Consider the following 144,179-nt stretch of genomic DNA (forward strand, 5'->3'; position numbering starts at 1 on the left):
GAAAAGATACTGTTTAGGGCTCTCTTATGGTTTTGTCAAGTACTTTGACAAAAGTTGAATCCTCTATCCTACAACCAAAACGTTAGGTTATACCTGTAAGGCAACTGCAGGCTTTTCCACTCCAGTAGGATTCCGTCACATTCTTGTCTGACCGTGAGACCCTGCACCTGATTTGATTGACCAATCGCTAGAACTTGACGTCGCACTCGGGCCACAGTGTGGCTTGAAATATCACGTTTAAATAGAGACACTTCTTGCTCCTCAGATACTGAAAGGTGAAAAAAAATGACGTCAATTTTAATCAAAAATAGTAGTTTTGCACCATCATCAGACTTTTCGGAATTGAAGTCTCAGAAGAAAGAAAAACTGAAGAAATTCGTAACAAACACAATCGATAAAATATAGCTTGAGAGTGCTGAAGTATTTCCGTCTGTTTCTGATAACCGGAAATAAGTCAGCTCTCGCAGGCTCCTCCCACTCCAACCTCGTCCCCAGGGCGCTTTTCCCGCCCCACCTCCAAAGCGAGGATAAAGCGCCCTGGGGACGAGGTTGCTTTCAGTCCTCTTGAAGTACACGAATAGACCTTTTTAGCTTCTATGTTATGTTTCCCCCAACAGAGGTCCCAGGGGAATTTGAACCTTTGTCTTTTCATAAATTATGCGTACATATACACTTGAATAAAACGAAATTTGAAAGAAACAGTTCTCTAGAGTATCATCACATGAGCAGTATTAGTAAAACAAATAATAAAAGCTAAAGAGGTCTATTCGAGTGGGCTTGCGCACCTCTCTGATGTACAAGGCAGCACTGCTTTACCTGCACAGTGCTGTAGCCAAAGCGAGCTTTGGCTTCAGTCTCCCACGCAGCCATTCTTGTAGCGACACGTAACGCACGTTGCGTGACCATGACAAGACAAATAACAGCTGATTAGGAAATTACCCTTGTACTTACCAGTGTGAATTGGATTCGAATCGCCAAGCTCTATAGGTTGGTCGACATCAACGTCACTGATGACTTCAATAATTTCATCACTTTCACCTTAAAAATTAGGAACAAATTTCAAACAAATTAAAACACTAACTTTCCCAGTCCCTTGTACAAAAAGCTAACCATTTCCCTCCCTCCTTAGCACAACAAATAATTGTCTCTAGAGTAAACTTTATATATTGAAATACGATCCTTCGGTGGTAATCATTTTAGTTCCAAATCATTAAGTCGTTAGAATACTAGAAAATTGTCGTTTCTGCTGGATACATGTAATGGGGAAAGGTCTTGGTCTCCCTTCTGATCAGCCACTACGTTTTCCAGTCACTTAGCAGCTTCTTTAGGAAAGGGTACCACTGTAAATATCGCTTATGACAGCACTAAGGTGGTCTCTTCTTAGATCACGATTAGCTATTCAAGGGATCCTAAGCGAAACCGTAGCAACGCTGGCCGCGAGAATGAGTAATATACAGTTTGTTTTAGAAGGGCGTCACTTCATTTCGTATACTTCTCTGCCATTCGCTGCAAATTAACGACGATAAATGAAATACGTAACGAACGAGACCAGCATGCGTGACTCTTGAAGTATTGCACATTTCCGGATCGGGGGCCAGCAAGAACACTTGGCACGGGTCGTCCAAGGTGATGATATTTATCCTGTTATTTCAATTGAAACAGCTTAAAACTATTTAGAGATTTATTCATTAATGAAACTTTAAAACGGCTAATCTTGCGAGTCAAACTCTTTGCCTCGGATATGCGAGATTAAATTTAAATTCTCCGGAAGTTTGCGCAGCTAAAACGTATCCATGTAATTTCTTTTTGTAAAGTATACAGCTGAAATTTCAGATTTGAACCGTTTCAGCGCGATAATCAAAGTCCTAGTCCTGCTGTTTGCGACAGTTCCGCCAGGGAAGGCCAAGCGCGCGCGCTTAGGCAATTTTCCATTGGCTTACGAGTTTCGTCAGGCTACCCTTGGTGTAAAATTGGCTAAAGTAATTTCATGTATCACCAACTCCCTAAGTTTCGAACGATTTTCTTGAATTATTCAACTTGATTGAAGTGCGGAAAGAAAAGAAAAGTAGGAGAGTGCAATGCGAGGCAAGAAACCATTTGCATTGGTCCTCCACTATACCCAAAATACAATCATTCTCTGTCCTCCTAATATTCTATGCGTTGGCAGAACAGCGTATCTCTTTTAAGTTTTATAAATAGGCAAATGCTGCAAGCGCTAAATCTGATTTTCTGCAATCACTCTACACTTAAAAGGGATAAGGAGAAAAACTTACATGATTAATGAAACTATTTCCTTTTTTTGTTAGATTTGATATTTGAGACTTCTAACGGATATTCGATTCCAAAGAAGCGTGCTGTGTCTCAAACAGAGCTTGTGTTCAGGGTCAATATTTAATAAAACTGCAATTCTTTGCCGATTCTGAAAAGCTCATGGGAACAATGCAAAAGAACTATTCAGAAGCCTTTATTTGAATGGTCTTGTCATAGGATGAGAACTACGTGAGACGTGTGTAGGAATGGGGAAGTGCGGGGTGGGGGGGGGGGGGGGAAGGAGGTTACTGACTTTGTAAGCTATATAGGTATGCCCGGTTTTGGTCTGAAATATTAGGTGTGGAATTAAATACCCATTATGGTTGAAGTCAAGTAAGGTTTTCAAGGGACCCACGAGAACGAATAAACGTATTTGTCTTTTCAGCCCAGAGGAACTTAAGCGTCCAATAGTTGAGTAAACATAGGACTAAAGGGCCTTAATCAATATATTTTGACGCCGCCTTGAAAAGGTGATGAGTTCGCAGACTGAGACAAGTTATAGAAACCCGGTCTGAAAACGGGTATTGGTTTTAGAGGCCCGAGGTCTAAAAGTGGGGGCTGAAATCAGCAAATTTGGTCTTTCAGGATTTAGATAACCGAACGATCTCTCCCCTACTAATAATTCTAAGCAGTAGAGCCCTCCCCCCCGGGATATGACTGACTTCAATTGGGCCATTAGTCCTTGCTCCAGTTCAGCACTGACAAAAACACATTGCATAGTGAAATTGTAAATTAAAAAACTATATTTTGTCATTGAATTCTGATCAGGATGCAGTGTGTCGTTATATCTAACCCCTTCAGAGTCTTCAGAAGAAACAATACTTTGAATTTACACTGAAAAGTTGCTGCTGAGACCCAATTTTCGGTTTTCTCAACACGGAAGGCACGTAATAAAGAACAGCGATTACATCTCGTTAAATTATTTCATCACGTTCGTAACGGTACCCACGTCATGATTACATCCAAACAAAAAGGTATACTTACCGTGAACTGAGAGAATGCAAGAAATGAAAACAAGAAATAAACTCTTCCAAGAATTCATGGTTATTTCCTCGCCTTATAGCTTGACTAGCATCGATACGGTGTGTCTCACTCGCTCTTAACAGGCTAATGTCTTCCTTTTCAGCGCGTTGATGGAATTGAAAGGAATTGATTCGCCGATTGGATTTCAAATGATTAATACAGGTGAGAGGTCACGTCATCTCCGAGTGCCAAAACTAATCATTGTTGCTAGCTTTTAGGGTACTCACTCTTAGACGTTTTGTAAGGAGGCTAGGGTGGCTAGTGGTCTCAAAATAAATTCGAATGTGGAGAGACTGTACAGTGACAGATATGGTAGGATAAGCTATTTAGGGGTAGGGAAAAATTTCATTATGTCGTGATGATAGCCAGTCGATCTCTTTAATGGTCTCAACAATCCGGCTCATAACTACAACTACCCTCCCCTCCCCCTTAACTTCTAACGGTCCTCATAGCCACTGCGGAATAACACCAAGCCATCATTTGATCAGCGGTGGTTTTTGCTAAGTTCCTTTTCGTAAAGTTAGCTGCCGTAGTTTGATAACAGAAGTAGTGAAAATTGGGGGAGCTGATTGATCCATCTGGCGAAGCAATATTGGCGACATTCTAAGGCGGTGCTTATTTCGATTTATAAAACTTATAAAAACAATTTGACAGAAATCCCAAGTCACGTGACCATGGTGTGTTTCATTTCAGTTGTTTAGCATGCAAGGTTAAACAAACCCAAATAAAATAATAATAATAATAACAACAACTACAACAACAATAATAATACATGGAATTAGTCATCGTTTCGCAACAAGATTCATGTTCATGCCAATCTTCAATCTTTTATCTTTTGTTAAATGGTTTACTCCGTAAACATTCTAATCTAAACTTCCTCTCTGCATGAACAGATCTGAAACGGAAGTGCTCGCCTGATGGGGAAACATCACGAGGTTACCCTGTTTTGGTAGAAACTAAGTTAAGATAAAATTTCATTTTTGGATGGGATAAAAATGGTGAAATAAGGCCCTTTTAGATTTTTCAACTGTCGACCAAACCTATCGCCCTCCATGCTACCTGTTTTCATCACAGCTATGACTAAGCCAGGAAAGGAAACTAAAGAAAGCTAGAGCAGAAAGACTACTTTCATGGCAAAATTGGATGGAGCTTCCCAGTACTACTCCACTCAAAACTGAAACAAACTCCTATACTTTCAATTCTGTTACTTTCTCTTTCTGTCTCCTCCGCGGAGGCCACTTGGTGTCGTAGGGACGCTGAGAGAAAGAAAACGAAAGCGCGCGGGACACGGAAGGAGCTAGCAAGCGTGCTTGTTTTTATTGGCATACCCAGTGGGAGCCTTTGCGGAGGAGAGAGTGTTCAGCATGAAATATGTAGAAAATCTCTGGTATAAAAAAGCGCGCGAATGGAAAGTGCTGCATCCGAAAATAAGCCCCCAAACCGGTAACGCAAAAAAGACTCCGTTAAATCGTCCCTCGAAATATATGCCCCCTGGGAGCATTGCCCTCAGATACAAAGTAAAACAAAGCAAAAACGGTAAATCTGCTTCCCATTATAAGGCTAGCCTAATCGATTTTGAAACACAAATTTTCCTCCGTAGATAAGCCCCTCCAAAAACAAGCCCCTCAAAAAAAGCCTTCGAAAAACATGAGACTCGGGGCTTATTTTTGGAATTTTACGGTATCTCCTTAGTATAGAGGCAGTAACAACCGTATAGCTTGCTTTTGTCTATGTTAATACAACTTTGCTTGTATAGATATAAACTTCACTGATTAATTGACTGATTGTTCGTTTGCTAAAAATTGAAGATTTCCTTCCATAGTTTTAGAGCGCACTTAAAATAGGCGGCACTCTGTCCTGACCTTTTCAGGGGAGTGGGAAAGAGGGTTAAGAGGATAAAAAGCTAACGGCACTCTCGACTCGGGGGGGAGGAGGGCGTTATATGTTGTACAAACCACACTCATCTGATTGCCCAATAGTCATAACTTTTACAACGGCAACTTTGCGGCAAAAGGTCGGCGGCCGTTGACCATAGAAGTGGCCTTTTTTTTTTCGCCTACATATGGAATAATCGCGATGAAGATTGAAAGAACACAAATTAACTTATCTGTATATTATTCTATCTAGTATTAATACTTGTAGTTAATTATTAACCACTTATGTAAATTCTAAATTCAAATTTTGGGGACCGTTAAAAGGTATTTTCTCTCAGTAAATCTCTGACCCTGAGGAAGGCTTATTTTGTTAGCCGAAATATTAGCCTGTAATAAATCAGCCCTTTGCCGTTGTGCCAGCGCTGCATTCATTTTTTTTTTAACTTAAGTGACATTTGCGCCTCCGTCGCCTTCCTTGGATCTTATGGTTTCTAATAGAGACCCAAGTTAAGATTGAGGACTGTGTCAATCCAAGAATCCAAAACAGCGAGAGGAAGTGAAGTTTATTCAGTCCAGGAGTCCCTAGCCCAGTTTTGGCAGCAGCCATTGCAATTAAGTGGCCTTTGCCAAAGTATGGAGGTGGCCTTTAGAACGGGTTTAGCCTGCGTGGCAGGCGTTTGAAAGGGAAGGGGAAGGGAATTAGGGCGCGAGACCAAGCGCCCCACATGCTCTCGCGCGCTCAAATTCCCTCTTCCCCTTCCCCTTTTAACGCCTGCCACGCAGGCTAGAGCGGGTTAACGGTGCCTATTAATGGGAAGTCATTTTTTCCAATATAATTTTTATGTAACATTACTGAAATCGAGAAGAGGAAACTGGCTGTAACCACGCATTTTTCAGAGATCAATGCGTTTCATCATGTACATGCTGACTAGTACAAGGAAGTTTAAGTAACGCGACGACAACAAAGATGGCCGCAATAAAAACAAAAACAAATAACCCTGCACGTGCATCACCCTGTTTAATTTAGCATTTCTTTGTCGTCACTGTTTTGTTGAGGACGTGAAAAATTCACCAACATTTGACGAATTGAACGACATGGAATAAGAGCCATAAATTTTCGCCACTGGCCGTCGTCGTGGTATTCGTTGTCGTTAGAGAAAGAGAATGCAGACTGGGTGCCATCTGTTTAAAGTGAGGGCGGTACGAAATAGACACCACCAGTCCGCTTTCCGTGGCGGTATGGTGGATTCAGTCTGTGTACAATAGTTTTGTTTCCCTCCATAAATATATAAGTAATATAAGTTAATGTTGGTGCGTTGGCATCATGTCAGAAAACTGTGTTAATATAGTTTAGTACATTTCCTCCTAATATTTATTAACAGGTGCGGTGACACTAGCGATTTTTACCCATGGGCAAATGGCTGCCGGCCCACGGGGAAGCAACTTTTTGTGTGTGGCTGATTTCCCAAGGTGAAAATTGCCTCACGAAATTTCCATGGATACGTCAAAAAGAACAAAAGAATTACCCATGACAGTTCCCGAGGTAAGTACTATGGGTTACTAAAAACCCAAAGCGGCTCAGCCAATCATGAGAAAGTGAAATCTACAAAACAGTAGAAATCACGTGTTGTTTACGTGCTGTGCTTGTCTTGGCGCCAAATCTTACGCGAAAACTAAACTCAAAGTTCGAAAATTCAGTAGGATTTTGCGCACTACTGTGAATGTTTATCAGGTTTTTAAATTAAGCACCTAATTAATCACCTCATGATTGGCTCAGCCAATCATGAGAAAGTGAAATCTACAAAACAGTAGAAATCACGTGTTGTTTACGTGCTGTGCTTGTCTTGGCGCCAAATCCTACGCGAAAACTAAACTCAAAGTTCGAAAATTCAGTAGGATTTTGCGCACTACTGTGAATGTTTTTCAGGTTTTTAAATTAAGCACCTAAAAACACTCGCAAGTTTTTTGAAATCTGTGGCAAAGAATTCTTTTCTTATGAAGTCGTTGAAACCATTTTAGTAAATCCGTTCTTTTGACTTCTGGAGCGAGAATCGGCAAGAATTTTCTTTTCTTTTAAGCGCTAATGAAGTCGACGTCTTCCTTTTTAAGCCTCTTGCAAACGGACGCAACATTGTTGGCCAACAACTCCCAACATTGTTGGATGTTAAATGTTGCATCCGTTTGCACACCCTGTTGCACAAGTTGTTGGATGTTGTTGCGTGTTGTTGCGCAAAGTTTGAAACCGGTCAAACTTTTCAGCCAACAACTCCCAGCATTTCTTTTGTTCCGTGATCGCTGAAGCGTAGCGCAACAATGTTGGATCCGTTTGCACAGCTCTTCCAACATTGTTGGGGCCACGCACGCACATTACGCATGGTTTGCAAAGACTTATGGGTTGTATCCACCCCATGATGCACTAGTAGGTCCCAACATTGTTGGGAGTTGTTGCATCCGTTTGCACACCACTGCCAACACGCACGCAACAACTCCCAACATTGTTGCGCCAACAATGTTGGGAGTTGTTGCGTCCGTTTGCAAGCAGCCTTAGTCTCCAAATTAAAGACTGAATCACTCTTGCCAAACTTAATTTATGTGGCGGTTTTATTAAAGGATAAAAATGGTCGAAACCGGTTACGATTTATGTCAGTCTTCAATGTTTACAACGACGTTTCCCGCCATGAAAGTGATCAAAACCCAGAGCGACCCAACACATGCTATTTCCCCGTGGGGAGCCTTGGGGGAGAGGTCTAGTGTGACTGCACCTAATGACGGTTTATAATGTACCTTGAATGTTCTAAGCTAGACGTGCCTTTCGAAGTAGCCTGCGAACCGCAGACGTATTTCCGGTCGTTGCTTCTCGGGTTTTTCTCGGCGGGTGAAACTGGAGCCGAAGAAAACCGGACGCTCTCGCAGGCTACTTTCGAAGTCGCTGCACTTTTTGATCTGCATTACCAAATATCTCAAAAAAAGAGATAAATAAAAGCAATGAATAATTACTTTTCTTGCGACTCTTAGCGGGGCGCTGCTAATCACTGAATCTAAATCAATATTAAATTAATCCGAATCAATTCAAATCATGCAAATCATTTATTCCCCCGTCGAGTTTTATTCACATGTCTCGACTCTCGACCTTATGGAAACAAACATTGCATCATAGAACTTTAAAAATTTTTTTTTTGTTGTTGTTGAACAAAGTGCAATGGTTGTAATTTTTCTGTCTGTGGATAAATTTAGAACATTCAGGTTTCTGATCATGAGTCTGTTACCAGCTGCCGGTACATACCCTGTAGTCGAGCCTTTTTATCAGAAAATGAAAATCATAGTGGGTGGTTTTTTAGAACCGCTGGAATAGAAGACGGAAATTAGTTTTATCATATGAGCTGATAAGATAAACTTGCCACGCAACGAGATTTCCAAAGTTAGCCGACTTCTAGCTTGGACAAGTTTAATCATTAAACAAACTTTTGCCGCTGGCGTCTTTCCTTGACAGAATCTAGCGGCAAGCCGAGATGATATTTTAAAAGCCATTTCTTTCCGGGGTTCGCTTTACTTCAAGAGGCCACGTTCATTATTGGCGGAATTGAAAGTATTTTTGAACACGGATTTATTGTTTGGCGTTTCCACTTGTTGTCGTCGCGTGACCTCAGAGTATTCTGCAACGTCATCACTTCTAATTAGAAAGCAGCTGAAGGCTGCAGATATTGGCCGGCTTGACCGGTGTGAAAGAAAAGAAGGGAAACTAGATTTTTTAATACAGTTGCGGATCACACAAGTCACATCAAGAGCTTAGCCATGCCAGCCAGATGTCAGATTTTGCTTGTACTGTTTCTATACTGCAACAGTGTTTTTCCAAAAGGTAAGATAGCTTTGTTTTGCTTGTAAAAATAGTGGACGGATATTTTTAAGATTATTAGCGAGCTAATTGCTGAATAGTCAAGATCGAGTGTTTAATCGAGGGAAGTTGAGGAAATCCTCTCGTGATAATTGTTTCTTTTTCCTTTTATCATCAACTGCATTCTCCTGAACTGTTCATTTTTTGATGAAACAATAGTTGTGTTTAACTAATACATAAACAAGAATATAAGAAACTGTCGTAACATCGAAACGACTTTTTGATGTACATGTCGTCACGACACTTTTACGAGGGCAGCAGAAAAATAAAGTCAAAGAAACTGGTAGAGACTACCATGGAACTCAAATAAGAACTGAGCGTAGAAAATTAAACGTACTGCGTTTTTCCTTGACGCAACTAAATTATATAACTTGAAGATACTTAAAAAAATTTGAGACACGGTTGTGGTAAAAAAACGAAGTTATTACCAAAACTAATTTGTATAGAGTACCATTCAATTACCGTTCTTGTTACTTTCAAAAATACAGTAGCCCGGAAAAAGCTGCTTTTGTAAATTTGAAGGAACAGAAAGATTTTATTCTCGAGGCAAAAAGAGAGTATGGAAAATCATGTGCTCGTAAGCAGGATGAGTATGAACATGCCCGCGAATGATCCTGTAGAAAAATGAAAAATATGTGAAATCTAGTTAGTGGAGAGTGTTATGGAGCAGCTTTTTAAAAATGGACATGACAAACGGCAACGAAGTCGAATGTTCTTGGTTCGAAGTTCCATGTCCAGGAATTAACAGCACAATAACAGGTCATGATATGAGAATTTTGAAATCCGCACTGAGACACAGCATGGAATATTTTGAAATAAGCATTTTCAATACGTGGTACCAGTTGGAGGTCTTCAGTTGATTAAATGAACTTTGACCGTGAGTCAACAAAACCCAACTGGGGGAATTTCTAAAAATATTTGTCCCTGTAAGCATCTTTCAATTTTTGTTTATCAACAAACGAGTTTCGACTTAGCTCAAGGTTAATCTTTACTCGGCAAGGAGTCGTGCATGTGTTATTTGTGCTCTAACGTAACATTTCCTTCACGTAATAAGTCTTTAAATCCTAATCATTTTTTTTTTGCAGAATTAGCAAATTCCAATCAACTATCATTTGTTTCTTTGCGTAATATCGTTTTTTTTAATTGGGAGATATTCCCTCAGCGGACATGTAATGGCACGCGAAAACAGACACGCGTTGTTGAAAAGATACATTGTATTCTTTGTTTTAGTGTTAAGTGTTGATAATCACGAAAAGAAAAATAGCAGTCTTACCGAGTGTTACGCGTATTTGCTCCGCGCTCCGCTCGCTTAATATATTAACTTAAACTCAATTTTTTGGTTGAAAGCCTCAGAATTTAGGTAAGACTTTGAAATGAATTGCTTTTAGCTGCAACTTTAAATAGACCATTACCGTATAATCCTCATCTTGAAATTATCCGGAAATACTGCAATTTTATTTTAAGACGTTTAATCTTGAGAATAAATTGTTCGCGAAACATCTCAAGTACGTGCGGTTATGAGATTTGTTGTTGGTATGATTGGCTTTACCATTGTCTTCTTGGAACTTAATAACCTACTCCTTGAGATATCAAACACTTATACCAAGCCCTCTGAAAAAAGATAGGGGAGAGTGGTTAAAGTTTTATCTTTCATAATTAAGATAGCGCGGTTAAAGCTCCTACCCCTCCCCTAAGCCAACATTTTGCCCTAAGTGAGAAGTAAGTGATATTGTTGGCTTAGGGGAGGGGTAGGTGGGCAGTTTCCCAGAAGCGTACGTATAATGATCCTTTTTTGCTACAATGACCTCACTCATAAATTGGCGCTTGCGTGGCTCGCTTCGCTCGCCCAAATGGAGAGCTTTCTCGCAGGCTAAGAAATCACAAGAGACTCGGCTGTGTTGCTCAGGCACACGTATGACTCCCCTCTCTTTCTCTCAGTGTTGAGGGGTAAGGAGGCAAAAAATCAGTATGCGCCCCCGGCATCAATTATGACCGGGAACTGCGTCTATTGAAGGTAGAAAGTCCTGCAGAGAAGCGAAACATAGAAAAGAATTGATCATGCGCGTTATCGACTCGAATAGACACAAATCTGATTTCTTCTTTTTTATATTCCAGTTCAATCTAGCATTCACTGCTCAGATTCAGGTAACCCGTCAAACGGACGACGAAGCCCGCCTTCAAATGAAAGTAATGAATATCCACAAGGCAGCGTGATACAGTACAATTGTATCCGCGGCTTTGTCCTGCACGGACAAACGAGACGTACGTGTTTAGAGAACGGGCAGTGGAGTGAAGCGCCTCCGAAATGTCTCGGTAACTACTGTTTCATCTTACAAGGAAAGGATCAAGCGTTAAACAGTCTAAATTCGAACTATGTTAGCCATCAAAGCTGACTCCCTTTCCGTCCCTTAGGCTCGATTACCAGCTTTGATGCGCCCGCGTTTCTTCCCTGTCTGGTTGGGGTGGGAGGGGTGGGAGGGGTGGGGGCGGGGGTCAAAAACCGGACTTCTCAAACGGCTGGAAATACGGCGAGCGTAGACCCTCTCATACCATTTCAGATTTCTTATAGGGTGTTGTAGGTCCAGTTTGCTTTAATGCAAGACCTATATATATGTAACTCACGATCAGCACTAAAATCCGAAATATATATGCATAAAAAACAGAAAAAAGTAGGGTAAATCGTCGCTGTATGTCGTGCTGACGATAATGCAAGGGACGCTATCGCTAAGGATCCCAGGAAAGGAACAACCAGGCAGCAGCTAAGCTCACTTTCATTGAAAAAAGGCAAATGTCAAGACGAAACCACAAAAAAGTGACTTTAACTCGCGGGAAAACCAAAACCTTCAATTTCCCGTTATTTGGCCGCAGCCCGCTAGCACTGTTCAGTATGGTTTGCTTCCTCGCCTCTGAAGTTTCAACCTGAGCTTTCGATTCTTTATTGAGAACGGTCAGGAGCCCAATCTCAGTTCAGAAAGAACTAAAATTAATGTGTTTCATTACCGTCAGCTCTTCCAAAATTTCTCAAGACACCAAGCAATACCACAGTTAAAGAATCACAAGATGTTGTTCTTTCCTGTTCAACTTCGTCCCCGGATACACAGATCACGTGGTTTAAGGATGGGGAACAACTCACCGGAGACAGAATTGCTTTCTTCAAAGGACGTTTATTGATTGTATCGGTAGAACTTGGTGACAGAGGGTTGTATGCGTGCAGGGCAACCAACGACGCAGGATTCCAAGTGGCACAGGCTTACCTGCGGGTATTAAGAGGGCTTGACGAAGGTTGGTATCACCAAACCTTTTCTTCACGCCAGAGGCGCCGTCTCGTAAACAAATAAATTATAACTTTTTTAGCGTCCAAGGATCGATCCCCCCTATTCTCTTAAAGTTTACAGTTGGACAAAACGTGAGGGGAATATTTGTTTAGCGGGGGCAGCACTCGAGTAACATTCCATTCTGTCCGCGATCTGCGTCATATAGCAAATGTTTTCATGTGCGGGAAGAGCAATTGCTATCGCGCGAAAACATGTCGCGGCTTCTAACGTACCCGGAAGAACCTTGTAATGTAGAATGTATTGATCTGCTCATTTATCTGTGGTAAGAATAATCATCTTCAGGTACCGTCTGGTTTTTTTAGTTTTTTTTAATTAGTTTTTAAAGAACACCACGCGAGGGGAACGCGCGAATTGGAGAGGAAGCCTCCTCTCCCGGGTCTTTCATGTGCGCGCGTTTCCTCGATATCGTTGTTTCCTTTTCGCTCTGAAAAGGAGAGCCTGCTACGCGGTTTAACCATCATCTTAAGCTCGTCATGACCGCTCAGTATTTTCGGCGAAATTTTTACACCATAAGCTGACAGCATCGACTAAATTAAACTCCACCAATCACAAACTCATTCGCAAATTTTACCTATTTTTTGTTAGTTTGTGGCCGACCCATTATCCCACCTCACGGTCGAGGCAAGATCGTTGGTGGAAAAAAGGTTTTGGCGGGTTCAAATCCATGGCAGGTTAGTCTATGGCGCATGCGTGAGAAACGGCATTTCTGCGGTGGATCTCTTGTGTCAGATAGATGGGTGGTGACCGCTGCTCATTGTGTGGCTAGAGGTAAGAATTTGGAAAAGAAAATATCATAAATATACAGCAGCTTGTTTAGCGATCGCTTTCCTCCCGAGCGCATGACGCGTGTGAAGCGCGCCACGTATTTTCTCACGTCTTTTACGCCTTAAGCTGGAAAGGAAGTAAATCATGATCAAGGACCTTATATCAACATTCGTATTATTTATGCTGTTCTTCATACATATCGTATCGTAATCACTACTTGGTTATATTGAAATAGAAGTTGGATAATAAGGACAAATTAGGTTTTGGTCCACTAACATGGCTTAAACGCAAAAGGGCGCAGACTTCGATGATTGTCAAACGTTGGACAAGTTGTCACAGGGCTAAAAGTGTAGATCTTAAAGTCATTATTCTGTCCCTTTTTCAAGTGTCAAAAACTGGAGAGTGTTGCGCAATTATCACACTCATGTCCAATAATCACCAAGAAGACTTAGTTATTATTCTCTACCGCGCCACTTGCCCCCACATTTCTTCCCTTATCTTCGTGTTGACTTTGAAACGACGTCACCCACATGAAAGCATTTAATGAACCGAGAGTGTGTGTGTTTGGATCGCACGTGCGACCTAAGAGAGGGCAAAAGGTGATGGGAAGAGTGAGAGTCTCCCCTCTTTCTTCCCTTGCCCTTCCCTTAAGCTCGCTTCCGACTCTCTCTGAGAGACGACGATGGACAAGTCAGATATCTAATCAACTAATGCCGTTCAACAGGTATTACAGTCAACGATTTCGAGGTACGACTTGGGAAAGTGTTTACCCACAAGCGAGAACGTCGTAGGGAACAAATCATACGCCCGGACAGAATTATCATTCATAGCAAGTTTATCGCCGCAGACTATGATTCGGATATCGCACTTATCCATCTTAGCAGGAAGGTTGTTTACACTGATTACGTCAAACCGATCTGCCTTCCATTGAAAATACGGGACTCTGATAGGATTCTACTGAAGCCAGGGAACATTGGGGTGATCACAGGTAGGTGCATATTAGGCTCCACATTATGCTCCGACTAGGACCTTAAATAAGGTTCCAATTACAGCCCCAAATGCTCCTTCAATCAATAGTTTAACTCTTATTCGCTCTTCTGGACTTCAGTATTTTTACAAAAAAACAACATTTACCTGCAACTAATACGTACTATAATCCGTAACATAGGTTGGGGCGGAAAAGGACACGGAAGACGACTCGTTAAACGCATGCGCAAAGCAATCGCGCCAGTTGTGAAGCAAACCACGTGTAAAAAGTCACACAGATACAAAGTCACAAGAAACATGTTTTGCGCTGGACATTTCAATGGGACACTTGGTGACTCCTGTACTGGAGACTCTGGAGGTCCGCTAACCATCGAAAACCGCGGGCGCTGGGTGCTGGCGGGAATCATTTCCTGGGGAGATGGCTGCGGAGGGATTGGAAAGTATAGTGTTTACACTCGAGTGTCGATATATTCTCGCTGGATTAGGAGACATATTAATGGGGAGGATTAAACAAGAGAGAGAGAGAGATTTTATAGGGAAGGGACACACCTTATTCGAAGCTTTTAAACAGTTGTGCTGGCTGATCAAGTGATGCGCTATCCGGCGATGTTCCCGTCCGTGAAGAACTTTCTGTAAAGGTGTGGTGTACAAAAACTGACGGACCATCGCAGTATAAAACAGTCTAAGTTATGAAGATATTGTATAAAGCAGCAATAGTTTTGGTAGAGTGTATTTATTCCCTCTGAACGCTTTAGATCGTCAAGGAATTCCAGTATCATGATACGCCTTATCGTTAGGGCCCGTGTGTCCCTTTAGAAATCCAGACGAAGTTAATCGTTTAAAATCGATATCGGAAATCAATCGATATCATCGATATTAATCGATACAATCCTCTGATTATTATCGATTGATATCGGAAATCGATAGAAATCGAAGTCACAGTAAAAAAAATTTATTGATTATTATCGACTAACAAAATCGATAACAATCGATAGGAGTCAATAAAGAATCATTATCGATTTCTATCGGAAAATCATCAATATTAATCGAAATCACAACTTTTTCCTTTATCGAATTCTATCGATGAACATTTCGGAAATCGACCCTCATCGATGATTGATATCGATTACTTTCGATTAATATCGATTATTGGTTTATCGATTAACTACGTTTGGAGAAATGAACCAGAAGGGAGATAGCTCTTTTCTTCAGCGAGATTTAAAAATACTAGTATTTACGAAGGTTGACAACATAGAAATTATGTTGCAATATTTACACGAAACTGCTCATATGGAAAATTTATTTGCAAAAAAAACTAGAAAACGCATTCAAAAAACAAATATTTAGTGAACTGCCAAATGATACTTTGTTCATACTTTGTGTTATTTTAACCATACCGAGCGAAATTAGCGAGCGCGCGAGGAGAAGAGACGCGTTTCACCTTCCTCGCGGGTGGCCACCAAAGGCGGATACCTTTTTCAGGCTTTAATTAAATTAAGGGGTAGGGAAATCTGTCATTTATGGGCGGAGCCTCCCCTTTAACATTTGGGGTACCACCCCCCCCCCCCCCCGGTCAAAGATGCATTCTGAGTAACGCTTGAAACATTTTGCGTCATGTAATTTAAAAGTCTTGACAGAAAGAAGAGCATAATTATTGTAAGTTGTGTAACATGAAAATTACATGACTGGTCCTAGGCAATATAAGGGTTAAGTTAAAACTCTGAAGAGACGTTTAACACGTAGGAAGAAAGTTTATTTCAAAATTTAATGTTTAATGCAGTAAATTATTACCATCAATAAAAAGGAAACACGTTGAAAATATCTGGAGGGTTTTTTGCTTAGTCGATGCATTAATAGTCTGCTTCACAACCGTTTTTGTCACGCAACCTTCCTCACCACAAAAGAGGAGGAACCTTGAGGTGAGGAACACTGCATGACAGCACAAAAGGGGAACGTTGCGTGACGACACAAAGGGGGAGAGACGTTGCGTGACAACACAAAGAGACTAATACATTAATGCCAAATTACGCTTTTACCGCGGTTTACCGTTTATGTTCAATTCAGTGGAATTTCAACAACTATTTTAGTCCACACATAATTAGCTTCTTTTCTAACAAATTATGCAAATTTCTCTTGATTGACAGTAGTGAATACATCACGCTGGTGAGGATCGTACGTACTTGAAAAAAGGGTGCGTTTATATTTGTGCCCAGCAAGTACCATACTAGGGCACCGTGCCAGGGAACCATGTCTGAACAATGCCTTACCGTAAATCCTCCATCAAGCCCACTTGGGTGGAGGAGGGCTTAATAGAAAGGAAAGGGGGGGGGGGGGGGGGGGCTTGTTACTTAATTTAGAAAAGACAATGGTATCAGTTTTCCCTAAAGACCTAGAAATCAAAGTGGATAAGCTCAAGTACAAGAAGGTTGGAGGTCATGCAGCCGATGATAAAAAACAAATCCAAACTTCCAGTTGGTAAATTAACTATGCCACATCATATTAAATTCTGCAAGCAGAATACTGCAATGCTGATCGTACTACGTGAAAATTAACTCTGCAAGACATCAACACGACACCGAAATAACTCAAAACAGAGCAGGATTGTAGCCATAGACAGCTGTTTTGCCTGCTTTGGGGCTTGTCAGTATGGTGTAACAACCAGAGAAAACTCTGGTGAAAAATATCTGCGCACTCTGATTAAAGCCTTGACCTAGAACTCTCAACACCCACAGAATCACGCCATACCACGTGTCTTCTGGGGGCAAGAGTCCAAGTGTCAAATTGATGAATGGCAGAGAAACTAAAAAAAAAATTGGCCAAAACCAACTGCCAGATCAGTCCAGTCGTGATTGATTAATACAGTCTATCATTTATTTCTGAAGAATAACTAAGGGAGGGGGGAAGCTTAAGAGATTGGAGGAGGGGGGATTATTAACTTTCTTCCCCTGATGAAAATTTAAAAACAAGTTAAAAAAAAAACACACGTCCTGCACATCAGTCTAAGGCAAAGCTCTGCAGAGTGAGGCTCTTTACCCTTTCTGCCTCAATATCCACAAACAAATTCTCCACAATGATCTCTATACATTTCCTGGAATAACAAGTTGAGAGAATCTGATAAAAGATCAAAGAATCTCCCTCTTCATGATCATTTTGTTACTTCTCATAACCTTCTCTCTTGATGATGTGAGGATATTGTTAGGAGAAAATTCATGTTGGTCACCCTTAGGACTTACAACAATCAATTCATTTTAACTGGGTCAAAACAATGTCAATGTTCTTAAAATGAGAATATAAACGTAAATGGCTTTGATTGTGAAAACTTTATTAATAATATACTACGTTACAAATAATTTTTCTTTCACTATGAAATTGTCCCCTTTCCATTTTACAAAATTTGTAAGATTATCATAGTATACTTCGCCTTGGCGGGTGAGCAGTGAAAAATGGAAAAAACCTTGTAGAATTCTTACTAGAAAAGATCAGCTACAAAATTCCTTGGTACAATTGCAGGTCCCATAATAGTCCAATAATGCTTCAATCGTGTCCGACCTCGGTGCACTGGTGGCTCATGACGCAGCCTTCTCCTCTTGGATGTCTGGTTAAAAGCCACAGAAGACTGTTATTATTTAACATTACATTGACTGCATTACAGGTTAAAAGTTCATGCATTAATGAAGGGTAAATGTCTTAAACGAGAGTTTTAAGCAAGCTTACGGTTTTTAACTTATCTCAGATAGATAACGATATTTACTGTAACTTGTCTGGCACCTATGCAATCATGTATGGCCTTAAGCTGTAAACAGAATGCAACCCATCAATCAAATTCGTCTTATAATTTTCACTGCCTGATCAAACATAAAACGAAGTGATAACCACGTAAAAAGATTAAATGACAAACAAAATTCTTCTCATCAAAACCCAATGTTAAAGAAAATCAACTGTGGCTTGAACTAAAAGAGTTGTCCCTGTTCTTCGTTCTTTGTAATTCTTTAATTGCTGAAAACCTGATTAAGCACGATTTTACACTTTTCTAACTAACAATGAAGTGCACAATTATGCATTGATTTATCCACTAAAGTTGGAATTTACTGTGCAGCTATTGCAGTGCTTCAATCTTTAAACAAGAAGCTGACTGCTTGACAGGGTGAAGAAGAACACCAGAAAAAATTTCCAGCATTATGTAAACCATAAATCTCAAGGCCCATGTGTTTGATATTTCCATTCAAACATAGCTTTTTTGGTGACTGACACAAGAGAGGCACAGACATTTCTCAGCTCACAAAGCAAGAAAATTTTATTCAACTATAGTGAGGTTAATACATTGGTGCTAATTGTAACAAAAGTGTTGGACATATCTGCCCTTTATAGAAATTTACTGTTATCAAAAAATATAATCATTTTAACATATAACATCTGAATAATATAAACCATTTGGCAAAGATAAATCTGGTAGAAAATAGTTCAAACTCTTAGAAATAAGTTAACAACTCTCAAAATACTCTCTTATTTTTAAATAGGTTCACTTAAATCTTACATGTTAGGTTACTCTATAGTCTTTTCCATTTGCAAGAGTATAAAAAGAAGTTAGTAATTTAAACTTTTTTGTTTAACGTGTTTGTTCATGAAAAACTGAAGCATCTCATTTCCACAAAGTATAGCCTTGTGTACAAGAAAAACCAAAATCGGTTATCACAAAAACAGCTTTTTAAATTTCCTTCAGCTGCTTCTCAAACGACACAACAGGTCTTTCTCTAAAAACTCGTAAGATGCTGTCCTCTGACTTTAGCAAAATTGTCGCTACTGAAGGATGTAACTACAACTTTGTCTGTTAAGCCACTAAAATCATTGTCTCAAATGTCACTCAGTACTAACTGGCACCAGTCAATCAAAGGTGTCTTGTCGCTCAGAACAAAGCACACTTGCCTGATTGTTTAGGAAGTGGATTTTTCTCCTCTGTCTCAACGTGTTTCAGCTTTGAGTGATCAAAACTCTTTACTTCTGCCCTTGTCTCTTTAGCCTCCTCCTTGATTTCTAAAAGAATTTTTTAAAAATACAGTTAACTCTCTTGTAATGGACACCTCTATAAGATGGACACCTACAGTTGGTCCCTGCCTTTCTTTTCTCCCATTATTTGAATCTCTGTAAGATGGAGACCTCAGTAAAATGGACACCTACAGTAAGTTAGTCCCTGCCTTTCTTTACTCCCTTTATTTAAATCTCCATAACATGGACACCACTGTAACATGGACACCTAGAGTTGGTCACTGCCTTTCTTTACTCCCTTTATTTAAATCTCTATAACATGGACACCTCGGTAAAATGAACACCTACAGTTGGTCCCTGCCTTTCTTTACTCCCTTTATTTGAATCTAATCTAAATTTAATTTCTTACCAAATTCTCTCAGCTAATTCTTCAAAAAAATGTTTGGAGATCAGATCAGACTGGAGAATTTGCAAGTAGACATCGGGGCATAAAGGATTAATTCAATTTAAAAAGAATCACTCTTTTACTCAGATCTTGTAGAGCATCCAATCATACCTTCTTTAGTGGGAAGATGTGTTTTGTCAGCAGTTTCTACATGTTTAAGTTTTTTAGCAGGGTCAAATCCTTGAATCTCCTTTAATTCTGCTGATCTGTCTGGTAGTTCATCTGGCACCAGTTCCTCTCTTAATGTTTGTGCTGTGGGGGTTGGGTTTTTCTCTTCTGTTTCAACATGCTTTAATTGTGATTTGTCAAACGATTTTACTTCTGCTCGGGAGTCGGCTTTTTCCTCGTCGATGACTGAAAAAAAACGTACACAAAATATTAATAGTCAGCAGAAGTGAAGGAAGACTCCCACTGTACATCTGCAAATAAACAACCAACACTTCAATATAACCACTTTTGGCTGTCTGTGTGTCTGTCTAAGAAAGAAGTGTTTACTGTCAGTGATCTGTTGGTTTGTTGCTTGAAGGATGTTAGCAGAATACTATGCTTTATTTGACTTCATCCTCATCTCCTCCAGGTATCTTTCTATTGGTTCATATAAAGGGCTATAGATTGTCATATTTTGTTATTGACTGTTAGTCATTGTATGTTGGCCAACTGTCAGCAGAGGAACGTTTACCTGAATATCTGTTTACCACTAACCTGATTTGGTTGGTAAGACTTCCTTTTCTTGAGTTTCAACATGTTTCAGTTTGGAATGATCAAACGATGAAACCTCAGAGCGATCTGGCAGTTTGTCAGGCATCATTTCTGCTCTGATATCTACACAGAGAAAGGGATAAGCAAAAGAAAAATAAGCTACAACACAACAGTGTTTTTAAAGCTCCAAGGTACAATAAGGGGCCCTTCATGTGGTACAAAACTGCCATGCTGGAGAGAGGGAACCCACTGGGACAAGAGAAGAAAGAGCTCTGATTACAGTCTTCTCCTAGTGCATCTTCTGCTCTCCAACATGGGTAGAGTAGCAACTCCAAAGTCACTCCACTGTTAAGTACTTGCACAGCACAGCATGTGAACTTCAATCAACATCAAAAGTGTTGGGAAGGTTGCTTTTCTTACCTCTTTTTCTTGCTTCCTCCCCGAGCCCCTGGCCCAATGTTGAGCAAAACATTAATGTTTGTGCAGGTGATTGTCGTGTTATATCCCAACATTGAATAGGTGGGACCGGGGATAATTAGCAAAAGAGAAAACTCTCTTTTTTGAGGACTACAACCTTTCCAACTACTTTTGTCTGTGCTTGTTGGCCTAAGAATACAAACCTCCAGCCCCAGGTAATGTGACCTTCTCTTGTGTTTCAACATGTTTTAATTTTGAATGGTCGAATGATTTCACCTCAGCTCTGGAATCAACAGCTTCCTCTTTGATATCTGAAGACATAAAAGCAGACAATAATTAACCACAACAAGAATGAAGATAGCCTGTGAATACAGCCATCTGTCCTTGCTCCCCATAGTTTTTAATGGGACTGAAGAATAACTGCATAGTAGACTTCCACTGACAAGCACTTTTGTTGGATTTCAAGCAGATATAACTCTCAGTGACAAAGCTCATTTAACACATAACTGAAAAAAGAAAAACCCTGATCTAGCTCTACCTTCTTTTGAGGGAAGGATTACTTTTTCAGTAACATTCACATGCTTGAGCTTTGAGTGATCAAACTTGCTAACTTCTGAGCGGTCAGGAAGCACATCTGGCATCATTTCTGCACGAATATCTGACAAAAATGATTGAATTATTAGAACAACAGTCTGTGAGTTCAGTTTTTTTCTGTTCACCTACTCAAACACAACCCATTAAACAAGAAATAACTTTGGCATTGCTTATCACACTTCATTAGGAGTCCACACTTTGGAAATAAGATATTTTGATTAATACGTCACTGTTCAATTTCATTCTTAGTTTAAATTTAATTATCCTTTGGGTATTTCCCTTAAACCTGACTGGCAAATTGACAATGGTTTTTTTAACAGGCCATTTATGGCAAATACTCAAATCCTGATACACAAGTGCGGGCTCAGAGCTAGGATTTTGGTGCTGGCTCACAGACACACTTGTTTGTGGCACACGGTAGGATCTGTCAAGTGTCCCCTTCATTACATCTAACTATGTTAGTTTAGTGTTAATTTCAGTAAGAAACAGAGAAATTTGATGTTTCACCTCCGGCTCCAGGGAGCGTGTTTTCTTCTTTGGTGTCCACATGTTTTAACTTGCTTTTGTCAAATGTTTTGACCTCCACTCTGGAATCTTTTGCTTCCTCATCAATGTCTACAAATAACAAGAAAATTAACATCAATATTGAACACATACACTCACATCTGCTTAGTTCCCCTCAAAGACAAGAAAATCCCAGAAACAAAGCCCTTGAAATGTAAATTTAAGCCACAAAGGTGATGTTAAACGGGACAATTTGTAAAGACGATTTTTAGCGGAGCACCACGTTGCAATGTTGGAACAATGTTGCAGCTATCCGAAACAATGTTGCAACATTGTGTTACCCTGAAAATTGTTGTTGTGAATTGTCCAGTGTAACGGTCACCTTAAGAGCTGTGATCAGCATCAATTTTCTCCTTTCAAAAACGATGCTTTATTAAACAGAGGTGGTCAGCGCAATTTAAGGACATGATCACACAAGATAAAATGAACTTATCTTCTCCCTACCATAGCTACAGAAATTGTAAAAAGACAACAAATGAGAATTTAAATTTTGATGTAAGGATGTTTTACCTTCTTTACTAGGAAGGATAACCTTTTCTGTAGTGGGTACATGATTTAGTTTGCTCTGATCAAAACTGGTCACTTCTGAACGGTCGGGACGTTTATTTGGAGGTGGCATTCTATCAGCCGTGAGATCTACAGGAAAAAAAGAATGTTCACAATTCAGCTTGCAGTAGCGAAGAGAAGCAACGTTCAAGACAAATTCCAAATTTCATTGTGCAAATATTGGAAAAAAGGGTCATTTGAGAGTAGTGGTTATTATAAGCGCTTTTTATACAGCTTCAAAAGTTAGAAGCACCCCTTACAGCATAATAAACAGATGTACCACAGGAAAGTAATGCTGAGTAGCTTTCATTTGAATGGTCACACCATAGGATTTCATCCACAGACTCACAAGTTGGAACCACCTTGTACAGCATAATAAACAGTACCACAAGAAAGTAATGCTCAGTAGCTTTCAATTGAATGGTCACACCATAGGATTGCATCCACAGACTCAAAAGTTAGAACCACCTTGTACAGCATAATAAAGAGTACCACAGGAAAGTACTGCTCAGTAGCTTTTATTTGTATGGTCACACCATAGGATTTTTATTAAAGCTGTAATGTCATAATTCTAATTTCTGAAATCATTACCTTGTGCAGAGGGCATAAAATGTTTTTCTTCAGTTTCAACATGTTTGAGGTGACTTTTGTCGAAAGACTTCACTTCTGCTCTGGAGTCGATCGCTTCCTCTCTGATAACTTAACAGAGAAAAGTAACGTTATGATCAATAAGTATATTATCACTGGACTTGCAATTCGGAGGCCCCGAGTTCAGGTCATGACCGCTTGCTGGATTTGTTCATGGTAGTCCCGAGTTCAAATCCTCGACCACTCTTGTAAATAGCAAAATGGTTTGCCTCCGGCCAGTTGGGGTTCTTAACCCTGTTAAGTTCAATTTGAATTATTTGTTTCAGCGTTATAAAATACTGCCAAGGGTAAACAAAGGACAATATTATTATTGTTATTATTAGTATTAGCCGCACACTATAAAAGCGGGCATGCAGCATTACCAGGCTAGACTAGAAAAAACAAACACCCAAGTAACTTGAGGAAGTTAAAGAAACATATATAGCTATTTCGAGAAAGGTTGTCAGAAAAAATGTGCACAGGACAATCCCGAAGGGTAATATGGGATACGATCAATTCACTGATCCTGACACTGTACATAGCTGTCGAGCCTACTTTTGTTAATTTCCTTTAGCATTCGCAAACATATATCCATGGCCTCTCCTGCCATTCTCTCTAATTTCTTTGAAGAACAGTGAACTCAAAACCACCCACAATACCTTTCGGGATTGTTGGTCGTGTGCACTTTTTCCGACAACCTTCCTCGAAATAGCTGTATATAGCACAATGGGGCAACATCTTGCAAAACTTAGTGAGGTCGAAGAGTTGTAGCAAATGGACTGGTTCAAGTAATTTCAAGTAATGAATTAACAGAAAAAGCCATTACACATATACAACACATCTGAGGTAATGTGCATCTTCAGAACAATCAAACAAACAAATTACCTTCCTTGCTGGGAAGCACATTAGATTCCTTTGTTTCAACATGCTTCAATTTAGCTGCATCAAAGCTTGCGACTTCAGATATGTCTGGTAGTTTGTCTGGTCGCAGTGCCTCACGAAGATCTAGAAAAAATGCAATACTTGTCATGACCCAAGAGCAGGACAGAGTTTGAAGGTCATTGATATAACAAGAAGATTTTGGCTGATTATACTTCAAATTCTCATTACCTTTATGATCAATTTAGTTCTGATATAAAAGGAGAAATTTGCTTTTGATTGACCTTGCAGGACAGTCAAAAGGAATCCATTGTTTGGAAGAGCATAAAACTATCAGCAATAATCCTTGGTTACCCTATAAACAGCAACAATTTAGCTATTCAAATTATCTATTTTAATTTATGCAGCACAAGTCTTAACTGTAATGACCTTATATGGACTACAATCTGACTGATAAAAACAAAAAAATCTATTTAAATGTGAAATTATTGTCTTAGTTGGTAAGGCAATATAACAATAATTTTCCAGAATCCAAAACTCTTATAGTCTTTGTTATGATAAAGTGATCAAATTCTCGCTATGCAGCTGATACTTAGCATACTATGCATATTAAACCTTAGAGGCATTTCAGTGCAAATTGCAGACATAGCGAGCTAGATTTCGTGGCTTAAAAAATAGAAATGCGCCTTAAAAGTATGCAGCTGTTGACGAACAGGAAACTTTTAAAGATAGGAAGCGAGGAAAGGATGTGGTTGACTACAGACTATTCTGTAGCCAAGAGGATATTTGTTATATCTTTTTTTACGTAAGACATTTAGCAATGGTTATTCGACAGAATTCATGCCCCACTAGTAAACTCGCTTTTATGTTCATTTCCGGTAACTAAGCCAAATTAAAATGTCAAAAAACGTGCACATTTTTCTGTAGTCTCAAATTACATGAGCCAAGATTCAACTAAAAATCGAATGCGTTTGGGAAGTGATGATCGTGACGTGAAACGCGGATTGATCGCACGTAATTTTTTAGAGCGGAAAAACCTTTGTCAGCCATTGAAAATAACTCTTATTGTCTACTGCCTCTAAACGTGACATAGAAAAAAACCATGTTTTGAATATCTTCCGAGGTCATAAGCACAACAGCACGATCATGGAGTGGTACGTGCGAGCCTCAAAATTAATATTTTACACAGCTCGAGTGGGGTTTAAGTGATATTTATCTGGCTGTAGGAGCTGCATTTAATAAGGAACCTTTTCGGGTTTAGGAGAAGGAAAGTTTAAACTAACCTTGAGGAGTCGGAAGGTGGGTTTTTTCCTCAGTTTCCACGTGCTTCAGCAAATTCTTGTTGAAAACTTCTACTCCAGAAAACGGCGCAGTGCGATGTTCTTCAGCAATTGCTGAAGATCGAAATAACAAAATATTGGGTGAATAATAAATTAAGCTTGCACTGATAGGGAAAGAAGCTTAACAAAACATTTTCGTGTCAATTCTAATTGAAATTGAAATAAACAATACTACATTAGCGGTTAGAAAACGATTAATCGTACTTTCTTTTGAAGGTAAGGGGTTCTTCTCTTCGGTGTGCGTCTTCTTGAGCTTGGAGGTGTCAAAACTTTTCACCTCAGATCTATCGGGGAACTCATCTGGTTGTAATTCTTGCTTCACAGCTACGAAAAAACAACATCATCAGTAATCAGCTCCCATCATGAAATCAAAAGCGTTTCATAGAGCTGCATAAGAAGCAAACTATACCACAGCTGATTCCATTCCACAATGCTACAATTATAAGCCTTGCGATTAGCTCAAATTTTGCGCCAACGTTTTGGCTCAAACAAGCCTTTTTGACTTAGCTACGTTAAGTAATGAAGAACTGAAATATTGACGAATATTCGTTTGATTTCGTTCAAAGGAAGTAAGCCAAATTCTTGAGTGGTGCAGATAAAATATGGTACAACGATAGTCTTAGTCTTACTTTCGCTTGATGGAAGCGTGTTCTTCTCCACCGTCTTAACATGCTTAAGTTTAGAAGCGTCAAACGAGGCAACTTCGCTAAGATCAGCTTTTTGCTCCATTGCTCACAGTGGTAAATTCACAAAAATAATCTCTCAATAACCACAGCCTGCAGTCAGAGTTTGTTTCCTCTGGATTTTGAAGGCTTTAGTGGTGCACCGCCCCCTTTGACATAGATCACATTGCCTTATATGGCTTGGCGTGACAATATGCACACAATCTCTCGTTGTGCACTGTTTATTTCAAGATTTGTACTTCATATTAGATGAGGAAGTTTAATATAATCCGAATTCAAGTTTACTTTTTACAGTATTCAAGAAACTCTAAATAATTTTTTTGTGAATATATGAGCCAAATCTAAAAAGAGTGTCAGGTGATTTTTCCATTATTTATCTTCTTTACTTAAAATTATTGTTGCTCGGTCTGTAACTTTTAAATTTCACAGAAAAAGCTCTTTATGGCATGGTTTAAAAAAAAAACACATTAATTTTTAACACAATTTCTTATGTACTCGAACCCCCCCCCCCCCCCCCCAAAAAAAAGCAACAGCTTGTGGTGTTCCTTCCACTTAGGATAAAACCAATAAGGTCAGACACCTCTTTAAACTTGTTTTTACAACGGTGTTATTGGAATCAAACAAACACTTCCTTTAAAAAAAAAAATACTCTAAACAACATGAATAATTTTTATGATTTTTTTAAATATTCGTTTGATTTTTCCCACTTTATGGTATGCATACCTTCATTACTATTAAAAAAGGTCTAGATCAAGCACTTGGGTGTGTTAACTTTATTCAACAAACTCTCTCGCTCTGATAACTCAAAATTAATTTTTCACTTCTTTATTTCCCACTCAAGAATAGTAAGGACAAAATGTGAACTTAGATACAAATCCTCTTCGAATCAGATATACCCTGACAAGTGACGCAAATGACTTTCTAAATATGCTAAAAGCCATGCAAGAGATAAACCTCTGCTTGGAGAGTAGCCCTGATGACATCATAGGCTTAACCTCAATATAAACATGGCACTACACAAGACTTCAGACACTGAGCCAGATAGTGCATGACAAAAACCATGCATTTACTCATGCATAAAAAAACATAAACAAACGTTAATAGGTGTAACAAAACAAAAGAGTGCTGATTGAAGTGATAAGAGAACAACTTACTAGTAACCTTTTTTGGTCAGTTTATAATAATCATGATAGGCAACCTAAACTATAAAAAAGAATTATTATTTGCTTATAAGCATTACAGAATACATAATCATTGGCCAGTAATCTTAAATTCTGTGCATTTACTTTCTCATCCTTTAATTTCAGTCCACTTTCTTAATGTGTTTTAGCAATGTGAAAATGGAACAGACTTTCTGGTATGACAAACATGTCAACATCTGCTTTAGGGGAAACTGTTCAGTGCCAGATCCTTTATAGATGCCCTTTTACAGTAATCAAGAATCACAATGAATGAAAATCTCTAATAAAATTAATAGTAAAGTCATCACCTACATGCAATTTTTTTGTTGTTTTATAATAAAATTCAAATGCTACTGTATTTTAAGTATTAATGGCATCACACAATTCACTGGCCTGTAAACATGCTCTTTATTCAGAGGCAAGGTAAATAGAAAGTAGAAAGTGAAGGGGGCTGTCTGTTTTCTTGAAAACTTTTCGATGATTATGTTACAGTATAGGTGCACTTGAGATTGGATCCTATGCAATATTAATATATTTTTATAAACAATGGATAATAAATTTGATGAAGAGAAAAGGCAGTGATACGTCAAGGAGCCAGTCATGTATATGTTGCAGTTAATTGTTATTTTTCCATCGTTTTTGGGTATGATAATGTATGCTCAGAATTATGCTAATTAATTTGAAACAAAGAAAAAACAAAAATTAACTGAAATAAAAAATTAACTACAACATATATATTACTATGGTTAACCTTTTGGATGTCTGGAAAAGTGTGTGTGTATGTTCTGCCCAAAGGCAGGTCCTTCCTTATTGTCACGATCTAAGGCACGCCTCTTGACTACAACGCAAGAGCCACCACCCTTTACTCGATCTAGCATTCTCACCCAAGGTCTTACAGTTGGTAAATTAATGTTAGAGCATGTAACTCTAATAAAAAAAAAATAAAATTTATATAACTTTCTGGCCTTTGATCTGGGATTTGACATTACACCTTCACTTAAAAAGTGAGGGGGGCTACATCTTTTCAAGGTTTTGCCAAATAAATTTATTTCTCATCAAATTTTAAATATTACTATCATTAAAATGCAGAACAACTTCACTCTTTTTATAAGAGATTTTTAATTTACCAGCTGTTAATTTTTAGCTCTACTATTATCCTAGTGTCCATTCAACCAAAATGCCCTGTTTGAATTTTCGGCAACTTCCAGGAGCAAAGGGAACAGCATTTTAACCTCCCCCTGGACATATCAAACACTTAAACCTACCTCTGAAAAAAAATACCTTTAGAGTGGTTAAAGTTTTATCTTTCATAAGATACCACGGTTAAGGCTCCGTATGAAGTGCTGATAATTACTGCCCACCTACACCTCCCCTAAGTGAGAAGTAAGTGTTAATGTTGGCTTAGGGGAGGGGTAGGTGGGCAGTTTCCCAGCAACGTATAATGATTCTTTTTTTCTACAATGGCTTCTTCCCTCTTAAATTCACGCTCGCATGGCTCGCTTCACTCGTCCAAATGGAGAGCTTGCTCGCAGGCTAAGAAATCACAAGAGACTTGATTGTGTTGTACAGGCATAAGTAATCTCCCTCTTTCTTAAACCCTTTCAAGTCCCAATAGTGACCAACATCAATTTTCTCCTAACGATATCCATACAATGTCAAGAGATTAGGTTATGAGAATTAATTAAATGATCACCAAAGAGAAAATGCCTTGATCTTTTCTCATATTCTCTCAACTTATTCTTTAAAGAAATGTATAGAGATCAGTTTGGAGAATTTGCTTGTGGATATTGGGGCTTAAAGGGTTAAATAGCTCATCATTAAAGTTGATCAAAGACATTTTTTATCACTCTTCTAAACACACCCTGATGGTTCAACCAAGCTGCAACATGCCCACAGTTTATATACTCTACTGAACATCCAGGCCAAATATCACATGGACTTGCAATATTATCCCGTGGAATGTAAGCATCATGCTTTGCTACAACAAATCGCACCAGGCTGGAATCAACTGGTTGTGGAAAGTTCTTCAGATGGGTGGCTTCGTCCATGACAAAATTCATGAAATCTACTGTTTCTGATCTTGTTGATGATGTTCCTGTACCCTTAGTTTTCCTAAGAAATGAGGGTAGATAATCAAGGAAATTACTCTTTACATTATTGTAAATGTGTTCATGTTGAAGGTAGAGTGTCTGGACGCCATTTTCATCCATGTTCTTTCTATCATTTTCCAAGTAAGATTGAGGTGAAGTGTTCCAGTGATAATCAGTCTCAATTAAACCATCCCTTAGCAAGTCTTTATCAAACTGAGTAAATGCATCGCCATTGATTGCCACATTATTCAGAAGATTTTTTCTGTAGTCTTCATTTAAGAGTTGTCTTTCCAGTGTGCTCCACGCACAAGCTTTGCTCATCACTCCCTGGAAGAGAAAAAATTCTGATCACCCTCGAGTATGCACAATGAAAAAATGAAATAAAGAACCTAAAGTCATAAATTTAGCTTAAATGGGCACAGCAGAGAGTCAACAAAATGACTTACACTAAAAATTTTGCACCTGTAACCCAGGGTTGTCAGAAAGTTTTGAAGTAGACAGCTGAATTGTCAAAGTAAGCTGCCAGTTCAGGGGTATTTTATTTAAGAAACGCCATCCGTAAAGAAATGCCAAGCAGAGTAGTCGCCCTATACTAACCAAGTAGGCAGCAATTTTCGCCAGCAGCCGGCTACTTTTGACAACCCTGGTAACCACTAGTTCCTTTGCCATGGCTTCCACGGTAGCCTGAGAAAACAGCCAACATTTGGCAACCTTACCAGGCAGGTTTCCCTGCCAAATGATGTCTGAGAAGCGAGTGCAGAAATTCCATACTGATGACGCGCCACTACCCAGATCTGGGTAGTGCTTCTGATTGGTCGTGCTGCGTGGGAAATTTCATTCAACCAATCAGAGGCACTACCCAGATCTAGGTAGTGATGCATCATCATTATGGAATTTGTGTGCTTGTTTCTCAGACGTTATTTGGTGGGGAAACCAGTGGTAGCATCTCCACATGTCAGCTGTTTTCTCAGGCTACTCCCAAGGGTGTAATAATTGCATTTACACAACTGAACATAATACCTTCACACATGAAAATAACATGCTATCTTTACATGTGAAAAGATCACCATTGCTTTGGCCACATACTAAAAAATGAACTTTCAGGGTTGTCATTAAGTTTTGAAGCAGCCGTAGCAAATGAAGATTCATAAAAATTTATAGTGCCACCATCAGCTTTCCGCTTTGATCACCTGTAACATCACGTAAGCTCAGAGTAACGGGCCTTAATGACAGCTCTGAACTTTTATCTACCTGTGTAAAGACTGAAGATGCTGTACTCCAGGACAGACAGGGTACTATAGCCAGTGGTTCCGGCCAAGCAGTGCATGCAAGGGAAGCCATATGTCCCCCCATGGATATCCCAGTAATTCCCAGGGGGGCGTAACCCTGGCGGTGGCCCCAATGAAGTAGAACATGTGATTCTAGAATTAGTGCAGCACCCATAACAAACAAATCCGCAACATGTCTTAGACTTGATCGAACTTGGTTATTCGGTTTCCTTAAACCGTAAAAAGGGTTTTCTAATAAGATCGACGCAATGCCGTGCTCCTTGACAAGAGGTTTAGCCATTAGATTTCTCCTTCGCCAGAAATAATGGTCGCCTGTTCCAGCCAGATGAAGGCATAACGGTTTTCGTCCTTTTTTGGGCCACTTTTTCGGGACGATGATCTGAAAGTGAGCATTTTCACTTTCTTTGGGCAACAGTCCTGGAAAGAACTCAGCTAATGGAGAAATAAAATGTCCTTCTGCAATGTAACATGCGTCTTTCGTCCACGATTTGGTTAGTTCAACAGGATAATCTGAAGGAATAAGCGTGTTAACTTTTGTCCTATCGGACACGACTTTCCGTGCTTCTAACAGTCGTTCATATACTTTTACATCACCCCATCCTTTCGAAAAGAACGATGACAAGATAAGCCTGCGATAAATAATATCGCTTTTACTGGCAAAACACATCGGGCCACAGAAGAAACAAGCTTTTCTTTTCGATTTAGCGACCAGGCCTGTTTCTTGCCGTCACAAGGACGGACCATTAGAAAACTTATATGGTGCGGGTCGGGGGGGGGGTGGCGAAGTAAAAAAAATATATTCGCGCAAGCGAAAATTAAATGAAAAAAATTCTTGCACGCCAATTTTATCCTAAAAAGTATTCATACTATGGCCTAAAAAAAAACTTATTCAAAGGAAATTGATAACGAAAAAAAAATTCCTGCGGCTCAAATATTCCCCTCTCCCCTCATAACTTTTCTAATGGTCCGTCCCTAACATGAGTCGATGAATTGTCGTTATATTCTCGGATTCTCTCGGGACCGCGATTACATTTTCGTCAGTGACTCGTAACTATTGGAATGTCGTGGGGTACGTTTTCGGATCTCATGGTAGCGGATGTGACTGAGAAAGTCAACGTATGTCCTTCCGCCAAATTTTGGCGAAAGAACTGTGCTGACTATTCACAGTGAATCAATATTGAAGTAACCATGAAATTTTTACTGAACTTGATGACGAGCTAAACAGGCAAAAGCAAAATGAGCACGCCATTGAGAGCAAACATATCGCGCGGAAACCCGGACAAGGTGTTCGACTTGATCGAGAAGGTCGGGGGAGGAACTTACGGAGATGTCTTCAAAGTTTGTATCTTCTGGTTTATTTATTTTGAAACGAGTGGTTCCTGCGTTTTTCGATATATTGAGTCCTGTTTTGTAGCATGTTTTAATTCCACTCAATGAATCTGAAATTCACCTCCAACTCTAGGCCAGAGTGATTGCTACCGGAGAACTTTCGGCGGTGAAAGTTGTCAAGATTGAGCCAGGCAAGTTGGATGACTGATGAATTCTAAGCTAGTTTTAAGAGGGATTTAAGTCTTTTCTTAACTGCTGCATGGCCATTTTTATTAAAGTGACGAAGGACCATTGGATTTATAGCACTAAAACCCAATAGTTCTTGCGTTTACGTGATCTTCAAGTGTCATTTACACCACGAAAGTCGTAAGCCTGTTCCAGCTTGCTGCTCAATTAACGTCCCTCTAAAGGCTTCCAAACATGGTATTGTTTAGTTGTTGTTGCATAATTCACTGAGCTCATCTTAGTTTGATATTTAAAGGTATATTTAACTAATGTACACCAACCTTAGTTTAAAAACTGAATACATTTTTAACTCATCGACTTATTCCATGCAAATTATCTGGTGACCGATGTTCAATATTTCCTCCTTTGCTAAAAATATTGTGGAAACCAAGTTTCTTTTTAATATCTCGGTAGTGTGTATATTTTTTGCCAGTTGAGCTAAAATAGAGGCTCAAAAATTACCATAATCAGTGAAAACGTGATTAAAAACAACCTGGACTGATTCAAGCTTTAAGAATGCACTGTGGGAGTTTAAAAAGCCAAGATAATGATACAACCTATTTAAGTTTGATGTTGTACTAATTTGCATTTCAACATTAATTAATTAGTTATCACAACTGGTTATCTATTCACGACAACATTAATAAAATCTTCAAGGGTGAACTTGCAGTTTTATCATGTTAAGCTTTGCAAAATTGTAGAAGAAACCATACAATAATCATTAAATCACATGTCAATGTTATTTTCTGCTCTTAGCAGACCGTAAAATTCTTTTGTCAATAACCTGTAACTTAATGAATGTGAAATGCTTTCACATTATGTTTACACGTCATTCCATGACATTAATTTTGGCAGGCTTTTCAGTCACGAAAATGGCACAAGTCATAATAAAAGCTAAGAATTTCCTGATAGCAATATTTTTGTTGTCATTAAACTATCTATAGATCCATTTATTTTTCTCTCCAGACTACCCAAAACTGAAAGAAAATTCAAACTTTCATTTTTGCATTACCAGAAGTTGTCACATGCTGCATGTATTTTGGCTTAATTTTCACCTTGATTAAAATTTTATTTTCTTTTGTTTCAAACCCCATATGATACATACAATATTATTATTGTAAAACAAACTGATGGAAACCAAAATTTGAAACAGGAATGAAATTGAACCACAACATGTATGCATAAAGCATTTTGTCTCTTGGCAATTACAGGGCTCAAAAAAAATTTGAATCCCAGCTTGTCTTTTGGGCGAGCAGCTCTCACATTTTGGTTGTCCGGGGCCACTTCTTTCTCAACTTACGCAATGATTTAGATAGATGTGGATCCAAGCCTTGTCATTGCATTGTTTCCTTAAACAAGAAACTTTGCTCCCCTTAAATTCTCTTCACCTAGCAGTATACATATAAATGGGTCCCAGAGATTGTATACTTCTAAAGATAACGCTGCAAAGGACATCTCTTTGAAAAAGACAACTTGAGTTCATCCCTGCAATCTTTCAGTCATTTCCTTTGACTTGCCATAAGGCAAGATGAACACTTACGCCAATCCGAGCAGTATCCATGGAAAGAGATGCCTGTATATTGAATTGACAAAATGTGTTCCTTTGAAACACATTTCCTCCTTTCTTAGAGAGGGGACGAGAGAGATCTAGAATAGACACCTAGGTTAGAATGATCAAGGTGTACATATGTATGAGTACCCGAAATAAGGGGATTTCCAAAGATTCCCGAAAAGATTCCTTGTTGTTTTTTATTCAACTTTAATGTTTTCATAGGAGATGATTTTGAGCTAATTCAGCAAGAGATTGCCATGATGCAACACTGTCAACACCCTAATATTATTCAGTATATGGGGAGTTACCTCAGGTATGCTACTTGCTGTGTTAAGTTTGGAATATGATGAAGACCAATCAAGATATCAAGTAATTAGCTGCTAATGAAGTTGTTGAAATTTGTAATGCAGATCTTGAATATAAACATTGGCCTATTCCTACAGCTTAGACAGTAATGCAAATCTAATGGTTGCAAAACGTCCAGTGCGTAACCAGCACCATTAGAACATATTACAGTCTAACCTCTCCTTACGGACACCTCTATAATACGGACACCTCTCTATTACGGACAGTACCTTTGGTCCCAGAAATGCCAAAAATCATACATTCCCTACCTCTATAATACGGACACCTCTGTAAAGCGGACACTTGGTTCTGTCCCTTTGGTGTCCGTATTAAAGAGGTTTGACTGTATTTTATGTTGAAGTTTAAAATGAAATTTACATTCACAGTGTACGTGTAGCCTGAAGCAGTTTCAACTAAGTCTAATTATAAATTCTTAGTTTACTTTGTCTTTCAACAAAATAAAATTAAACTTTTGTTTGCAGTAAGCACTAGTTTTAGGAATTTTGAAAAGTTCAATGTATATTTTTTTCTATTTTATTTCTAACATTTGTTTGTTTGTCTTGTTTACCTTTTTTAGAAGGGACAAGTTATGGATAGCAATGGAGTTTTGTGGCGGAGGCTCGGTTCAAGATATTTATTGCGGTTAGTGTTCAAAAACTCCCTATTATAAAGTCCTCAAAATTAATAATAATATTATTATCTGTTCCACTCCAGGTGGCAATCAAAGACAACAGGGGCAGAAATCTCACTGTCAGATGTAAAAGTTAACATTTTGACATTCAGACCAGTCATTCTCTCTATTTCAACACCAGACATCAGAAGGGGAAAATTTTGAATGAATCTCTAGAATTAATCAAGTTTTTAAACTTTTTTATTTATATGTGAATTTCATTTTTATGGTTTAGTGCCATACTTTTATTATTATGTGTATTTATTTTTTTATTTTTTTATTTCAGTTACAGGACCATGTTCCGAAAGTCAAATTTCCTTTATTTGTGTAGAAACACTGAAGGTATTTTGTTGTTTTACTTCTCATTTACCACTTTAACCCTTCAATTCCCAAGAGTCACCAACATCAATAATTATTTTCTCCTACATGACTTGTAACAATATCAAATACATACTCAACAGAAAAGGTTATGAGAATTAAATAAAATGATCACTAAAGGGAAAATGCTTAGATCTTTTAACAAATTCTCTCATCTTAGTCTATGAGAATTGTATGAAGGGCAGTCTTGAGAATTTGCTAGTGGATCTTGGGGCTTAAAGGGTTAAAACAGTCGAGAAGGGAACTGGAGCTAAAATGCACTCCTGATGCATATTTACTTACTGGAGACACGCCGGTCAGCTATTGGCCACTTTTTTCCCTGTCCCTAGCAACAGTTGTATAAGTCTTTGCAAAAGTTATCACAGCCTCGTTTTCTTTTCATTTCAAAAGACGTGAATTAACAGTACTGGAGGAGTAAAATGTAATCATTCTATGAGGACCACAAGCCAGGCACTAACGACAGAACCAAAATTAGGTAGACAATCACACACAAGGTTCCCAGGGAAATTCTTAGGTGTCCCTTGGCTTGGGGTTCCTGTGGCTCCTTTGGGGTCTGGAGTCTACATTCTAGGTTTAAGTATGATCAGTTTTGAAACTTACATTGAAAATATGAGTTGTTAACCTGGACCTGCTCTTCTCTGGGTTTTTTTATAAAGAAACAGGCCCCTCAGTATTAGTGGACTCTGCATAACAACTGATATTACCTGGTGTAATTTGAGACAATTTTTTGTTGCAAGCAATACAACTGTTTGTTACTTTCTTGCAGGGTCTGGCATATCTTCATGAGAAAAGCTTAATGCACAGGGACATCAAGGTACTATACTAAAGAAAACAAGGTGTACACAAAATCCTGGCTGAAAGGTTGTGGGATACTTTTTTCCCTTTTTTTGTATGGAATTTGCTGCTAACTGGCATGACAAAATCATAAACACAGCCTTAACTCTCACTGGCTTCTGTGCCCTGTCGTGTGCAGGACACATCGCTCGCACTTGGAAAGTTTCATCCCACTTCACACTAGCCTGTCCTCTGAGTATCTATCCTTTTTCTCAATTCAGTGGAACAATTTGCCTGCTTCTGTCTTTAGCAAACACTGCTCCCATGTAAGAAGCCTAAATCATCTACCTGTTTATTAGCATATTAACTTAACTTTCTTTTCCTTTTTCTTTTAATTAATTAATTAATTTATTTATTGTTTTGTTTTGCTGACCAACCCAGCCAATAATCCTCAAATGTGAGGGGTAGGCTATATACGGTAGATGTTAGTGTTAAACTTAGGTTTCTTCGCCATCTCCCCCGATCAAAGTTGAGGTCCATAACCTGTGCGGGATGTGTAAAAGGTATTTTGCCTTTTAACATCCAACACTGTCCAGTACGGGGGGCGGCGGTGGGGGGGGGGGGATTAACTTGAATTACATTTCCTAAAGTGTCCCAAACCTTTTGACCATGATTGCAGGTGAAGCAAACCATGCAGTCAAATGCTACTGATACTTGGTAGTTAACTGACGTTCAACATTGTATGTTTTGTTAATGCGAAGATTTTTTCCTTTAGGGTGCAAACATCCTCTTGACAACACAAGGCAGTGTCAAGCTTGGTGAGCCGATCTTCAACCCTTCAAACCTTACTAGCAAACTTTAAATTTACATTTAGTGAATTAGAAACAAAGTTAGGAGTGGTATGATTTATTGAAGTTACTTTTGAACAGAATGTGAAAGCATGGCACATTGTTAGTACCTTGTTAGTATGAAAAAGGAAGTTCAAACCTTCAAACCACAAAAATTGGGATGCCCAGCATGTATGTAAAAAGTATTGTTTTATGCAGAAACCACAAGTTAAGTTCCCAAGTCACCCAAGAAAACAATAAATTATTAATGTAAGTCGCCTGGGTTCACTCGACATGTCCTCTAGAGCAGAGGCTTGATAAGACTCTAAAAGCAGTTCTTCCCATTGGTGTACATGTATTTGTTGTTCTTGATCCATAACAACAATACATGAATTAACTGAAAATAATTATATAATTCTTGTGTCGTCCACAGCTGATTTTGGAATAGCAGCACGGATATCTGATACCTTGGCTAAAAGAAAGTCATTTATAGGAACACCATACTGGTGAGTAGAAAACAAATCTGTTTGCTGAATAGAGAAAGTCATACATGTAATTATCTTGGAGTTAACCCTCTTCATTGAAAACGTGGCAACATCAGCCCTAGACCTTTCAATAAAGAATGCGAAAACTAAATTGAATTAATTTTTGATTGATGTTCAACCATACCATTCCTGCTATAAGGAGAAAGTGAAAAAGAAAACTCTTCTTAGTTGAAATACTGGCTTTAACCTTCCTCTCCTAATGAGGCTGAGATTATAAGTTTCAGTTAATGAGTTCTCTTTTGCAAGTCATCAGTAAACTCATTAGTAATATATAATGTATTATCAGCTCTCCCAAGTTTTTGATCTTGTGATAGTTGCCTCTAAGTTACTGCTTTATTTTTTCCCAAAGGATGGCACCAGAAATGGCAGCAGTGGAAAGAACAGGAGGATATGACTTAAAAGTAAGAAATTTTGAATCATTTAATGTTTCTGGGAAACTGCCCACCTACCCCTCCCCTAAGCCAACATTAACACTTACTTATCACTTAGGGCAAAATGTTGGCTTAGAGGAGGGGTAGATGGGCAGTTTCCCAGAAACATAATGATCTGAAAATATGTTTAGATTGTCCCATGCCATGTTTGTGATTAACAACTCACATTCTGTTCTGTTACTTTTCTAGTGTGATATCTGGGCTGTTGGAATAACAGCTATTGAATTAGCTGAACTTCAACCTCCTATGTTTGACTTGCACCCCATGAGGTTAGCTCTTCTCAGTAGAACTTATTAAAATCTGCGCTCTGCGCTTGTATTATTTTAATTTCTCCTTTGTTGACATCTTCAAAATTCAAGTATACCAATACGAAAGTATTAGCCTAACAGTACTGAACTATGCAATAATATCAATTTTGTTGTCATTGTGTAGGAGACCAGACTGTTTTAATCAAACCTGTAACAGCTATGTTTAACCAAAGTTCATCATCTCTATTTCCGTGAGCAGTTGGGAAAGCGTAGAACTGGAAATGAAGAAATGATCGTCGCAGTGAATTCAATGTATGCAATTGCGTAAAGAAGCCTGAAAAAAAAAATTCAGGACTTCAATGGGGTTTGAACCCGTGACCTTGCGATTACCGGTGCGATGCTCTACCAACTGAGCTATGAAGCCACTAACGTTAGGAGCAGGTCAATTGTGGGTTCATATGTTCCCTTGAAAGACATGAGTGTTAATGATATATGAAATAAATCATATATGGACTGCGGAAATGAAGTGGAAATGAAGAAATGATCGTCGCAGTAAACGCAATTTATGCAATTGTGTAAAGAGTAGATCTATCGGTCATGTCTACAGTTGATCACATGATTATTGTATTTTGTTGAGCTCGTACAGTATTTTAACCATTTCATTTGTATCATTGAAAATAATTATGCTACCTTATTACATGCATGAGTCATATTTTTGTCACAAAGCCAAGGTGCCTGTGCCGAGAGAAGGGGTTAAAAAATTCTTTAGTTTTCTTGACGAATTTCATATGTTGCCAACTGATACAAACATTATTGTCTTGTTCTATGCTGTTTCCGTTCTAACAGAGCATTATACATGATTGGAAAAAGAAGTTTTGTACCTCCAACATTAAAGGAAAAAGACAAATGGTAAAGTTGTTGTTAAATTTTCTCTGTTTCTGTGAACTTTATATTTGCATACAAAGGCAGGTAATAGAGTGAGAGTTATTCCAATTTTCAGGTCAGTAGAACTGCACAATTTTATAAAAGCAGCACTCACCAAAAATCCCAAGAAAAGACCAACAGCTGATAAAATGTTGATGGTAAGATTTTGTTTGATCTTTGATAGTTTGTTTGTGTTATTTTTTCTTTTTTTGTTTGTTTTCATTATCATCATTAACAACATAACACTTTATTTATTTACACCATTCACACATTATATTTCTAGTACATTTTTTTAGTTTACTATTACTATTTATTACTACTATTTATTATTACTAAATACTTATTAATATTTTTTTATTATTATAATCTTGTGGTCAAAATGCCAGATATTGCTCAGACAGAAGATTCATCGTAGTTATTTTAATATACTAAGTTAAACCTGTCTTACCTAATGTCAGATGCCTTTCTGTTGCCATGGATATACAAAAGCAGTGACACAGGATTTGATGGACACCTTTAAAGCTAAATCACAAAAGAAAGGAAATCGTCTGAGACAACAAGAAGAAGAGGAAGAGGATGAAGAAGATGTAGTTGATGAGGTAACATTACTTATTACAGATTCAAGAAGTTTTTTTTCTAGATTCAGGACTTCTGATATTTCGCATGGTCGCGGAGCCACGAAATTCAGGTAAATCCGCCAAATCCCGCGAAATTCACAAAAACACGAAAAATACCGCGAAATTTGGTAGAAATCGTATCAAATGCATGTCTGTACAACATAATTATTTGAAACTTATTTCAGCGATAGGGGCTATTTACTTGCTGTAAACTTGCAAATTTATCTTGGAACTTGGTCACTGAAACGTGCAAACAACATCCCGAAACTACCAGGCGTAGATTAAGTTGCGAAAAACTGGGCACTAGCCATGATGTTAAAGGCTTTGCCATTGGTTCATTTCTGGAGCGTATTGTTGTTGAAAGAGCAAATGATGACCTCTGTTAGAATAACGTTAAGAATGCTGGTCTGATCAGCGCAAAACCGATCGATTTCTAGCGAAATTTGCCTTGAAAATAACCACAAAATCGGCCGTTTTTACCGATTGCTTTTTGGTGAAATTTGCCCAGAAAACTCCCGGAAATTCCCCGCGAAATCGGCCGATTTTTCCACCAATTCGTCCCTAGAATTTGACTTTTTCTTCCGCGACCAATCAGAAGCCCTGTAGATTGTACTCCTGAATGCAACACGCTGTGGTTGTTATTATTTTATGCTTCATAGTAGAAATCCATCCACACATCAAAGATAATGGTGTGGCTTTTATAAAGTGATAAAGTAGAAGGATTTGTATGGAGTCACCAGAGCATAACTGGGCTAATATCCTTGGAGACAATTTGCCCTGAAATGCTAATTTTTGGCAAGAAGGCGTCTTGGACGTTGTTCTTTCACAATATCTTGACAAATCCCATAATCTCACAAATTTGATTTTTTTGACGTCACCTCTTTAGAACTCTCTTGATTGGTATTTAATGACATGTTTCGAGGCTGGACTAGAATAGTGAATTTTCTATCTGTGATTTGCAGAATGTTCAGGTTTTAACAAGAATACGGTCAACAAAAGCTGTGGAAAAGAACAATGACAAAAGTAGCATGCCGACTGATGGAAAATGTAAGTAGCAAATTGATAACAATGAGACATAGCATTGTTACAAATCTAAGGTCAAGCTGTTTTTTTTTTTTTCTTTCTTTTTTGCAGTGGATGGCGTGCAAGTTGAACATGAAACAAGCACCCACGATCAGGTATTCATTTGTAGTAAGAAACAACTTTAACATACAAATTCTCTTGACTGTTCTCCATACATTTCCTAGAGGAATAAGGTAGGAGAATTTGAGAAACGATCAAAGCATTGTCACTTAAGTGATCATTTTATTAATTCTCATAAGCTTTTCTCTTGATTATGTACTGATGTTGTTAGGAGAAAATTGATGTTGATCAGCACTCCAGTAGGAGACTACACCATTAGTGTGTTTTGCTTAATGACAGTACATTGTATCATAAGTTATAACAGACAATAGACTGTTTTCACATGACGTCATGGCAGCCATTTTTGTGTACAAAACAATGAATTGGTGGCCATGTTTGGGCACAAAAATAATCCTGTGGGAATTAATTTTTTTTCACATGTTAAAACTTTCTTTTATTCCAAGCAATTTGCAAAGCTGCTGACCACGTGACCGAAAACAATCTAATTGGGTGATGTATTTATCTGCAACCTGTTCACAATGACTGACCAAAGAACAGTGATAGTTTCGATGATTTGTTTAATTAAGAAGCAAGATCCCCTTTGGTGCTTGGAAAAAACATTCAAGTGAAACTGTACTATTGCAGGGTGATGGAGTGACCTGTACTGTCCAATGGGCTTTTTTGTCAATACTGAAATCAAGGCTGCTTTGGGCCAATCAGATTGTAGAATTTTGTTTTTGTTATGACTGGTTTATTGACTTAGGTACATGCACTGAAGTGGATGTCCCTAATCATTTATGTTTTAAGCAGCCAAATTTCCACCTCTGTAAGAAAGCTAGCACAACTTTAAGGTCACATAAATACATACTTAGGCGAAGCATGAAGATGTATTTCATGATATTTTAACTCATTTATCTTATTTGTGTTAACAGCAGACTCACAATGGATCAGAAAAGGCAGTGAATGGAGAAGTTGCCATGAATAAGTGAGTACACTCCTGAATCTTAGACACATCAAGCTTGTAACTGAACCCTTCTAGCTGATATAACATTTCTCTTGGACAGACTCTCATGACCTAAGAACAAAAGGGATCAATGTACATCGTATGGTATCTGTTCCAGGAAGGTGTCTCTCTTGTAGAGACATCCACCAAGAGATTGTAGTCTGTATTGTTAGAGCAAAAAATGTGCTCTTGTAAGTCACAACTATGCATTGTCGTGCCAAAGATGCAGATGTTATTCTCTGTTTTGTTTTAGTGATGAAGACAGTGGTACGATGAAAGTTCATCAAGAGGCTGGAGAAGAGGAACAACCCCCTCCTTTGCCCCCTAAACAGCATGTAAGATTTGGTTTGTTTTGCCATGTTTTTATGAAAATAGTTGTGGCATCTACACTGTGTTTCATTTCATTTTCACCTGTTAAGTGCACAATGATGTCTCTAGATGAATAAATGTGTTATAGTAATATTAGTATTGAGTTTTGAAGCAAGAAAAAAAAAATTATGCCCTTGCATCTATAATGCTAATTCAAGAAAAAGAGGTTTTGGTTTTTGGTTGAAGTTAGTGACAGTAAGTTATTCCACATAATGTTTAGTTTTGTAGCATATTTAAAAGAAAAGTTCAAGATGATTTTGCAGATAGTTTGAAGCATTTTTGTTGCTGTCTTCTTTAAATAACCTACAGCAACGGAACTCACACTATCAAGTGCCTCAATCAAGTTTGAAAAGTAAACCTGTTCCCCCTCCAAAACCTGGTCACCTCAAGGTAGTTCGGGCACTTAGCAATCAAGAAACAAAAGCAGTGCCTGAAAGACAGAGGAAATTCTCTGATGCTGATGCTATCAACAGAGTACCACCTCCGAATGTTCCACCACCAGTACGTATTATAAATTTTTGCAGCAAGTAATTACTGTAGTGGAGACCTATTAAACTTTCATACTCACATCATGTACAGCATAATAAACAGCACCACAGGAAAGTAGCTTTCATTTGACTGGTCACACCATAGGGTACGACAAGAAAGTACTACTCAGTAGCTTTCATTTGAATGGTCACACGGTAGGATTTCATCCACAGACTCAAAAGTTAAAACCACCTTGTACAGCATAATAAACAGTACCACAGGAAAGTACTGCTCAGTAACTTTCATTTGAATGGTCACATCATAGGATTTCATCCACAGACTCAAAAGTTAGAATTACAATAAACAGTACCACAGGAAAGTACTGCTCAGTAGCTTTCATTTGAATGGTCACATCATAGGATTTCATCCACAGACTCAAAAGTTAGAACCACCTTGTACAGCATAATAAAAATGTGTAATTTTTGTACTTGGAAATAGGGATATCCTCCGCTGTATTTTTGAATACCGGTGACTTTTTATTTCAGCAAAATTTTCTCAATGCACTTCAACAAAATCAATACTGGTATTTTATCTTATTATAGAAACCACCTGTGGGAGCTCGTTCATCTGATCCAGGGAGACCATCGGCTGCCAGAAGAGCTTCTGTAAGTTAAAACACAGGACTAGTTAGCCTTTTGATGACAGCTGTTGTCATCTCTAAGAATTACATCTTTTCAGTTGTTATATTCGTATAATTAGTGTAATACAGTATGTAGGTTAAAATATAGCCAAGCTAAATTCTGAGATACAAGAGGTTAATGCTATTAAAGTGATGATGTTTTCCTAGCTGTTCAATTCCCTGCCTACTAATCAGGTTACCTGACAACCTGAAATCTTAGTGACAGCCTTGGGTATAACTCAACCAACAAACATGTACATGTATGGTGTTGACACTGCTATTAAAACGCAGGCCACACTGGTGGGAGATGAGTACTCCAAGGGTACAGACGTGGATCCTCTTTCAAAAAATTCTCTAGTTACGTTACACCTTTCTCCTGCTACTGGAATTCTTAATGAAAACCCTGGTACTCTCACCACTCTGCCAACTTTGCTCCACGACTGATTACTGATTTCGTTTATTTGATGTCATTAATTAATATCAAGAAGTGTTTCTGTTTTGTGATATTATTAGCTCAATGACTTTGCCATATTTTTGTAGGTGAGGTTATCCTTCTGAGTGAGAGAGAGCTAGTACTAAAAGTTACTGTCACCTTTCATTAGCGACCGTAATTAATATATGATTTGTTTTCCATATTCACAGCAAGTTACAACTTGTTTTTCAAAAATCTTCAATGAGTGTCCACTGCACATCTATTGTACTGGTCTCTGGGTTAATCCTAATACTAGAGGTATTAATGACAGATATGTAGATATTTTTATAGATAACAATTATACTAACCACAAATGTGTGGAGATTCTTGAGATAATAATTGCTTTTTATTATTATTGTATCAAACACAACTTTACAAAGATTTTCACCTAACACCCATACACCATTAAGTGGTCTGAAAAAATGTGGCACATCCATCCTTTTTAAGTTCAATTTTGAGGTGTTTGAATCTATTTTTGTGTTAAAAACAGAAAAAGAGGACATGCGTCATTTTCCTCTACCATGTAGTAATTTAGTATAATTATTTTAATAGCAATAAGTGTAACTTTTTGCTGGATGAGTGGAACAAGATAAGTGCAAATAAATTGTATATTTTTTCACACCCCCACTGGATGTAGGAATATGTCATGTTAATTTGGCAGGCAGTTTTTGTTGCATCCATCATTACGGACTTTTTCCCACCCACCCACCCACTTAGTGGAGTATGAGAAGTGCAATTATTTCTGTGTGATATTACCTTTTGATTTTATGTTAATATTATTATTTTTTAATTTTTTTCCCCTGTGTAGAGAAGTACATCATAGTTGGGGCAGAGGAGGGTATTTATTCACTCAACTTTAGTGAACAATTACATGAAGCAGAAATGGAGCAGGTAATAACTTTGTTAGGGGGAGGGTAGGGGGCTCATTTTCAACACCAATTAGAAGTGGCACAGGTAACAAGTTTGTCAGGGAGAGGGTAAGGGGCTCATTTTCAAAGCCAATTAGTTTTAGAGCAGGTAACAAGTTTTTTAGGGGGAAGGTAAGGGGCTGATTTCACTCTTGGCTTACCAACTCCTTTCTAATAATGGAAACCCTAATAATATGGGTGGCAACTACAACCCTGGCTAAAAAAAGTTGGGACTCTTTGTATTTTCTCTGCATAGACAGTGTAGACCCCTCATCCTCTCAAAGTGTTGTTTAAAGGACCAGTTTTGTAAAGCTTTGTTGATTTTAAACCTTGTAATGAGGAGACAAGGCAAATCATCCGAGTGTCTCAGCTATTTTGTCCAGGGTTGTATTTTCCAGTTTAAGAGAAATTTACAGACTGGCATTTGGCTGAAATAAACTCCTGGGTCGGGTTGTTCAAAGAGGGGTTAAGATATTAACCAGGGGTTAGTGCAAAATTTTAATTCAGATTTAATAACTTATAAAGCATCTTCAGTTTAATTCTGTTGGTCTGTTTGAATTTGGTTATTGGATGTCTCTAAAAAGGAACAGAGAAAATGATCAGAGAAAATGCTTTTAAATAATAGTTGGGTGGTTGGAAGGAGGTACCAAAAAGGCAGCTGAGGAGTTAAAAAATTTGATCTTCCAAGACACAAAATCCGGCAGTATGGGTGTGGCTTGAACATGTGGCCTCCAGAAAGTACCTTGCTCCTTTGTCTGTGTAATTGTATCCATGCATGCTGTCTCTCCCGTCTCTCCCCCCCTCCCTCTGCCACCTTTATAGAATAATCATTGTACTGCAGAACCCCCCAGTAGCATGATGTAGTCTAAAATAGATTATTCCATTATATTTTGTCGTAGATTTCAGCAAGGAGATGTACATGGCTGTCAATTTTTCAAAGTCATATGGTATCTCTTCAAGGTATTATTTTAATGAAAGTAAATCTGTGTAGATTATATTACATTCTTGATAGCTGAAATCAATGTGTTAAGACATGCTTTTGTTGAGTTCTTGGTTTGTGTTGCTCTCACGTTGGTGTTCAAGGATTTTACCTCACTGGAATGACTGTGTAAGCCATCTTATTTCACTTGTTGCAATTTGAAAAATTCCAGATGGAAGATTCGACATTCTGATCTGTTACACTGTAGAGTTTGTATTACATGCTTTGGATGTAAGCTGAGCTAGTTCAGTTCAGGGAAGGGCCTACATTGTGACAATATTGTTGAAGATATCAATATTTGTATTTCTAGGTTCCCCCAACTGTGTTTATATGCAAAATTTAGATACTCTTCATGACAGACAGGCCTTTTTTCAAACAGTAGCAAGGTAGGAGTCATTTAAATCCCAGTTTTAGTTACTTAGGTACTTTTTTTGAAAATGTGGGGAGTGTTTCAAAATGAGTGTTTATGTTTGGAACTATGAGTGTTTCCTTTTTTCGACAGGAACAACAGAATGTCTGAAACTAGAGGCTGTACAAAATGCTGTATTGGTAAGACATGAAAATATTATTTTCAAACTGTGTCCTTTGTTCTATTGATTTTTACTCTGTCATTTTTTTTTTTTTTTTTGAGGGAAATGTTGTTATTTCTGATAAAAAATAAATAAAATTAGTATGATTTTAGTGGTAGCATAGTCATCAGACTAGCTTTTCGTATGTCATGCTCAAGATCCAACATGCCACTTCTGAGTGGCATTTTGCTTTCAAAACGAGGCTAAGTTCAAAACCTTTGTTGTGAAAATCAAAATGAGTTTTATTTGCATGAGAATAAAATCCATTTTCATATCAATGGCTTCACACTTATCCTCACTTTGAAATAGAGGCTTGGGTAACTCACAAATGGCCCATTGGAATAAAAATTAAACAGGGATTATTGATTCATTTCAAATAACCAACATCATTGTTCTCTTAACAATATCAGTATCAAAGATTTGTTTTAATTTCATGTTCAACTGGTTTTTAAACATTTTTGTTTGTTTGTTTTTCAGTAAATAACCCTTACAACAGTCAAACCTACCTTTGTGTGGCAATGCAGAAGAGTGTTTTGTTATACCAGTGGTATGAACCTTGGCACAGATTCATGAAAGTTCAGGTAATACATTCTATAGGAATAATCTTGTTTCAACCACCTAGAAATTTTGGCCAAACACGAAATAAACTCTAATATTGACCCATATACAAGGTTTTTTCCGTTCATGCCACTGCTTCTTGAGATAGGAACATAAAGAATATTTAAAGTGTCATAATTTTATACAAATTCTCAAATAAAATAAGGAACAGTGCCAAAAATATGCATCATGATATTAGGGTCAACAGCTTCAGGTGAAAGACTGCTCATGGAGGGTTCTAGCAAAGGGAGATACAGAGTTAAAAGCAAAGAGAGAAGAAAATCTTTTAAACCCTAATATCAAAATTGAGATTCTCATTTACTATCCATATACTTTTTTCAATAGAAGTAGCAGGGAGAATTTGTTGAAAAATCAATTAGACTTACCTTCCCTGATCATGTACTCAATTCTCATGACCACCCTGCTTTACCAAGTATTGATATTACAAGGAGAAATGTGATGCTGATCCCTCTTAGGGCTTAAAGGGTCAAGGTTTTTAACCCCTAATATCAGCAAGCATGTTCTCTAAAGTGTTCTTTGTTTATTTCCTTTTTATGCTTGAAAGAAGAATTCATTTTTTGTGGTTCTGATGATGTTGATCTTATTAGTTTCTCATGACCTCCACATTGAAATTAAAATGTTGGCCACTCTGACCATCATTCAAAAGGGTTACACTGATGTTATTGTCCATGTATTTTAATTATTTTCACAGTATTATGATGTGGATATTCCGTCTCCGCCACCACTGTTTGAGCCACTGGTAATATCAGACCTAGAGTATCCACTGATATGTGTCGGAGTGAAAAAAAAGTAAGTACAGAATGGTGCACTGATTTTATCTTCTCTTGAGGGCTGGTTTATGCAAGCAGTGCATTAGCAAACTGGTGTCAGATCTTCAGAAGTCCAATGAATAGCATACATGTACATACAACATGGCTGATGTTATGTTGTCCAATTCATGCTGGCGAGAAGCAAGCACAAACAACAACACAAGAAGTGTGAAATTTTATATTTCTTGCATCAGTGCTTGCATTTGCATCGTGGGAGTTCAAATGTTTTCTTGTACACATGTTTGCATTTGCGTCTGTGTCACTCACTTGAACCTACATGTTGTTTAAAAATAATAATTAGCTAGTTGACTGGAGACCTTATCAAGGCCCTTTATGGTAACCCCAGAACCAACATTGCAACTTCATGCTGATGATAAACTACAGTTTGTTAAATAATAATGTTGTATCTGAACAACATTCATTTTGTTTTCTCTGCTAATGCTGATGCACTTTTTTGTTTTGTTTTGTTTTTGACTTTGTTTGTTCTGTTTTTACTGTAGATCTGATGGAGATCTTCACTTTGATTGTGTAAATTTAAATTCCTTATCCAACTGGTTCGTAGATGAACCCACAGGTAATAATAATCAAAAATTAATTCTTAAGTGCATGTATGTCTAAAGAGAGCAGTACATTAATCTTGGGTGAATAGGCAAGCAGCAGAATTTGCTTGTTTTATGTTTTTCACAAGTCACAGGAAGCAATGAAAAGGGTTGGTTTGGGGCCTTTGCATTCACATTTAACCCTACATACAAATTCTCCAAACTGATTATATTTCCTTTAACAATGAGTTGAGAGAATTTGATAAAAGGTCAAAGCTTTTTCTCTTTGGTGAACATTGTATTAATTCTCATAACCTAATCTCTTGACAATGTATGGATATCATTAGGAGAAAATTGATGTTGGTCACTATTGACTTAAAGTTAAAGAATTGAGAGTCAGTAAGAAATGACTTAGTGCTCTGGTTCTGATAGTTGTATCATTCAATGACTAACAATAGTATTATTTTTTGTTCCTGCAGGAGAAAAAATCAATGCAGACACGGTTGATCACCTTGAGAAAGACACAGTTCTTGTAGCGTTTGATAGTACCATTCCCTTTTGTCGACTACTTGAAAATTCCTAATTTTTATGTTTTTATTATTTGTTGTAAGTTAATAATGTCAACATCAAACTGTTTTGTTGGTTGAAAAACATTCTTAAGTGATGATGCGTGTTCCACCAGTGGCTTACCTAAGGGAGGTACCTTTAGCCCCCCCCCCCCACCACATCCCCTCCCCCCTCCCTCCAACTGCCCTGGAGGTCTCCTGTTAGCTTGTTCCAGGGGATCATTCAGTGAGAACAGGAATACAAGAGGAAGGGAGGTAGCACTACCATAGCATTTCTTATTTGGACAGTCCTCACCATCTGAGAGCCTAGAACAGTCTAGTCTAGTCTCTTGGTGGATTTTCAGTTGATTTCTTTCCGCCTCCCCCTCCCCCCCCCCCCCCCCCCCCAAAAAAAAAAAAAAAAAAGACGAAGAAGAAGAAAGAAAAAATGGAAATTTTGACGTGGAGTTGATTTTAAAGGTGGGGCAATTCAGACCAACAAAAGTCGTGTGAACATGTACATTTATTGGAAGTCACTTTACTATAGGGGTCATCTCATCCTGCGTTCTTATGAAATAGTTGTTTTTTATCTTTTACATGATTAAGTTAGAAAAGATTGTGATATGTTTTGGTTCGTCAATTGGCCAGGGTTAGTTGCTTCTTGGTCGTGTCCATAAGGATTTAAATGACGTTCTTTCACCTTAACTTGTGTGTGCAGAGGTTGTTAGGTTTGTCAGTCTTGAAGGAAAACTCAAACAGTTTAGAAGGCAACTGTCAGAAATTCACTTTGACATAAAACCAGAATCTGTTGGTACGTATACTCGTTTCTCTTGTATTTATCGATCTCATAGGTGGACCGGCCTCAAGACAAGTCGCCTATCTAGAAAAATACTGCAGACAAATGTGCTCGCGGTAACTGGAAATTTAACAAAGTATTGGACTGACGAAAACCAAGGGATTTAGTCGAAGAATGTTTGTCGTATTTATCTGTGGTTTGATGTCCTTGAACATTTTTGGTCATTTCGTTGTCAGTGAAGATAGCACTTCTTTAGTTATGTGGGGATGAGGGATGAAATACAACACGAATGCACCTATTTCAGACCAAGTGCCTCCTTCATCAAATTGACGCCTGTTTATTTGATTTTTTTTTCAGTTTGTTTACAAGGAAGTGTGCTGGCGTTTCATGAGCATGGATTACAAGGAAGGAGTCTGCATAGTGGCAAGGTAAGCCTTCTGATCGCTTTTGTAAAATTGATTCTAAATAGAATAGAAATTTTAATATTTTAGTTTCTCGGCAAACAAATCATAACATCAATTACCAAAAACCCGAACCAGCCTCTTCATCATCATCGTCATCATCATCACCACCACCAATATCGTCACTCATTCTTTAGGCCTCTGGGAAACTGCCCACCTACCCCTCCCCTAAGCTAACATTAACACTGACATCTCACTTAGGGCAAAATGATGGCTTACGGGAGGGGTAGGTGGGCAGTTTCCCAGAAACCTAAATTAATTCAAAATCGTCAGTAACTTGCCTGGCTTTGCTTTGGTTATTGCTTTTTGTTAATGATGGTATATTTCTGCCAGGTAAACGTGGAAATGAACGACCCTAAACGGAATTTCAGACTCCTAGGTTGTGAAAGGTGAGTGAAAATTAAGACCTTCCGTTTTCGTTCCATTCCAAATGTTCCATAGGACGCTGGCGAAATCCGCTTTACGAGATGATTGGGGCGCAAACTATGCCACTGTTTTTTGAAGTTCTCATGCGCTTGTCCTACTTATTTGCATTTACTAATTTTTCGGGGACAGGCTGAGTGAGAATTGTTCCCTCTTTTTTCTTCCAACAGTATTGCGGTGGTGGAAAGCAAACCTGCCGATCACCCCAACGCACCGTGTAATCTCTATATTCTGGCAAGCAATTCTAGAAATCCTCAGAAGTAGTCTTGACTGATACGCAGGCAGTGGCCAATTATGTGTAAATTGCTGTTAAAAGGACAGCTAATCAATGTTTGCAGTCGTTTTCATCCCGCGAGTGTGTGGGACGCGTAAGAATATGGTGCGTGTCTCACCCTTTCATGCGCATGCTCAGCCTAGCTGAGCCGATCTTGAGGGCCGTTTGCACGGATGATTATTTCCACACTAGAAACTATTAGGAGAGTGGACACAAGCTTTCGGCGTTACGAATTCTGGGATCTTTTAGGTGGACAAGCGTCACTTAAGATTGGTTAATGGCTGCCTTGAGTACCATCGACCAATCATAGCTAACTCTTGTACACCTAAACGATCCAGAATTCACTGCACTCGAAGCTTGTACTATTCTCCCTAAAGTTTCTTAAGTTGGAATGGCGATCTTTAGATTTGATTACGAGTACAACTTTGGAAATTGGAATTATAATTCTTTCCTGCCGACTAGCACGTAAAGGCACGGAAGAATTAAGATAAGTCGAACAACTGATCATCTGCAGCGCGGGATTTTTTTTTAAAGAAACTCGTGCTCGTAGTCCAATCTTAAGGTCCCTTTTATTGCGCAATCAGAGCTGCAATCTGCTTGTCGGCAATTACTTTGCCGCCACGTTCTTGCAACGATTCAACGATGACCGAAATTTATCGCATTCTGTCCGCCCTATTTACGTACACATATTTTGCCTATGCTCATTCTTCATAAATGTACCAAAAATATCTCTCTTCATACAGTCGCTTTTCTTTTCACGCGACAAAAATCACCCATGTAAACGACCCTTCAGGCGTTGAATCGGTGCGACCTCTTAATGATTAAGAAGGATTTTTAATTATCATAAATGGTTTTGATCATTTTAGTTAAAAGTAAACGGTTGGAAACGTATTTAAAACAGAATTGTGTTGGTACTCCACATTGAAAGTTTTTGTTCCTTTAAAAGGTCTTCCGAGAAGTGTTTGCGAAAGTTAACTCGGATTAGTTTTCCTCTCGCGTGCCGTTTCGAGTGGAACAATGTTACTTATTATTAGACTCATTTACATGATTACGTCAAAGTGTTGACTGCTGAAGAAGTGATGTGTTCATAATGTGCGTCATCTTTTCTTAATGCTTTAAGACTAAGTTAGTTAAGAAATAATCTAATTAATCTTTTAAAGACGGGAAAAGATTTTAAAGATGCTGTAAGATATATTTCAGGGTGAAAGGGTTGGAAGTGAGCATAAGAATTGTTTCTATTTTCGTTATGAAGAGGAAGAAAGTGAAAATCTGCGTACAGGAGCCAAGCTGAAAGTTTTCCGATAATTTGCTCAGATTGGTAATTTTGGGTAAGTCCTTTTTCTAATTTCATGCAACTAACAATGTGGACGTTTTGGCATCATCGTTACTTATTGGAAGCCAAAGTGTGTCCTGCTGTTGTTTCTGGGATCGCGCCGGTCAGGTATCAGCCAACTGTTGCCAGTAATATTCCCAGACGCCTTTGTGGAATTTAACTAGGGCCAGTTTCCTTCTCTTTTTTGAGTGCCTAAGTGCACTGTGGGACTGTTGTGCGGGACATGCCTAGTGATTGTTACGCAGGTTTTAACTCTAGTCTTCTGTAAAGTTTTTAAGGTCTGTATGTGCTCAATTGATATTTTTAATGCGAATATTCGTTAAATAAGAGAGTAGTTTTTTAATACTGACGTATACATACGTTCTCTGTAAAACCTAATGTTTTAAAATCGCTGTAATTGACAATACTAATGTCAAAAAATGGTTTAACTTTGTTACCTTTGATATAAGATAAATCCGTGTTGGACAATATATTTCATAGATAATTGTACATACCAACATTGCTTTCAGTTAGCTAAATCAATAAATATTGTTAATTAGATATCTTGTCTTTGAGTGGCTACTGTAAGTGGAAAAACACCTTCACCTATTTTGCCAAGATGGTAAGCGCGTAAATGTTGACGAAACGGTGGTGGCCATCGAAAAGAAGAAAGAACCTTGAAATCTGACCTCAATATTGTTTGAGAAGTGGAGTGAGACTGAAATTTTGTCCAGACAGCTGTGTAACTGGAGCTCTTGGTTTAGTGAGTGATTGTGTGAACCGCACAAACTCGGCTCGAAACCCCTACTCAAGAGGTTGATTTAGCAACAGAACGCGAACGTCATTTGACGACGGGAAAGTGCGCGAAAACGACTTAACTCGACTTCCGGTGCCCAATGTGTCGCTCTGCCATTGGTCGAGCTAGTTGTTTGATTTGCGCGCGCTGTCGTCAACTGACGTTCCCGTTCTGTTGCTAAATCAGCCTAATACCCTTTAATGGCCGGAGAGGCTCCACTCGAAAGATGTACCTTTACCTCAGGTCCCAGTGTATATGAAAGGGTAGGGATTTCTTAAGTAGAAGTATATAAAATGTTAGGGAAATCTGTCATTTTGGTCAGTAAAAAAAGGGCTGAGGCAGTCGTACTCCCCGCACTTTTCAAACTGACAAATATATCTCTTTTCTTCCGCTATATTCTTTCGCAGCGATCATCATCGTTTCTGACAGCGCGTGCTTGCGCGCGCGCACTGCAAAGTCGTTAATTTTGGTTTGTGACATCGATCTTCAGTTTTCAGTTGATCTGACGCGTGCGAACAGTTGACTTACTTTTGTAGCAAAAGTCCAAAAGATTTTTATCAGCACTTAAGACAAGTTCAAGTGAACTTCCTTTAAACAATGGAAAGAAAAAGAACGGGGAAAAGGTAAGACCTCTCTTGACTTGTATTTGAGATCACCTGTTTTTAAAGTTAGAGCGAACTGGGTACAATTGCCTATTGACTTAATATTGTAGCAAAAGGAAAAGAAGAAACGCTATGCAGTTTGATGAAGACATCCTGGAATTAGAAGAAAAAGAAGAACGGGAGGCCTCTTTGGTACGCAATAATAAAACAGTGTGTTATTAGAATGCAAATTTCAACAAAGTCTCACTTAGACTGCCTGTTAGTGCGCCCCTTCAAGATGTTTATTCACAGGTGACCCAAGCGTTATATGAGAGTTTGTATGGGAAAAATAGAGTTTGAAACTTAGATGAAATAAATGAAATAAAAGCGATAAAAGTTATCAATAAAGTGTAAATATTGTTACCTGGAGTCGTTGTCTTTGTTTTTACGACGTTTCAGCGCGATTTGAGTACTTTTACATCATCTGACCTGACAGTGTAATAATAAGATGATGTAAAAGTTCTCAAATCGCGCTGAAACTTCGTAAACGCTAAGACAACGACGCCAGGTAACAATATTTACACTTTATTGATAACTTTTATCACTTTTACTTCATTTATTTCATCTAAGTTTCAAACTCTTTTTTTTCCCATACAAACTCTCATATTATGCTTGGGGCCATCTGTGGTTTATTTCATGTAGATGAGATACTTACATATATGTATACAAACATCACCTTTATTTATCCTCAGATTTACAGTGTAGCTCTTAAACTAGCTCTCTGCCTTCTTGCCGCTGTTCGCACCCAAACAATGTTTACTTGTAAGGGTTAGCTAATGATAAGGTTTAAAATTGTCAAACATATCTTAACTGTGTCTTAAAAACCACCTTCAAAATTATTTAAACATTTGTTTTTCTCTATATGAAGTGCAAGCCCACCAGAGGCGACCAGGTAGTGCAGCTAGTAAACCTCTTTTTGATATTTCAATAGTTCTTTAAAATAACCTTCAGAACTTGGCTTGTAAACTTTACTCAACATGATAATGTGTTCTGTTCTGTAATTTTAGATAAACCAGCTCACTTCCCAGGATTTAGGAAGAGCATGCGCACCAGCTGATTACAAAAATATCGAAGGTAAGCTTTTTCTTGTCTCGAAACACTTGCGGTACCTCTAGCGCCTACACGACGGGTGGCGAGTTCCCCGGGCGCATAGAGATGCCCGTAGCAGGGGGCTATTAAATTAATTCTCGGTAAGCGCGCCGTAGCCACGGGCCACGTGTATATTAGGCTGATTTAGCAACAGAACGAGAACGTCTAGTTGACGACCGCGCGCGCAAACCAAACAACTGGCTTGACCAATGGCAGAGCGGTAAATTGGGCACCGGAATTCGAGTTTAGTCCTTTCCGCGAGCTTTTCCGTCGTCAAATGACTTTCCCGTTCTGTTACTAAATCAGCCTATTTTATATGATGTGGTCTCTCTTGACCGCAAAGGTCTTTTTGTGTCGTAGGGAGCCTGGGGAGAGAGAAATGATGCAGCCCGGGGGGGATCATGGGAAGGGGAAAAAAACGGCCGTTTCACCTACGAGTCGTTTCGCTGACGTCTTATCTCGTTCCGCTAAGAAGCGGAACGAGCGCTGCGCATATATATGCCTCGTTCTCTCAGCCATGATACAAAAAAGTGCGTTACGCGTGTGTTTCAGCCACTGATCAGGCGAAAGCAGTTAGAGGACTGACCCAAAACGTACGCGAAACGACTTCAGACGTCAGCGAACTGGAGGTTGGCGAAACGACCTTGAACGCTTTTTCGGTTATTGCTATTTTCATTGGGATACCCAGCGGGAGTCCCTGGGGAGGAAAGGGTGCTGTGGTACAATTATTATAATTTATCCTTGGTTTAAATTTTGCTTTCAATTGTTTCAAACTCGTTATCATAAATTACCATGCACTGAAACGCAAAGGAAAATTAAACATAGATTTTTTTAATCATTTTCAGAGTTAATTGAAGATCCAGTCAAGGAAGAGAAGGAAAGAAGACGAAAGGCTGTTGAGAAATGGACGAAAGAAAGCAATGATAAATTTGCAAGCGGGTATAAAAATCAAGCAGGAGCCGATCGATGGCTTTACCCTGATGGGCTCCTGAATCAAGTCATTTCTTTTAATTCCAGTTTTTTTTTTATCAATATTAATGTTTTTCTTTGTAGGTTGGCTACATATGGCAAAAGATTCCGAAAGCTCGCTGAGCCCCTTCCAGAAATGGTACGTTCGGGGGGGGGGGGGCTAGGGGAGGGGTACTTCTTAAAAATGGCATATAAGGGTAGGCTCCGCTCGAAATGGGTACCTTTTTCAGGCCTTAAGTATATGAAAGGGGAAAATGACCTAAAAGGTCAAAAATACACGTCCACGACCAGGGTGCAAAGAAAATCATATTTACAGCTTGCCATTCGGGCAAGCTGAAGGTAGCATTTACTAGCCCAGACGAATGCCCAGACGAATGCCCAGACGTCATTTCAACTAGCCCCAAATCCGTTTTGTTCTTCTGTTATTCAAATTCCTCATTAAAGATCACTTGCCCGTCGGGCAAGTTAAAAACAGAATTCACTAGCCTGATAGCAAAATCCACTAGCCCCGGGCTATCGGACAGTACTTTCTTTGCACGCTGACGACGTTTTTTTTTATCAAGTTTACTTGGTTCGATTTGCTTCACAATTTCTGTTCACAATTACGGAGGTCTGCTGTGCTTTTGGACTTGCTAACGGGCCTTAACGGCTGTATACGATGAGTGGTAACTGTGTGTATAACCACAAGCTACTTTCCTCTTTCAGACTGTAGCAGATTGCGTGGAGCATTATTACATGGCAAAACCATGTTACTTCAATTTTGAAGAGGTTAGTGTGCAACTGTAAAAAGATAAAACCTTACTGGTACGCTCACATTTCAATTGCCTGTGTACAGACCCCCCCCCCCCCCCCCCCCCTTCCTCCCCTTAGTTTTTTCTGTGAGGAGAGGAGGTGGGTCTGTACACAGGGTCACATTTTAAATCAGCCGGCGTCAGCTACATCTGGGGTACCCAAGGTTCGAACAAGCAACTCGTGCGGGAGCGCTGGCACAAGTACTTGCACATAATGGCTTAGGGGAGGGCTAGGTGGGCAGTTTTCTAGAAACGTATAATGATCCGATACGTCTCTGGCAAACTGCCCACCTATTCCTTCCCTAAGGTAAGTTTAACACTTACTTCCCACTTAGGGAAAAATGTCGGCTTAGGGGAGGGGTAGGTGGGCAGTTTCCCAAAAACGTAAAATGATCTTTTCTAACTTGGTTTCACTCTTTTGCTCTGTTAACTGTTAGTGGACAGCTCAGGAACAAATCAAATCAGAACATTCCCTGGTGTCATCAGGAGAGAAAACCGACGGCAGCTCGTCATCAAATGTGAATCAAACATCAGAGGGCAAACCTAAGGCTTCTTTGCATGATCCTCACACATCATCATCCACTCCATTCGAACCTACGCCTGGTTCGAGGACTTGTGAACCGTCACATATTACAGAAAACAGGAAGTTTAAGATGCCATCTGTCGATAGAGAAAAAGAGTCAGATGTTATACTAAGTGAATAAACTTTTATCATTAAACTCTCGACGTTTGCAAATTATTGTATCGCCTTTATTTCGTCTCATCGCTCTCACACCCAAATCAAGATCTCACTTTTTACAATTATAAAGAATTTTTTTTTTGGTATCGGCCCCAAGGACCCCTCAAAGTTCTTATATCACATTAGTTTCAGCCGGATCTGTTATTTTTCTGACAAAAATTTCATGAGGCTGTTTCTAAGTGAAACTGGTCTATTCACAGCATTTGTAAATGTTGAGCTCCGTTAATCTACACGATTGCTTGGTAAAGGCCGTTTGATCGCAGACGACGCAACCTCGTCCCTAGGGTTATCCCTCTGTTACCTCGAGAAAGAAACTGAGACGGAGGAGGTTGCTCAGACGGGTAATCCAGGCGCGGGATAACCCTTCTTCAAGATGCCGGGGTGAAAACAAGTATTAAAAAGACCAATCACGCGGTAAAAATTAGTCTGTGACAGGAGAAAAAAGGGGAGGGGGAGGAAGAAAGAGAAAATTTAAGGGAACCCTTCCATTTTATATTCCTTAAAATCTTGCCGGTATCCGCGTTGCCTTTCAAGCTTCTACCGAGTCGTTTGGTCACAAGGCTGACGATGTATTGCACAAAGCCACTTTAATATTACAAGACAGAAACTAAATGCGCCAAATACCGCGTTGCACGTTCAGAGTTATTGTTTTGCTCGTTAAACCTTTTCGGAGCAGTGGGGGTAATCATAAATACTTGACATTTAAATACTTGGGACTATACATTATTTCTGAAAACGTCACTAAAGTAATGACACCGCCACAGATAACATTTTAAAATTAAAAGAAAAAGATAAGAAAAGAAACAGAACGCTTTCTAAAGTACCCAGCCGCTTGATCAGTTTTCTTTTCGCCGAAATATTGGGGATCAGTCTTACTAATGGCTGTATTAATCAGATTTAAATCTGGAAGTCTGGAAAAATATCTAGTGTATTTTTAAAAAAATTAAAAAAGCCTAGCCAAGCTAATTTCGTTATTTTCGTCATTCTAGTGCGAAGCATTGCGTAATTACTGCTTTTTGCCACTAATTACTGCTTTTTGCCACAGGCGTGTTGTGCGAGTTGCACGCTTATTTCCATGCACGTGCAATGCCTTATCCTGATTGATCAAAAAGCGAGACAAACAACTTTCGCAGCCATAAAATCCAGAAAGCCCAGGAAATCGAGTTTTAACTTTTTGGAGGAAACAGCTGAGTCAAGTCAGGTAAGCTAAAAATCAATTATTTCTTAAAATTACGGGAATGAACCCAACCCGCAGGCCTTTTTTATGCGACTCTTCGCAAGTAATTCATGCTTTGAACATCTCAAGTGCCATGTTATGTTATGAATATTTTGAAACTTGTATTTATGCAAGAGAGCAATTCGGGATAATTTAACTCTTAACAGGTCTTTCCTTTTCGCTTTTCCAAGATAGGAGAAACTTTAAAATGTTCAGAAATGTGTTCTTATTTTAACACTAAGAAAATTTCAGCTTTAATATTTCGCCGGCATATCTTATAACTCTTAACTTATTTGAAATTTCCGACGAGCCGGGTTGGTCGAGTTGCACGTGGTGATGTGCTAAATAGCAAGTTTGGCTGAAAATCTTTTCTCAAACTCATCGAAATGTGGTCCCTTTGTCAACATCCATAAAGACAGAACTTAGTTTGCTAGTATTCGTATTCAATATAAAAAGAAGGCTTCAGAATAAATTTCAAAGAGCCGACTAGCATGCATGTGTGTACATATATATTTGATTGATCTGGCCCCATGTTTATTAGCAGGTTACACCGGGAATTTTGGTCACATACTTTACTCCAACCTGGAAAGTGACAACAGCTTGGCCAAAACTACGCAAACAATATGTCAAAGGCTGCAAAAATCTGGAGGGAGTAGTGAGACTATGTGATCATTATTTCAGGTAAGCAGAAAGTAAATTTAGCACGCGGTTTAAACTTTCTCTTCTTTTTACTCTGAAGTTTAACATCTCAACTATATCTGTACAATGCATTCATTCCATTTTTTAAAAAACGGGAGTACATTTTTGTTTCGGGTCGAAAGGGTGATGGTGTAACTGATGAGTTACGCAGTACCAAAACAAACTTAATATATGAAGTGTTTTCACATGACGTCACGGCGGCCATATTGGTGTCCCAAAACAATGAAACGGCGGCCATGTTTGTGTCCCAAACCAATCCTGTGGGAACTGAGCTCTTTTCTTATGTAAACGCTTTTTTTTGTTCCAATAAATTTGCATAGATGCTGGCCACGTGAGTGAAAAAACCCTATAGATTTAGCCAGAGCTGAAAACGAAGCTCCCGTTTATGCATTTTAAATGATAATGGTCTTTAAACTACTGAAAAGACCACAAATCTATACTTAACTTTACCGGAAAACCATGTGACTGAAAAACATAAACTTGGGCCCGCAATCAATAACAGCTAACAGCTGGTCAGCAGGCCAGCGAAACTTCCAAAAAAAAACACCTAACCTTGATTGAGTTGGCATCTGAGCCCGCGATACGGTCATGCGACACTGGTCAGCGGATACCTTGTTTTGACATCTGTCAATTTACCATAATATGGATGTCTATCAGGTTAAGCTCTTACACCAGCTAGGAAATTTAACATTTCACATTGGTTGCCATGTGGTGCGGGCCTACGGTTACGTAATTACCAAAAAATTAATTACCGAAATGGATAGATTGCCGTTCTAGAACTAATCAAAATAGCAGCGACTAAATGAACCTTAAAGGAAATACCATTCAAAATAAATATGAAAGAAACAAAGGTAAATACCTCATATAGTAAGAGATCACCGTGAAAACACCAGTTTTTACAGTGCGACTCCTGTAACCGGGGCTACCTAGACAAAGTTGACCAACTGGATTTCACAAAAATGACCATACATTCAAAGAAAGCTGACTGTGGGCCAATCAGCAGTCCGTAAGAAAACAATAAGTTTCTACAAAGCATGGCATTTTAAATATTAATAGAAAATGTTTCAACCTCGTCCCCAGGGCTTTTCCCTTAAAAAATGGGTGGGGCGAGAAAAGGCCCCCTTTTCCCACCCCACCCATTTTTTAAGGGAAAAGCCCTGGGGACGAGGTTGAAAATGTTTTTAAGAATTCAACGTTTTTTTCATTAGACAATGTTGTTCTATCCGAAACTTCACATCCAACTCACAGGAGACGTATTTGTTTGAGACAAGTTGTTTTTTTGGTCGTCTAACAAAACATTCGTCGGTAACATTGCTGCGCTTTGCAACTACATGCGACCTCAATTCCAAAATATAAATGTTTGTGTTTTTCACCACTGTCATTCCCCACACCAGAAACTTTTAGGGGAATGGGTACAAGCTTTCGGTGCAAGTGAAGAAGGTTCGATTTGTGGAGGTGTGCACTTTTTCAATCATCAACTTTTATAATTGTATCAGATTGGTTTGCATGTCCCGTTTTTGCAGACTTTGGTGGGTTGTCAATTTAGTACATCAATACCGTATTTTCACATGACGTCACGGCGACCATATTGGTGTCCCAAACAATGAAACAGCGGCCATGTTGGTGACCCAAACCAATCCTGTGGGAGTTGAACTCTTTTCTTATGCAAACGCTTTCTTTTGTTCCAATAAATTTGCATATATCCTGGACACGTAAATGAAAACGCTCTGTAGGAGGAGATTATTCATGCGCAAAAATGGGTTTAAAATAGGTTTAAACACAGTGTAATTGAATAGCAACAATCACTGCATCTGATTTAGGCTTGAAGTGTACATGCCGTTACACATTTTGCAACAAATTTCGAAATTTCTCAGGATTGACCTGCAAAGTGATTTGCGAGCAGTGGACTGCAAGCGAAAGAACGTAAATCATCCACGAATTTGAGGGGTGTTTCCTGAGAGGTCAGGTTGCATAGTTAAACCTTGAATGTTATCGGTCCATTTGCAAAACAAAACTTTCAAAAAACGTTGTGATTGGATAAGTTCTTCCAAGTGCCTCAGTTCGAGTAGTCGCACTGTAAAATAGGTACGTCTGCTGCTAGTTTTTCGATTAAAAGAAATGAACTCCTATTAAAGTGTTGTATACTTATTAGGGAGCTTAAGCGACGACGACGGCGACTTCAACGAGAACGGCAAAAAAGCAAATAGGTTTAGATTGGCAAAACAATAACTTTGCACGTGCATCACGCTTTTTTGTACATTTCTTTGCCGTCGTAGCACGACTACGACGTGAAACCGCCTAATTTCACGTTTTGTAGAGGAAGTGAACACAACAGAACGACTTTCTTTTCTCCTTTCCTGAACTTCGATACAATCTTTGAGAATTCAACTCCACAAACGACTGCCAACATTTGACGAATTGAATGAGATGGAACATCGCCTAGCTATTTAGCTCGGTAACTACATTATCGTTCTCATACTAGATCATTGAGGTCTGTTAGTAATGAACTTTTAATGCAACCTAGATCGTATACCAAGACCTACGGAGATAGAGCATTCGCTGTTCATGCACTGAGAGAATGGAACTTAATACCCTATGAAATTCGGAAGTCCAACACCATCTCGAGTTTTAAAAGATCACTTAAGACGTACTTGTTTACTAAATTCAGTAATAACGGATCATTGTTTTTATAGATTTGTATATATTGCGTTAGTTGTAGTTTTTCCCTTTTTTTAATCATTATGAATAAAATAGTTTAATAATTGCTTTAGTTTTAATTTTTTCCTTTTTTACTCATTGTAAATATAATAGGATATGGTTGTAAATTTGTAAATATTGTTTAATAATGTTGTTTACATGTCTGTAAAGCGCCTTGAACATAGGATAAGAGCGCTATAGAAATAAAGTTATTATTATTATTATTATTATTATTATTATTATTAACAAGTGCGATAAAGTTTGACGTAGAGCAACTTCCCTTTTTAGTGACGTTTTAGTAGCCGTCGCTGTCCTTTTAACTTAAGCTTTCTACTGACTAGCGCCAGTAACCTTGAACTCCGTCATTTTATGGCTGGAAACTTGCATCCACAGCTGGGGACTCTCAACGAGGAAGAGAGGGCGAGGAAAAGAGAGAAAAATTTAAAGAAGAGGAGAAGAGCGTGGGTATGTATTGTCGTTAATTTTTTAAAAACTTTCATTTAGCCTGTCCCAGGCTCCAAGAGAGTTGGGGGAAAGGATCAAAAAAGCGCAAAAACCGCGTGGGAACTGGGGAGAACCGAGAGCCTGGCACTTCGTTGTTCCTTCGCTTTTCTGCCGCGTCTCGGTTTCAAAGTAAATGCCGTGACCTGTAACATCTTTTACGTGAATGGCATTTAAGAGATAAATGTGAATAATTAATTAACGCTTTAATTTCGCACAAGCGAAGACTTTAAGAGCAACTTGTCATCCATGATTTCACAATGATAATTTTCTTACCTGGGCATATTTTATTTTTTTTAGGAGAGAAAAAAGGAAGAGAGAAAACAAGAGAGAGAAAGGAGAGAAGGAAAGGTAAGAGCACCTCTCAGGGGATACTCTAGTATATTCCGATACAGTAGGGACCTTGAGACCCGACGACGGCGACAGCAATGAGAACGTCACAAAAGCAATAGTTTTAATAACGAAAACGACAATTTTGCACCTGATCACGCTTTTTTGTACTTTTTTTTTTACCGTCACTGCACGACGGAGAGAAATTTGCGTTTCAAAATCGCTTGGGCTAGCCTTGTAGTTGGAAGGAAATTTACCGTTTTTGCTTTGATTTACTTTGTATTTGAAGGAAATTTCCAAGTACAAGCCCCCGAGGGGGCTTATATTTGGAGGCGTGATTTAACGGAGGGTATTTTGCGTTACGAGTTTGGGGGGCTTATATTTGGAGGCGCTTATACATGGAGGGGCTTATTTTCGGAATTTTACGGTAATTCATAATTCATAAAGAAAAAACAAATGTATCCTATATCTGATCATATTTCCTTCGTAAAACATGTCTGATTCCAGACCAAAATGGGCAAAATCTATACCCGCTTTCTGACTAAGACGGCGTAAAACCCTATTCTTTAAGGCGCAGCGGCGAATCCCTTTGCGGTTTGTATAGGGGTGACCCGAAGGCGTAACGACCGTTGAGATGTCGAACTGGCCTATGGCCCAATGGATAAGGCATCTGACTAACGATTAATCCCTTAAAGACAGGACTTAAATATTTAGTTTTCTAGTTTTCATGTTCAATCAGTATAAAGAAGACTTTAGAATACAGATGCTTGCGATGATAAATTCAACCATGTGTGTACATATTTGACTGATCTGAACCCTCATGTTTTTCGCAGGTTAACATGGTGGAAATGTGGGAGAATACTCCAACATGGCGTTTCTGATTGACCGAAAGCTGGAAGGAGAAGTGAAACTGCGAGAACATTATTTCGGGTAAGCAAAAACTAAAGTTAGTAGTAGTCGCACTGTAACATCAGAAATCACAAAAATACACCTGATCCGTTTGTAAAATTTGTTGTCTGTGCAAGTGGAAGCAAAAAAAAAAACACTCTCAAAAAAATTATGGGAAAATAAAGTAGGTCCGCAATACTTGCAAACTTGATCCTACTGTGGATCATTATTATTACAAAAATGTGTCGCATAGATAATTTGACGTTTCTAATAATGTTGGGTCAATCACAGCGGAGCGTGACAATATTGAAACTGTCTATTGAAGCGTTTTAAAAAAACAGTCAGTTTCCTCAAATATTCAACAAACAAACATTCAGGGTCCCAAAAGTTCATTTCTCCTTAATTGTAAGTCTGTATAAATGCAGTCTGATTGGACTTGATAAGCAGACCATAATGCATTCAAAAACAAAAGATTTGTCCTTCAATCCAATTAAAATTCATACTTGTTGTGCTATCTTTGGACTCAAATATTTGATTTGTGTACGTTTGAGCCAAAGTGCGTGTACGCAAGTAAATTGCTCGAACTCCTTCATTGTTTTTTAGTGTGCATACATACATACATATATGACTATATTTTATCTCGAATTTACAAGGTAGCAAAAAGCTAATACCTTCGAGAAAAGAAAAAGTAAGAAAAAAAGAAAGATTTACAAATAATAAAATAACATTACTAAGAACAAATTATATATCTCTTAATGCTAAGTGCTATAAAAAGTGTTAAGTGTTATGTTAATATTTCTCCTTCTTCACTTCCTCCTCCTTTACTTGTACACTTGGACTTAGCGACAATTCCTTCCAGGTGATCCATTCCGGGTTCAAATTTGGCCCATACACTAAATCGAGCTCTTCTTTGCCCCATATTTCATGAAAATCCTTCCAAATTTTGGGCCTTTTTGCTGGGGGAGCCATTCGCGATTGGTGCTCCATTTCTGCGAAATGGCGCTCCGATTGGACTTGATAAGCAGACCATAATGCATTCAAAAACAAAAGATTTGTCCTTCAATCCAATTAAATTTCATACTTGTTGTGCTATCTTTGAACTCAAATATTTGATTTGTTACGTTTGAGCCAAAGTGCGTGTACGCAAGTAAATTGCTCGAACTCCTTCATTGTTTTTTAGTGTGCATACATACATACATATATGACTATATTTTATCTCGAATTTACAAGGTAGCAAAAAGCTAATACCTTCGAGAAAAGAAAAAGTAAGAAAAAAAGAAAGATTTACAAATAATAAAATAACATTACTAAGAACAAATTATATATCTCTTAATGCTAAGTGCTATAAAAAGTGTTAAGTGTTATGTTAATATTTCTCCTTCTTCACTTCCTCCTCCTTTACTTGTACACTTGGACTTAGCGACAATTCCTTCCAGGTGATCCATTCCGGGTTCAAATTTGGCCCATACACTAAATCGAGCTCTTCTTTGCCCCATATTTCATGAAAATCCTTCCAAATTTTGGGCCTTTTTGCTGGGGGAGCCATTCGCGATTGGTGCTCCATTTCTGCGAAATGGCGCTCCGATTGGACTTGATAAGCAGACCATAATGCATTCAAAAACAAAAGATTTGTCCTTCAATCCAATTAAATTTCATACTTGTTGTGCTATCTTTGAACTCAAATATTTGATTTGTTACGTTTGAGCCAAAGTGCGTGTACGCAAGTAAATTGCTCGAACTCCTTCACACTGCACAGGGCTATCCGATTCAACATTATTTTGCTCCTTTTAATTGTATGCCCAGGTGAAGAAGGGTAAAGTGGAGAAGTGTTTCGCTCGTGTCGTAAAAGAAAAACCTGGCTTTAAAATCGCTACGTCCTCAAGATGACTGCACCAACGCGTCTCTTTGAGGTCTGAAGATGTTGATGAAAAAGTGCCTGAATAAAAAAATTCTAAATTTACTAAAACTTACCTTGACTGTTTGGTTTTATGCAAGTGCTTCAGTAGCGCTGTAAATCATAGCTCCAGGAGCTACTGTCATGGTCTGCTGCATGAAATTAGCAGTGCCATAATCTGACACTTTGCCTCTCCACTGGTCACCCTGTTGTCATAGCAACACATTAGCACTGCTCACATCCCGGTGAATGATTGGTTTTGGTTTCTTCTAATGAAGGTAGTTAATTGCTCGGGCTACATCCAGAGAAATCACGCGTCTTTCTGTTTCGGCGAGTTGTCGCTGTTCTAACAGAGCTTGCAGACTTTTCTCCATCAGCCCGGTCACAAATAGAGGGTTTCCTTTATCGTTAGAGGCACCGATAAACTGAAATTTTTATATGTCTCTCACGAATAGAAAATGTACTTTTCCATTCGAACCTACTCGTGTCCAATGGATAACCTACACTTACTAGGACTTTACACCACTAGACTTCCGGTTTTCCGATGGAAAGCAAAGGGATAAGACTGGATTCTGGTCGACAGTATTGGACAACCCTCGTAGCGTAGCACGACGTTTAAAACTGGCCCTAAAAAAAATTCGGGTGATCACGTGACCGTACACCGACCGTCCGTCGAATAATAAGCCGAGTAATAAGCCATAAAACAGGTTGAAACACTCCGTGTAATTAGTAGTACTTCACCGTAAAAAAGACAGGCAATATAAGTAATAGTACTGCACCGTAAAGAAGGCGGGCAGTGTAAGTACTAGTACTGCACCAAAAAAAAGGCGGGCAGTGTAAGTAATAGTACTCCACCGTAAAAAAGGCGGGCAGTGTAAGCAATAGTACTGCACCGTAAAATAGGCGGGCAGTGTAAGTAATAGTACTGCACCGTAAAAAAAGGCGGGCAGTGTAAGTAATAGTACTGCAGCGTAAAAAAGGCGGGCAGTGTAAGTAATAGTACTGCACCGTAAAAAAAAGCGGGCAGTGTAAGTAATAGAACTGCACCGTAAAAATAGGTGGGCAGTATAAGTAATAGTACCGCACCGTAAAAAAAGGCGGGCAGTGTAAGTAATAGTACTGCACCGTAAAAAAGGCGGGCAGTGTAAGTAATAGTACTGCACCGTAAAAAAGGCGGGCAGTGTAAGTATTAGTACTGCACCGTAAAAACGGCGGGCAGTGTAAGTAATAGTACTGCAGCGTAAAAAAGGCGGGCAGTGTAAGTAATAGTACTGCACCGTAAAAACGGCGGGCAGTGTAAGTAATGGAACTGCACCGTAAAAAAGGCGGGCAGTGTAAGTAATGGAACTGCACCGTAAAAAAGGCGGGCAGTGTAAGTAATAGTACTGCACCGTAAAACGGCGGGCAGTGTAAGTAATAGTACTGCACCGTAAAAACGGCGGGCAGTGTAAGTAATAGCACTGCCCCGTAAAAAAGGCGGGCAGTGTAAGTAATAGTACTGCACCGTAAAAAAGGCGGGCAGTGTAAGTAATAGTACTGCACCGTAAAAAAGGCGGGCAGTGTAAGTAACAGTACTGCACCGTAAAAAAAGAAGGGCAGTGTAAGAAATAGTACTGCATTTGGAAAGGTTGAAAGAGTAAGTATTCAAAGTACTACTCTTGCAAAATAGCTGTAGTCTTGAGCACCAGAGTATGCAGTTGCCACTTGAGTAGTTGGTTGGTGTATAGCGGACTACATGACGTTATGTGAAAACGCTCTGAAAATGGATCCTCTTTTTTTTTCTTTCTCTCTGTTTTCCCCTCTTGATCTCCTCCTTTTTTTCTCGTCTATTTTCCTGAAATAATGATCTCACAGTCTCACTACTCCTTCCAGATTTTGCAGCCTTTGACAGATTGTTTGCGTAGTTTTGGCCAAGCAGAAACGAGCTGTTGTCTCTTTCCAGGTTGGAGTAAAGCATGTGATCAAAATTTCCGCTGTAACCTGCGAAAAAACATGGGGCCAGATCAATCAAATATGTACACACATGCATGCTCGTCGGCTGTTTGAGGTTTAAATGTGATTAAAATGTTCGATTCACTATGTAGTAAAAACCGTTTTTTTCCTTACTCCCGGCTATTTTTTTTTGAGCTCCCGACAACTCGAACCTTTTTTGATTACCCTTGAAGGTTCGAGTTATCGGGAGTCGACCGTATGTCGTATGTCATAAGGCTTTCAAACTGCGGTTTAAGTACTTCTGATGGTGTGCCTAACCCTGACCCCACAGAATACTGAAACAATTGGAAGAGTGACATGTCATTGTTTTCTGCAACCAATCAGGAGAGACCTTACGCGCAGCTCCTACAAAACTTTTTCCAGTAAAATTATACACGTACCTCTTTTCTTCTTACAGTATACAACCAATCACACGGAAGACATTTGTATAGCTCTCCATTGTCGGCGGCTGACTTTGTTGCCATGATCATTTTTTCAGGCTCATCGTCCTCCTTTCCGAAAAAAACTGATACCATAACATACCATAATGCTTTTTGTTTGTCACCCCTAAATTTTGCATAATCATTGTTTTCAGTTTCTCTTGGGGCCGTTTTGCGTACCAGTTGTGACAGTTCACTGTAGACACGATACGTTTACTATGTTCTGACCTGAGGGGCTATTGCAAACGTACCTTCACAGCGCGGCATAGATCCTTCTTCCTGGAGATTGGAAATGGGTGCTCTGTAGGAAAAAAGGACAAAAAAACCTTGTTACAGAGTTACCCATAGAGTTTCTTAGAGAGTCGCCTCTCTGAAAGAAAAAATATTTGAATGCTAAGGATGTCTGCTTTCAGGGCTCCAACTATAAATGTGTAGGGATTGTACCTGTTGCTCTTTGGAGCTCTACAGGCATTTGCCGGGCAATCTTAACAGATATAAAAAGACACAAGGCAATAAAATTTTTGGACAGAGGAGAAGGCTGAATGACTAGAGGAGTTGATTCTGGTGATAAGACTTTACATCCTACTTTTTCCGTGATTCCATGTCCGGACGTACCTCTTTTCTTCTTACAGTATACAACCAATCACACTGAAGACATTTGTACAGCTCTCCATTGTCGACGGCTGACTTTGTTGCCATGATCATTTTTTCAGGCTCATCGTCCTCCTTTCCGAAAAAAACTGATACCATAACATACCATAATGCTTTTTGTTTGTCACCCCTAAATTTTGCATAATCATTGTTTTCAGTTTCTCTTGGGGCCGTTTTGCGTACCAGTTGTGACAGTTCACTGTAGACACGATACGTTTACTATGTTCTGACCTGAGGGGCTATTGCAAACGTACCTTCACAGCGCGGCATAGATCCTTCTTCCTGGAGATTGGAAATGGGTGCTCTGTAGGAAAAAAGGACAAAAAAACCTTGTTACAGAGTTACCCATAGAGTTTCTTAGAGAGTCGCCTCTCTGAAAGAAAAAATATTTGAATGCTAAGGATGTCTGCTTTCAGGGCTCCAACTATAAATGTGTAGGGATTGTACCTGTTGCTCTTTGGAGCTCTACAGGCATTTGCCGGGCAATCTTAACAGATATCAAAAGACACAAGGCAATAAAATTTTTGGACAGAGGAGAAGGCTGAATGACTAGAGGAGTTGATTCTGGTGATAAGACTTTACATCCTACTTTTTCCGTGATTCCATGTCCGGACGTACCTCTTTTCTTCTTACAGTATACAACCAATCACACTGAAGACATTTGTACAGCTCTCCATTGTCGACGGCTGACTTTGTTGCCATTATCATTTTTTCAGGCTCATCGTCCTCCTTTCCGAAAAAAACTGATACCATAACATACCATAATGCTTTTTGTTTGTCACCCCTAAATTTTGCATAATCATTGTTTTCAGTTTCTCTTGGGGCCGTTTTGCGTACCAGTTGTGACAGTTCACTGTAGACACGATATGTTTACTATGTTCTGACCTGAGGGGCTATTGCAAACGTACCCTCACAGCGCGGCATAGATCCTTCTTCCTGGAGATTGGAAATGGGTGCTCTGTAGGAAAAAAGGACAAAAAAACCTTGTTACAGAGTTACCCATAGAGTTTCTTAGAGAGTCGCCTCTCTGAAAGAAAAAATATTTGAATGCTAAGGATGTCTGCTTTCAGGGCTCCAACTATAAATGTGTAGGGATTGTACCTGTTGCTCTTTGGAGCACTACAGGCATTTGCCGGGCAATCTTAACAGATATCAAAAGACACAAGGCAATAAAATTTTTGGACAGAGGAGAAGGCTGAATGACTAGAGGAGTTGATTCTGGTGATAAGACTTTACATCCTACTTTTTCCGTGATTCCATGTCCGGACGTACCTCTTTTCTTCTTACAGTATACAACCAATCACAGGGAAGACATTTGTATAGCTCTCCATTGTCGACGGCTGACTTTGTTGCCATGATCATTTTTTCAGGCTCATCGTCCTCCTTTCCGAAAAAAAACTGATACCATAACATACCATAATGCTTTTTGTTTGTCACCCCTAAATTTTGCATAATCATTGTTTTCAGTTTCTCTTGGGGCCGTTTTGCGTACCAGTTGTGACAGTTCACTGTAGACACGATACGTTTACTATGTTCTGACCTGAGGGGCTATTGCAAACGTACCTTTACAGCGCGGCATAGATCCTTCTTCCTGGAGATTGGAAATGGGTGCTCTGTAGGAAAAAAGGACAAAAAAACCTTGTTACAGAGTTACCCATAGAGTTTCTTAGAGAGTCGCCTCTCTGAAAGAAAAAATATTTGAATGCTAAGGATGTCTGCTTTCAGGGCTCCAACTATAAATGTGTAGGGATTGTACCTGTTGCTCTTTGGAGCTCTACAGGCATTTGCCGGGCAATCTTAACAGATATCAAAAGACACAAGGCAATAAAATTTTTGGACAGAGGAGAAGGCTGAATGACTAGAGGAGTTGATTCTGGTGATAAGACTTTACATCCTACTTTTTCCGTGATTCCATGTCCGGACGTACCTCTTTTCTTCTTACAATATACAACCAATCACACTGAAGACATTTGTACAGCTCTCCATTGTCGACGGCTGACTTTGTTGCCATGATCATTTTTTCAGGCTCATCGTCCTCCTTTCCGAAAAAAACTGATACCATAACATACCATAATGCTTTTTGTTTGTCACCCCTAAATTTTGCATAATCATTGTTTTCAGTTTCTCTTGGGGCCGTTTTGCGTACCAGTTGTGACAGTTCACTGTAGACACGATACGTTTACTATGTTCTGACCTGAGGGGCTATTGCAAACGTACCCTCACAGCGCGGCATAGATCCTTCTTCCTGGAGATTGGAAATGGGTGCTCTGTAGGAAAAAAGGACAAAAAAACCTTGTTACAGAGTTACCCATAGAGTTTCTTAGAGAGTCGCCTCTCTGAAAGAAAAAATATTTGAATGCTAAGGATGTCTGCTTTCAGGGCTCCAACTATAAATGTGTAGGGATTGTACCTGTTGCTCTTTGGAGCTCTACAGGCATTTGCCGGGCAATCTTAACAGATATAAAAAGACACAAGGCAATAAAATTTTTGGACAGAGGAGAAGGCTGAATGACTAGAGGAGTTGATTCTGGTGATAAGACTTTACATCCTACTTTTTCCGTGATTCCATGTCCGGACGTACCTCTTTTCTTCTTACAGTATACAACCAATCACACTGAAGACATTTGTACAGCTCTCCATTGTCGCCGGCTGACTTTGTTGCCATGATCATTTTTTCAGGCTCATCGTCCTCCTTTCCGAAAAAAACTGATACCATAACATACCATAATGCTTTTTGTTTGTCACCCCTAAATTTTGCATAATCATTGTTTTCAGTTTCTCTTGGGGCCGTTTTGCGTACCAGTTGTGACAGTTCACTGTAGACACGATACGTTTACTATGTTCTGACCTGAGGGGCTATTGCAAACGTACCTTCACAGCGCGGCATAGATCCTTCTTCCTGGAGATTGGAAATGGGTGCTCTGTAGGAAAAAAGGACAAAAAAACCTTGTTACAGAGTTACCCATAGAGTTTCTTAGAGAGTCGCCTCTCTGAAAGAAAAAATATTTGAATGCTAAGGATGTCTGCTTTCAGGGCTCCAACTATAAATGTGTAGGGATTGTACCTGTTGCTCTTTGGAGCTCTACAGGCATTTGCCGGGCAATCTTAACAGATATCAAAAGACACAAGGCAATAAAATTTTTGGACAGAGGAGAAGGCTGAATGACTAGAGGAGTTGATTCTGGTGATAAGACTTTACATCCTACTTTTTCCGTGATTCCATGTCCGGACGTACCTCTTTTCTTCTTACAGTATACAACCAATCACACTGAAGACATTTGTACAGCTCTCCATTGTCGACGGCTGACTTTGTTGCCATTATCATTTTTTCAGGCTCATCGTCCTCCTTTCCGAAAAAAACTGATACCATAACATACCATAATGCTTTTTGTTTGTCACCCCTAAATTTTGCATAATCATTGATTTCAGTTTCTCTTGGGGCCGTTTTGCGTACCAGTTGTGACAGTTCACTGTAGACACGATATGTTTACTATGTTCTGACCTGAGGGGCTATTGCAAACGTACCCTCACAGCGCGGCATAGATCCTTCTTCCTGGAGATTGGAAATGGGTGCTCTGTAGGAAAAAAGGACAAAGAAACCTTGTTACAGAGTTACCCATAGAGTTTCTTAGAGAGTCGCCTCTCTGAAAGAAAAAATATTTGAATGCTAAGGATGTCTGCTTTCAGGGCTCCAACTATAAATGTGTAGGGATTGTACCTGTTGCTCTTTGGAGCACTACAGGCATTTGCCGGGCAATCTTAACAGATATCAAAAGACACAAGGCAATAAAATTTTTGGACAGAGGAGAAGGCTGAATGACTAGAGGAGTTGATTCTGGTGATAAGACTTTACATCCTACTTTTTCCGTGATTCCATGTCCGGACGTACCTCTTTTCTTCTTACAGTATACAACCAATCACACTGAAGACATTTGTACAGCTCTCCATTGTCGACGGCTGACTTTGTTGCCATGATCATTTTTTCAGGCTCATCGTCCTCCTTTCCGAAAAAAACTGATACCATAACATACCATAATGCTTTTTGTTTGTCACCCCTAAATTTTGCATAATCATTGTTTTCAGTTTCTCTTGGGGCCGTTTTGCGTACCAGTTGTGACAGTTCACTGTAGACACGATACGTTTACTATGTTCTGACCTGAGGGGCTATTGCAAACGTACCTTCACAGCGCGGCATAGATCCTTCTTCCTGGAGATTGGAAATGGGTGCTCTGTAGGAAAAAAGGACAAAAAAACCTTGTTACAGAGTTACCCATAGAGTTTCTTAGAGAGTCGCCTCTCTGAAAGAAAAAATATTTGAATGCTAAGGATGTCTGCTTTCAGGGCTCCAACTATAAATGTGTAGGGATTGTACCTGTTGCTCTTTGGAGCACTACAGGCATTTGCCGGGCAATCTTAACAGATATCAAAAGACACAAGGCAATAAAATTTTTGGACAGAGGAGAAGGCTGAATGACTAGAGGAGTTGATTCTGGTGATAAGACTTTACATCCTACTTTTTCCGTGATTCCATGTCCGGACGTACCTCTTTTCTTCTTACAGTATACAACCAATCACAGGGAAGACATTTGTATAGCTCTCCATTGTCGACGGCTGACTTTGTTGCCATGATCATTTTTTCAGGCTCATCGTCCTCCTTTCCGAAAAAAACTGATACCATAACATACCATAATGCTTTTTGTTTGTCACCCCTAAATTTTGCATAATCATTGTTTTCAGTTTCTCTTGGGGCCGTTTTGCGTACCAGTTGTGACAGTTCACTGTAGACACGATACGTTTACTATGTTCTGACCTGAGGGGCTATTGCAAACGTACCCTCACAGCGCGGCATAGATCCTTCTTCCTGGAGATTGGAAATGGGTGCTCTGTAGGAAAAAAGGACAAAAAAACCTTGTTACAGAGTTACCCATAGAGTTTCTTAGAGAGTCGCCTCTCTGAAAGAAAAAATATTTGAATGCTAAGGATGTCTGCTTTCAGGGCTCCAACTATAAATGTGTAGGGATTGTACCTGTTGCTCTTTGGAGCACTACAGGCATTTGCCGGGCAATCTTAACAGATATAAAAAGACACAAGGCAATAAAATTTTTGGACAGAGGAGAAGGCTGAATGACTAGAGGAGTTGATTCTGGTGATAAGACTTTACATCCTACTTTTTCCGTGATTCCATGTCCGGACGTACCTCTTTTCTTCTTACAGTATACAACCAATCACACTGAAGACATTTGTACAGCTCTCCATTGTCGACGGCTGACTTTGTTGCCATGATCATTTTTTCAGGCTCATCGTCCTCCTTTCCGAAAAAAACTGATACCATAACATACCATAATGCTTTTTGTTTGTCACCCCTAAATTTTGCATAATCATTGTTTTCAGTTTCTCTTGGGGCCGTTTTGCGTACCAGTTGTGACAGTTCACTGTAGACACGATACGTTTACTATGTTCTGACCTGAGGGGCTATTGCAAACGTACCCTCACAGCGCGGCATAGATCCTTCTTCCTGGAGATTGGAAATGGGTGCTCTGTAGGAAAAAAGGACAAAAAAACCTTGTTACAGAGTTACCCATAGAGTTTCTTAGAGAGTCGCCTCTCTGAAAGAAAAAATATTTGAATGCTAAGGATGTCTGCTTTCAGGGCTCCAACTATAAATGTGTAGGGATTGTACCTGTTGCTCTTTGGAGCTCTACAGGCATTTGCCGGGCAATCTTAACAGATATCAAAAGACACAAGGCAATAAAATTTTTGGACAGAGGAGAAGGCTGAATGACTAGAGGAGTTGATTCTGGTGATAAGACTTTACATCCTACTTTTTCCGTGATTCCATGTCCGGACGTACCTCTTTTCTTCTTACAGTATACAACCAATCACAGGGAAGACATTTGTATAGCTCTCCATTGTCGACGGCTGACTTTGTTGCCATGATCATTTTTTCAGGCTCATCGTCCTCCTTTCCGAAAAAAAACTGATACCATAACATACCATAATGCTTTTTGTTTGTCACCCCTAAATTTTGCATAATCATTGTTTTCAGTTTCTCTTGGGGCCGTTTTGCGTACCAGTTGTGACAGTTCACTGTAGACACGATGCGTTTACTATGTTCTGACCTGAGGGGCTATTGCAAACGTACCTTCACAGCGCGGCATAGATCCTTCTTCCTGGAGATTGGAAATGGGTGCTCTGTAGGAAAAAAGGACAAAAATACCTTGTTACAGAGTTACCCATAGAGTTTCTTAGAGAGTCGCCTCTCTGAAAGAAAAAATATTTGAATGCTAAGGATGTCTGCTTTCAGGGCTCCAACTATAAATGTGTAGGGATTGTACCTGTTGCTCTTTGGAGCACTACAGGCATTTGCCGGGCAATCTTAACAGATATCAAAAGACACAAGGCAATAAAATTTTTGGACAGAGGAGAAGGCTGAATGACTAGAGGAGTTGATTCTGGTGATAAGACTTTACATCCTACTTTTTCCGTGATTCCATGTCCGGACTGCGGGTTCCAGATTAAAGAGTTGCCATCAATACAGCAGCGCAATTTCTTTAGAAACTAACCTCTGTATAAAAAAGTATTGAATTGTAAGACCATACCTGGGCCAGGAGGCTTTTCTTTAATGCCCACGGGCGTCTATGCCTCGTGGGCAATCTGCGGTCGTCGTTCTGTAAATAAAGGCAACAAGATGCTGTCGGAAGGTATATATGGGCGTCGATGTACTTGGCGTGCGTGAAGTTTTTTTATGTGTATTAGGGATGTGTGAGTAGTGCAGTAGCGTTGTTTATATTATGGGGTGGTTGAAATGTGTCAAGTGGAAGGCATGGAGTTATATTGGACGTGAATTTGGTAAAATAATGGCTGTAGGTTGTTAATCACCGAAACTAGTTTCTCGTAGGAGAAACCAGTTGGAGTTCAAATTTGGTTATGAAGGGGGGTAGTGTAGTTACGGTCTGCTGACATGAAGAGGTTGAAGAAGATCTTATCAATATTCGAAAACATAATTGTACTTATTTTTAACGTTATTTGGTTTTCTGTGGAAGTTTGTTTTTCGATTATTTTTTTTATATTCGTATGGAGAGAACGTGGATGAAGGGAAAGTTCAGTTAATATAGAAAAGTGGGTCTGAAGCTAGGTTTTGAGAGGCCCTGTTACATGAGCCGGGCTGGCTCGCTTTTCAGCGTTCTCGGCACCTAAGCTACACTCAACAAAAATCAACTTTGCGATTATATGACAACCGAACCATGAACCGAGCGACAAGCAGGACAGCAGGTAACACACTGCTCATGCGCATTGCTTCCAATCTGTATATTAAAATGGCGGCTCCGGGCAAGCTCTCGCTTTTCGTGTAATACCGGGATAAAAGTCACCTCGGCAGGGTTAGCCAGCTCGGCTCATGTGATCAGGCCCTTACTGTGAGTTGTATTGTCACGCAGTTTACACGTAAAAACTTTTAAAAGAATTTGCCGCTTTCGTGGTTCGTGTTTGAGAGAGAACGACTTAATCTAATTAAGGGTTTTAAAAATAACTGTCACGCACGCAGTTTACACGTGAAGATGTTGGACTCGGTCACTTTTACGGGCCTCAGTTTGGTCTAAAAATAAGAGGAATCGGACCCCTTCCCTTGTTTCGCCACTATGTATAACCCGGGGGCAGCTTTGAGAGACGAAGTTAAATTGGTTGGCCTGTTTGGAGATTTATATATTTTGAGCAGAGAATGCAATTGACCACTTCAGAAAATACCATAACATACCATAATGCTTTTTGTTTGTCACCCCTAAATTTTGCATAATCATTGTTTTCAGTTTCTCTTGGGGCCGTTTAGCGTACGAATTGTGACAGTTCACTGTAGACACGATACGTTTACTATGTTCTGACCTGATTGGCTATTGCAAACGTACCTTCACAGCGCGGCGCAGATCCTTCTTCCTGGAGATTGGAAATGGGTGCTCTGTAGGAAAAAAGGACAAAAAAAGCCTTGTTACAGAGTTACCCATAGAGTTCGTTACTGTTGTTTTATTAGCTAATGGATGAAAAGATCAAAACACGGACTCTTTGTTTTCCCGCCAAAGAAAACCCTGATATAAAGAAGAAATTGTTCGATTGGCCAATCGTGTTGTAGTATGACGTCAAAGCGAAGTATCGGTTGATTTTTAGAAAGGACTCAGGCATTCACTATTTTCACATAGACCATAATGCACCTTGATTTAGAGTTGCCGGCCTAGTCCTTATACCGCGATGGTGTCAATATCACACCGATGGAAATAAGGAATTTAAAACACATTATATAGGTGTACATACCGTTTCGCGACTTATGCCTCACTGCATCCTTAACCGCCATTTTCGTCTTTTTTTTCTTGCTTTCTTCTCTGTAGCTTTTTGGAGCTCTGGAGGCATCCTTACTGTCCCATGATCACTATTATCATCAGTGGCTCTCTCTTCTTCTCTCTTCCCGCCTCTTCATCATCATTCGAGGCACCTTTATCTTGCAAAGGGTAAAAAAATGCTTACTTGTAAAACAAATTATGAAATCGAGTTACCAGCTGTGCTGAGGATTCTCAGTGGAACCCCTGTGTTCAAACACATGTTAACATAAAGACTGGGAACGACTGGTCCTAAGTCAAAGAATACTTAAGTCCAACTATAAATGTTCCGGGGTTCAACATGTTGCTCTTTGGAGCTCTGCATTATGCATCTGCCTGGCAATCTTAACAGATAACAAGACACACGTCAATAAATTTCCTGGACAGAGGAGAATCCTGCATGACTAGAGGAGTTGATTCTGGTGATAAGACTTTAAATCCCACTTTTTCCGTGATTCCATGTACGGATTGCGGATTGCGGATTCCGGATTATACAGCTCCCCCCGATGCAGCAGCACAATTTCTTTAGAAAGTAACCTCTTTATAAAATCTTTATAAAAAAGTATTGAATAGTAAGACCACACCTGCAGCTTTCTGAGTCTTTATTTTTCATCGATTCTATCATTCTCCTGTAAATAAATGCAAACAGAATCGTTTGTCGGGGGAAAAATGACACTAATTGCGCCCGGCAGTTTATCTTGTTTAACACTGATCCAAAATACGTTATTGGTGAGACTGTGGTGATGATTTAGAGTTGCCGGCCTAGTCCTTGTACCGCGATAGTGTCAATATGACACCGATAGAAATAAGGAATTTAAAACGCATTTTATATAGGTGTCCATACCGTTATGCGACTTATGCCGCGCCCTGCTCTCGTCTAATCCTCAATCTCCACCTCCTTCTCTTTTTTCTTGTTTTCTTCCCTTGTCAGTGGTGGTAATCAATATACAATATTTTGTATAGTGTTCATACCGTTACGCCGCTCTCCTGCTCTCGTCTAATCCTCAATCTCCACCTCCTTCTTTTTTTTCTTGCTTTCTTCCCTTTTCAGTGGTGGTAATCAATATACAAAAGTTAGAATATTTTTCCGCTTAAGCTAAGGTGGCTCGACGCAGTATTTTAGTAGGCACACACTCCATCTTTGAATCTCTTATACTTAAATAAATCATTCTTTATTGTACAACCATTATATAGTTTAAAGTATTGTATTGTAAGGCCATACCTTGGCCCAAAGCCTTCTCTTGAATGCCGACCGGCCTCTTTGGTTCGTGGACAATCTCCGGTCGTTGTTCTGCAAATAAATACAAACAGCATAGTTTGTTTCTTTAAACCTCTACTGGCATCTGTCTGGCACTGGCATCTTCACCATCAAAGTCAATTTGTTGTTTCATGGCATTATACTGAGAGGCCAAATAATTGAGTTGGAGGATACTGTAGGTGTGCAGTGATTTAGAGTAATCTAATCTGTCGCCATTTTGATAAACTAATGCAAAAAGCCAAACAAGACAAAAAAAACTAATAAATCTTAGTTACCAGCTGTGGCGAGGATTCTCAGTAGAACCCCTGTGTCCAAACACATGTTAAAATGAAGAATGGGAATGACTAGTCTTAAGTCAAAATCAAAGGATACTAAAATCCTTGCAATGTCTGTCATGGTATGTTTAATAGCAAAAGATTTATACATTCCCTAAAATAATAGGTTAATAACATCAGGCGCCCATAACCTTGCAAATTGTCATTATCATTTTAAAGGAATGAGTTAAGTTGAACCTTTTGTATGCGGACACCGTTGAGTCTTGAAAAGTTGTTCACTCAGGAGAGGTAGTGGGCTTGTGCCTGCGCACTACATAATGCAAACAGCCAAACAAGACATCTTCTGTAGATGGACATCAGCAAAATAAAAAACTATATTTTAAGGAGTCTCTTGGAGAATCACCTGTCTCTGAAAGCAAACATTTTCGTAATGCTAAAGACCTCTCCTGCTTACAGTGCTCCAACTATAAATGTTTCTCTTTCTTTCTTTCTCTCTGTTTTCCCCTCTTGATCTCTTCCTTATTTTTTTGTCTATTTTCCTTTCAAGCCTTTCTTCCAAACAGTCTGACTAAGGCTTCTTTGCCTGCAGTCATTGGCTCCATCATTCACACTGGAATTAAAGACGTTAAAAGAGCCTTGTACATAAGCTATCTTTCTAAAGTTGCATACAGCAAAATAAAAAACTAAATTATTTTCAAAATACTGCGTGGAGCCACCTTAACTGTTTTTACCTTTATAAAGGTGGCTGGTGGTGATAAGGTTCGGTAAATATCCACGAATATTCACGTCCTCTGCCATCATCATTTTCATCGTCACCATCGAAACCACTTTCGGCATCGTCGCGCGGACACCGTTAAAGCTTGAACAATAATTTACTTTACACGAGAGGTAGTGTAGGCTTATGCACTACATAATGTAAAAACCTCCTGTACGTGGACATGCCTTCATAAGCCGACACTAAGTCAGGGATTCAACAAAATAAAAAATATATATACATTTTAACGAGCCCCTTAGAGAGTCACCTTTCTCTGAAAGCAAACATTTTCCGAATGCTAAGGATGTCTGCTTACAGGAATCCAATTAAACTATAAATATCGAGGAATTGTACCTGTAGGCACTAGAAGTGCTAAAGGCATCATATCATGTTCATCATCATCTTCATCATCAGTCTGATTTTTGTTTGTCGCTAGAGTCAAGTCAGAGAGTGCATAAGGGTGATTTGCAAAACGAATGACCGATGAAACCTTTATGAAAACATCCAAAAACTAGCAAATTTGTCTGTGTTAAGTCCAGTCTTAATAAATGCATAATTTATACCCTTTCTGTAAAAATTTCAAGATATCTCAAAATTCCTCTTGTAGATTTGTGTAAAACTTCGCACAGCAGGATACAGTCATCCAAACAATACGTAACATAAAGCATTACAAACGAAAATGCCGAAAATTACAAACGAAAGTATAAGAGATTCAGAGATGGAAGGTGTGCCTTTTAAAATACGGGGTCGAGCCACCTTAAATGTTTTTACTTTTATAAAGGTGGCTGGTGGTATTGACTTCCTCCGCCATCATCATTGTTATCATCATCATCATCACCATCGAAACCACTTTCGGCATCGTTTTCTAGAGTGTATAAGTAAGAGAATGTTTAAGGGTGATTTGCAAAACGAATGAGCGATAAAACCTGTTTGGAAACTGAATCCAAAAAGCAGCAAGTTTGTCTGCGTTCAGTCCAGTCTTCACCGCATGCAAGTTATACCCTTTCTGTAAAAATTTCGGCATTGTATAGATTCTTGTAAAACTTCGCAGCACAGAAGACAATCATCCATTATATACGTAGCGAAAACCATTTTAAAAGAAAATGCCAAAGAGGGCTGAAAATTGGCTATATGTCTAAAGTTGCAAACTAACCTGTAAAAAAATTTGTTAGGTAAACATGCCTCCACAGGCCAAAACTAAGTCAAGGATTCAGCAAAATAAAAAACTACATCATTTTCAACGAGTCCCGGAGAGACTCGCCGCTCTCTGAAAACAAAAAATATTTTAATGCGGTAAAAATGTCTGCTTACAAGTGTCCAACTATAAATGTTCTGGGGTTGTACATGTTGCTCTTTGGAGCTCTACATCATGCACCTGCCTAGCAATCTTAACAGATAACAAGACCTAAGTCAATAAAATTTCTGGAGAGAGGAGAATGCTGCACGACTAGAGGAGTTGATTCTGGTGATGAGACAATTAGTTTAAATCCCGATTCCATGTCCGGATTGCGCAGGATTGCTGCCCTCGATGCAGCAGCGCAATTTCTCTAGAAACTAACCTCTTTATGGAAAAGTATTGAATTGTAAGACCATACCTGGGACAGGAGCCTTCCTTTGAATGTTCACTGACGTCTTCCACCACACCTGTAGCTTTCTCTTTCTTTTTCTGGCATCTGTCTGGCACTGGCATCTTCACCATCAAGGTCAATTTGTTGTTTCATGGCATTAAATTGAGAGGCCAAATAATTGAGTTGTAGGATACTGTAGGTGTGCATTGATTTAGAGTAATCTCATCTGTCGCCATTTTGATAAACTAATGCAAAAAAGCCAAACAAGACAAAAAAAACTAATAAATCTTAGTTAACAGCTGTGGCGAGGATTCTCAGTGGAACCCCTGTGTCCAAACACATGTTAAAATGAAGAATGGTAATGACTAGTCTTAAGTCAAAATCAAAGGATACTAAAATCCTTGCAATGTCTGTCATGGTATGTTTAATAGCAAAAGATTTATACATTCCCTAAAATAATAGGTTAATAACATCAGGCGCCCATAACCTTGCAAATTGTCATTATCATTTTAAAGGAATGAGTTAAGTTGAACCTTTTGTATGCGGACACCGTTGAGTCTTGAAAAGTTGTTCACTCAGGAGAGGTAGTGGGCTTGTGCCTGCGCACTACATAATGCAAACAGCCAAACAAGACATCTTCTGTAGATGGACATCAGCAAAATAAAAAACTATATTTTAAGGAGTCTCTTGGAGAATCACCTGTCTCTGAAAGCAAACATTTTCGTAATGCTAAAGACCCTCTCCTGCTTACAGAGGTCCAACTATAAATGTTTCTCTTTCTTTCTTTCTCTCTGTTTTCCCCTCTTGATCTCTTCCTTATTTTTTTGTCTATTTTCCTTTCAAGCCTTTCTTCCAAACAGTCTGACTAAGGCTTCTTTGCCTGCAGTCATTGGCTCCATCATTCACACTGGAATTAAAGACGTTAAAAGAGCCTTGTACATAAGCTATCTTTCTAAAGTTGCATACAGCAAAATAAAAAACTAAATTATTTTCAAAATACTGCGTGGAGCCACCTTAACTGTTTTTACCTTTATAAAGGTGGCTGGTGGTGATAAGGTTCGGTAAATATCCACGAATATTCACGTCCTCTGCCATCATCATTTTCATCATCACCATCGAAACCACTTTCGGCATCGTCGCGCGGACACCGTTAAAGCTTGAACAATAATTTACTTTACACGAGAGGTAGTGTAGGCTTATGCACTACATAATGTAAAAACCTCCTGTACGTGGACATGCCTTCATAAGCCGACACTAAGTCAGGGATTCAACAAAATAAAAAATATATATACATTTTAACGAGCCCCTTAGAGAGTCACCTTTCTCTGAAAGCAAACATTTTCCGAATGCTAAGGATGTCTGCTTACAGGGATCCAATTAAACTATAAATATCGAGGAATTGTACCTGTAGGCACTAGAAGTGCTAAAGGCATCATATCATGTTCATCATCATCTTCATCATCAGTCTGATTTTTGTTTGTCGCTAGAGTCAAGTCAGAGAGTGCATAAGGGTGATTTGCAAAACGAATGACCGATGAAACCTTTATGAAAACATCCAAAAACTAGCAAATTTGTCTGTGTTAAGTCCAGTCTTAATAAATGCATAATTTATACCCTTTCTGTAAAAATTTCAAGATATCTCAAAATTCCTCTTGTAGATTTGTGTAAAACTTCGCACAGCAGGATACAGTCATCCAAACAATACGTAACATAAAGCATTACAAACGAAAATGCCGAAAATTACAAACGAAAGTATAAGAGATTCAGAGATGGAAGGTGTGCCTTTTTAAATACGGGGTCGAGCCACCTTAAATGTTTTTACTTTTATAAAGGTGGCTGGTGGTATTGACTTCCTCCGCCATCATCATTGTTATCATCATCATCATCACCATCGAAACCACTTTCGGCATCGTTTTCTAGAGTGTATAAGTAAGAGAATGTTTAAGGGTGATTTGCAAAACGAATGAGCGATAAAACCTGTTTGGAAACTGAATCCAAAAAGCAGCAAGTTTGTCTGCGTTCAGTCCAGTCTTCACCGCATGCAAGTTATACCCTTTCTGTAAAAATTTCGGCATTGTATAGATTCTTGTAAAACTTCGCAGCACAGAAGACAATCATCCATTATATACGTAGCGAAAACCATTTTAAAAGAAAATGCCAAAGAGGGCTGAAAATTGGCTATATGTCTAAAGTTGCAAACTAACCTGTAAAAAAATTTGTTAGGTAAACATGCCTCCACAGGCCAAAACTAAGTCAAGGATTCAGCAAAATAAAAAACTACATCATTTTCAACGAGTCCCGGAGAGACTCGCCGCTCTCTGAAAACAAAAAATATTTTAATGCGGTAAAAATGTCTGCTTACAAGTGTCCAACTATAAATGTTCTGGGGTTGTACATGTTGCTCTTTGGAGCTCTACATCATGCATCTGCCTAGCAATCTTAACAGATAACAAGACCTAAGTCAATAAAATTTCTGGAGAGAGGAGAATGCTGCACGACTAGAGGAGTTGATTCTGGTGATGAGACAATTAGTTTAAATCCCGATTCCATGTCCGGATTGCGCAGGATTGCTACCCTTGATGCAGCAGCGCAATTTCTCTAGAAACTAACCTCTTTATGGAAAAGTATTGAATTGTAAGACCATACCTGGGCCAGGAGCCTTCCCTTGAATGTTCACGGACGTCTTCCAACGCACCTGTAGCTTTCTCTTTCTTTTTCTGGCATCTGTCTGGCACTGGCATCTTCACCATCAAGGTCAATTTGTTGTTTCATGGCATTATACTGAGAGGCCAAATAATTGAGTTGGAGGATACTGTAAGTGTGCAGTGATTTAGAATAATCTCATCTGTCGGCATTTTGATAAACTAATGCAAAAAGCCAAACAAGACAAAAAAACTAATGAATCTTAGTTACCAGTGTGGCGACGATTCTCAGTGGAACCCCTTCCAAACACATGTTAAAATGAAGAATGGGAATGACTAGTCTTAAGTCAAAATCAAAGGATACTAAAATCCTTGCAATGTCTGTCATGGTATGTTTAATAGCAAAAGATTTATACATTCCCTAAAATAATAGGTTAATAACATCAGGCGCCCATAACCTTGCAAATTGTCATTATCATTTTAAAGGAATGAGTTAAGTTGAACCTTTTGTATGCGGACACCGTTGAGTCTTGAAAAGTTGTTCACTCAGGAGAGGTAGTGGGCTTGTGCCTGCGCACTACATAATGCAAACAGCCAAACAAGACATCTTCTGTAGATGGACATCAGCAAAATAAAAAACTATATTTTAAGGAGTCTCTTGGAGAATCACCTGTCTCTGAAAGCAAACATTTTCGTAATGCTAAAGACCCTCTCCTGCTTACAGAGGTCCAACTATAAATGTTTCTCTTTCTTTCTTTCTCTCTGTTTTCCCCTCTTGATCTCTTCCTTATTTTTTTGTCTATTTTCCTTTCAAGCCTTTCTTCCAAACAGTCTGACTAAGGTTTCTTTGCCTGCAGTCATTGGCTCCATCATTCACACTGGAATTAAAGACGTTAAAAGAGCCTTGTACATAAGCTATCTTTCTAAAGTTGCATACAGCAAAATAAAAAACTAAATTATTTTCAAAATACTGCGTGGAGCCACCTTAACTGTTTTTACCTTTATAAAGGTGGCTGGTGGTGATAAGGTTCGGTAAATATCCACGAATATTCACGTCCTCTGCCATCATCATTTTCATCATCACCATCGAAACCACTTTCGGCATCGTCGCGCGGACACCGTTAAAGCTTGAACAATAATTTACTTTACACGAGAGGTAGTGTAGGCTTATGCACTACATAATGTAAAAACCTCCTGTACGTGGACATGCCTTCATAAGCCGACACTAAGTCAGGGATTCAACAAAATAAAAAATATATATACATTTTAACGAGCCCCTTAGAGAGTCACCTTTCTCTGAAAGCAAACATTTTCCGAATGCTAAGGATGTCTGCTTACAGGAATCCAATTAAACTATAAATATCGAGGAATTGTACCTGTAGGCACTAGAAGTGCTAAAGGCATCATATCATGTTCATCATCATCTTCATCATCAGTCTGATTTTTGTTTGTCGCTAGAGTCAAGTCAGAGAGTGCATAAGGGTGATTTGCAAAACGAATGACCGATGAAACCTTTATGAAAACATCCAAAAACTAGCAAATTTGTCTGTGTTAAGTCCAGTCTTAATAAATGCATAATTTATACCCTTTCTGTAAAAATTTCAAGATATCTCAAAATTCCTCTTGTAGATTTGTGTAAAACTTCGCACAGCAGGATACAGTCATCCAAACAATACGTAACATAAAGCATTACAAACGAAAATGCCGAAAATTACAAACGAAAGTATAAGAGATTCAGAGATGGAAGGTGTGCCTTTTAAAATACGGGGTCGAGCCACCTTAAATGTTTTTACTTTTATAAAGGTGGCTGGTGGTATTGACTTCCTCCGCCATCATCATTGTTATCATCATCATCACCATCGAAACCACTTTCGGCATCGTTTTCTAGAGTGTATAAGTAAGAGAATGTTTAAGGGTGATTTGCAAAACGAATGAGCGATAAAACCTGTTTGGAAACTGAATCCAAAAAGCAGCAAGTTTGTCTGCGTTCAGTCCAGTCTTCACCGCATGCAAGTTATACCCTTTCTGTAAAAATTTCGGCATTGTATAGATTCTTGTAAAACTTCGCAGCACAGAAGACAATCATCCATTATACACGTAGCGAAAACCATTTTAAAAGAAAATGCCAAAGAGGGCTGAAAATTGGCTATATGTCTAAAGTTGCAAACTAACCTGTAAAAAAATTTGTTAGGTAAACATGCCTCCACAGGCCAAAACTAAGTCAAGGATTCAGCAAAATAAAAAACTACATCATTTTCAACGAGTCCCGGAGAGACTCGCCGCTCTCTGAAAACAAAAAATATTTTAATGCGGTAAAAATGTCTGCTTACAAGTGTCCAACTATAAATGTTCTGGGGTTGTACATGTTGCTCTTTGGAGCTCTACATCATGCATCTGCCTAGCAATCTTAACAGATAACAAGACCTAAGTCAATAAAATTTCTGGAGAGAGGAGAATGCTGCACGACTAGAGGAGTTGATTCTGGTGATGAGACAATTAGTTTAAATCCCGATTCCATGTCCGGATTGCGCAGGATTGCTACCCTTGATGCAGCAGCGCAATTTCTCTAGAAACTAACCTCTTCATGGAAAAGTATTGAATTGTAAGACCATACCTGGGCCAGGAGCCTTCCCTTGAATGTTCACGGACGTCTTCCACCGCACCTGTAGCTTTCTCTTTCTTTTTCTGGCATCTGTCTGGCACTGGCATCTTCACCATCAAGGTCAATTTGTTGTTTCATGGCATTATACTGAGAGGCCAAATAATTGAGTTGGAGGATACTGTAAGTGTGCAGTGATTTAGAATAATCTCATCTGTCGGCATTTTGATAAACTAATGCAAAAAGCCAAACAAGACAAAAAAACTAATGAATCTTAGTTACCAGTGTGGCGAGGATTCTCAGTGGAACCCCTGTGCCCAAACACATGTTAAAATGAAGAATGGGAATGACTAGTCTTAAGTCAAAATCAAAGGATAGTAAAATCCTTGCAATGTCTGTCATGGTATGTTTAATAGCAAAAGATTTATGCATTCCCTAAAATAATAGGTTAATAACATCAGGCGCCCATAACCTTGCAAATTGTCATTATCATTTTAAAGGAATGAGTTAAGTTGAACCTTTTGTATGCGGACACCGTTGAGTCTTGAAAAGTTGTTCACTCAGGAGAGGTAGTGGGCTTGTGCCTGCGCACTACATAATGCAAACAGCCAAACAAGACATCTTCTGTAGATGGACATCAGCAAAATAAAAAACTATATTTTAAGGAGTCTCTTGGAGAATCACCTGTCTCTGAAAGCAAACATTTTCGTAATGCTAAAGACCCTCTCCTGCTTACAGAGGTCCAACTATAAATGTTTCTCTTTCTTTCTTTCTCTCTGTTTTCCCCTCTTGATCTCTTCCTTATTTTTTTGTCTATTTTCCTTTCAAGCCTTTCTTCCAAACAGTCTGACTAAGGCTTCTTTGCCTGCTGTCATTGGCTCCATCATTCACATTGGAATTAAAGACGTTAAAAGAGCCTTGTACATAAGCTATCTTTCTAAAGTTGCATACAGCAAAATAAAAAACTAAATTATTTTCAAAATACTGCGTGGAGCCACCTTAACTGTTTTTACCTTTATAAAGGTGGCTGGTGGTGATAAGGTTCGGTAAATATCCACAAATATTCACCTCCTCTGCCATCATCATTTTCATCATCACCATCGAAACCACTTTCGGCATCGTCGCGCGGACACCGTTAAAGCTTGAACAATAATTTACTTTACACGAGAGGTAGTGTAGGCTTATGCACTACATAATGTAAAAACCTCCTGTACGTGGACATGCCTTCATAAGCCGACACTAAGTCAGGGATTCAACAAAATAAAAAATATATATACATTCCATGTCCGGTTTGCGCCGGATTGCTGCCCTCGATGCAGCAGCGCAATTTCTCTAGAAACTAACCTCTTTATGGAAAAGTATTGAATTGTAAGACCATACCTGGGCCAGGAGCCTTCCCTTGAATGTTCACGGACGTCTTCCACCACACCTGTAGCTTTCTCTTTCTTTTTCTGGCATCTGTCTGGCACTGGCATCTTCACCATCAAGGTCAATTTGTTGTTTCATGGCATTATACTGAGAGGCCAAATAATTGAGTTGGAGGATACTGTAGTTGTGCAGTGATTTAGAGTAATCTAATCTGTCGCCATTTTGATAAACTAATGCAAAAAGCCAAACAAGACAAAAAAAAAACTGATAAATCTTAGTTACCAGCTGTGGTGAGGATTCTCAGTGGAATCCCTGTGTCCAAACACATGTTAAAATGAAGAATGGGAACGACTTGTCTTAAGCCAAAGGATACTAAAATCCTTGCAATCTCTGTTATGGTATGGTTAATAGCAAAAGATTACATTCCCTAAAATAATAGGTTAATAATATGAGGAGCCCATAAGCTTGATATTTACATTGACACATGTTTTGTCCATTTAAGGTTGCTACAGCGAAAATAATAGCTAATTACAACATTACATATTTCTTAGCGAATACGATGCAAATTGTCAGCTACCAGCTGTGCTGAGGATTCTCAGTGGAACCCCTGTGTTCAAACACATGTTAACATAAAGAATGGGAACGACTGGTCCTAAGTCAAAGAATACTTAAGTCCAACTAGAAATGTTCCGGGGTTCAACATGTTGCTCTTTGGAGCTCTGTATTATGCATCTGCCTGGCAATCTTAACAGATAACAAGACATACGTTAATAAATTTCCTGGACAGAGGAGAATCCTGCATGACTAGAGGAGTTGATTCTGGTGATAAAACTTTACATCCCACTTTTTCCGTGATTCCATGTACGGATTGCGGATTCCGGATTATTGAGCTGCCCTCGATGCAGCAGCATAATTTCTTTAGAAACTAACCTCTTTATAAAGAAGGTATTGAATTGTAACAGCATACCTGGCTTTAAAGCAGCTTTCGTTTTCTCTTTCTGCGGCTCCTCTTCAGTTGTTGGTCTTCATTCTGTAAATAAAGGCAAACAGCATCGTTTGTTGGGTGAAATTTATCATAATTGCGTTTTAGCGCTGAGATCTCGACAAAGCGAGTCAGCTTAGCAAAGCTTTAGTGGTAACATTGATTCTACTATAAGGCGTTTCTTACGGAACCCGATAGGTGCCATCCATATTCAAACATTTTCTTTTCATTTTTCGCGGTTTTTTCACGACCAATTTAGCGTCGTTTTTCGCGGCTTTTCTCGATGTCGAGGAATTGTACCTGTTGCATCTTCATCATCATCTTTATCATCATCATCGCCATTCTTGTTTGTCTCTAGAGTGCACAAGTCAGAGAGTGTATAAGGGTGATTTGCAAAACGAATGAGCGATGAAACCTCTATGAAAACATCCAAAAAGTAGCAAATTTGTCTGTGTTAAGTCCAGTCTTAATAAATGCATAATTTATACCCTTTCCGTAAAAATTTCAAGATATCTCAAAATTCCTCTTGTAGATTTGTGTAAAACTTCGTACAGCTGGAGAGAATCATCTAAAGAATACGTAACACTAAGCATTACAAATGAAAATGCCGAAAATTACAAACGAAAGTATAAGAGATTCAGAGATGGAAGGTGTAAATTTTAAAATACTAGGTCGAGCCACCTTAAATGTTTTTATTTTTATAAAGGTGGCTGGTGGTATTCACCTCCTCCGCCATCATCATTGTTATCATCATCATCACCATCGAAACCACTTTCGGCGTCGTTTTCTAGAGTGTATAAGTAAGAGAATGTTTAGTGGTGATTTGCAAAACGAATGAGCCATAAAACCTTTATGGAAACATCCAAAAAGCAGCAAATTTTTCTGCGTTCAGTCCAGTCTTCACCGCATGCAAGTTATACCCTTTCTGTAAAAATTTCGGCCTTGTATATATTCTTGTAAAACTTCGCAGAGCAGAAGACAATCATCCATTGAATACGTAGCGAAAGCCATTTCAAAAGAAAATGCCAAACAGGGCTGAAATTCGAGTTATAGCTAAAACCATTATGACGTCATTGTCACGTGGCATTTATTCTGATCGCCCAAAAAATAATATCGTGTTTCTCGCCACTTCATTACACTCACAAAAACCCAACAAAGTTATCGCCTAGAATGATGCTGACAAAATGGACGTTTTCCTTGATGTTCACCTAATTGCAATCATGTTGTCATTGAAAAATAAAAATTAAAAAAAGCTAAACAGGCAGTAATAAGGCACAACTTACTTCACTCGGAAATACTGGGTCTGACAAAAGAATGATGCTCTAAACGGCTTTAGCGCGGCCCATTTACCTTCTATTAGCTTGGATGATGTCAATGTGAAATGTTATCTTCTTTTTCTTTTGTGGTAGCCTTTTTCTTATCGCTCACAACACGTTACCGTGCCTCAAAGTGGAAGGAGACTCAGCGCGATGTTACTGTTCCATTTTCCAAGGACAACACATTTCCGGAGGTGCGTTGCAAAGAGTGATTAACCTGACGCCTGGGAGACACGCATACGTGTGGCCTCGTGCCCTTTGCCATTGCGTGTGGTTCGTGTATACCCTCTTTCTGTGGGTAGGCCTTCTTCGCCGTCACTTCATCGCGACGCCATTTGTGACCGCGCGAGAGTTTCGGAGACCCAAGCGGAGGAGTTTGCCCATGCCGAGGAACGAGTCCCCAGTGGGTGCGTGTGCCTGTCTCAATATCAAGAGGTAAGGGTGTCCGTTAGACCCGATCGCGACGAGGAGGAGGACTGACGTCGCGTAGTTTTCCTTTGGCAGATGGGTTTCGCATGGAAGCCAATTCGTTGAGTCATTGTCAATGAATGTACGATGTGTTCTCGCACTATGAATTGGCCCGGTCGTGGTATTTCGTGATGAAGGAAAAAGAACTATGTGCCCTGACGACGTGTTTTACAGACGGGAGAAGCAAGGGGCTTGAGGAAACGCCTTTGGCCCTGTTTACCTACCTTCTCGTTTCTCTTCTCCTTAATGGCAATCTTGCGGGCCCGTTAATGAATGATAATATGAATAATAATAATACCTTATTATAGGAAATTAACGCTCCATGAAATTAAGGTATTGGAAATTAACGCGACTTAAATTAACGCGAATTATATGGCAAACGACTTTCGAATAAAGAAAATTAACGCGAAAGAGGAGGTAGAATTTCATAATAAAGGAAATTAACGCGATTAAGACACAGTTGGTGGTGACAACTGGAAATCTATCTTGCCCGAAATCAAAGGAGAAGATATTCACACCACTTCTGACAGCGACAACGATGAAGATGAACTCGAAATATTGTAAAGCTTCGCCTTGGCTTTTGTGGAAGATGAAAAATAAAGGGTAAATGGAAAGAAAGACAGCTTGTAGTTATTGATTTTTAGGTGTCAAGAATGTCTGGACAGGTTCCAAAATTGGGGTGAAAATACTGGAAATGAACAGCGCGGAAATTAACGCTGCACTTAAAGGGGCTATGTCACCCCACACGCATGCGCGAGCCAATGAAAACAAACTTGAAAAAGACAGCCCAACTTTTTCAAGTTCTGTCGGAGATTTTGGAAGGCTGTTTTTATCTGTCTAAATCTCAGCCATCGTTCGATAGATAGCGAAGTTTTGTATTAAGAATCGTTCTATGGTGATTACAGAATGATTTTTTGGCATTATTTTGAAATTGTTTGCCTGTGGAATGTTTTTACGTGGATTTACTGTGACCTCTTATCAGCGGCCGTTGTAATGGCAGAGTTAATGACGGCTACTCCACAGTGAGCGATGGAATCTTTGATGGAATCTTCCCTATAGTTCACAGAACCTTTCTATTGAGTTATTTTAGAGGCTGCTGGCTCTTGGATTTTTCTTGTGCTCAAATTATGTGGACATATAATGAAGCGGCTATCGAGTTGGCGGTGGCCGTTTTTTGTAAACGATTACAAGAGCATCAGGCCATGAGTTTCGTGACGAAACTAAACTCCTGGCGAAGGAAACATTATAAAATTCGGCTAGATTCCTTCTTGTATTTATCTGGATTCACAGCAAAGATAAACACGACCGTTTGCTCGTCCAAGTTGTTCTCAACGGACTTAGAGAGGCACGTTAGTACGAGTTAGATCCTGTAAATGTCATGTTTTTGAACTGTTCGTGTTCGAGCATATTTTTGGAAAATAGCAGAGTTTATTTTCCCTTTTTATCAACGGCCTGCTTATAGTGGAGTAGTATACCAATGATGCTTGGTTCTGTTTTTCTCGACGTCGCAGTGATTCGGCACGATCGAACAATTTTGCGCGATAATGTATGTTTCCCTAAGATCAAAACAAAGACTTGATGTCTCTTGTTCTATCAGCATCTAAATTATAAAATCACTAGCGACAGACAAGTCTAATTGTTAATGATTTGAAACAGTGTTGGTCTTTATCTTCGGTCTAGCGTCTTTTGTAGTTCGTTTGTAAAATACAACTTCGATCAGCCTGTTCGATTTATTTTATTGAATAAGGGCCGAATCGCACTAGAGCCAGACATTTCGAATGTCCCGGGGCAAACTCCACAGGATTTGGCTTTAAGTTTGTCCGCTGACAATTTGTCTGTTGTCCACGCTCCATCGCACTAACGTTTTAATTACGTTGGACAAATCCGAAATGTTTACATTTCGTCACACTTGTGACCTTTCCATTATCCAATACTTGGCGGGAAATCATATTTCATAACAACATGATCCCAAGACGTTTTCTGCTTTTTGTAGCTGCAGCATTTGTCCTACAATTTCAGATGTACGCTCAGCTGAGGATGATGCTGATAATTTTGTCTCTTGCTCAATTTCAACTAGAGGGGAGAGCTTTTCTGAGATTGTTCGAGATTCGAAGGCGAAGACGAAATCGGCGTGGACATCCGTACTTTTGGGTTCTCCCTCGACCCGCCGATTCATGGTTTGATATTCATTATAATGACCCAAGAATCCCAGACGAATATTTCAGGAAACAGCTTCGAATGAGAAGAGCTACTTTTCGTTTGCTTTTGGATGTCCTTCGCCCATACATCACAAGACAAAACACTCGTTTTAGAAGGTGTATTGAGCCAGAAAAGGTATTGGCAATTGGGCTCACGCGCTTAGCTCATGGAGGAACATACGTTTCGATTGGGCCTGGTTTTAACGTTGGGACAACGACAGTAATCGAGGCCGTCGAAGACGTCGTTACAGGACTGGTTTCTATAAAACATGATTATATCAAATTCCCTGAAACTGAAGCTCAAGTTGTTGAAACGAGGGAAACTTTCGAAGAGCTTTCTGATCTTCCAAATGTGGCTGGTGCAATTGATTGCACACATGTCACGATCAAAGCCCCTACTGACAGCAGAGTCGACTACTTCAGTCGATTCCAGCGCTACGATATAATCGTCCAAGCCGTGGCTGATGGCAAGAAAAGATTCCTAGATGTAGCAGCTGGCTTTCCAGGATCCCTGCACGATGCACGCGTGTTACGGAACAGTCGCCTTTACAGACGATGCGAGAACCAAGAATTATTGACTGGTCCTACTATGAATGTTCTCGGCCGAGAGATTGGTCCATATTTGGTGGCCGATAGCGCTTATTTTTTGGCTCCCTGGTTACAAAAAGTTTACCCTGAAGGAACGCAAGATCCCGACGAAATTGCATTTAATGAGGAACTTTCCTCGGCCAGAGTTTCCGTGGAGTGCGCCTTTGGAATTCTGAAAAGTCGTTGGCGTATTTTGACAAAGCAAATCGAAAGCGGGGTTAGTTCTGTGAGTGATACAGTTGTAGCATGTGCTGTTTTACACAATTTCTGCATTAATGCCGGCGATGAATGGGAATGGGATGATGGCGACGACGACGGAGGAAATGATAATGATGTAAATGTTTTGAGGGATGGCGACGATATCAGAGAACTACTAAAAGAGTACATTGCCATGTGATTTTATTTATCATTGATCTCTTAACAATAACATATTGTTTTGAGCTATTTTCGTTCTGTTCGTGTTTTCTTGATCATATAGACTTTGTAAAAAAACTGGAACGAAAACTTATAAACGCTAGAATATAGCATTGCTTTGAACTACTGTCTCTTTGCAGTTTCAGAGTAATTGTTTACAAAGCAGGATAAGTGAATAAGGATAAACGAAAACTGTTGCCTTTAATTTTTTTCTATAGCCTTGGTCAGAGCAGCGAGGAAACCAGTCATGGCCTGAGTTTGCTCTCGTTGCATTTCTTGCATTTGCTCTACAGCATTTGCCAATCTATCACCCTGGCGCTCCACTCTCTCGGTAAATCTAGCAAAATCCTCAGAATCGTCGTTCTCCAGGCTTCTCTTGCGCCCTTTTCCCTTTCCTTTTCCCTTCTTCCTCTCGCTCCTGCTTTTGACTTTGATTCCCATTGCTTGAAGGGCTTCCTCTGCCTGATCCGAGGTATATCCCTCCTCCTCGTCACCAGCAGGCGAGTCAGGCAATTTCTCCTTATTTTTCGCTGCTGCATTTGCAGTTTCCCGCACGTGCTTCAGAGTAACAACATCCCTGCCTCCGAGCACGCGGTCAAAGACATCAAAATGTTCGCAGGTTTCATTATTTCCTCCCGTCTGCGATCGATTCCAGTCCTTGGCCTCTTTGTACTTCTTTTTTAAGTGCTTAATTTTTCTCTCGCACTGACTTGGAAGGCGCGCTAGGTCGAATTGCTCGTTTATTTTAGTGGCGATTTCACCCCACACTTTCCTCGACTGTTGGCTCTCCAACCTTGATATATTCGCCTCCCACAGATCCACAAGGTATTTCACCTGGTTCTCTGTCCATCGGTCTTGCGTTGTCTTGCCCTGTCTCTTGTCCTGCTTCGTGTTTCCTTCAGTGGAAGTGCTGGCAATCTCGCATGTCGGAGTGCTAGTTCCACTAGCACTACTTCCCGACTGAGGACTGCTACTCCTCTGTCCTGGCGGAGAACTACTGGTAGTAGCATGGGGCATCGAGGTCGTGGAATTCCGATATGGATACGAATCATAAAAGTTTTGGAAGAAATAACCCGGAGGATAGCAAAATGGAAAGCTGTTTGGCGGGCTGTTTTGGTCCGACATCTTGCAAAGTGAAGAACGCGCGAAAACCAAAGATCACGTTGTACTCATCATTTTTGACGTCTTAATTAAAAAACAAACACCAGCTATTGTATTCTCGGTTGTTTGATCCATTTGTCCTGCCTCGGAGCAGGACATCGCAGCCTTTGAAGTTTGGCTGTCCTTCGGAATATTTGGCTAACTCGAAAATACGCGATCGCATTAGGACAAGTCAAGCGTTGACAGATTTTTGACATAAAATAAACAATTTTTGATTTGTCTGGCTCTAGTGCGATTCGGCCCTAAGACAATATGTTGTTGTTGAATTTTTGTTTGCGCTCTATTTTATGAATGGCATGCGTTTTTACTTCAAAACTACAAGTAAAATTGTCGTCACAATTTTATTCTTGATCTAGCATAACCAGAGAAAAAACGTTCCGTGAATTCTATCGAAATATCCCTTATCTAAACCCATTTCGCTTGTTAACCTCTCTAAATTCGGAGCCTTGGCCGTGACAGAGAAGATGGAGAAAGTCACGCGTTAAAAACAATAGAATTTTGACAGTTGAAAGTAATTTGCATAACCTCAGAGCGCACATGGAGAAAGTCACGCGTTAAAAACAATAGAATTTTGACAGTTGAAAGTAATTTGCATAATCTCAGAGCGCATGCTCTCCAGCTGACATAGCCCCTTTAATTAACGTCGCCGAAATTAACGCTCAACAAAATTAACGCGACTTAAATTAACGCGAATTTTAATGATTCGCGTTAATTTCATGGAGCTTTAATTTCCTATAAAGAGGGAATGAATATTATAATAATAACTGATGATAAAGATGAAGATCATAATAATCATAATCATAATAACTATAATGCACATCACTGGTGACAGTTGTAACAAAATAGAATTTGTCAGTGTTACTTTTATGACAATGAGATCAAAAGGGGCTCAATGGAGTCTCAATATTCAGGTGATGGTCAATCGCTTCAAACGAAACATTTACATTCAACTCTCTTATAGCAACCACTTCTCGTAAGCGAGAAATAATTGTAAATAATTGTTTTGTTTCTCATACAAATAGTGTTTCGTAAGCGATCGAGACCACTTTTAAGGGCAAAAATTTGGCATAGTCTTATATTTCTGTTTCTCGAATGTCACTAATGTCCAGCTTTTAATATCACTGACCCAAAGCAGCCAAGGTACTGTGCAAATACACTCGTCCAATAAGAGTACAAAGTGTACTTCCAGGAAAAGATGAGTGCGTAGATCAGATTTATCGGGGTTGTAACGGGGTTTAGATTTAATGTGAGTTTTGTCGACTGCACGTCTGTGTTCGTTAAATCTGTCCTTGAGACGTCGCTTAGTTTCACCTGTATATTGTGAACTGATGTTTATGGTTCAATATCAATATTACCGCAATATTACCGTTGTAATTTACAACATATAGGTGAAATTATATTATACTGTACCATATTCTTAATATTTTCTCTTTCCTAGTTTTTGTGTTGTACGTCATTTCCGCCTCTCCCATTTAACACCTTTTATTGCATCCATCTATACAATATTGTGATTGCTAGATAAGTTCAGTAACAACTGTAAACCTGAAGAAGGCTGGTATGGCCAGCCGAAATATTGTTATGAAAAAACAATAACCGTCGTTCAGAATAGTAGTCTTTGGAATTCTCCTTCTTGGTTCTTCAGTTATATTTTGGCTGATTAGATCTCTTTTTTATAGATCCAACGTTTACAACTAGTAGGATCTTCGTCCACGGTTTTTGCAGTTAATTTAATCCTTTAAATTTTCCTATAAGCGACGTCCTCCCGTAAGCGACCTCTCTTTTTGTGCAGCAAGAGTGCCCGGGGGGGGGGGGGGGGGGGGGGACTCCGTATATGAAAGGGGTGGAGATGCTCGTCGTCTCGCCTAGGGTTGTAAATTTCGGATTTTGGTCTCGCTTAGGGTGTTCTAGGTAAAATCCTATTATATTTAGCCGTAAAGGTCTCTTTGAGGGTTGAACTCGAAGAAATATTAAAAAATTATATTTTTCAATTCGCTTCATTTACTCGATTCATGTAATCAAAGTTTAAAATGATCGCTTTTAGGGGTCAAAAAAGGTTGGGCCACGCCCAGATTGGTCTCCTTTAGGGGTTTAATTCAAAATTTCTGACGAGCATCCCCCCACCCTTTTCATATGCGGAGTCCTCCCCCCCCCCGGGCAAGGGTGGTCGCTTACGAGAGAGTTGACAGAAGATAAACAAATAATTTAATGCCATTATTGTTTTCCGCTAATAAATGCTGAGATTATTTAGTATGAAATGCAGAACTGACAAAGCACAACATTCAGATTTCAGAGAGGAAGAACATGGTATGCTGTAGTACGATCAGCTTTGCAGTATTCTGCTTGCAGAATTTGATATGTCTACCCCTCCCCTAACCCAACGTTGATACTAACTTCTCACATTCGGCACCATGTTGGGTTAGCGAAGTGGTAGGTGGGCAGTTTCTTAATAACCTTAACTGATCCGATGTTGTGACACAACCTCATCTCATTCAGTATATTTTCTCTAATGTAGATAACCTGAGAAAACAAAGGACATTTCACGACGCCCCCACTGGTTTCCTAGTCCCTCTCGCAGCCGTTTTTTTATTGTAATCCATATCCTTGGTATTTTTCCTTCCAGTTGTTGTGTTGTACGTCATTTCCGCCTCTCCCTTTTATTGCGACATAATATTGTGATTGCTACATAAATCCAGTAACATCGGTAAACCTGAAGAGGGCTGGTATGACCAGCCGAAATATTGTTATAAAAAAACAATACACGTTGTTATGAATCAGCTTTGCAGTAGTCTTTGGACTTCTCGTCTTTGGTTTTTTTTTTATGTCAAGCAACGTTGCGTGACATCCAAAAAAGGACTGCGCGGGAGACTACTGGTTTCCCTGCGAAATGGCTGAAGCAAATTCACCTTAAAGCACTTCCCAGATCTGGGTATTGGTGTTTCCCTGATCAGTATGGAAATTCTGTGCTCGTTTCTCAGATGTCCAATACGCAGGGAAAACAGTGGTGATGGCGAACTGAATGTCGGCTATTTTCTCAGGCTAAAATGTAGACCGTTATACTTGATAATGCCATTTTTTTTGCTATGATTATCTTACTGTAAGTTTTTCTCATATTGTATACTCATCACATTGGTAGAGTATTAAAAACTAAACGTTAATGTGCATTGGCTGTAAGATTCTTTTAGCAGCGAGAAACATTACCATTGTTTGGAGATCGGGATATAAGAGTGAGAGGGACTTGAAAAGTTTTAAAGTTCCAAAGTGGCCAGTACTGTCATGATTTTGGTCAAAAAATTGGAAAATTCCTTTCTCTTCATTCTTGCTCAAAACAGGCCTAAAAATGTTGTTTGGTTATATTCTTGATAACAAATAAGCCTTTCAAAGCTATAAACATATATTTTTGAAATAGTCACCATTTGGACTTTTTTTCGGTCACTGAAAACTTGGAAAATTCCTTTCTCTCAATTTTTCCTCAAAATAGGATTTAAAATGATGTTTGATGGTATCCTTGATATAAAGTAAGCCGTTCCAGGCTATAAAACAACGTTTAAAAAAGCAGTTTTTTTAGATTGTTTGTAAAGGGGTTCGTTAACCAATCATTTATTTTGGTCAAAAAATTGGAAATTTTCTCTCTTCATTTTCACACATTATACAGTAGACTCTCTCTTAACGGACACCTCTGTAAAACGGACACTTTATAGAGTTGGTCCCTGATTTTCTTTACTCCCTTTATTTGACTCTCTATAAGACGGACATCTCTCTAAGATGGACAGTTAGTGCCGGTCCCAAAGGTGTCCGTCTTTGAGAGAGTTGACTGTGGGTCTAGAAATATACGATCTTGTTTCATAGCTTAATTATGTCCGTATTTGCATACATAATAGAAGTATGGGCATGCACTTATGAAATAAATACTTCTCTAAGATCGATAAATTCTGCAAGCGAGCATGGGAATATAGTTATACCAACAAGTGCATATCCATCAGTGATGTGATTCGAGTTAGGGAACAACAACTGTTGGGAAAAATGACAGATACTCAGTGTTTTCAGGGTCACCCGACGGCTTTTTTCTGTAAAATATCTGTTCAGAGAAGCAAATATTGCCTCGAATTTTCTATTACCTTAGGACGGCTAAAAATTTCTAAATGAATGTTTCATTAGTTCATTCCCGTGCGATTTTCTAAGATTTTATTTTTCAAATGTCAGGTTAGGATATTTTTGGTAGAAAAAAAGAAAACCTAAAATTTTGAATTTCAAAAATGTGATGAAGAGAGGAATTAGTAACATTCTCACTTTCTTAATACGTAAAATTACATCTAAAATTTATTGGTAAAATAAAACTGAAGCCCTTGTAATTTCGAAAAGACTCGAGATCTCCTATGATGACCGAATAAATGCGAATTTTATCATGTTTATAGCGTCGCTAACAACAGTAGTAAGAATTTTGCATTTCTAAAGATCTAAAAGGGTACCCTAAAAAGTGTTTTCAATGCATTTAGGAAGAAATCGTCGTTGGCTGCTCCTGATGTTTGAAAGATCATCTACCAAGTAAACGTACAGATCGATCATTACGTCGACGTGGCAATGATTACATACTACCATGCATTCGCACGAGCGCTTCAAGAGTTGTTTTGTAAATAGATACCTTTTTAACTTTATTTAGTTTAATGTTTGTAAGAAAACTTGTATTCTTATTACAACAAGAAGCCCGAAGTGTGACCGCTTTTAATTTATTCACGTTCTTTCTTACAGATTTAATCCAATCAGAAGCCAGCTGGGAACTGTCCTCGACTTCTGATTAGCTAATGTATCCATGAAAGAATGTGAATTAATTAAAGGAGGCTTCTTGCTGTAATAAATTCTCTTTGATTGCATTGTAAACTTGCACGTGTGCCTGCAAGTGTTTGCTTTAATTCATCAATAAAGATCTTTACTTCAATTCAATGTCTGGTGATATTCTTGATAGACAAAAAGTCTTTTCAGCCTTTAAAATATCGGTATTAAAAAGTCATTATTTTGGATTTTGGTCAAGAAGTTGGAAAATTCCTCTCCCTTCATTTTTGCTAAAAAGGCCTAAAAATGTTGTTTGGTGATATTCTTGATATAACTACAGTTTCTTAAAAGTCGCCATTTTGGATTTTTTTACAAAGGGGTCAATCCATGATTTTAATCAAACAATTGGAAAATTTTTGCTCAAAATAGGCCTTAAAATGTTGTTTGGTGATATTCTTGATATAAAATAAGCCTTTCCAGGCTAGAAAGATATCGTTTTTAAAAAGTCACCATTTTGGATTTTTTGAAAAGGGGTTTTCCCAAGCGCCAAATAGTCCTTAAAAAGTTGTTTGGTGATATCTTTGATTTAATATAAGCCTTTTCAGGCAATTTAACAAATCGACCCAATTTTCCATGGTCTACGCTCTAATAGACCATAGAAATGACGTCATAAAATGTTCGAAACTCAAGCGGAACCACAAGGCGCAGGCGACTGGTTTCACTGTAAAGTTTTGAACATTTTATGACGTCATTTCTATTGCATAAGAGTGCAGACTATGGAAAATTGTGGTCGATTTGTTTTTTACAATAACATTTATTTTTTTTTACGAAAAACCAAAACAAAACAACCCGCAATGCGTGACATGTCACGTCATTTCCATGGTCTTTTCTCTCATGGACCATAGCTCTCGACCAATCAGCGTGCGAAGATTCGCACAGTTATTGTAAAAAAAGATATCGTTTTTAAAAAGTCCCCATTTTGGATTTTCTTGCAAAGGAGTGAATCCATGATTTTAATCAAAAAATTGGAAAATTCCTCTCGGTCTTTTCATTTTTGCTCAAAATAGACTTTGAAACGATCGATGTTTGGTGATATTCTTGTTGTGAAGTATGCCTTTGGAACACTTAAAAAGCCCATGTTCAGTCTATTTACGTGGTCTTTTTGGTGATCGAATGAAATAATAAAACAACATATTAAGAAAGTTTCCCGCGAACAGTTGTGTAGGAGCTGCTCGTAACGTCTCTCCTGATTTGTCGCAGAAATCAATGACATGTCCCCGGGGCCGGGGGGGGGGGGGTACTCCCTCATAAGCGCTTAATATGGACGTGCGGCCAGCCAGGGTATGTTTTTTTTGGGATTTTTGTCTTAAACAGGGTATCTTTTCTTGGACGATAAAGCGCTCTTCGTGACTCTGTTGATCAAGCGGTAAATAGTTTTGGGATTGCCAATGGATTAAATAAGAAAGAGTTTCGATATTTACTATTGTCTTACACAGGGTATGGTTTCGGGTTAAGTGTCTTAAACAGGGTATCAAAAGTCGAAATTCTGTCCTAAACAGAGTAGGAAAATCAGCGATTTTTGTCTTAAACAGGTCAGGGTATTAGGGAGGGGCCGGGCTGCGCCTCCCCACCCAAGGATATATCGAGTACCCCCCCCCCTCCCCGGGGACATGTCATTCTTTCAATTGTTTCAGTTTTGTTTGGGGTCAGGGTTAGACACCATTGGTGACTTATCCTCCGAGCAGCTGCCCGAATGGGCTCTGAGTCAATAGTCCATGAGGCCGAAGACCGAATGGGCTATTGACTCAGAGGCCATGAGGGCAAGAGGAATAATTGTTTTAGTAAAATCCAACTAGTTGGTCAAAATATCGAGAATAAAAAAATTTTAGCTAGTTAAAGCTAGCCTTAAATCCTTTTTTGCCGCCAAAAAGCGCGCGCTTTTCGCTACTAGTAGGCTATAACATAGCTCAACCAATCAGAACGCAGCATTGATAATAGACCACTACTTGGATTTTACAGCGATAGCCGCGGTTACAATGAAGTTTAATGAATTTCCAGCCACCGTTAATCCTCTATTAAGCCCCCCGGGGGGCTTATTTTTTTTCAAGTACTTTTGAGAGGGGGGCTTAAAAGAGAAGGGGGGCTTATTTAATTTAGCGAAACGCATCACCTGTAGCAAAAATACCGTAGTAACAGAGAGAGTAGACTTACGTTTTGTACAATTAAAGTCACTGTCAAAAGTATTTAATTCACTTGTTGGAGCCTAAAACCAACAAAAACAAAATTCTTATTCTTCAAAAATGTGCTTTCCGCTTCATATGAAGTTAGAGGTCATGCGGCCGAAGACCAAAACCAATCTGAACTTCCAGCCTGAATAAACCATAACTGATCAGTCCACGTTAATCGTTATTTTTTTGTGAAGAATAAGGATGGGGGGAGAGGGGGGGCTTATTTGAGAGGGGGGGGGGCTTAATAGAGGATTTGCGGTACATAACAAATCACTTAAAGACTGGTCTCTCTGGGCACTGTTAATTTTGTTTCCCTCGACTCTCAATCAGTGTCTCAACTGAGATTCTCGAGAAAAAAAACGTAACTGGCCATTAGGTTCTTAAAGACCTGCTCTTTCAATAGATCACTTTCGATATATTTCGAGTCTTAAAGCACACATGCAAGAAAAATTAATAAACATGAACATGTTTATTCTTCATTTTTTTTTATTTGTGTCCTCTAAGACTCGCTATCATGCTGAATTCTAATACATCGAAAGTTGCCTATTCAGGGGCGGATCCAGGAATTTTTAATTGGGGGGCCCAATGGTTCAGAAAGGACTGTTGCCGTGACATTTTTGTCGCAAATTACTTCTCTCTTATAGCCTAAATATATTGAATATCCCTGGGCCGGGTTGTTCGAAGCTGGGTTAAGATAACCCTGGGTTAGTGCCAACTTTGAACTCAGATACTAGAGCTTAAAATTCAAATTCAGTTTCATTCTTTTTGCCTACAATTTGATGATTGGATACTCTAAAAAGAAGAGAGAAAATTATCCAAGAGAGCTTTTGATGAAACGAAATAGCCTATGAACAGGCTCTCTGTTTGGGGAAAGGGTGGAAAAATCGCGAGGTTCACAGGCTAAAAAAGAAAAAGAAGCCCGAGAAAGTGCTTTTGATAACAAGAAAAAGAAAGTCGGGTTAAAATTTAACCCCAGGTTAGTGCTTACCCCTTAGGGGATCCGCCACAGCAATTCATTCTTTAGAAATAACAAGTCGCTGTGGGAGCGTATATTTGGGCGTCGATGTACTACGCGTGTTTGAATTTTTTTATGTGTATTAGGGATGTGTAAGTAGTGAAGTAGCGTTGTACATTTTAGGAGTTAGTTGAGATACGTAAAGTGGAAGGCGTGGGGTTATATTGGACTTGAACTGGTAAGATAATGGCTGTAGTTTGTGAATCAGTGAAACCATTGTCTTAACGATTCTCGTAGAATTTAATATGAAGTAACAAAAAATAATTATTTTGGGAGGTAAAAGTGACTTTACGTGTTGCAGTGAGTTAGTTGTACAAGTGCTAATTTGGTTATCAAGGGATAGTATAGTTACAGTGTGTTGAAATGAACTGGTGGTTGTGAAAACTCTTATCAATAGTCGAAAACATACTTGAACTCTTTTAAACGTCGTTAGACTTTCTGTTTAGGATTATTTTTCGCTTATTTTTGATAATATTTACATGAAGAGAACATAATAACGCCAAAAGTTCATTTAATATAGAGAAGGGGGTATGAAATATGTTGAGAGGAGGGGTGAAATATTGTGTGTGTGCTCGGAGGCTTTGAAAAATCAAAGTCAGGTCAAGGGGTGACCGTAAAATCTGACTATAGAACTGAGGGTCTGATTTTATGAGCCGGGGCTGGCTCACTTTGCAGAGATCCCGGCACCTTAATTAAACGCAACAAAAATCAGCCTTGCGATTGTATGATAACCTAGCCAGCCCAGTTAACTGGGATCCCAGTATTGTGAGAAACCAAGAAAGAAACAGGAAGGACAGCGGGTAACACACTGTTCATGCGCATTGCTTCCCCGGCTCATGTAATCAGGCCTTTATTGTGAATTGCACTGAGGTAACACTTGAGAGTTTAGTATAGTAAAAAGTCTTAACTATGGTTTAAAAAAAGGTAGAAAAATTTACTGTGGTAAATCGGACTTGTTTACTTTAACACTTCTGCAGTGATTCAAGTGTGTCAATCAAACGTTAAGTGGGTGACAGAAAAGATTCTTTTGTTGTGTTGCGTGATTGCCGATTGTAAGTCGTTTTAAAATACTTCGTAAAATTTCTTGCTTGCTTGGCTCTCCTAGGATTTTCGAACATCTAAAAATGGTATAATTAACCATTTTTACAATGTAACGGATTTTTACCCTAAAAAGGTCACCTAGAATTTTCGGGAGCCTTTTTTTCTGGCTGAAATTTTCGAAAAAGTAAGTTTTGATGCGTATAATTTTCGGATCACTAGACTTTCAGCTAGGAAATCCGAACAGAAGGAAATTTTTTATAGGGGATAAAAATATGCCTATATCTACCGTTTGAATACTAAAATACGTTTAACAATGCTATGTTTAAGTTGTTTTGAACTATATTCTTCGCTGGGTGCCCCTGCTTATTGTAAAACTTTACAGTGTAAAGCCCCAAATTTTTCATTCTTAGTGCGAAACATTACGTAATCTTCGCCTTTTTTTCAAAGGCGTTTTATTTGTGTTTCACGGCGGTTTTTGTACCAACTTTTGATTGGTTAACGGTTCATTAAAAGAAATATTTCCGTCATATAAACAGAAGCTTCAGCTAAAAGTTGCCCAGTTAGATCAACATCATGGACGCCACACAAGAGATTACATTTACGGGTATGTCTTTAATCTGTAGGAATTGTTTACCTTCCGCTCAGTTTTTCAGTACCTGTTTATGATTCCTGCCGTGTTGTAAGTAAGGGTACTCAGTTTAGCACCGACAGGTCAGGAATGCCGTCGCTTTGTAGATTTTGAAAGAATCATATTTGCGGCGAGAGGTCACTGTTCCCCGTATTATTTTATTTCAAAACCAAGCTGTTTGGCCGGGATCTGAAATATATTTCAAATAAGTGACAAAGCATAGAAAACAGTAGATGATGGTAAAAAAAAATGACACTGGAAAACTTTAACTTATGAACATAAGTTTCTGCTCAAGCGGCGATGGCAGCGAAAGAGTCACTGATCTTTAAAAATTTGAACTCGCCCTTCTTCAAACTTTATCGCAACTATTATATTCTGCTTCCTTTAGTTTTCAAATGTTTGTGACAACTAAACGAAAGCTTCTAAGAAAAAAAGAAACATAGTAAATGCCGAAAATTTTTTGTGCGTTATATCACCGTATAGGAAAAGAAGAGAGAAAGAAGAGGAGGAAGGCACGAAGGAAGCAAATGAAGAAATTGAAGAAGGCTAAAATGATGGAGGTATGTACTTTCTCAATCATCAAGTTTTATAATTGTATCAGATTGACTTAAGTTCATGAGAAGTGCGTTGGTGGATGGTCAATTTTACATCAATATAGTATATGCTGACGTCGCGGCGGGCGTATTCGGTGTTCTAAAACAATGAAATGACAGCCATGTTGGTGTACCAAGACAATCCTGTGGGAGTTGAATTCTTTTCTTGCAAACGCTTTCTTTCGTTTCAATAGATTTGCATAGATCCTGGACACGTGAGTGAAAACGCTCTGTAGGAGGGGATTATTCATGCCCAAAAAATGGGTTTGAAAGCACCGTTAATTGAATAGCAACAATCACTGCATCTTATTTAGGCTTGAAGTGCACGTGCAATAATTTTCGAAATTTCTCAGAATTGATCCGCAAGGCAATTTTCGAGCAGTGGGCTGCAAGCGAAAGAACGCAAATGAACGGACCAATATCACTCACGAATTTCAGGGTTATTTCCTGAGAGATCACGTTGCATAGTTTAACCTTGAAAGCAATTGGCCCGTTTGCAAAAAAAAAAAAACTTAAAAATCTTTTCTTTTTTTTTTTTTTAAAAAAACCTTGTGATTGGATAAGTTCTTCCAAATGCTCGGGTCGAGTAGTCGCACTGAAAAATAGGTCTGCTGCTAGTATTTCGAATAATAGGGTAACTGGCTTCCTAAAAGTAATGAACTCCTATTAAAGTGTTGTATACACATTGGCTAGCGCCAGCAACCTTGAACTCCGTAATTTTATGGATGGAAACGTTCATTCACAGGAGGGGATAGTGAACGAAGAAGAGAGATCCAGAAAAAGAGAAAAAAACATAAAGAGAAGGAAAAAAGCAAGGGTATGTATTGTCGTTAATTTTTTAAACTCTCATTTTAGAGTGAGGAAAACGGATAAAAAAAGCGCCAAAACCGCGTGGGAACTGCGGAGAACCGAGAGCCTGGCACTTCGGTAGCAAGTTACGTCATCAGAGTCAACCACGGTCCTTCGCTTTTTTGCCGCGTCTCGGTTTCAAAGTAATTGCCGTATTATGCAGCATCAGAAACTCATATGAGTTTCTGGCAGCATCTATAACGTGAATGGCATCTTGGTCCTGAGATAAATGTGAATAATTAATTAACGCTTTAATTTCGCACAAGCGAAGACTTTAAGAGCAACTTGTCATCCATGATTTCACAATGATAAGTTTCTTACCTGCCATATTTTTATTTTTTTAGGAGAGGAAAAAGGAAGAAAGAAAAGAAGAGAGGGAAAGGAGAGAAAGACTAGTAAGAGCACCTCTCAGGGGATACTCTAGCATATTCTGATACAGTAGGGACCTTAAGATCCGACCACGGCGACGGCAACGAGAACGTCACAAAAGCAATAGGTTTAATAACGTAAACAACAATTTTGAACGTGATCACGCTTTTTTGTACATGTCTTTACCGTCACTGCACGACTGCGACGTGAAAATGTCTAATTTCACGTTGTACAAAGGAAGTACACAAGCGACGACGAAATTTCCTCCCTCTTTCTGAACTTGGATATGGTTCTTGGGAGGGTTCGCCTACATTTCACAAAGTCAGAGTGACTTGGAGTAACCGCGATGAAGACTGAAAGAACGCGAATTCACTTTTTCAGTGACGTTTTCTCTGCCGTCGCCGTCTTCGGATTTTAAGGTACCTTGTGTCCTGCTGCCCACGGCGGCTAAGACTATTTTAACCATGTTAGCTTTAACTGAAGATTCACATACAAAATCTCCAGATTCGTTTCTTTTTTATGGTTTAAAATCAAAGCATTCTTCCTTTGGTGATGACCATTTTAGTAATTCCCATAACTTTTACTCTTGATGATCTGCTGATGTTGTTAGGAGAAAATTAATGTTGGTCTGCGGCTGAGTTGGTTCCAGCTAGATATTGAATCCTTAAATTTGTACCTAGAAAAAAAACCTTTTAATAGCTTGCACGCGGGTTGTAATCCTTTTAGTATGATTACTTTGTAGGAAGATTTTAGGACAAGACTAAAAGAACGGAGAGAGCGCCATTTCGGAGAAATGGAGCACCAGTTGAGGATGGCTCCGCCAGGTACGGAATTTACTAAAATGTTGGGCAGGATTCTTCTTTTAGTGCTACTCAACAAGCTCGACAACAATACCCTCTTAATTCTCTCAAGGCAAAAAATTCTGGCGAATGTACAACACATCGCGGGGTGACTGGCTGATGATCTTTAATACGTTTTAGTCCCACCATTTGTAAATTAACAGAAATAATCTGTAGGCTATTTTGAAAAACGAGTAAATGATTATGGGAAGTGGTGCCGAGAAGTATTTAATAATTATTAAACTAAAACGATGAATAAGATTTAATCCCGGCTAGAACTGACTATTTCATTATTTAGTGTGTGATCGATATTGGATTTCCAACAAACAATCTGCACCTCATCTGATCATGAGAAACCTTTAATAGAGCTTAACGAAAGTTATAAAAAAACTTGGCCTGTTCTTTCTTTAGCTGAAATGCCGCAGTGAGGCGTTTTTAAAACTTCTCTGTCCATTCATCAGGGGCACCCAGAAGCAGATGTTGCCTAGATATTTCTGTTATTTACTTGAAGACGGCCAAAATAATCTAGATGATCGTTCCATTCATGTACAATTTTCGAAGCTTATATAAAATTAAATTGCCTACGATTTTCTAAAGTTTAATTTTTCCCATTTAACTTGTAAGGATAGGCTATTGTTCGCAGAAAAAAGGAAATTTTAAATTTTAGGATTCAAAAATGTGATAGAGAGAAGAATCAGCAAAATTCTCACTTTCGTACGTAATACCTCCAATTGCATCTAAAATTTTCGGGAAAATAATACTGAAGCCCTCGTAATTTCGAAAAGACTCAAGTTCCCCTAGGATGACTCGGAACAGATACAAATTCATTGCGCCGCTCAGAATGCATCTCAGTACATATCTAAAATTACTCTGGATAGCCTCAAACGTTCGGCTAACAATATTTCGGCTGGCCATACCAGCCTTCTTCAAGTTTTCAGATTTTAGTGAATTCAAGATATGAATCACAATATTATGGAGGTTGTCGCAATAAAAATTGTGTTAAAGGGAGAGGCGGAAATGACGTACAACACAAAAAACTGGAAAAGAAAAAATAACGAGGATATAGATTACAATAATAATTACAATAATGCGTCATTTAGGAGGAAACCGTCATTTGATGCCCCTGATTCAAAACATCTCTTCATGTAAGTGGCCAGCATAAATAAATTTGCTAAATTCTTTCTGTATTGCAGAAAAAAGGCCTAAAATGTGGAAAGACTTCCACTCAATATGGGCCGAAGAAGAGTTTCAGACGGTCCATGGGCCAAATATTAATCCAGAATGGTAAGAGCAACAACAACTGATTTCCACTAAATTCTAAAACTTAACTTAAACGGTTTTATAAAACACACTTGTATTTTGGTTATTAGCGTGAACTGCTGACAACGTTTCGACTTTTGATTATTCACATCGGCTGTTATCCTTTTGATTCAATTTGTACTTTGTAGGGTCACCTGGGAAGAAAAGGAATTCCGTCCAAGTCCAAGGTACGATAACTGAAATTAGATGGATTCGAAATGGACCTCGTCACGGGTTTCGACGCCATCTTGACGAGTAGGCAAACGCGTGAGAAATTACGGTGTTTGTATGAGAATCTAATTTCGAATAATTTCCGTAAAACAGCTGTTCTGAAAAAAAATATGATTTGTAAACTGAAGCTTCACTCCCGAGGATTCTACTGAAAAAATTTGAGGGCGTTACATGCACTAGAAGACCTAGAACCACTTTTTAAATTTCCTATACATTTCAGCTGACATTTGTCTGTAAGAAAGTCTCGGGAAAATTACAGACAAAAATATGGAAAATCTAAAGCAAGTCTCTAGAGAAATTTAAGCACGGGTACGCCCCCAAAATATTTTACGACCATCCTTTGCTTTGTAGCTTTAGTTTACAATTGATCGTTTTCACAACAGCCATTTTACGGAAATTGTTCGACATTAGATTCTCATACAAACACTACAGGCAAAACACGTTTGCCTACTCGTCAAGATGGCGTCGAAAACCGTGACAAGGTCTATCGATCCATGAGGTCTTTTCTCAGTACTGCTGAACAAGCTTGATAACGTCTCTCAAGGCAAAATAAATTCTGATGTACGACACATCAGAATTACAGACAAATATAGTTATATAGGTGTCCCCTATTAGCAGTGGGGATGAAAATATAGATCTATCTCTGCTAGTACCATCACAGTCGTTTTGTGGTTCTTAGTGTGACATCTACAGTCGACTTCCGATAACTCGAACCTTCAAGATAAATCGAAATAAGGTTCGGGTATTCGGGAGTTCGCAGGAAATAGCCGAGAGTAAGGTAAAAAACAGTTTTTTCTGCACAGTGAACATTTTAATCACATTCAATTGTAGAAATGTCAAGTGAAAATTAAAAAATACTTTTAGATTATAAATCAGAACGTAACCTAGCAAAACATAGACTAAACAGAGCATGCGTTTTACTGTTTTGAGAAATAAAGCTGCTTCACGTTAGCCTGTGACAATCAACATTAACCTCCACTAGTAAACTATTCTCCCACAACTCGTGAATAGAAAATCCAAAATTCAATGTCTCGTTAGCGAGGGTTCGAGTTATCGAGAGTTGACTGTATACCAAAAAATTGGATAATGATAGAAATTTCTTCTGCTGCTTATGTAACCTATATGATTTGCATTTCACGTTTTTGTGTAGTTTTATTTTATTTTATTTATTTTTTCATTTAATTTTATTAATTTACTCGCACAAAATTACCGCGAATGGCAAAAAGCTGAAAAAGTAGTCTGAAATGTCATCGGTCTCCCGGTCGAGGAGACGGATGACATCAGTTTCAGACTAAGCAAAAATAAAAGTTGATAAAAGAAAGAGAGAAGAGAAGGTGCTAACACAGAACAATGCCAAAGAACTAGTTCAGTAGGTACACAGTGCCACTTAATGATCACGTGATCAACCAATGCAAAAGACAAAATTACAGGTAAATGCTATTTTAATACACTGCTAACGGTTTACGATCATCTCGCCACCAATGAGTCAACTCGTCAGCAACGAATAACTCTGAAATAATTGACAATGTTTAATACCTAGGATTACTTACCCCTCACCTAAGATGTTAACTTTTTGGAGTCAAGCTTTTCAGAATTTAATGTCGACCCAAATAGAAATCTGTCGAGCCTACCTTAAGCTCTTGGTAATGCAAGTCAGTAATAATACATGTATAGGTTCGGGGAATGTAAACTTTGGCCTTTGAGAGATCAAAACACTGCCAGAAAAGTTTCACCACCTGGTCACTTTATTGAAATATAAAGATATAGTTTAATATAAGTAAGAAATTTCCGTCATGAATCAAAGTTCAAAACAATAGTTGGTGGCAGGGTAACCAGATACCTCATAAACAACAATATTGTACGAGTCTCAAGACTTAATGACGTTTTGAATTTCCATTTTTTGCAGTGTGAAGGAGGAAGTGAAAGACGAAGTAAAGAAGGAAGTGAAGAAGGAGGAGAAATATTAAAATAGCACTTAGCACTTTTAAAAGCCTTTAGCACTTTTCATAGCACCTAGAATTAATAGATATATAATTTGTACTTAGTAATGTTATTTTATTGTTTGTCTCTTTTTTTCTTTTCTCGAAGATATTAGCTTTTAAGGTATCCTGTGTATGTATGTATGTATGTATGTATGTATGTATTAGCTTAGAATAGTTTAGTTTCCTTTTCAAGTTTTAACAACAATATAGTATTATTAGTTTATGGAGTGATTTTTTGAATATATGAAAGTAAAGAGTATGTTATATATAGTATGTCTTAGAATGTCTTTGTCTACTTAGTCTTCCCCTTCATAGTTTAATTTTTCACAATCCCAAAATTCTAAATATTTAGTTCTAATTGTTGTTCATTAAAAATAAAGGACAAATCATCCAAAATTTCTCAAAAAATCATATAAGCAATGATTCCGTCAGCACTATAGAGAAAAGAAGTGTGACGTCACGTTACCGTGGTAGCAGTTATTTCTGGATGACAACAAACCAACGACGACGGCGACGGCAAGGAGAACGGCGAAAAATAATATGTTTATATTGACAAACATCAATTTTGCACGAGCATCACGCTATTTTGTACATTTCTTTGCCGTCGTTGCACCACTACGACATGAAACTTCCTAATTTCACGAGCCCGCTTCATGGAGTAGGTGAACACAGCAAAAATTGTCACTCTCTTTTTCTAAACTTAGATAACTTTAGATAATGTCCCAAAGAAAATTTTGCCAAGATTTGCCAAATTAAATGAAATTGAATAAGATGGGTAAAGTTTGAAATAGTGCGAATGGTTTTTGAAGTGACTTTATCAGTTTGTTGTCATCCAATAATTTTCAACCTCAATTGCTTTTCCCTTAAAAAATGGGTGGGGAAACGACCCTGGGGACGAGGTTGAAACATTTTGCTTCCAATGTGTTGCAGAAACCATTGATGGTTCGCTCGAGTGAAGACTTGCTAAAAGGTCGACCTCTAATAAGCTCTTAAAAGTGAGCGAAGCGAGCTTCAATGCATGAGGTCGCTAGCGGCCGAGCGAGCGACGAAGACTCGAGGTCGAGTTGCGGGAAAAAATGATTGATATCACTCACTGTCTTATTGGTCAATTGTCATAACGTCACCGGTAAAATTTTAAACCGGTGAATTTCGCGCCAAACAGGTAAAATAGCATAACCAACCAGGAAAAAAGTAAAGGACTTTTAGAAAGTCTTGCTTGTGAGTTATGGTGTGGGTATCTTTCTTTTTTCTTTCCTTATTTTCCATGATTATTGTGAAGAAGTTATTTTTTGTGGGATAATGAATTCATGATAACCGTCACGAATATAGAGATGTATTTAGTGTAGTATGACAAAGTAGATATTTGATGTACTTACTCCGTAGTTGGCTAAGTAGGCATAAAATGTCTCTATATCCGTGACGGTTATCATGAATCCATCACCTGTTGTGGAATGCTCATGGATGAGAAGGATGGGGCTTGTTTCTCGAAAGTCCCGGTAACTTTACGGGCCCGAAATCAAATATTCAAATCGAAATATAAAAAATAAGAGCGCGGGTCCTGGCTAGAAAACAACTCCATTTTGTTTCATTAACTGACAGTTTTATCATGTTAGATGCAAAACTATTGAAACCTCGATCTTTGATGTAAACGGAGACAGCTTACCGGGCCCGTTAATTATCGGGACTTTCGAGAAACGCGCCCCAGGACTTAAGCTCAATTGGACGGCCAATTTTGACAACTAAATAACTAAAATTTAGCTACGTTTGGAGTTACTGATCACGGATTCAATCGTCATACCTAGTGATTTGAACGAATTTCTTGTTTATCACCAAAATGTCAAAAAATGAGTAAAGCCAAACTGTAAGGTCAAACAAGTCAACAAAAAAGAAAGCAACAAAATCTTGACCTCAGCCACAACAGAAACTCTGATGCAGGAAAAATAAAAAAGTTCCGCTTAACCCAAAACATGCCTACCTTTAAGAACCGACTACACTCAGATTCATTAAAATCACAAGATAAATTGCACTTACGTTGACAAAGCCATCAAAACAATCGGAATATCATCACGTTACCTAGGGCCTGTTAACATGGAGGGAGGAAGATCCAAGCACTATCCTGGAAGCCCGGTACTCCTGGCAATTCTTGGTGGGAGTTTGCCGCCCTGTTTTTCAAATCCCGACCCGATTTCAGACAAAAAAATGTAGTTTCCACGCCCGATTTCAGACTAGACCTCTAAACTCCACACTTGTTTTCAGACCTGGCCTTTAGACAGAAATTATGTTTTCATTACTTAGATTAGAGCGCAAACAAAAAAATTATTCAAATCCGTCTCGAATTCGCATATGTCTCTTTCTTTCTTACTCATTTGGAATTGAAACGGTAAATACGTTCATACACTCCGTAGTTCCCTCGAAAACCATACCCGATTTCAGACCAAAATGGGCAAAGTCTAGATCTGTTTTCAGACCAAAAGGGCGCAAAAGCCCTACCCAATGGGGCGGCACATACCGGTATTGCTTATATAACGGAATACCACCCCCCCCCCCCCCCGGGCCTGGAAGACGGATCCGAAATCCAAGCGCCACATAAAAACAGTTAATTTGATTGTGTTGTGTGATTTTGAGGTACCCCTCATGTTTTGACCTAATGACTGAGCGCCGCGACAGCGCATGTTTTTCTAGAGAAAGCCGAAGATCAAGAAGTGAATTAAGAACACTAGGTTATTTGATTCCCCTTCAGTGATGGATAATAGCGTGCAACATAAATCAAGGAGAGGGAAACAGAGAACAGGAAAACAGCCCTAGCCCTCTAGCAGTAATTTTATTTCCAGTTCTCCGATTCGCTGTTTCGTTCCCATTTCAGTTTTTCTTTCAAGTTTCCCTTGTCTCTTCCGCGTTCCCAGATCACCTTTTCCTCCTGTTCTCTCATTTTTTTAATTTCTTTTTATAAATAATCTTTGCATAGGAAAATATCTTTATGTTGCCCTAGTATAAAGTTTAAAGTTTCTTACAAAACACCACTGAATCATCATAGAATTCCCTAAGTGATATGGTATCTCTTAATTACCTATTATTCCAATTGTATGTAATCAGTAGGCCTATTATCTAACTTTACAGTTCATGGTCCATGATATATCACTCTGAGTGCGAAGCATTGCATAATCCTCAGAGGCAAAAAAAGGCATGTTATTCATGTTTCACGGCCGCGGTTTTTCAGCAACTTTGGATTGGTCAATAGTTCATTAAAAGAAACTCTTTCTTCCATATAATCAGAAACTTCAGTTGCAGGTTGCCCATTTTGATCACTCAACATCATGGACGAGGCTGCTTGTTCCAGTACGGGTATGTATTTTCTCGTTGTAGCAATTATTGAACTATTGAATTATTGAATTATTGAACTTGGCAGCTCAGGTTTCAGTTTATGTTAACTGTTTATGATTCATGCCGTGTTGTGAGTAAGAAGACAAATTAGCACTGACAGGTCATAAAGCCGTTCTGTTTTTAGATTTTTCTTTATAATCCCGAATGCAATGACACCACCGCTAGAACTTGTAACTAGAACTTTTTTTTGTCTGTGGTTGAAATAGACCAAAGAATTTTGTCCCACGTCCTGCTAAACTGAAGCTATTTTATTGTTTTACCCGAACGGCTAAACGAAACCTTACAATAACATTTGCGAGTGACAAAGGCGTTTTCAATTTATTTCGCTGAGATTTAGTTTGATAAGAGGGGTCTGGATTAATGAAATAGCCGAAACACTTTCTGTACTACCTAAACTCGGCCGCTTTTTAGGTTACGGAGATTACTTTATTGCACACGAGCTGTGAGCGATCAATGGCCATCTGAGTGCAAGAAGGATTAAGGGTAATCTTTCCGTATAACCCCATACATTCATTATACAAACGTGTTTCGACTCACTCTTCAGCTGACTCTTGTCGAGATGCTATTCATATTAAACTATTTGTGAGAAAAAGTGTGAAATTGCCGTATGCATAATAAAATGTATGTGGTTATACGCAAATATTACCGTAACTAAAAAATACATGAAGTATATCATAATCTAAAGTGAGATTTCTTTTTTTTAAGGAGCGGAGAGAATGGAACCCCAGTCGCAGGTGCAGTTTTAATTTATTATTTACTAAAGCAATTGTAATAGGCTTATTAAAGTACACCTAACTGTATAAAGAAATGGACGCCATGCAATAAATTGCAGGGTTAGCCAAGGGGGCAATATATATGTTAAAAGTACAAATGCATTATAAGGCTAAAAAGAAACAAAGTGGAAGCCTATGTCCCAGGTCACAATCAGTTTTTTCTTAATAATATTTATACTAATAAAATAGTCACAAAAGTAGAAGGAAAATACTTTGATCTTTTTTAAAAAAATAAAAGGCTTGATTATACTGGAAAATGCACATAGCTTATTACAGTTAGTTTACAGGCACTCCATTCAAATAATTAGAATCAAATACTGATTCTCCTTTCAAATTCTCTCAAATAATCCTTTAATGGAGATTAGTCTGGAGATATCGTGAGATCCCGATCACGTGGGTACTCCCTTACATAAGCTAAATCGGGTATGTGCTGTCCCAGAGGGTGTGGTTTTTGTGTCGTTTTGGTCTGAAAACGGGCATGGAGTGTTTTCACTCACGTGGCCAGCCTCTATGCAAATTCATTGGAACAAACAAAAGCGTTTACATAAGAAGAGACTTCAATTACCACAGGATTTGTTTGGGACACCAACATGTCCACTGTTTCATTGTTTTGGGACACCACTATGGCCGCCGTCACGTTATGTGAAAAACTCTCCATACACTTTATCCATTTTGGTCTGGAATCGGGTATGGTTTTCGAGGGAATTACCGAAGCGTATGAACATATCTATCATTTTAATGCCAAATGAGTAAGAAAGAAAGAGAAATATGCGAATTGGAAATGGAATTTAAGAAATCTCATTTTTGTTGCTGTTCTAATCGAAGTACTTGATTACATAATGACTTGAATTGGATGTCTGAAAACGGCTATGAATTTTACAGGCCGCGCCAGGAGCCCGTTTCTCGAAAGTCCCGATAATTAACCGGCCCGGTAAGCTGTTGCCGTTTACATCAAAGATAAAGGTTTCAATAGTTTTGCATCTAAAATCATAAAACTATCAGTCAATGAAACAAAATGGAATATTTTGCTAGCCAGGTCCCACGCTATTTCTCTTTATTTTTCGATGTGAATATTTGATTTCGAACCCGAAAAGTTATCGGGTCTTTCGAGTAAAGGGCCCCAGGTCTCAAAACGCGGGTTGTTGTGAATGATGATATTATTTGATCTGAAATAGGATCAAGATTTAGGGACCCGGGCGGCACACCCCTACCAAGAGGAAGACAAACAGTAAGTACGCTTTTCACAGGGATGGAACAAAACAGTGTTAAAAACAGTCAAACCCTGTTAATACATACGCGGACACTAAAGGAGCTATAGAAAGTGTCCGTAATAAGAAGGTCAAGTAATTTAACAGGGGCATCCAACGAGAATATAGTTCAAAACCACTTAAACATAGCATTGTTAAACGTGTTTTAGTATTTAAACGGTAGATATAGGCATATTTTTATCCCCTAAAACTTTTTCATCTGTTCGGATTTCCTAGCTGAAAGTCTAGTGATCCGAAAATTATAGGGATTAAAACTTACCTTTTCAAAAATTTCAGCCAAAAAAAAGGCTCCCGAAAATTCTAGGTGACCTTTTTAGGGTAAAAATCCGCTAAAAGTAGGCAATTATACCATCTTAAAGATGTTCGAAAATCCTAGGAGAGACAGGCAAACAAGAAATTTTACAACAAGTGTTCCGAAAATTCTAGATCTCAAATTGTCTTACGAACAGATATTTTCCGAAAATTGACGTTGGCTGCCCCTGATTTAAGTCATTCAAATAAGCATCAAAGACTGATTAGAGAAAAATACTAAAAAAATAAAAGATGACACAAACATCGTCAAATTAAACATCAAAAACCTTCACAAAGCCGTCATTCCGCAACTGAAAATAAGTCCATGGAAAGTCTCAAAAATCGGTCATCCAGTATATATTTCTTAATCAAAACTGCATGTTCTCGGTGTACCTCGTTGATGTCAAAATAGTCAAAATAGAAATTGACGTTTAAAATTCATCCCATCCTGTGTGCTGTGTTGGTAACATCGATCGACTTGCTGTCAACCTGAAGAAATTTTTTACCTTTAAAAGGAAAGGTCTCTTGAAGCACACTGTTGATAATGAAGTGTCCGGGTTAGAGAGGTTGACTTTCTATAAAAATCAGTTGATTGGGCAAGAAAAAGTGTCCGTTGTCCACATTAACGTGTATGGGTGTCTGTATTAAGCGCTGAATTTGGAGAAAATGCATAAGGGATTTTCCCAGGGACAAAGAAAGCTGTCCTTTATTACGAGAGGTTCGTATTTCACTCGCCAAGTTTCAGTTTGTGAGTTGCAACCTTACTCTTGCCATCATTTGGCAAATGAATACGCTCCGGCACAAACTGCCAAAATTGCGTTCAGCCACCTTAAGTTTTCTGGTAAACTGCCCACCTACCCCTCCCCTAACCCAACGTTAATACTAAATTCTTTCTTTGGGCAAAATGTTGGGTTAGGGAAGGGGTCAGTTTCAGAGAAACCTTAACTGATCCAAACGTGAAACTAAGAAACTATATCAGAAACTATGGATCAGTACAATTTCATGTTGCAAAAGTTTGCAACACACATATTTCATGTAATACACACAGCGAAGATTTATCTAAACGTATAATAATTGATGACAACGTTATTTTCAATTCCAGATCAAATGGAAGGGAGTCATTGTCAAAGAAAGAAAAAGGTGGAAATTTCGTTTATAGATTTGAAGTAAAAGCTTAATTAAGAAGACCCCCTGTATGGTCCCATCGCAATCTGCTTTAATATGGGAAGTTAGACCCTTCATTATTTATAGATTTCACTCTCATCGCCACTAGCTGTTATCAAGTGTTCTGCTGCGAAAACTGAATATTGGACTTACAGACTAGGTTCAGAGGTAGTAGAGAAGGCGAGCCCATTTAATTCAATTTTATTAAAAATGTAAATTTTTTTTCTGAAAAAAAATGTAAAAAGGGTTAATATAGGAAATAATAACAAGCAAGAAATAAAAATCATACAAATATTTTCACTAATACATATCTAGCCAGATTTTCGAGATTTGCAACCTTTGTGGTAAACAGAGGGCCAAACGCATACAAGTTTTCAGCATCCGATAAGCTAGAAAATTACATAAGCAAAGGAAAAGAAAAAGAAAAATAGAGATTGAGTTGAAAAAAAAAGAAACAGAAGAGAAAAGCCAAAGGTGGTACCCTCAAGAGAACTATTTTGATTAAAATAATAAAGATTACAAAGCCGAATAAATGCAGTTTTTTTAAGTTTGACTTAATTTATATCACTGAATATCACTAATTAGTAAAGATGAAAAGGAAGAAGAGGAAAGAGAAAAAGAGGGAAAGAAGGAGACAGTTGAAAGAGGTAGGTACTCAGAATTGATCCGCAAGGCGATTTTCGAGCAGTGGGCTGCAAGCGAAAGAACGCAAATGAACGGACCAATATCACTCACGAATTTCAGGGTTATTTCCTGAGAGATCACGTTGCATAGTTTAACCTTGAAAGCAATTGGCCCGTTTGCAAAAAAAAAAAACTTAAAAATCTTTTCTTTTTTTTTTTTTTAAAAAAACCTTGTGATTGGATAAGTTCTTCCAAATGCTCGGGTCGAGTAGTCGCACTGAAAAATAGGTCTGCTGCTAGTATTTCGAATAATAGGGTAACTGGCTTCCTAAAAGTAATGAACTCCTATTAAAGTGTTGTATACACATTGGCTAGCGCCAGCAACCTTGAACTCCGTAATTTTATGGATGGAAACGTTCATTCACAGGAGGGGATAGTGAACGAAGAAGAGAGATCCAGAAAAAGAGAAAAAAACATAAAGAGAAGGAGAAAAGCAAGGGTATGTATTGTCGTTAATTTTTTAAACTCTCATTTTAGAGTGAGGAAAACGGATAAAAAAAGCGCCAAAACCGCGTGGGAACTGCGGAGAACCGAGAGCCTGGCACTTCGGTAGCAAGTTACGTCATCAGAGTCAACCACGGTCCTTCGCTTTTTTGCCGCGTCTCGGTTTCAAAGTAATTGCCGTATTATGCAGCATCAGAAACTCATATGAGTTTCTGGCAGCATCTATAACGTGAATGGCATCTTGGTCCTGAGATAAATGTGAATAATTAATTAACGCTTTAATTTCGCACAAGCGAAGACTTTAAGAGCAACTTGTCATCCATGATTTCACAATGATAAGTTTCTTACCTGCCATATTTTTATTTTTTTAGGAGAGGAAAAAGGAAGAAAGAAAAGAAGAGAGGGAAAGGAGAGAAAGACTAGTAAGAGCACCTCTCAGGGGCTACCCTAGTATATTCTGATACAGTAGGGACCTTAAGATCCGACGAAGGCGACGGCAACGAGAATGTCACGAAAGCAATAGCTTTAATAACGTAAAAAACAATTTTGAACGTGATCACGCTTTTTTGTACATTTCTTTACCGTCACTGCACGATTGCGACGTGAAAATGTCTAATTTCACGTTGTACAAAGGAAGTACACAAGCGACGTCGAAATTTCCACCCTCTCTCTGAACTTGGATAAGGTTTTTGGGAGGGTTCGCCTACATTTCACAAAGTTAGTGACTTGGAGTAATCGCGATGAAAATTGCAAGAACGCGAATTCACTTTTTCAGTGACGTTTTCTCTGCCGTCGCTGTCCTCGGACTTTAAGGTACCTAGTGTCCTGCCCACGGCGGCTAAGACTATTTTAACCATGTTAGCTTTAACTGAAGATTCACGTACAAAATCTCCAGATTGGTCTCTTTTTTATGGTTTAAGATCAAAGCTTTCTTCCTTTGGTAATGACCATTTTAGTAATTCTAATAACCTTTACTCTTGATGATCTGCTGATGTTGTTAGGAGAAAATTAATGTTGGTCTGCGGCTGGGTTGGTTCCAGCTAGATATTGAATCCTTAAATTTGTACCTAGAAAAAAAACCTTTTAATAGCTTGCACGCGGGTTGTAATCCTTTTAGTATGATTACTTTGTAGGAAGATTTTAGGACAAGACTAAAAGAACGGAGAGAGCGCCATTTCGGAGAAATGGAGCACCAGTTGAGGATGGCTCCGCCAGGTACGGAATTTACTAAAATGTTGGGCAGGATTCTTCTTTTAGTGCTACTCAACAAGCTCGACAACAATACCCTCTTAATTCTCTCAAGGCAAAAAATTCTGGCGAATGTACAACACATCGCGGGGTGACTGGCTGATGATCTTTAATACGTTTTAGTCCCACCATTTGTAAATTAACAGAAATAATCTGTAGGCTATTTTGAAAAACGGGTAAATGATTATGAGAAGTGGTGCCGAGAAGTATTTAATAATTATTAAACTAAAACGATGAATAAGATTTAATCCCGGCTAGAACTGACTATTTCATTATTTAGTGTGTGATCGATATTGGATTTCCAACAAACAATCTGCACCTCATCTGATCATGAGAAACCTTTAATAGAGCTTAACGAAAGTTATAAAAAAACTTGGCCTGTTCTTTCTTTAGCTGAAATGCCGCAGTGAGGCGTTTTTAAAACTTCTCTGTCCATTCATCAGGGGCACCCAGAAGCAGATGTTGCCTAGATATTTCTGTTATTTACTTGAAGACGGCCAAAATAATCTAGATGATCGTTCCATTCATGTACAATTTTCGAAGCTTATATAAAATTAAATTGCCTACGATTTTCTAAAGTTTAATTTTTCCCATTTAACTTGTAAGGATAGGCTATTGTTCGCAGAAAAAAGGAAATTTTAAATTTTAGGATTCAAAAATGTGATAGAGAGAAGAATCAGCAAAATTCTCACTTTCGTACGTAATACCTCCAATTGCATCTAAAATTTTCGGGAAAATAATACTGAAGCCCTCGTAATTTCGAAAAGACTCAAGTTCCCCTAGGATGACTCGGAACAGATACAAATTCATTGCGCCGCTCAGAATGCATCTCAGTACATATCTAAAATTACTCTGGATAGCCTCAAACGTTCGGCTAACAATATTTCGGCTGGCCATACCAGCCTTCTTCAAGTTTTCAGATTTTAGTGAATTCAAGATATGAATCACAATATTATGGAGGTTGTCGCAATAAAAATTGTGTTAAAGGGAGAGGCGGAAATGACGTACAACACAAAAAACTGGAAAAGAAAAAATAACGAGGATATAGATTACAATAATAATTACAATAATGCGTCATTTAGGAGGAAACCGTCATTTGATGCCCCTGATTCAAAACATCTCTTCATGTAAGTGGCCAGCATAAATAAATTTGCTAAATTCTTTCTGTATTGCAGAAAAAAGGCCTAAAATGTGGAAAGACTTCCACTCAATATGGGCCGAAGAAGAGTTTCAGACGGTCCATGGGCCAAATATTAATCCAGAATGGTAAGAGCAACAACAACTGATTTCCACTAAATTCTAAAACTTAACTTAAACGGTTTTATAAAACACACTTGTATTTTGGTTATTAGCGTGAACTGCTGACAACGTTTCGACTTTTGATTATTCACATCGGCTGTTATCCTTTTGATTCAATTTGTACTTTGTAGGGTCACCTGGGAAGAAAAGGAATTCCGTCCAAGTCCAAGGTACGATAACTGAAATTAGATGGATTCGAAATGGACCTCGTCACGGGTTTCGACGCCATCTTGACGAGTAGGCAAACGCGTGAGAAATTACGGTGTTTGTATGAGAATCTAATTTCGAATAATTTCCGTAAAACAGCTGTTCTGAAAAAAAATATGATTTGTAAACTGAAGCTTCACTCCCGAGGATTCTACTGAAAAAATTTGAGGGCGTTACATGCACTAGAAGACCTAGAACCACTTTTTAAATTTCCTATACATTTCAGCTGACATTTGTCTGTAAGAAAGTCTCGGGAAAATTACAGACAAAAATATGGAAAATCTAAAGCAAGTCTCTAGAGAAATTTAAGCACGGGTACGCCCCCAAAATATTTTACGACCATCCTTTGCTTTGTAGCTTTAGTTTACAATTGATCGTTTTCACAACAGCCATTTTACGGAAATTGTTCGACATTAGATTCTCATACAAACACTACAGGCAAAACACGTTTGCCTACTCGTCAAGATGGCGTCGAAAACCGTGACAAGGTCTATCGATCCATGAGGTCTTTTCTCAGTACTGCTGAACAAGCTTGATAACGTCTCTCAAGGCAAAATAAATTCTGATGTACGACACATCAGAATTACAGACAAATATAGTTATATAGGTGTCCCCTATTAGCAGTGGGGATGAAAATATAGATCTATCTCTGCTAGTACCATCACAGTCGTTTTGTGGTTCTTAGTGTGACATCTACAGTCGACTTCCGATAACTCGAACCTTCAAGGTAAATCGAAATAAGGTTCGGGTATTCGGGAGTTCGCAGGAAATAGCCGAGAGTAAAAAAAGGTAAAAAACAGTTTTTTCTGCACAGTGAACATTTTAATCACATTCAATTGTAGAAATGTCAAGTGAAAATTAAAAAATACTTTTAGATTATAAATCAGAACGTAACCTAGCAAAACATAGACTAAACAGAGCATGCGTTTTACTGTTTTGAGAAATAAAGCTGCTTCACGTTAGCCTGTGACAATCAACATTAACCTCCACTAGTAAACTATTCTCCCACAACTCGTGAATAGAAAATCCAAAATTCAATGTCTCGTTAGCGAGGGTTCGAGTTATCGAGAGTTGACTGTATACCAAAAAATTGGATAATGATAGAAATTTCTTCTGCTGCTTATGTAACCTATATGATTTGCATTTCACGTTTTTGTGTAGTTTTATTTTATTTTATTTATTTTTTCATTTAATTTTATTAATTTACTCGCACAAAATTACCGCGAATGGCAAAAAGCTGAAAAAGTAGTCTGTAATGTCATCGGTCTCCCGGTCGAGGAGACGGATGACATCAGTTTCAGACTAAGCAAAAATAAAAGTTGATAAAAGAAAGAGAGAAGAGAAGGTGCTAACACAGAACAATGCCAAAGAACTAGTTCAGTAGGTACACAGTGCCACTTAATGATCACGTGATCAACCAATGCAAAAGACAAAATTACAGGTAAATGCTATTTTAATACACTGCTAACGGTTTACGATCATCTCGCCACCAATGAGTCAACTCGTCAGCAACGAATAACTCTGAAATAATTGACAATGTTTAATACCTAGGATTACTTACCCCTCACCTAAGATGTTAACTTTTTGGAGTCAAGCTTTTCAGAATTTAATGTCGACCCAAATAGAAATCTGTCGAGCCTACCTTAAGCTCTTGGTAATGCAAGTCAGTAATAATACATGTATAGGTTCGGGGAATGTAAACTTTGGCCTTTGAGAGATCAAAACACTGCCAGAAAAGTTTCACCACCTGGTCACTTTATTGAAATATAAAGATATAGTTTAATATAAGTAAGAAATTTCCGTCATGAATCAAAGTTCAAAACAATAGTTGGTGGCAGGGTAACCAGATACCTCATAAACAACAATATTGTACGAGTCTCAAGACTTAATGACGTTTTGAATTTCCATTTTTTGCAGTGTGAAGGAGGAAGTGAAAGACGAAGTAAAGAAGGAAGTGAAGAAGGAGGAGAAATATTAAAATAGCACTTAGCACTTTTAAAAGCCTTTAGCACTTTTCATAGCACCTAGAATTAATAGATATATAATTTGTACTTAGTAATGTTATTTTATTGTTTGTCTCTTTTTTTCTTTTCTCGAAGATATTAGCTTTTAAGGTATCCTGTGTATGTATGTATGTATGTATTAGCTTAGAATAGTTTAGTTTCCTTTTCAAGTTTTAACAACAATATAGTATTATTAGTTTATGGAGTGATTTTTTGAATATATGAAAGTAAAGAGTATGTTATATATAGTATGTCTTAGAATGTCTTTGTCTACTTAGTCTTCCCCTTCATAGTTTAATTTTTCACAATCCCAAAATTCTAAATATTTAGTTCTAATTGTTGTTCATTAAAAATAAAGGACAAATCACCCAAAATTTCTCAAAAAATCATATAAGCAATGATTCCGTCAGCACTATAGAGAAAAGAAGTGTGACGTCACGTTACCGTGGTAGCAGTTATTTCTGGATGACAACAAACCAACGACGACGGCGACAGCAAGGAGAACGGCGAAAAATAATATGTTTATATTAACAAACAACAACTTTGCACGTGCATCACGCTATTTTGTACATTTCTTTGCCGTCGTTGCACCATTACGACATGAAACTTCCTAATTTCACGAGCCCGCTTCATGGAGTAGGTGAACACAGCAAAAATTGTCACTCTCTTTTTCTAAACTTAGATAACTTTAGATAATGTCCCAAAGAAAATTTTGCCAAGATTTGCCAAATTAAATGAAATTGAATAAGATGGGTAAAGTTTGAAATAGTGCGAATGGTTTTTGAAGTGACTTTATCAGTTTGTTGTCATCCAATAATTTTCAACCTCAATTGCTTTTCCCTTAAAAAATGGGTGGGGAAACGACCCTGGGGACGAGGTTGAAACATTTTGCTTCCAATGTGTTGCAGAAACCATTGATGGTTCGCTCGAGTGAAGACTTGCTAAAAGGTCGACCTCTAATAAGCTCTTAAAAGTGAGCGAAGCGAGCTTCAATGCATGAGGTCGCTAGCGGCCGAGCGAGCGACGAAGACTCGAGGTCGAGTTGCGGGAAAAAATGATTGATATCACTCACTGTCTTATTGGTCAATTGTCATAACGTCACCGGTAAAATTTTAAACCGGTGAATTTCGCGCCAAACAGGTAAAATAGCATAACCAACCAGGAAAAAAGTAAAGGACTTTTAGAAAGTCTTGCTTGTGAGTTATGGTGTGGGTATCTTTCTTTTTTCTTTCCTTATTTTCCATGATTATTGTGAAGAAGTTATTTGTTGTGGGATAATGAATTCATGATAACCGTCACGAATATAGAGATGTATTTAGTGTAGTATGACAAAGTATTAGATATTTGATGTACTTACTCCGTAGTTGGCTAAGTAGGCATAAAATGTCTCTATATCCGTGACGGTTATCATGAATCCATCACCTGTTGTGGAATGCTCATGGATGAGAAGGATGGGGCTTGTTTCTCGAAAGTCCCGGTAACTTTACGGGCCCGAAATCAAATATTCAAATCGAAATATAAAAAATAAGAGCGCGGGTCCTGGCTAGAAAACAACTCCATTTTGTTTCATTAACTGACAGTTTTATCATGTTAGATGCAAAACTATTGAAACCTCGATCTTTGATGTAAACGGAGACAGCTTACCGGGCCCGTTAATTATCGGGACTTTCGAGAAACGCGCCCCGGGACTTAAGCTCAATTGGACGGCCAATTTTGACAACTAAATAACTAAAATTTAGCTACGTTTGGAGTTACTGATCACGGATTCAATCGTCATACCTAGTGATTTGAACGAATTTCTTGTTTATCACCAAAATGTCAAAAAATGAGTAAAGCCAAACTGTAAGGTCAAACAAGTCAACAAAAAAGAAAGCAACAAAATCTTGACCTCAGCCACAACAGAAACTCTGATGCAGGAAAAATAAAAAAGTTCCGCTTAACCCCAAACATGCCTACCTTTAAGAACCGACTACACTCAGATTCATTAAAATCACAAGATAAATTGCACTTACGTTGACAAAGCCATCAAAACAATCGGAATATCATCACGTTACCTAGGGCCTGTTAACATGGAGGGAGGAAGATCCAAGCACTATCCTGGAAGCCCGGTACTCCTGGCAATTCTTGGTGGGAGTTTGCCGCCCTGTTTTTCAAATCCCGACCCGATTTCAGACAAAAAAATGTAGTCTCCACACCCGATTTCAGACTAGACCTCTAAACTCCACACTTGTTTTCAGACCTGGCCTTTAGACAGAAATTATGTTTTCATTACTTAGATTAGAGCGCAAACAAAAAAATTATTCAAATCCGTCTCGAATTCACATATGTCTCTTTCTTTCTTACTCATTTGGAATTGAAACGGTAAATACGTTCATACACTCCGTAGTTCCCTCGAAAACCATACCCGATTTCAGACCAAAATGGGCAAAGTCTAGATCTGTTTTCAGACCAAAAGGGCGCAAAAGCCCTACCCAATGGGGCGGCACATACCGGTATTGCTTATATAACGGAATACCACCCCCCCCCCCCCCCCGGGCCTGGAAGACGGATCCGAAATCCAAGCGCCACATAAAAACAGTTAATTTGATTGTGTTGTGTGATTTTGAGGTACCCCTCATGTTTTGACCTAATGACTGAGCGCCGCGACAGCGCATGTTTTTCTAGAGAAAGCCGAAGATCAAGAAGTGAATTAAGAACACTAGGTTATTTGATTCCCCTTCAGTGATGGATAATAGCGTGCAACATAAATCAAGGAGAGGGAAACAGAGAACAGGAAAACAGCCCTAGCCCTCTAGCAGTAATTTCATTTCCAGTTCTCCGATTCGCTGTTTCGTTCCCATTTCAGTTTTTCTTTCAAGTTTCCCTTGTCTCTTCCGCGTTCCCAGATCACCTTTTCCTCCTGTTCTCTCATTTTTTTAATTTCTTTTTATAAATAATCTTTGCATAGGAAAATATCTTTATGTTGCCCTAGTATAAAGTTTAAAGTTTCTTACAAAACACCACTGAATCATCATAGAATTCCCTAAGTGATATGGTATCTCTTAATTACCTATTATTCCAATTGTATGTAATCAGTAGGCCTATTATCTAACTTTACAGTTCATGGTCCATGATATATCACTCTGAGTGCGAAGCATTGCATAATCCTCAGAGGCAAAAAAAGGCATGTTATTCATGTTTCACGGCCGCGGTTTTTCAGCAACTTTGGATTGGTCAATAGTTCATTAAAAGAAACTCTTTCTTCCATATAATCAGAAACTTCAGTTGCAGGTTGCTCATTTTGATCACTCAACATCATGGACGAGGCTGCTTGTTCCAGTACGGGTATGTATTTTCTCGTTGTAGCAATTATTGAACTATTGAATTATTGAATTATTGAACTTGGCAGCTCAGATTTTCAGTTTATGTTAACTGTTTATGATTCGTGCCGTGTTGTGAGTAAGAAGACAAATTAGCACTGACAGGTCATAAAGCCGTTCTGTTTTTAGATTTTTCTTTATAATCCCGAATGCAATGACACCACCGCTAGAACTTGTAACTAGAACTTTTTTTTGTCTGTGGTTGAAATAGACCAAAGAATTTTGTCCCACGTCCTGCTAAACTGAAGCTATTTTATTGTTTTACCCGAACGGCTAAACGAAACCTTACAATAACATTTGCGAGTGACAAAGGCGTTTTCAATTTATTTCGCTGAGATTTAGTTTGATAAGAGGGGTCTGGATTAATGAAATAGCCGAAACACTTTCTGTACTACCTAAACTCGGCCGCTTTTTAGGTTACGGAGATTACTTTATTGCACACGAGCTGTGAGCGATCAATGACCATCTGAGTGCAAGAAGGATTAAGGGTAATCTTTCCGTATAACCCCATACATTCATTATACAAACGTGTTTCGACTCACTCTTCAGCTGACTCTTGTCGAGATGCTATTCATATTAAACTATTTGTGAGAAAAAGTGTGAAATTGCCGTATGCATAATAAAATGTATGTGGTTATACGCAAATATTACCGTAACTAAAAAATACATGAAGTATATCATAATCTAAAGTGAGATTTCTTTTTTTTAAGGAGCGGAGAGAATGGAACCCCAGTCGCAGGTGCAGTTTTAATTTATTATTTACTAAAGCAATTGTAATAGGCTTATTAAAGTACACCTAACTGTATAAAGAAATGGAAGCCATGCAATAAATTGCAGGGTTAGCCAAGGGGGCAATATATATGTTAAAAGTACAAATGCATTATAAGGCTAAAAAGAAATATCGAGATATCGTGAGATCCCGATCACGTGGGTACTCCCTTACATAAGCTAAATAGGTATGTGTTGTCCCAAAGGGTGTGGTTTTTGTGTCGTTTTGGTCTGAAAACGGGCATGGAGTGTTTTCACTCACGTGGCCAGCCTCTATGCAAATTCATTGGAACAAACAAAAGCGTTTACATAAGAAGAGACTTCAATTACCACAGGATTTGTTTGGGACACCAACATGTCCACTGTTTCATTGTTTTGGGACACCACTATGGCCGCCGTCACGTCATGTGAAAAACTCTCCATACACTTTATCCATTTTGGTCTGGAGAAATCGGGTATGGTTTTCGAGGGAATTACCGAAGCGTATGAACATATCTATCATTTTAATGCCAAATGAGTAAGAAAGAAAGAGAAATATGCGAATTGGAAATGGAATTTAAGAAATCTCATTTTTGTTGCTGTTCTAATCGAAGTACTTGATTACATAATGACTTGAATTGGATGTCTGAAAACGGCTATGAATTTTACAGGCCGCGCCAGGAGCCCGTTTCTCGAAAGTCCCGATAATTAACCGGCCCGGTAAGCTGTTGCCGTTTACATCAAAGATAAAGGTTTCAATAGTTTTGCATCTAAAATCATAAAACTATCAGTCAATGAAACAAAATGGAATATTTTGCTAGCCAGGTCCCACGCTATTTCTCTTTATTTTTCGATGTGAATATTTGATTTCGAACCCGAAAAGTTATCGGGTCTTTCGAGTAAAGGGCCCCAGGTCTCAAAACGCGGGTTGTTGTGAATGATGATATTATTTGATCTGAAATAGGATCAAGATTTAGGGACCCGGGCGGCACACCCCTACCAAGAGGAAGACAAACAGTAAGTACGCTTTTCACAGGGATGGAACAAAACAGTGTTAAAAACAGTCAAACCCTGTTAATACATACGCGGACACTAAAGGAGCTATAGAAAGTGTCCGTAATAAGAAGGTCAAGTAATTTAACAGGGGCATCCAACGAGAATATAGTTCAAAACCACTTAAACATAGCATTGTTAAACGTGTTTTAGTATTTAAACGGTAGATATAGGCATATTTTTATCCCCTAAAACTTTTTCATCTGTTCGGATTTCGTAGCTGAAAGTCTAGTGATCCGAAAATTATAGGGATTAAAACTTACCTTTTCAAAAATTTCAGCCAAAAAAAAGGCTCCCGAAAATTCTAGGTGACCTTTGTAGGGTAAAAATCCGTTAAAAGTAGGCAATTATACCATCTTAAAGATGTTCGAAAATCCTAGGAGAGACAGGCAAACAAGAAATTTTACAACAAGTGTTCCGAAAATTCTAGATCTCAAATTGTCTTACGAACAGATATTTTCCGAAAATTGACGTTGGCTGCCCCTGATTTAAGTCATTCAAATAAGCATCAAAGACTGATTAGAGAAAAATACTAAAAAAATAAAAGATGACACAAACATCGTCAAATTAAACATCAAAAACCTTCACAAAGCCGTCATTCCGCAACTGAAAATAAGTCCATGGAAAGTCTCAAAAATCGGTCATCCAGTATATATTTCTTAATCAAAACTGCATGTTCTCGGTGTACCTCGTTGATGTCAAAATAGTCAAAATAGAAATTGACGTTTAAAATTCATCCCATCCTGTGTGCTGTGTTGGTAACATCGATCGACTTGTTGTCAACCTAAAGAAATTTTTTACCTTTAAAAGGAAAGGTCTCTTGAAGCACACTGTTGATAATGAAGTGTCCGGATTAGAGAGGTTGACTTTCTATAAAAATCAGTTGATTGGGCAAGAAAAAGTGTCCGTTGTCCACATTAACGCGTATGGGTGTCTGTATTAAGCGCTGAATTTGGAGAAAATGTATAAGGGATTTTCCCAGGGACAAAGAAAGCTGTCCTTTATTACGAGAGGTTCGTATTTCACTCGCCAAGTTTCAGTTTGTGAGTTGCAACCTTACTCTCGCCATCATTTGGCAAATGAATACGCTCCGGCACAAACTGCCAAAATTGCGTTCAGCCATCTTAAGTTTTCTGGTAAACTGCCCACCTACCCCTCCCCTAACCCAACGTTAATACTAAATTCTTTCTTTGGGCAAAATGTTGGGTTAGGGGAGGGGTAGGTGGGCATTTTCTTAATAACCTTAACTGATCCAAACGTGAAACTCAGAAACTATATCCGAAACTATGGATCAGTACAATTTCATGTTGCAAAAGTTTGCAACACACATATTTCATGTAATACACACAGCGAAGATTTATCTAAACGTATAATAATTGATGACAACGTTATTTTCAATTCCAGATCAAATGGAAAGGAGTCGTTATCAAGGAAAGAAAAAGGTGGAAATTTCGTTTATAGATTTGAAGTAAAACCTTAATTAAGAAGACTCCCTGTATGGTCCCATCGCAATCTACTTTAATATGGGAAGTTAGACCCTTCATTATTTATAGATTTCACTCTCATCGCCACTAGCTGTTATCAAGTGTTCTGCTGCGAAAACTGAATATTGGACTTACAGACTAGGTTCAGAGGTAGTAGAGAAGGCGAGCCCATTTAATTCAATTTTATTAAAAATGTAAATTTTTTTTCTGAGAAAAAATGTAAAAAGGGTTAATATAGGAAATAATAACAAGCAAGAAATAAAAATCATACAAATATTTTCACTAATACATATCTAGCCAGATTTTCGAGATTTGCAACCTTTGTGGTAAACAGAGGGCCAAACGCATACAAGTTTTCAGCATCCGATAAGCTAGAAAATTACATAAGCAAAGGAAAAGAAAAAGAAAAATAGAGATTGAGTTGAAAAAAAAGAAACAGAAGAGAAAAGCCAAAGGTGGTACCCTCAAGAGAACTATTTTGATTAAAATAATAAAGATTACAAAGCCGAATAAATGCAGTTTTTTTAAGTTTGACTTCATTTATATCACTGAATATCACTAATTAGTAAAGATGAAAAGGAAGAAGAGGAAAGAGAAAAAGAGGGAAAGAAGGAGACAGTTGAAAGAGGTAGGTACTAAACAAAAACAATGATTTCTTTTTAAATGCCACGAAAAAAAATTTCGACGATGAAAATTCAGTCGTGAATGGAATGCATAGAATGATAAGGCAAACTGAATTTGTTTGCTCTGTTATGTTTTGTTATATCATAGTTTTTTCCATGTTGTTGTTTACTATTTGGGGAAAAAAGAATATCATTCATTACGAAAAGTGCTTTATTACAGAGGTTTATTCATTATTTGAGGATTTGCCCTTACGCCACAAACAAATGAGGGATTGCAAATGCAGTTTGTATCTTGTGGGTCGCTATAAGCTGGGTGGATCAGAAATCTGAAACTACAGATGATCAGTTCTCAAGTGTTTGCACTGTTTTTCAAATCCGTGTAGGATTAAGGTAGATAGAAGACCGCAAGCGCTGAGTTCACGCAGTCCCATCGAAATGACCGAATGTACTATATATTTTTAAAACTGCGTCACCTTAACGTTACAAACTCGCGAGGTAAGAATATAAGCGAGAAAAAGTATACAACAAAGAAAAAGCAGCTCAGCGTCAACCTCAGCTCCTCCTCGGGCGCTTCGTTTTTCGCAAGGTAGAGGCGAGCGACTGAGGCAGGCTCAGCGTAGAGTAGACCTGGACCATCTATATGGAAGGTCGGCTCGTCCTAGACCACTGCGCCACGCTCGCAACAATAACTTTAAGTGGGAAAAGTAATATATTTAAAGGGTTATTTCCGCGAAATTCTGCCGGTAGACGCTGTTTTTATTATGAATTCAAAGATATATTTGAGGAAAATTAGTCAGGATAATCATTTGTTATTGTTGTTGCTGTTCACTTCTCCGCCCTCCGTTTCCCTGGAATTTTTTTTTTGTTGATTCATCCGAACGGGATATCCATTACACGACATCTCCGACATCTCTTCGTCGGTGGATTTGTCCAGTTGTTTGTCAGAAAACACTCTTACGACAGTGTTTTACATAAGCAGAATCACGTTCACAGACCTCAAATTTAGAGTAATTGTAAAAGCGGTTTTAGACTGCCTTTCCTTCATATTTCATTCTTCTTTCGCACAAGCAAATGCATATTTTTGGAATTGGAGTAACTCATTGGAAAACAAGGGCAGCTACTTGTTTCTTTTTACGTTCTCCTTTTTGTATTAACCGATTTCTACTGGAATTATTTCGCAGATGGGACACCAGGACGATACAAGTCTGAACAGGACAAAAAGAAGAAAGTTAAAGGCAAGGGTAAGACACGGGTCCTCGTTCGGCTCAATCATTATTATCACTGCGAATCTGTCCATGTAGCCCGGGGAAGGTACTTTAGTAATGCGCCGCTGGGAGCCTGGGAACCTTAGCCAATATCAGACCTGTTTCAGTGGAATTTTTATGCGCTTTTGAGTATTTTTATAGAAAAAGCGCAATATAAGTATTAAATATTACTAATATTATTAATTTTGCTACCCTTTACAATGTACTAGACCCTATATCATATTAACCTGCGATGAAGTATTCTTTATGGGGACTTGCGGAATTAACAGAGTAAATCGCACATCGTTGTGATGACTATAGTGATCTCTATTTAGTCAGTTAGCTACAATCATCTGTATTTTTTGCCCAAACAAGATAAGAAGTTCACAAAAGTTTGTTCATTGACTCAAAGACAGTTTGCCCATAATACCAACTAAACTATATAGATATTAACAAACCTGTTTTCCCTATATTTAAGGAGAGAAAATTAGAGAAGAGGTGGGAAGAAAGAAGGAAGAAAGACGAGGAGGAAAGTAAGTCTTCAATCGAGTGCCCTTTTATTTTATATTTTGGCTCATCTCTTTTGCTTCTCAGTTTTAAATCTTTAAACCTTGAGATCAAAATTTGAATTCTCATTTGTTGCCCCTATTCATTTCCTACAGAAGTAGTGGGGAGAAGTTGATAAAATATCAAGCAAATTCATCTTGTGTGATCATGTCCGTAATTCTCATGACCACTCTGTTCCACAAAGCATTGATATTACAAGGAGAAATTTGATGCTGACCGCTTTTAGGGCTTAAAGAGTTAAACTGTGACAAAGAGAACTGAAGTGTTCGCCACTTCTCTTTCATACTGGCTCATTTTTAGTAAACACGAAGCACGCCTCTCAGTGGTGACGGTTTTTGAAACACCGAGTTGTTAGTACTCAAAACATCTATAGTTTGAATAATGTCCTACCGCAACACTATCGTTTCAATGGTGGTTTTCCAGGGAATCATGTTTTAAAGTAGTTCTGGGTCCGCAGTAATTGGCTTTAGCTGTTGCGGTGCCCCTGCCCTAATATTTGTTACGTTCTTATTACTAGTATTTGCATATCTACAGTGTTTTTTTTTTTGTTTCTTCAGGGCAAAGCTAATAAAATAAAATAGAAATAAAGCATTTGTTTGGACCACGTCATTTAAACGCATACCAGTCGCGCAACTAAAGTCCTTGTGACTAGTCAATCATAATTATTATAACTTATCCAAAGTAATTGAAGCACGTTGCTATTTGATGTGCCCATCAGGTCAAATTACTTGTGCACCAATTATAACAAGCTCTCAATATTCCGTTTTGCCGTTAATAAAGTTTGGCAGTCCTTCCCATTGGGATTAGGGCAATTTTCTAGAAGTCACAATGAAGTCAATTCATCCGGGAAGAAACTCTAACACCAATCTTGTCACCTTACCCCGGGGGGGGGGGGGGGGGTACTCCCATACATTACCTATACGGGTATGTGCCGCCCAACGGGGTCGTGAATTTGGAGCTCCTGATTTAGAACGGGGCATCCATTTCAGAGGCGTTTTCTAGAACGGGGTATAATATTTCGAACGCGCGAAAGCTCCAGTTTTGTAAGCAGCCATTTAAAATTATTCAAGGACAGATTGCTTTTAAAAATACGGTTCAATGCGTTAACAAGCAAATTGTTGAACTCTTGTTGCACCCTAGAACGGAGTATTAAAAATTGGCCCATTTCTAGAACGGGGTATCAGTTTCAGGGCGAATTCTAGAACGGGGTATAAAAAATTGGCCCATTTGTAGAACGGGGTATCAATTTTAGGGGGAATTTTTTTTAGAACGGGGTGCCAATTTTGAGTCCCGGGCGGCACATACCCACCCAAAAAATACCCAAGTGCCCCCCCCCCGGGCACCTTACACACCTCAATTGCTCCGGCAGTATTTTATGTCTTAGGTCTTTTACGTACACTTATTTTTAGACCCCATATACAGTTGTATTTCTGATTTCTACTGTATGTAATTAAATTAGCTCCACAAAATAAACTGGGCGCTTTGCTTAACTATGAAACTAAGCCAGCAAGTCATCGTCATCACTCTTCGTCATCAGCGCACGCAATCATCATTTAATCATAAACATTATCTTAATTGTTATTATTATAGTCATTGTTATTTTTATCCTAACTGAACATTAGCGTTGAGCAGTTATTTTGAGACTGTATGCCTAACGATGTTTCTTGAGTATGCACCGATTGTTAAGAGACTTCCATGGTTGTTGTATTATTCATGGTTATATTAAATGCTTTTCTTTTCTTTATATCAGGGAATGCAGCTCGATTTCAATTTTATCGATCCTCCTCGTCTGACGACTGAGATCAACTGTGAGATGTAAATAGTGTAAAAAAAGTAAATAATGTAAATAATTTTTTAAAAAAAACCTGTACATAGTTAAAAAGCACCACTGTAAATAGTAGAAACTAATTGTAAATGATTAAAAAAACACTTTAAGCAGTTGAAAGAAGTTGGCACGTTGAAATTAAAATAAATTCTTGATCAGTTTCCCTCTTTGCCCCTTGATCACTTTAACTTGCTTACGTGCAGTATATATCAACGGAGTATATATATACTGACGTAAATTGAAAAGATCAGTTTAAACGATATCAGCCCTGCAGATTGTCTTTGCAGTTGTAATGATAATTTAAAAATTTGCAAACAAACCAGATAAAGATTTCGAGACTTCAACGGTGGTTTAACCTATGAATGGCCTCTACGTAAGCGCTGTCGTTCACACATGCATCGGAAGCAGGCTAGCTTGGTGAGTTCATTTAACGTGAAAAGAATGTAACATGAAAAAGGGTGCATATAAGCACAAGACGTTATAAGCTAGTGAAGCGCCAGTGAAGATTGCCTTGAAACAGAAAATTTAAATGATGTGTTATCAAACGGTCTGTTTACAAAGTATTAGGAAGATCCCAGCACCAGGAAGATCTTAGAAGGGCGGATGATCCTAGCGCCATAGGTTTTCAGCTTTCGGTTTACATGGCCAAGGGTTTATGGTACTTGTCCCAAGCACTAGGATTTTTATAGTATTATTCGTAACTGAGAGGTAGGAAAATCCTGGTACTAGCATGTAAACTACTTTCGCCAGGAAGATCGTAGTACTAGGGACAAACCACACAAAATGACAGCCGATAACTGGGTGGGCCACTGCCCTCCTCCCTCCTACTCTTTGGCCAGCGAAAATTAAAACTGAAAAGAAAAGAAAACTACAACTTTCTCCTGGAAAATACGGTCAATAATACAACGCAATTCCTCCGGACTAACCGAGTATTAACGTGAGTATGTAAAGGACACTGAAATGCGAAGTTCTTTTCTGTTTAGGAACCCTGTCGTGGCATCCTTTGCACGGCATTCATTTCTCGTGCCTTTACTGCTGGAAACAACAAAGATACAAAATCAGAGAAAGAGAACTAACGAATGGACGATTAAGTGGGAAATTTTTTCTTATAAATGACCTATATAAGCAAAGAATTCACCTGGCGGGGTTGTACTAAAGCGAGATTCTATTTTCTATTTGGGGTAGTTTTCAAAGACTTTGCCGTTACAAAAGTGATCATTTTCTTCAAGTTGATACCAGGTCTCAAATACATAAGATTTGAGCGGGAATTTCTTGTGTGGATAGTTGTATCTACATTGAACTGCAGTATGCGAAGTTTAGTTCGGTTTAGCTTTAATGTTAACCAGCAAGTAAATAAGACACTGCATTGCTGTTTGCTGAAGAGTTATATATGTATTTATTAAACAAGTTTTTTTTTCTTGTTTGCATTTCTTTGTGTTTTATTTATTGAACTAGGTCTTTCTCGGTTTTTCTTCAGTCTTGGAATTAATTTGTTAAATGTATTCAGTTTTTTTGTGAGTGATTCTTGATCAACTTTAACCGAGCTGCCCCAGTTGTTCAAAAGCGGGATAGCGCTATCCAGCGGATAAATCACTATCCAGCGGATAAGTGTAAGGGAAACCATTTGCCCTATCCGTTGGATAGAGATATATCTAGCAGACAGCACTATCCACCTACTAAACAACTGGGGCCTGGTTAATAAACTCTAACACTCTTTAAATCCACGTTTACGTCAAACGACAAACGCAAATTTGTACCGCGTGACCAAGTTTCTCCAATTTTCTTGTCCTTTACTGTTCATTATTTCTACAAATAAATTATTGTGAGCATGTTTTATCTGCTTATTTTCTATTTTGAAATTTTCAACTTGATATGTCCCCACCCACTAGTCCCTAGGAGCTACTTTTTAGTACATTTAGCGCTGATTTTTTGACCGGGAAAACATTCATGTGCCCGCGAGACTGAGCACCCCAGCAAAACCCTTGCTTTCACTAAAAACCGCTGGACTCCCACCTGGTTGAGGTCATGTCAAAAGCTCCGGAAATTTCGGTCCAAGCGTAAATGAAACGGTTAGGTCCAGGTGGAAATTTTTCGGTCAAAGTGGTACTCTTTGACCGCTCGGTCCGGCCCGACCGAAAATTGCCATTCCATTTTCAAAAATTCTCGTTTCCAGTCCTATTTTGCTAAGCAGTAGTCAAAATCTCGGTCGAAATGTAAATGGATCGCTTGATTCGATTGGGAACTTTCCATTTTCCCTTGATAATCCCACTGGTTTCTAACTGGTTGTTTTGGCAAAATGGAAAGCACCCCTCCCTCCCCTTCCCCGTCTTCCGATGATTTGGCGCGCTTTTTTTGGCGTTAACATTTTACCGCTGATCAAAATTTCCGTGTATTCCTAGAAGATCAACGATGACGGAGTCCATCACGGCTATTCTCGCTTGGAAATAAACCACAGTCGGTTCTAAACTCTTTATTGTGGCTTTAAAGGTAAAAACTACACAGAAGTTGTTGACAGTACGTCCATGTACGTCCCTTTGATATTTTGGGTGATAAGTTTTGTTTGGAATCACATTCTACTCATGCAATATGTTACAGGTTGTTGGTATCAAACCGACCAGATTTACAAGATTTAGAAGAAATTAATATGCGATTCCTTTTGCCTGAGAGTGACGCTAAAGTCTTAATACAGAAAGCTTAACTACTGTCAACTTGGACCAAAGCAACTCCATACGTTAAGTACCGCAGGTGAGCCACAATTTTCAAACAGTTAATTCGCTAATGACAAATGGGCATAAGCTTGAATGACCACAGGCAGCCCATGCTCAATTTAGTATACTATAAGCAATTAACAGGGGTCTTTTTTGCATGAGCAACTGTTGAACAAGCCATCAAAATGGCGCATCTCAAGGCTATCATTGCAATTATTTTATTTTGCTTGTTGGTCGTGGCGAAACTGCTCGTGATTTAACAAAATGTGTAGTTTGCAAAAAAACTCTAACATGGTCTTAACAAAAGCAAAGTAGGCCGGCTTTAACATACCATGAGCTACTATCAAATTTCATCTCCTGACTTAACCTTGACGACAGCATTGGCAACCTTATATGTAGTCCTTGTAGGATTTTGCACTGACCTCATCAAAGTCTAAACAAAGTGCCGAATTTTGTTGATGTAAATAAACACTTTCACTTTTCTTTGTTTTGAAATGGGAAAGGAACACAAATATTAAAAAAAAAAACATAGCAAATTTCAGCAAGTGGGTTCGAAGGTACGCAAAAGCCGGGTGTTCAGTTCAGCAGTGAATTATTATAGTGTTCTACAATTTTCCCAGCACTTTAAAGCTACAAAATTAAGGGTACACAAGACGTAGATTAGTTACCTGGTGAGATGTTGGTGGTAGTCACTCTGTATGTCTCGAACAATAAAAAAAATGAATATCAATAAGACACAGTCAAAACTGCATTCAATAGGACCGAAATTAAAGTCAAATCTTGTGGACGATTTTGATGAAACAAAGGGTTAGGTTTCCCAAGAAGTACAGTAAACATGTGATGCCGACCATAAGTTAACAATTATCAGAGCTGTCAAGTTCTGGCGAAAAGCAAATTCCTGTAAAAGATGCGTTACAATGTTAGTCGACACAACAACAAGAAGTTCTACAATTTTCCGATAAACAAACTTTGTATCACTAAAATACTTAAGGGAACAACTTTCTATTCCAACTGATAACGGCATGGCAGTCGCCCACCCAGCGGGGTACTCGGGATTTCAAGTGGCAGGGAAAATCAAAGGATTTTTTGGGGGTTGGAATTTTCGATTCTGGGATTTTTTTGGGGACGAAAATTTGGCAAGCATATTTTGGGTAGCTTGATTTGAATAGGGATTTTTTGGGGGTATTAAAAAGAATCGGTAGTGCCCTGGCTGCGTAGTTCTGCGAATAAAGTACAAACAAACATGTTTTGCTGTTGTTTAATAGTTAACTTAGGTGTCGCTTTACATTGCACGTGTTATACAACAGTCTGCATTGTTATGTGGGGAAGGATATATTCAGATGGTATGATGAATAAACAAACACCAGTGTTCAATTTCCAATGTTTTTCTTGGTGTTATAGCATTACCCCTTTCTGGAACTTTCAAGGGCCAAAAAATCGGCATTGGATTTTTTGGAGGTTAATTTTCAGTCCAGGGATTTTTTTGGGTTTTGCTGGAAGCCCTAAGGATTTTTTTGGGTCTTGACTTTTGGCTCCATTCGATCATCCCCGTCACTTGAAATCCTGAGTACCCCCCCTGAGGTCGCCCACTAATGGTTATTAATCCACTCCTGAAATATGGCTAATCAGCTATCCAAATTTTCAAATTGTTGACAGAAATCCTCCATGGCATTGAGAAACTAATTTACATGGATTCCGATTTATAGACAAATACTAAGTAAGGAACATTCTGCTCAATAGCTTCCCATCAGCAATACATTCTATGCCAAACTTTGCGGTTCTCGAAGGGGAATAAGACGTGAGTCGAGCGCGAACAACAACAAGCAGCCATGTTCCTGTCAGACATCCACTTTAAATCACCAGATCTTAACTTATTTTGTACAACAAAGGTCTTTCCTAAGTTCCTGCTACCATTTGAATCTCAAGCAAACTTTCAAAGTGAAGAATTTGGTTCCTATGACTATACACCATGGTCGCTGTGACTGGTTGCATGCTCTTTATCAAGTCTTAGTGCGCATGCTCATGCAAAAAAGACCCCTGTTTAGGCAATATTATATTATAATAATAGAGAGCTTTAAATTCTCGGTAAAGAACAACTACGAGTACGAAATTTCACTTAAAGTTTTTTCACATACTCACATTTAATAAACACCCGGAATAGCTAGCCTCCCTGCAGACGTCCTTTGGGGTTCGTTTGTCATGCATTCATTGAATGCGTGACAAACGAACCCCAAAGGACGTCTGCGGGGAGGCTACCTGAGTAGCTTCATTGTACATCTTTTTCTTCACCAAACAAATAAGCACTGTTATGTATTGGTCAAATTGAAGCTTCAACATCCCCCCCCCACCAGGGCAACCCCCTGGGCATTTGACTTTTTTGAAAATTATTGTTAAAACTCTCCCCTACCCTGGCCAAAATGCCGTTCAAATGCCCCACACTAGGGTCCATTCAGGTGATCAAATGCCCCCACCCCGGGGACATTTCACAGGCACATAAATGACAGAAGGATGGCAGAAATGCCTTAAGTTGTCGAAAAAAATCTTTATATAAATATGCAAATAATTTGCATTCAATATAACAAAAACTGAGAAACTCTGTTAGCGTATATACTACGAACAAAAGTTTCATGCAAAGCAACGGAAATCGCTGCTACAAGGTCACTGAATGCTCAGCTTTTCTTCGTGTGTCATGCCTTTAAAAAAAATCCCACTTATTGAGATAACTATATCATGACCATTTCACTGAACTGCATCATCACTCACCTTATTAATTAACATACTTGCGGCAGGTCAAAGTAATTGACCTCTGTTGAGCTTTTTATTGTTGAATTGAATCGCTGGTATAGGTATTTTATTTCATTGTAAACACAACTCAATACATTCATATATTCAAAACCTTGAACCCAAAATTAAAAATCTTAAAATTTAAATACCTTCAAATACGGCACATTAGGCTTGTTTAAGCCCTTTCCTCGTAACCAATTGGCCGCAAAGGCACAATCTTTTCCATGAAAATCCTCTAACACCGCGTCCCCCATGATTGTTCGCCATGCCAGAGATTTCACGTGAAGTCAATAGGGCAGTTCAAATTCCCCACCCCCTGGAAGACTCTGATAATCAAATTCCCTCCTCTGCGGGACGGCAAAGGTTTCAAATGCCCAGGGTATGCCCAGGAGGGGGGGGGGGATGTTGAAGCTTTGATTTGACGGATACATTATCTTTATTGAATGAGCTTAGGCTATCTCCCAGCCACAAAATAATACAACCCATGACACTTTATAGATTGAGTCCACAAACTCGACACTGTTGCAAAAACCTGTAGTAGAATGACGACAACTATCACATTTTCCTGCCAAAATGACACTGGTTCACACGAGCGCACTACTTACATGTAGTATTGAGGACATCTCATAGTCATTCTTGTCTTAGAATCTAAGGGTCTCTAATAACAAGAACATGTGTGAGGTGTTGTGTTACAAGGTCGTTCAACAGAAGGATTGTAAGGGCTCGCAAACATGTGAGGTGTTGTGTGACAACAGTTGGTTGGTATGGGATCACAACTTCTTAAATTAACAAAATGAAATAACATTAATTTTTGAATAAAAGCTACCGTATTTTTTCACTCATAAGGCGCAGCAGTTTTTCAACAAAAGTTTGCTTGATGGCACTAAATCTGTTTTAATTTTGAGGTGCATCTTATAACCAAGTATCTTTGGGTAACAAAACAAAATTGAGTCCAATTCTTGACTCTAAAAGCTCTAGCTGCTTATCTTCTTCTTTGTCATCGGTTTTCAAAGACTTCTACATCTTCTAAACAGGGCTTTTGCAAGCAACACGGACAAACCTCCTTGGAATGTTCCGATAGCATGCCTGTTAACAAAAATGAACCTCACTAGAGTATCCAGCAGCAGTTATCGGCCCAGAATTCAAATTAGCGGTTGTTTAGTAAGCAGTCGAAGACTTAATGATAACTACAACAATCAGGTGGAAAATTTGGTGAGTTTGTTCCCTGCATTACGTTGTTTACTTGTTCTGAAAGTGCGGTTGTGTCCACTATTTTATTTTGGTTCAAAGGTTGCTATCGAACTTTGTGCACCGAGAAGGTGGCCTCATACAAAATTAATTTTAATTTTATCAGCATCACAGAGTATTTCACTCACTGCTGTGAGGCCACCCTCTCTGGAGCTTAAAATATTCAGTGATATTTTTTACCTCTGCGTCCTGCATCCCTGATGCATAAAAATCCCTTAAGATACAAAATAATTCATGGCATGCGTCCCGTAGGATGCAAAGAATGATCAATCGATCAATCTTAAGATTTTTTGGTAGAATTTGTTGTTCGTGTCATTTCTGTGATGACTGTATTTTAATTTCAGTAAACTGTAATAAAGAGTTTTGGTGTCTGTTCCCAGATTAACTGTCTAGTTACATAAAGGCCTAAGTATTTTCAATTTAGGACTGCTTTTTTTTTTTAACTGGACTCATTGGTTATGGACAGGCACCAATGATTTTTCACAAAATGTCTCCCAGGACTCACCATAACTGTTTGTAACAAAATCTCTGGGTATTTTTTACCTCACCTACATTTAAAAGCCCACCGCTTTTTTCAGAAATTTTGAACTATTATATCGACCAGGGATTAAATTTGTCAAAAATATTTGGAATTTAAAATGGGCTTGAATAACAGGCCCAAGAATTTGAACGATTTTCTTGCTTACTGTCAGGTGTTTGCATTCATGAGGAGTGACGAAATGGCTCTGTTTTTTGACATGTGGTAATTCTTTAGCCAGGTTAGTTTTTGTTATTTCTATTCAATTGTGTATTGCAACCTTTTTTTGTTGGTTTGTTTGTTTTTTTGCATTTGCTTTAGAAGTAATGAATATTTTTGAATGATTGTTAGTATTAAACATTGAAAATCACACTGGAATTGACGGGTTTGTAGGGCTGAAACTTTGCGGTTCGCCAGGTGGCCAGTGGTGACTTAAAATGTAGCCGGGCATGAAAAACTGTGATTGACCATGGACTACGTTGAAAAAAATATTAATTGGAATTCAGCCCGATGTAAGCTTACATCACAACTTGCAAGTACAAACTTAAAATATAAATAAAATGACAAGTTGTTTAGTTGGACTACCTTTCTTTCTTTGCGCTGAATCTAATTTCTCCGAGTCCTATGAGCATTTTATAGTTTTGAATAGAAAAAGATTAAACCCTAAATAATTCTAAACCAATCCGTGAGATGCTATTTTGATTTTTTTCACATGACTCAAGTCTTACCCATAGTATCTTGCTGTCTGCTTTTGTCACTGCGGATTCCTTGGCTCCCATGTGTGAACAGCTTTGGAAGTCAACTGGAAAAGACTGGCAAAATGTGAAAATGTCTCTCTAAATGTGGGCCCCCTCACATTAAAATAACACCAGATAAGGAAGATGCGCAGGAATCGAACAGTAGTTACGAAAAAAAAAAAGATCACAAACATTTCAAAACAGTTAGACAAAAGGGAGACCATGGCTGAAAATCCATTTAACGCACATTCCTCTTTCCCTTGAATAAACTGAAAATCCAGGGCCACTTAATGTTGAACTGGGCGACCAAGAAAGTTTCAGCCCTGGGTTTGGCTGATAGTCAAATTTTGACCATAGTCATGGGTGAACCCCTTTGAAGAAATGCCAATTTTTCAACTAACTTAAAATGACAGTTTTGTGGTTTTGTTTCCTGTCTGAAACATCATCAAACTATTTATCTAAGCGTTTTGAAAAGAAAAACAACTTTTGAAGAAAATGCCAATTTTTGACCAAAACCATGGGTTAACCCCTTTGGAAAAATGGCAATTTTTCAACTAAGTTAAAATGAAGTTTTTATGGTCTAAAAACCCTTGTTTCCTATTTAAAACATCTTAAACTATACATCTTGGTGTTTTAAAAACAAAAAACAACTTTTGAGGCAAAATGACAATTTTTGACCAAAACCATGGGTTATAAACCCATAACCCCTTTGGAAAAATGCCACTTTTTCAACTAAGTTGCCCAGGCAATTAAAAAAGGAAAGGGCCATAATGGCCCTTCAACGCTTTTGGTGGGGGCCATCTCTCGATCTTTTGCGGGATTTGGGCAATGGCGCGCTCTGGCTGGAACACTGGGTCTAAAAAGCCTTCTTTGCTATTTAAAACATCATCAAAATATATATTTTGGCGTTTTGGAAAGAAACACTTCTTTTCAAGAAAATGCCAATTTTTCACAAAAACCAAGGGTTCACCACAATGGCAAAATGGCAATTTTTCGACTAAGTGAAAATGACATTCTTATGGCCTAAAAAGCCTTGTTTTCTATTTAAAACAGCATCAAACTATTTATCTTGGTATTTTGGAAAGAAAAACAACTTTTGAAGAAAATGCCAATTTTTATGCCAGAACCTTGGGATAACCCTTTTGGAAAAATGCCAAGTTTTCGACTAAGGTAAACTCGCATTTTTGTGGTCTAAAAAGCCTTGTTTCCTATTTAAAACATCATCAAACTATCTATCTTGGGGTTTTGAATAGAAAAACTTCTTTTGAAGAAAATGCCAAGGTTTGAAAAAAACCATGGGTTAACCCCTTTTGAAAAATGCAAACATTGCGACTAAGATAAAATCACATTTTTGTAGTCTAAAAAGCCTTTTTCCTATTCAAAACATCATCAAACTATATATCTTTGCATTTTGAAAAAGGAAAACAACTTTTGAAGAAAATGCCAATTTTTGACCAAACCGGTGGGATAATCCCTTTGGAAAAATGGCAAGTTTTCGACTAAGTTAAAATGACATTTTTATGGTCTAAAAAGCCTTGTTTTTTATTTAAAACATGATCATACTAGATATCCTGGTGTTTTGAAAAGAAAAGAAACTTTTAAAGAAAATGCCAATTTTTGACCGAAACTGTGGGATAATCCCTTTGGAAAAATGGCAAGTTTTCGACTAAGTTAAAATGACATTTTTATGGTCTAAAAAGCCTTGTTTTTTATTTAAAACATGATCATACTAGATATCCTGGTGTTTTGAAAAGAAAAGAAACTTTTAAAGAAAATGCCAATTTTTGACCGAAACTGTGGGTTAACCCCTTTGGAAAAATGGTAATTTTTCGACTAAGTTAAAATGACCATTTTATGGTCTAAAAAGCTGTGTTTTCTTTTTAAAACATCATCAAACTATATATTTTGGCATTTTCAAAAGAAAAACAACTTCTGAAGAACATGCCAATTCCCTTTGGAAAAATGCCAATTTTTCGACTAAGATAAAATCACATTTTTGTGCTCTTAAAAGCCTTGTTTCCTACTTAAAACATCATCAAACTTTATATCTTGGCATTTTGAAAAGAAAAACTTTTTTTGAAGAAAATGCCAATTTTTGACAAAAATCCAAGGGTTAACCCCTTTAGCAAAATGGCAATTTTTCGACTAAGTTAAAATGATATTTTTATGGTCTAAAAAGCCTTGTTTTCTATTTAAAACATCATCAAACTATATATCTTGGCATTTTTAAAAGAAAAACAACTTTTCAGGAAAATGCCAATTTTTGACCAAACCCATGAGTTAACCCCTTTGGAAAATGAAACAAAACTGAATGCAAGGCTGGCACTACAGCAAAGGGCTGGTTTATTATAAGGTAATATTTTGGCTAACAAAATTAGCCTTTCTCATGGCCAGGGCTATACCCCTTTGGAGAAAAGCCACTTTTTTGAGTAAGTTGAAATGACATTTTTATGGTCTGAAAAGCCTCGTTTTCTATTTAAAACAGCATCAAACTATTTATCTTGGCGTTTTGAAAAGAAAAGCAACTTTTGAAGAAAATGCCAATTTTTGACTAAAACCGTGGGTTAACCCATTTGGAAAAATGCAAATTTTTCGACTAAGTTGAAATGACATTTTTTTGGTCTAAAAGGTTTTTGTTTTCTATTTAAAGACATCATCAAACTATATATAATGGCATTTTC

At 38.5% G+C, this 144,179-nt stretch overlaps 7 protein-coding genes across 17 annotated transcripts in view; 3 read left to right on the forward strand and 4 right to left on the reverse strand.

Moving 5' to 3' along the window:
- The window catches only part of LOC140924087 (uncharacterized), a 23,153-nt gene extending 19,713 nt beyond the window's left edge, over positions 1-3,440 (reverse strand). The window contains exons 1-3 of the mRNA XM_073374085.1: positions 3,295-3,440; positions 952-1,038; positions 94-268 (exon numbers count right to left, since the gene is read on the reverse strand). Of these exons, the coding sequence (XP_073230186.1) occupies positions 94-268; positions 952-1,038; positions 3,295-3,352 (320 nt within the window). The 5' untranslated portion in view covers positions 3,353-3,440. The remainder of the gene's footprint in view (positions 1-93; positions 269-951; positions 1,039-3,294) is intronic.
- A 5,449-nt stretch (positions 3,441-8,889) lies between these two features.
- LOC140924339 (chymotrypsinogen B-like) lies at positions 8,890-16,007 on the forward strand. Of its 2 annotated transcripts, XM_073374369.1 has the most exons (6): positions 8,891-9,063; positions 11,215-11,412; positions 12,106-12,381; positions 13,020-13,202; positions 13,924-14,187; positions 14,368-16,007. In XM_073374369.1, exons 1-6 carry the CDS (start codon positions 9,000-9,002, stop codon positions 14,694-14,696), a joined length of 1,314 nt encoding a protein of 437 aa, XP_073230470.1. In that variant the 5' UTR covers positions 8,891-8,999; the 3' UTR covers positions 14,697-16,007. The 2 variants fall into 2 exon arrangements, with proteins under 2 accessions (XP_073230471.1, XP_073230470.1); XM_073374370.1 differs by lacking the exon at positions 11,215-11,412 and having other exon boundaries at positions 8,890-9,063.
- A 1,480-nt stretch (positions 16,008-17,487) lies between these two features.
- Positions 17,488-26,097, reverse strand: LOC140924114 (uncharacterized). Of its 2 annotated transcripts, XM_073374130.1 has the most exons (13): positions 25,910-26,097; positions 25,485-25,604; positions 25,224-25,334; positions 23,947-24,066; positions 23,026-23,133; positions 22,399-22,524; positions 21,832-21,939; positions 21,269-21,388; positions 20,934-21,041; positions 20,317-20,436; positions 19,726-19,968; positions 19,110-19,217; positions 17,488-17,781 (listed from the first exon to the last, which is right to left on the reverse strand). In XM_073374130.1, exons 1-13 carry the CDS (start codon positions 26,007-26,009, stop codon positions 17,753-17,755), a joined length of 1,521 nt encoding a protein of 506 aa, XP_073230231.1. In that variant the 5' UTR covers positions 26,010-26,097; the 3' UTR covers positions 17,488-17,752. The 2 variants fall into 2 exon arrangements, with proteins under 2 accessions (XP_073230231.1, XP_073230233.1); XM_073374132.1 differs by lacking the exon at positions 20,934-21,041.
- A 2,864-nt stretch (positions 26,098-28,961) lies between these two features.
- Positions 28,962-31,208, reverse strand: LOC140924366 (protein ABHD18-like). The gene is made up of 2 exons (XM_073374399.1): positions 30,486-31,208; positions 28,962-29,561 (listed from the first exon to the last, which is right to left on the reverse strand). The coding sequence occupies exons 1-2, from the start codon at positions 31,188-31,190 to the stop codon at positions 28,962-28,964; spliced, it is 1,305 nt and encodes a 434-aa protein (XP_073230500.1). The 5' UTR covers positions 31,191-31,208.
- Positions 31,209-31,583: 375 nt separating this feature from the next.
- Positions 31,584-56,742, forward strand: LOC140923876 (mitogen-activated protein kinase kinase kinase kinase 5-like). Of its 9 annotated transcripts, XM_073373889.1 has the most exons (35): positions 31,584-31,861; positions 31,986-32,043; positions 33,852-33,942; positions 34,552-34,616; positions 34,931-34,986; positions 35,789-35,836; positions 36,572-36,614; positions 37,057-37,129; positions 37,518-37,569; positions 37,789-37,868; positions 38,694-38,756; positions 38,848-38,929; positions 39,230-39,370; positions 40,351-40,435; positions 40,523-40,566; positions 41,446-41,495; positions 41,767-41,848; positions 42,192-42,383; positions 42,953-43,015; positions 43,672-43,759; positions 44,310-44,392; positions 45,309-45,369; positions 45,699-45,774; positions 45,891-45,937; positions 46,435-46,538; positions 47,267-47,364; positions 47,885-47,958; positions 48,403-48,468; positions 49,187-49,279; positions 49,622-49,692; positions 54,179-54,245; positions 55,106-55,199; positions 55,314-55,368; positions 55,935-55,997; positions 56,458-56,742. In XM_073373889.1, the coding sequence occupies exons 1-35, from the start codon at positions 31,760-31,762 to the stop codon at positions 56,722-56,724; spliced, it is 2,877 nt and encodes a 958-aa protein (XP_073229990.1). In that variant the 5' UTR covers positions 31,584-31,759; the 3' UTR covers positions 56,725-56,742. The 9 variants fall into 9 exon arrangements, 7 of the variants coding, with proteins under 7 accessions (XP_073229990.1, XP_073229991.1, XP_073229994.1 ...); XM_073373890.1 differs by lacking the exon at positions 55,935-55,997; XR_012164192.1 differs by lacking the exon at positions 55,106-55,199 and having other exon boundaries at positions 31,585-31,861; positions 56,458-56,534.
- Positions 56,743-91,543: 34,801 nt separating this feature from the next.
- LOC140925170 (uncharacterized) lies at positions 91,544-92,828 on the forward strand. Its single transcript, XM_073375123.1, has one exon. It carries the CDS (start codon positions 91,602-91,604, stop codon positions 92,820-92,822), a length of 1,221 nt encoding a protein of 406 aa, XP_073231224.1. The 5' UTR covers positions 91,544-91,601; the 3' UTR covers positions 92,823-92,828.
- Positions 92,829-130,214: 37,386 nt separating this feature from the next.
- Positions 130,215-144,179, reverse strand: part of LOC140924093 (band 3 anion transport protein-like) — a 59,500-nt gene continuing 45,535 nt past the window's right edge. Inside the window, exon 16 of the mRNA XM_073374092.1 lies at positions 130,215-130,225. The gene's annotated coding sequence lies outside the window, so the exon portion shown is untranslated. The remainder of the gene's footprint in view (positions 130,226-144,179) is intronic.

The sequence above is a fragment of the Porites lutea genome, chromosome 14 (assembly GCF_958299795.1).
Source record: "Porites lutea chromosome 14, jaPorLute2.1, whole genome shotgun sequence".
Lineage (NCBI taxonomy): Eukaryota > Metazoa > Cnidaria > Anthozoa > Scleractinia > Poritidae > Porites > Porites lutea.

What these genes read in the sequence shown, in the direction of transcription:
- LOC140924339 (XM_073374369.1), top strand. Translation starts at nt 9,000, where the DNA reads ATGCCAGCCAGATGTCAGATTTTGCTTGTACTGTTTCTATACTGCAAC. An exon ending in ATTAAGAGGGCTTGACGAAG is followed by an intron (nt 12,382 to 13,019) that starts GTTGGTATCACC and finishes ATTTTTTGTTAG; the next exon opens with TTTGTGGCCGACCCATTATC. An exon ending in GAACATTGGGGTGATCACAG is followed by an intron (nt 14,188 to 14,367) that starts GTAGGTGCATAT and finishes TCCGTAACATAG; the next exon opens with GTTGGGGCGGAAAAGGACAC.
- LOC140924114 (XM_073374130.1), bottom strand. Translation starts at nt 26,009, where the DNA reads ATGGAGCAAAAAGCTGATCTTAGCGAAGTTGCCTCGTTTGACGCTTCT. An exon ending in CCCCTTACCTTCAAAAGAAA is followed by an intron (nt 25,335 to 25,484) that starts GTACGATTAATC and finishes TTCGATCTTCAG; the next exon opens with CAATTGCTGAAGAACATCGC. An exon ending in TATCCTTCCTAGTAAAGAAG is followed by an intron (nt 21,940 to 22,398) that starts GTAAAACATCCT and finishes TGTTATTTGTAG; the next exon opens with ACATTGATGAGGAAGCAAAA.
- LOC140924366 (XM_073374399.1), bottom strand. Translation starts at nt 31,190, where the DNA reads ATGTGTTTTGCCAGTAAAAGCGATATTATTTATCGCAGGCTTATCTTG. An exon ending in CATCTTCAGTCTTTACACAG is followed by an intron (nt 29,562 to 30,485) that starts GTAGATAAAAGT and finishes TTTCTCTTCCAG; the next exon opens with GGAGTGATGAGCAAAGCTTG.
- LOC140923876 (XM_073373889.1), top strand. Translation starts at nt 31,760, where the DNA reads ATGAGCACGCCATTGAGAGCAAACATATCGCGCGGAAACCCGGACAAG. An exon ending in CAGCTGATAAAATGTTGATG is followed by an intron (nt 38,930 to 39,229) that starts GTAAGATTTTGT and finishes ACCTAATGTCAG; the next exon opens with ATGCCTTTCTGTTGCCATGG. An exon ending in ACAGATTCATGAAAGTTCAG is followed by an intron (nt 46,539 to 47,266) that starts GTAATACATTCT and finishes TTATTTTCACAG; the next exon opens with TATTATGATGTGGATATTCC.
- LOC140925170 (XM_073375123.1), top strand. Translation starts at nt 91,602, where the DNA reads ATGATCCCAAGACGTTTTCTGCTTTTTGTAGCTGCAGCATTTGTCCTA.